At 45.8% G+C, this 144,179-nt stretch overlaps 1 protein-coding gene across 3 annotated transcripts; it reads left to right on the top strand.

Moving 5' to 3' along the window:
* The first annotated feature begins 53,405 nt into the window (after nucleotides 1-53,405).
* Nucleotides 53,406-111,668, top strand: ABCG1 (ATP binding cassette subfamily G member 1). Of its 3 annotated transcripts, XR_014184189.1 has the most exons (16): nucleotides 53,406-53,528; nucleotides 56,598-56,841; nucleotides 88,024-88,141; nucleotides 88,907-89,039; nucleotides 90,448-90,498; nucleotides 94,296-94,441; nucleotides 95,145-95,268; nucleotides 96,345-96,459; nucleotides 97,170-97,318; nucleotides 97,502-97,603; nucleotides 99,316-99,484; nucleotides 100,248-100,348; nucleotides 100,817-100,975; nucleotides 102,368-102,486; nucleotides 103,817-108,116; nucleotides 108,185-111,668. XR_014184189.1 is itself a non-coding variant. In XM_082053988.1 (15 exons), the coding sequence occupies exons 1-15, from the start codon at nucleotides 53,487-53,489 to the stop codon at nucleotides 104,043-104,045; spliced, it is 2,001 nt and encodes a 666-aa protein (XP_081910114.1). In that variant the 5' UTR covers nucleotides 53,406-53,486; the 3' UTR covers nucleotides 104,046-111,668. The 3 variants fall into 3 exon arrangements, 2 of the variants coding, with proteins under 2 accessions (XP_081910114.1, XP_081910115.1); XM_082053988.1 differs by having other exon boundaries at nucleotides 103,817-111,668; XM_082053989.1 differs by lacking the exon at nucleotides 53,406-53,528 and adding an exon at nucleotides 53,959-53,989 and having other exon boundaries at nucleotides 103,817-111,668.
* The last annotated feature ends 32,511 nt before the right edge of the window (nucleotides 111,669-144,179 follow it).

The following is a 144,179-nucleotide window of genomic DNA, read 5'->3' as shown; positions in this document are numbered from 1 at the left end:
GCAGTGCTGCCTCCGTATCTCTCAGCCCCACCTCAGCAGCGACCAGCCACTCACCCTCTTCTACCTTGGGTTTCTCAGTAGGGACGCCCAGCCCGCAGGCGAGCAGCACCAGCCCCACCACGGAGGCGGGCTTGGCCACCCCATCCCCCTCATCCACGACACTTGCGTCCACGGCACTTGAGTCCACTGCTCCTCCTGCCGCTTCTGCCCAGACGGCCTTGGGGTCGGGCAGCATGCCGCCAGAGCCTACGAGCCCCAACACAGCTTCCAGCACGCCCAGCCCCAGGCCATGGCTGTCCACCTCCAGCACGTCCCCAGACTCAGCTACAAGCCAGGTTAGCCACTCGCCCCCGCTGGCTGGCAGTGCGCACACACAGGCAGCGCAGCTCACCTCCAGCCCCCTCAAACAGGGGCAGGCCACGGCGGAGGCGGAGGTCACTTCGTCTTCCACGGAGAGCCCTTTGCCTGCCCTGAGCACGACCGCTGCAGGTAGCCGTGCCACGAGCCCTGCCGCTGAAGCTCAAACGCCCACCATCCCCCATGTGAGCGGCACGACGGCTCAGCCCAACACCGAGACGCTCCTTTCCGTCCCTACCACAGCGCTGGCCAACCCCTCTGCCACGGAGACAGACGGCGGAGCAGGGAGCACGGAGACTGCGCCCACGACGGCCACCCAGCGAGGGAGCTCGAGCGGCCCGTCTGCCGCCACCAGGCTGACCAGCTCCGCCTCCCCATCGATGACGCCCAACAACACGGCCACTGGCGTGGCCACAGCGACTGGCAGTGCTGCCTCCGTATCTCTCAGCCCCACCTCAGCAGCGACCAGCCACTCACCCTCTTCTACCTTGGGTTTCTCAGTAGGGACGCCCAGCCCGCAGGCGAGCAGCACCAGCCCCACCACGGAGGCGGGCTTGGCCACCCCATCCCCCTCATCCACGACACTTGCGTCCACGGCACTTGAGTCCACTGCTCCTCCTGCCGCTTCTGCCCAGACGACCTTGGGGTCGGGCAGCATGCCGCCAGAGCCTACGAGCCCCAACACAGCTTCCAGCACGCCCAGCCCCAGGCCATGGCTGTCCACCTCCAGCACGTCCCCAGACTCAGCTACAAGCCAGGTTAGCCACTCGTCCCCGCTGGCTGGCAGTGCGCACACACAGGCAGCGCAGCTCACCTCCAGCCCCCTCAAACAGGGGCAGGCCACGGCGGAGGCGGAGGTCACTTCGTCTTCCACGGAGAGCCCTTTGCCTGCCCTGAGCACGACCGCTGCAGGTAGCCGTGCCACGAGCCCTGCCGCTGAAGCTCAAACGCCCACCATCCCCCACGTGAGCGGCACGACGGCTCAGCCCAACACCGAGACGCTCCTTTCCGTCCCTACCACAGCGCTGGCCAACCCCTCTGCCACGGAGACAGACGGCGGAGCAGGGAGCACGGAGACTGCGCCCACGACGGCCACCCAGCGAGGGAGCTCGAGCGGCCCGTCTGCCGCCACCAGGCTGACCAGCTCCGCCTCCCCATCGATGACGCCCAACAACACGGCCACTGGCGTGGCCACAGCGACTGGCAGTGCTGCCTCCGTATCTCTCAGCCCCACCTCAGCAGCGACCAGCCACTCACCCTCTTCTACCTTGGGTTTCTCAGTAGGGACGCCCAGCCCGCAGGCGAGCAGCACCAGCCCCACCACGGAGGCGGGCTTGGCCACCCCATCCCCCTCATCCACGACACTTGCGTCCACGGCACTTGAGTCCACTGCTCCTCCTGCCGCTTCTGCCCAGACGACCTTGGGGTCGGGCAGCATGCCGCCAGAGCCTACGAGCCCCAACACAGCTTCCAGCACGCCCAGCCCCAGGCCATGGCTGTCCACCTCCAGCACGTCCCCAGACTCAGCTACAAGCCAGGTTAGCCACTCGCCCCCGCTGGCTGGCAGTGCGCACACACAGGCAGCGCAGCTCACCTCCAGCCCCCTCAAACAGGGGCAGGCCACGGCGGAGGCGGAGGTCACTTCGTCTTCCACGGAGAGCCCTTTGCCTGCCCTGAGCACGACCGCTGCAGGTAGCCGTGCCACGAGCCCTGCCGCTGAAGCTCAAACGCCCACCATCCCCCACGTGAGCGGCACGACGGCTCAGCCCAACACCGAGACGCTCCTTTCCGTCCCTACCACAGCGCTGGCCAACCCCTCTGCCACGGAGACAGACGGCGGAGCAGGGAGCACGGAGACTGCGCCCACGACGGCCACCCAGCGAGGGAGCTCGAGCGGCCCGTCTGCCGCCACCAGGCTGACCAGCTCCGCCTCCCCATCGATGACGCCCAACAACACGGCCACTGGCGTGGCCACAGCGACTGGCAGTGCTGCCTCCGTATCTCTCAGCCCCACCTCAGCAGCGACCAGCCACTCACCCTCTTCTACCTTGGGTTTCTCAGTAGGGACGCCCAGCCCGCAGGCGAGCAGCACCAGCCCCACCACGGAGGCGGGCTTGGCCACCCCATCCCCCTCATCCACGACACTTGCGTCCACGGCACTTGAGTCCACTGCTCCTCCTGCCGCTTCTGCCCAGACGGCCTTGGGGTCGGGCAGCATGCCGCCAGAGCCTACGAGCCCCAACACAGCTTCCAGCACGCCCAGCCCCAGGCCATGGCTGTCCACCTCCAGCACGTCCCCACACTCAGCTACAAGCCAGGTTAGCCACTCGTCCCCGCTGGCTGGCAGTGCGCACACACAGGCAGCGCAGCTCACCTCCAGCCCCCTCAAACAGGGGCAGGCCACGGCGGAGGCGGAGGTCACTTCGTCTTCCACGGAGAGCCCTTTGCCTGCCCTGAGCACGACCGCTGCAGGTAGCCGTGCCACGAGCCCTGCCGCTGAAGCTCAAACGCCCACCATCCCCCACGTGAGCGGCACGACGGCTCAGCCCAACACCGAGACGCTCCTTTCCGTCCCTACCACAGCGCTGGCCAACCCCTCTGCCACGGAGACAGACGGCGGAGCAGGGAGCACGGAGACTGCGCCCACGACGGCCACCCAGCGAGGGAGCTCGAGCGGCCCGTCTGCCGCCACCAGGCTGACCAGCTCCGCCTCCCCATCGATGACGCCCAACAACACGGCCACTGGCGTGGCCACAGCGACTGGCAGTGCTGCCTCCGTATCTCTCAGCCCCACCTCAGCAGCGACCAGCCACTCACCCTCTTCTACCTTGGGTTTCTCAGTAGGGACGCCCAGCCCGCAGGCGAGCAGCACCAGCCCCACCACGGAGGCGGGCTTGGCCACCCCATCCCCCTCATCCACGACACTTGCGTCCACGGCACTTGAGTCCACTGCTCCTCCTGCCGCTTCTGCCCAGACGACCTTGGGGTCGGGCAGCATGCCGCCAGAGCCTACGAGCCCCAACACAGCTTCCAGCACGCCCAGCCCCAGGCCATGGCTGTCCACCTCCAGCACGTCCCCAGACTCAGCTACAAGCCAGGTTAGCCACTCGTCCCCGCTGGCTGGCAGTGCGCACACACAGGCAGCGCAGCTCACCTCCAGCCCCCTCAAACAGGGGCAGGCCACGGCGGAGGCGGAGGTCACTTCGTCTTCCACGGAGAGCCCTTTGCCTGCCCTGAGCACGACCGCTGCAGGTAGCCGTGCCACGAGCCCTGCCGCTGAAGCTCAAACGCCCACCATCCCCCACGTGAGCGGCACGACGGCTCAGCCCAACACCGAGACGCTCCTTTCCGTCCCTACCACAGCGCTGGCCAACCCCTCTGCCACGGAGACAGACGGCGGAGCAGGGAGCACGGAGACTGCGCCCACGACGGCCACCCAGCGAGGGAGCTCGAGCGGCCCGTCTGCCGCCACCAGGCTGACCAGCTCCGCCTCCCCATCGATGACGCCCAACAACACGGCCACTGGCGTGGCCACAGCGACTGGCAGTGCTGCCTCCGTATCTCTCAGCCCCACCTCAGCAGCGACCAGCCACTCACCCTCTTCTACCTTGGGTTTCTCAGTAGGGACGCCCAGCCCGCAGGCGAGCAGCACCAGCCCCACCACGGAGGCGGGCTTGGCCACCCCATCCCCCTCATCCACGACACTTGCGTCCACGGCACTTGAGTCCACTGCTCCTCCTGCCGCTTCTGCCCAGACGACCTTGGGCTCGGGCAGCATGCCGCCAGAGCCTACGAGCCCCAACACAGCTTCCAGCACGCCCAGCCCCAGGCCATGGCTGTCCACCTCCAGCACGTCCCCAGACTCAGCTACAAGCCAGGTTAGCCACTCGTCCCCGCTGGCTGGCAGTGCGCACACACAGGCAGCGCAGCTCACCTCCAGCCCCCTCAAACAGGGGCAGGCCACGGCGGAGGCGGAGGTCACTTCGTCTTCCACGGAGAGCCCTTTGCCTGCCCTGAGCACGACCGCTGCAGGTAGCCGTGCCACGAGCCCTGCCGCTGAAGCTCAAACGCCCACCATCCCCCACGTGAGCGGCACGACGGCTCAGCCCAACACCGAGACGCTCCTTTCCGTCCCTACCACAGCGCTGGCCAACCCCTCTGCCACGGAGACAGACGGCGGAGCAGGGAGCACGGAGACTGCGCCCACGACGGCCACCCAGCGAGGGAGCTCGAGCGGCCCGTCTGCCGCCACCAGGCTGACCAGCTCCGCCTCCCCATCGATGACGCCCAACAACACGGCCACTGGCGTGGCCACAGCGACTGGCAGTGCTGCCTCCGTATCTCTCAGCCCCACCTCAGCAGCGACCAGCCACTCACCCTCTTCTACCTTGGGTTTCTCAGTAGGGACGCCCAGCCCGCAGGCGAGCAGCACCAGCCCCACCACGGAGGCGGGCTTGGCCACCCCATCCCCCTCATCCACGACACTTGCGTCCACGGCACTTGAGTCCACTGCTCCTCCTGCCGCTTCTGCCCAGACGACCTTGGGGTCGGGCAGCATGCCGCCAGAGCCTACGAGCCCCAACACAGCTTCCAGCACGCCCAGCCCCAGGCCATGGCTGTCCACCTCCAGCACGTCCCCAGACTCAGCTACAAGCCAGGTTAGCCACTCGCCCCCGCTGGCTGGCAGTGCGCACACACAGGCAGCGCAGCTCACCTCCAGCCCCCTCAAACAGGGGCAGGCCACGGCGGAGGCGGAGGTCACTTCGTCTTCCACGGAGAGCCCTTTGCCTGCCCTGAGCACGACCGCTGCAGGTAGCCGTGCCACGAGCCCTGCCGCTGAAGCTCAAACGCCCACCATCCCCCACGTGAGCGGCACGACGGCTCAGCCCAACACCGAGACGCTCCTTTCCGTCCCTACCACAGCGCTGGCCAACCCCTCTGCCACGGAGACAGACGGCGGAGCAGGGAGCACGGAGACTGCGCCCACGACGGCCACCCAGCGAGGGAGCTCGAGCGGCCCGTCTGCCGCCACCAGGCTGACCAGCTCCGCCTCCCCATCGATGACGCCCAACAACACGGCCACTGGCGTGGCCACAGCGACTGGCAGTGCTGCCTCCGTATCTCTCAGCCCCACCTCAGCAGCGACCAGCCACTCACCCTCTTCTACCTTGGGTTTCTCAGTAGGGACGCCCAGCCCGCAGGCGAGCAGCACCAGCCCCACCACGGAGGCGGGCTTGGCCACCCCATCCCCCTCATCCACGACACTTGCGTCCACGGCACTTGAGTCCACTGCTCCTCCTGCCGCTTCTGCCCAGACGGCCTTGGGGTCGGGCAGCATGCCGCCAGAGCCTACGAGCCCCAACACAGCTTCCAGCACGCCCAGCCCCAGGCCATGGCTGTCCACCTCCAGCACGTCCCCACACTCAGCTACAAGCCAGGTTAGCCACTCGTCCCCGCTGGCTGGCAGTGCGCACACACAGGCAGCGCAGCTCACCTCCAGCCCCCTCAAACAGGGGCAGGCCACGGCGGAGGCGGAGGTCACTTCGTCTTCCACGGAGAGCCCTTTGCCTGCCCTGAGCACGACCGCTGCAGGTAGCCGTGCCACGAGCCCTGCCGCTGAAGCTCAAACGCCCACCATCCCCCACGTGAGCGGCACGACGGCTCAGCCCAACACCGAGACGCTCCTTTCCGTCCCTACCACAGCGCTGGCCAACCCCTCTGCCACGGAGACAGACGGCGGAGCAGGGAGCACGGAGACTGCGCCCACGACGGCCACCCAGCGAGGGAGCTCGAGCGGCCCGTCTGCCGCCACCAGGCTGACCAGCTCCGCCTCCCCATCGATGACGCCCAACAACACGGCCACTGGCGTGGCCACAGCGACTGGCAGTGCTGCCTCCGTATCTCTCAGCCCCACCTCAGCAGCGACCAGCCACTCACCCTCTTCTACCTTGGGTTTCTCAGTAGGGACGCCCAGCCCGCAGGCGAGCAGCACCAGCCCCACCACGGAGGCGGGCTTGGCCACCCCATCCCCCTCATCCACGACACTTGCGTCCACGGCACTTGAGTCCACTGCTCCTCCTGCCGCTTCTGCCCAGACGGCCTTGGGGTCGGGCAGCATGCCGCCAGAGCCTACGAGCCCCAACACAGCTTCCAGCACGCCCAGCCCCAGGCCATGGCTGTCCACCTCCAGCACGTCCCCAGACTCAGCTACAAGCCAGGTTAGCCACTCGTCCCCGCTGGCTGGCAGTGCGCACACACAGGCAGCGCAGCTCACCTCCAGCCCCCTCAAACAGGGGCAGGCCACGGCGGAGGCGGAGGTCACTTCGTCTTCCACGGAGAGCCCTTTGCCTGCCCTGAGCACGACCGCTGCAGGTAGCCGTGCCACGAGCCCTGCCGCTGAAGCTCAAACGCCCACCATCCCCCACGTGAGCGGCACGACGGCTCAGCCCAACACCGAGACGCTCCTTTCCGTCCCTACCACAGCGCTGGCCAACCCCTCTGCCACGGAGACAGACGGCGGAGCAGGGAGCACGGAGACTGCGCCCACGACGGCCACCCAGCGAGGGAGCTCGAGCGGCCCGTCTGCCGCCACCAGGCTGACCAGCTCCGCCTCCCCATCGATGACGCCCAACAACACGGCCACTGGCGTGGCCACAGCGACTGGCAGTGCTGCCTCCGTATCTCTCAGCCCCACCTCAGCAGCGACCAGCCACTCACCCTCTTCTACCTTGGGTTTCTCAGTAGGGACGCCCAGCCCGCAGGCGAGCAGCACCAGCCCCACCACGGAGGCGGGCTTGGCCACCCCATCCCCCTCATCCACGACACTTGCGTCCACGGCACTTGAGTCCACTGCTCCTCCTGCCGCTTCTGCCCAGACGACCTTGGGGTCGGGCAGCATGCCGCCAGAGCCTACGAGCCCCAACACAGCTTCCAGCACGCCCAGCCCCAGGCCATGGCTGTCCACCTCCAGCACGTCCCCAGACTCAGCTACAAGCCAGGTTAGCCACTCGTCCCCGCTGGCTGGCAGTGCGCACACACAGGCAGCGCAGCTCACCTCCAGCCCCCTCAAACAGGGGCAGGCCACGGCGGAGGCGGAGGTCACTTCGTCTTCCACGGAGAGCCCTTTGCCTGCCCTGAGCACGACCGCTGCAGGTAGCCGTGCCACGAGCCCTGCCGCTGAAGCTCAAACGCCCACCATCCCCCACGTGAGCGGCACGACGGCTCAGCCCAACACCGAGACGCTCCTTTCCGTCCCTACCACAGCGCTGGCCAACCCCTCTGCCACGGAGACAGACGGCGGAGCAGGGAGCACGGAGACTGCGCCCACGACGGCCACCCAGCGAGGGAGCTCGAGCGGCCCGTCTGCCGCCACCAGGCTGACCAGCTCCGCCTCCCCATCGATGACGCCCAACAACACGGCCACTGGCGTGGCCACAGCGACTGGCAGTGCTGCCTCCGTATCTCTCAGCCCCACCTCAGCAGCGACCAGCCACTCACCCTCTTCTACCTTGGGTTTCTCAGTAGGGACGCCCAGCCCGCAGGCGAGCAGCACCAGCCCCACCACGGAGGCGGGCTTGGCCACCCCATCCCCCTCATCCACGACACTTGCGTCCACGGCACTTGAGTCCACTGCTCCTCCTGCCGCTTCTGCCCAGACGACCTTGGGGTCGGGCAGCATGCCGCCAGAGCCTACGAGCCCCAACACAGCTTCCAGCACGCCCAGCCCCAGGCCATGGCTGTCCACCTCCAGCACGTCCCCAGACTCAGCTACAAGCCAGGTTAGCCACTCGCCCCCGCTGGCTGGCAGTGCGCACACACAGGCAGCGCAGCTCACCTCCAGCCCCCTCAAACAGGGGCAGGCCACGGCGGAGGCGGAGGTCACTTCGTCTTCCACGGAGAGCCCTTTGCCTGCCCTGAGCACGACCGCTGCAGGTAGCCGTGCCACGAGCCCTGCCGCTGAAGCTCAAACGCCCACCATCCCCCACGTGAGCGGCACGACGGCTCAGCCCAACACCGAGACGCTCCTTTCCGTCCCTACCACAGCGCTGGCCAACCCCTCTGCCACGGAGACAGACGGCGGAGCAGGGAGCACGGAGACTGCGCCCACGACGGCCACCCAGCGAGGGAGCTCGAGCGGCCCGTCTGCCGCCACCAGGCTGACCAGCTCCGCCTCCCCATCGATGACGCCCAACAACACGGCCACTGGCGTGGCCACAGCGACTGGCAGTGCTGCCTCCGTATCTCTCAGCCCCACCTCAGCAGCGACCAGCCACTCACCCTCTTCTACCTTGGGTTTCTCAGTAGGGACGCCCAGCCCGCAGGCGAGCAGCACCAGCCCCACCACGGAGGCGGGCTTGGCCACCCCATCCCCCTCATCCACGACACTTGCGTCCACGGCACTTGAGTCCACTGCTCCTCCTGCCGCTTCTGCCCAGACGGCCTTGGGGTCGGGCAGCATGCCGCCAGAGCCTACGAGCCCCAACACAGCTTCCAGCACGCCCAGCCCCAGGCCATGGCTGTCCACCTCCAGCACGTCCCCACACTCAGCTACAAGCCAGGTTAGCCACTCGCCCCCGCTGGCTGGCAGTGCGCACACACAGGCAGCGCAGCTCACCTCCAGCCCCCTCAAACAGGGGCAGGCCACGGCGGAGGCGGAGGTCACTTCGTCTTCCACGGAGAGCCCTTTGCCTGCCCTGAGCACGACCGCTGCAGGTAGCCGTGCCACGAGCCCTGCCGTTGAAGCTCAAACGCCCACCATCCCCCACGTGAGCGGCACGACGGCTCAGCCCAACACCGAGACGCTCCTTTCCGTCCCTACCACAGCGCTGGCCAACCCCTCTGCCACGGAGACAGACGGCGGAGCAGGGAGCACGGAGACTGCGCCCACGACGGCCACCCAGCGAGGGAGCTCGAGCGGCCCGTCTGCCGCCACCAGGCTGACCAGCTCCGCCTCCCCATCGATGACGCCCAACAACACGGCCACTGGCGTGGCCACAGCGACTGGCAGTGCTGCCTCCGTATCTCTCAGCCCCACCTCAGCAGCGACCAGCCACTCACCCTCTTCTACCTTGGGTTTCTCAGTAGGGACGCCCAGCCCGCAGGCGAGCAGCACCAGCCCCACCACGGAGGCGGGCTTGGCCACCCCATCCCCCTCATCCACGACACTTGCGTCCACGGCACTTGAGTCCACTGCTCCTCCTGCCGCTTCTGCCCAGACGACCTTGGGGTCGGGCAGCATGCCGCCAGAGCCTACGAGCCCCAACACAGCTTCCAGCACGCCCAGCCCCAGGCCATGGCTGTCCACCTCCAGCACGTCCCCAGACTCAGCTACAAGCCAGGTTAGCCACTCGTCCCCGCTGGCTGGCAGTGCGCACACACAGGCAGCGCAGCTCACCTCCAGCCCCCTCAAACAGGGGCAGGCCACGGCGGAGGCGGAGGTCACTTCGTCTTCCACGGAGAGCCCTTTGCCTGCCCTGAGCACGACCGCTGCAGGTAGCCGTGCCACGAGCCCTGCCGCTGAAGCTCAAACGCCCACCATCCCCCACGTGAGCGGCACGACGGCTCAGCCCAACACCGAGACGCTCCTTTCCGTCCCTACCACAGCGCTGGCCAACCCCTCTGCCACGGAGACAGACGGCGGAGCAGGGAGCACGGAGACTGCGCCCACGACGGCCACCCAGCGAGGGAGCTCGAGCGGCCCGTCTGCCGCCACCAGGCTGACCAGCTCCGCCTCCCCATCGATGACGCCCAACAACACGGCCACTGGCGTGGCCACAGCGACTGGCAGTGCTGCCTCCGTATCTCTCAGCCCCACCTCAGCAGCGACCAGCCACTCACCCTCTTCTACCTTGGGTTTCTCAGTAGGGACGCCCAGCCCGCAGGCGAGCAGCACCAGCCCCACCACGGAGGCGGGCTTGGCCACCCCATCCCCCTCATCCACGACACTTGCGTCCACGGCACTTGAGTCCACTGCTCCTCCTGCCGCTTCTGCCCAGACGACCTTGGGCTCGGGCAGCATGCCGCCAGAGCCTACGAGCCCCAACACAGCTTCCAGCACGCCCAGCCCCAGGCCATGGCTGTCCACCTCCAGCACGTCCCCACACTCAGCTACAAGCCAGGTTAGCCACTCGCCCCCGCTGGCTGGCAGTGCGCACACACAGGCAGCGCAGCTCACCTCCAGCCCCCTCAAACAGGGGCAGGCCACGGCGGAGGCGGAGGTCACTTCGTCTTCCACGGAGAGCCCTTTGCCTGCCCTGAGCACGACCGCTGCAGGTAGCCGTGCCACGAGCCCTGCCGCTGAAGCTCAAACGCCCACCATCCCCCACGTGAGCGGCACGACGGCTCAGCCCAACACCGAGACGCTCCTTTCCGTCCCTACCACAGCGCTGGCCAACCCCTCTGCCACGGAGACAGACGGCGGAGCAGGGAGCACGGAGACTGCGCCCACGACGGCCACCCAGCGAGGGAGCTCGAGCGGCCCGTCTGCCGCCACCAGGCTGACCAGCTCCGCCTCCCCATCGATGACGCCCAACAACACGGCCACTGGCGTGGCCACAGCGACTGGCAGTGCTGCCTCCGTATCTCTCAGCCCCACCTCAGCAGCGACCAGCCACTCACCCTCTTCTACCTTGGGTTTCTCAGTAGGGACGCCCAGCCCGCAGGCGAGCAGCACCAGCCCCACCACGGAGGCGGGCTTGGCCACCCCATCCCCCTCATCCACGACACTTGCGTCCACGGCACTTGAGTCCACTGCTCCTCCTGCCGCTTCTGCCCAGACGACCTTGGGGTCGGGCAGCATGCCGCCAGAGCCTACGAGCCCCAACACAGCTTCCAGCACGCCCAGCCCCAGGCCATGGCTGTCCACCTCCAGCACGTCCCCAGACTCAGCTACAAGCCAGGTTAGCCACTCGTCCCCGCTGGCTGGCAGTGCGCACACACAGGCAGCGCAGCTCACCTCCAGCCCCCTCAAACAGGGGCAGGCCACGGCGGAGGCGGAGGTCACTTCGTCTTCCACGGAGAGCCCTTTGCCTGCCCTGAGCACGACCGCTGCAGGTAGCCGTGCCACGAGCCCTGCCGCTGAAGCTCAAACGCCCACCATCCCCCACGTGAGCGGCACGACGGCTCAGCCCAACACCGAGACGCTCCTTTCCGTCCCTACCACAGCGCTGGCCAACCCCTCTGCCACGGAGACAGACGGCGGAGCAGGGAGCACGGAGACTGCGCCCACGACGGCCACCCAGCGAGGGAGCTCGAGCGGCCCGTCTGCCGCCACCAGGCTGACCAGCTCCGCCTCCCCATCGATGACGCCCAACAACACGGCCACTGGCGTGGCCACAGCGACTGGCAGTGCTGCCTCCGTATCTCTCAGCCCCACCTCAGCAGCGACCAGCCACTCACCCTCTTCTACCTTGGGTTTCTCAGTAGGGACGCCCAGCCCGCAGGCGAGCAGCACCAGCCCCACCACGGAGGCGGGCTTGGCCACCCCATCCCCCTCATCCACGACACTTGCGTCCACGGCACTTGAGTCCACTGCTCCTCCTGCCGCTTCTGCCCAGACGACCTTGGGGTCGGGCAGCATGCCGCCAGAGCCTACGAGCCCCAACACAGCTTCCAGCACGCCCAGCCCCAGGCCATGGCTGTCCACCTCCAGCACGTCCCCAGACTCAGCTACAAGCCAGGTTAGCCACTCGCCCCCGCTGGCTGGCAGTGCGCACACACAGGCAGCGCAGCTCACCTCCAGCCCCCTCAAACAGGGGCAGGCCACGGCGGAGGCGGAGGTCACTTCGTCTTCCACGGAGAGCCCTTTGCCTGCCCTGAGCACGACCGCTGCAGGTAGCCGTGCCACGAGCCCTGCCGCTGAAGCTCAAACGCCCACCATCCCCCACGTGAGCGGCACGACGGCTCAGCCCAACACCGAGACGCTCCTTTCCGTCCCTACCACAGCGCTGGCCAACCCCTCTGCCACGGAGACAGACGGCGGAGCAGGGAGCACGGAGACTGCGCCCACGACGGCCACCCAGCGAGGGAGCTCGAGCGGCCCGTCTGCCGCCACCAGGCTGACCAGCTCCGCCTCCCCATCGATGACGCCCAACAACACGGCCACTGGCGTGGCCACAGCGACTGGCAGTGCTGCCTCCGTATCTCTCAGCCCCACCTCAGCAGCGACCAGCCACTCACCCTCTTCTACCTTGGGTTTCTCAGTAGGGACGCCCAGCCCGCAGGCGAGCAGCACCAGCCCCACCACGGAGGCGGGCTTGGCCACCCCATCCCCCTCATCCACGACACTTGCGTCCACGGCACTTGAGTCCACTGCTCCTCCTGCCGCTTCTGCCCAGACGACCTTGGGGTCGGGCAGCATGCCGCCAGAGCCTACGAGCCCCAACACAGCTTCCAGCACGCCCAGCCCCAGGCCATGGCTGTCCACCTCCAGCACGTCCCCAGACTCAGCTACAAGCCAGGTTAGCCACTCGTCCCCGCTGGCTGGCAGTGCGCACACACAGGCAGCGCAGCTCACCTCCAGCCCCCTCAAACAGGGGCAGGCCACGGCGGAGGCGGAGGTCACTTCGTCTTCCACGGAGAGCCCTTTGCCTGCCCTGAGCACGACCGCTGCAGGTAGCCGTGCCACGAGCCCTGCCGCTGAAGCTCAAACGCCCACCATCCCCCACGTGAGCGGCACGACGGCTCAGCCCAACACCGAGACGCTCCTTTCCGTCCCTACCACAGCGCTGGCCAACCCCTCTGCCACGGAGACAGACGGCGGAGCAGGGAGCACGGAGACTGCGCCCACGACGGCCACCCAGCGAGGGAGCTCGAGCGGCCCGTCTGCCGCCACCAGGCTGACCAGCTCCGCCTCCCCATCGATGACGCCCAACAACACGGCCACTGGCGTGGCCACAGCGACTGGCAGTGCTGCCTCCGTATCTCTCAGCCCCACCTCAGCAGCGACCAGCCACTCACCCTCTTCTACCTTGGGTTTCTCAGTAGGGACGCCCAGCCCGCAGGCGAGCAGCACCAGCCCCACCACGGAGGCGGGCTTGGCCACCCCATCCCCCTCATCCACGACACTTGCGTCCACGGCACTTGAGTCCACTGCTCCTCCTGCCGCTTCTGCCCAGACGACCTTGGGGTCGGGCAGCATGCCGCCAGAGCCTACGAGCCCCAACACAGCTTCCAGCACGCCCAGCCCCAGGCCATGGCTGTCCACCTCCAGCACGTCCCCAGACTCAGCTACAAGCCAGGTTAGCCACTCGCCCCCGCTGGCTGGCAGTGCGCACACACAGGCAGCGCAGCTCACCTCCAGCCCCCTCAAACAGGGGCAGGCCACGGCGGAGGCGGAGGTCACTTCGTCTTCCACGGAGAGCCCTTTGCCTGCCCTGAGCACGACCGCTGCAGGTAGCCGTGCCACGAGCCCTGCCGCTGAAGCTCAAACGCCCACCATCCCCCACGTGAGCGGCACGACGGCTCAGCCCAACACCGAGACGCTCCTTTCCGTCCCTACCACAGCGCTGGCCAACCCCTCTGCCACGGAGACAGACGGCGGAGCAGGGAGCACGGAGACTGCGCCCACGACGGCCACCCAGCGAGGGAGCTCGAGCGGCCCGTCTGCCGCCACCAGGCTGACCAGCTCCGCCTCCCCATCGATGACGCCCAACAACACGGCCACTGGCGTGGCCACAGCGACTGGCAGTGCTGCCTCCGTATCTCTCAGCCCCACCTCAGCAGCGACCAGCCACTCACCCTCTTCTACCTTGGGTTTCTCAGTAGGGACGCCCAGCCCGCAGGCGAGCAGCACCAGCCCCACCACGGAGGCGGGCTTGGCCACCCCATCCCCCTCATCCACGACACTTGCGTCCACGGCACTTGAGTCCACTGCTCCTCCTGCCGCTTCTGCCCAGACGGCCTTGGGGTCGGGCAGCATGCCGCCAGAGCCTACGAGCCCCAACACAGCTTCCAGCACGCCCAGCCCCAGGCCATGGCTGTCCACCTCCAGCACGTCCCCACACTCAGCTACAAGCCAGGTTAGCCACTCGCCCCCGCTGGCTGGCAGTGCGCACACACAGGCAGCGCAGCTCACCTCCAGCCCCCTCAAACAGGGGCAGGCCACGGCGGAGGCGGAGGTCACTTCGTCTTCCACGGAGAGCCCTTTGCCTGCCCTGAGCACGACCGCTGCAGGTAGCCGTGCCACGAGCCCTGCCGCTGAAGCTCAAACGCCCACCATCCCCCACGTGAGCGGCACGACGGCTCAGCCCAACACCGAGACGCTCCTTTCCGTCCCTACCACAGCGCTGGCCAACCCCTCTGCCACGGAGACAGACGGCGGAGCAGGGAGCACGGAGACTGCGCCCACGACGGCCACCCAGCGAGGGAGCTCGAGCGGCCCGTCTGCCGCCACCAGGCTGACCAGCTCCGCCTCCCCATCGATGACGCCCAACAACACGGCCACTGGCGTGGCCACAGCGACTGGCAGTGCTGCCTCCGTATCTCTCAGCCCCACCTCAGCAGCGACCAGCCACTCACCCTCTTCTACCTTGGGTTTCTCAGTAGGGACGCCCAGCCCGCAGGCGAGCAGCACCAGCCCCACCACGGAGGCGGGCTTGGCCACCCCATCCCCCTCATCCACGACACTTGCGTCCACGGCACTTGAGTCCACTGCTCCTCCTGCCGCTTCTGCCCAGACGACCTTGGGGTCGGGCAGCATGCCGCCAGAGCCTACGAGCCCCAACACAGCTTCCAGCACGCCCAGCCCCAGGCCATGGCTGTCCACCTCCAGCACGTCCCCAGACTCAGCTACAAGCCAGGTTAGCCACTCGTCCCCGCTGGCTGGCAGTGCGCACACACAGGCAGCGCAGCTCACCTCCAGCCCCCTCAAACAGGGGCAGGCCACGGCGGAGGCGGAGGTCACTTCGTCTTCCACGGAGAGCCCTTTGCCTGCCCTGAGCACGACCGCTGCAGGTAGCCGTGCCACGAGCCCTGCCGCTGAAGCTCAAACGCCCACCATCCCCCACGTGAGCGGCACGACGGCTCAGCCCAACACCGAGACGCTCCTTTCCGTCCCTACCACAGCGCTGGCCAACCCCTCTGCCACGGAGACAGACGGCGGAGCAGGGAGCACGGAGACTGCGCCCACGACGGCCACCCAGCGAGGGAGCTCGAGCGGCCCGTCTGCCGCCACCAGGCTGACCAGCTCCGCCTCCCCATCGATGACGCCCAACAACACGGCCACTGGCGTGGCCACAGCGACTGGCAGTGCTGCCTCCGTATCTCTCAGCCCCACCTCAGCAGCGACCAGCCACTCACCCTCTTCTACCTTGGGTTTCTCAGTAGGGACGCCCAGCCCGCAGGCGAGCAGCACCAGCCCCACCATGGAGGCGGGCTTGGCCACCCCATCCCCCTCATCCACGACACTTGCGTCCACGGCACTTGAGTCCACTGCTCCTCCTGCCGCTTCTGCCCAGACGACCTTGGGCTCGGGCAGCATGCCGCCAGAGCCTACGAGCCCCAACACAGCTTCCAGCACGCCCAGCCCCAGGCCATGGCTGTCCACCTCCAGCACGTCCCCACACTCAGCTACAAGCCAGGTTAGCCACTCGCCCCCGCTGGCTGGCAGTGCGCACACACAGGCAGCGCAGCTCACCTCCAGCCCCCTCAAACAGGGGCAGGCCACGGCGGAGGCGGAGGTCACTTCGTCTTCCACGGAGAGCCCTTTGCCTGCCCTGAGCACGACCGCTGCAGGTAGCCGTGCCACGAGCCCTGCCGCTGAAGCTCAAACGCCCACCATCCCCCACGTGAGCGGCACGACGGCTCAGCCCAACACCGAGACGCTCCTTTCCGTCCCTACCACAGCGCTGGCCAACCCCTCTGCCACGGAGACAGACGGCGGAGCAGGGAGCACGGAGACTGCGCCCACGACGGCCACCCAGCGAGGGAGCTCGAGCGGCCCGTCTGCCGCCACCAGGCTGACCAGCTCCGCCTCCCCATCGATGACGCCCAACAACACGGCCACTGGCGTGGCCACAGCGACTGGCAGTGCTGCCTCCGTATCTCTCAGCCCCACCTCAGCAGCGACCAGCCACTCACCCTCTTCTACCTTGGGTTTCTCAGTAGGGACGCCCAGCCCGCAGGCGAGCAGCACCAGCCCCACCACGGAGGCGGGCTTGGCCACCCCATCCCCCTCATCCACGACACTTGCGTCCACGGCACTTGAGTCCACTGCTCCTCCTGCCGCTTCTGCCCAGACGACCTTGGGGTCGGGCAGCATGCCGCCAGAGCCTACGAGCCCCAACACAGCTTCCAGCACGCCCAGCCCCAGGCCATGGCTGTCCACCTCCAGCACGTCCCCACACTCAGCTACAAGCCAGGTTAGCCACTCGTCCCCGCTGGCTGGCAGTGCGCACACACAGGCAGCGCAGCTCACCTCCAGCCCCCTCAAACAGGGGCAGGCCACGGCGGAGGCGGAGGTCACTTCGTCTTCCACGGAGAGCCCTTTGCCTGCCCTGAGCACGACCGCTGCAGGTAGCCGTGCCACGAGCCCTGCCGCTGAAGCTCAAACGCCCACCATCCCCCACGTGAGCGGCACGACGGCTCAGCCCAACACCGAGACGCTCCTTTCCGTCCCTACCACAGCGCTGGCCAACCCCTCTGCCACGGAGACAGACGGCGGAGCAGGGAGCACGGAGACTGCGCCCACGACGGCCACCCAGCGAGGGAGCTCGAGCGGCCCGTCTGCCGCCACCAGGCTGACCAGCTCCGCCTCCCCATCGATGACGCCCAACAACACGGCCACTGGCGTGGCCACAGCGACTGGCAGTGCTGCCTCCGTATCTCTCAGCCCCACCTCAGCAGCGACCAGCCACTCACCCTCTTCTACCTTGGGTTTCTCAGTAGGGACGCCCAGCCCGCAGGCGAGCAGCACCAGCCCCACCACGGAGGCGGGCTTGGCCACCCCATCCCCCTCATCCACGACACTTGCGTCCACGGCACTTGAGTCCACTGCTCCTCCTGCCGCTTCTGCCCAGACGGCCTTGGGGTCGGGCAGCATGCCGCCAGAGCCTACGAGCCCCAACACAGCTTCCAGCACGCCCAGCCCCAGGCCATGGCTGTCCACCTCCAGCACGTCCCCACACTCAGCTACAAGCCAGGTTAGCCACTCGCCCCCGCTGGCTGGCAGTGCGCACACACAGGCAGCGCAGCTCACCTCCAGCCCCCTCAAACAGGGGCAGGCCACGGCGGAGGCGGAGGTCACTTCGTCTTCCACGGAGAGCCCTTTGCCTGCCCTGAGCACGACCGCTGCAGGTAGCCGTGCCACGAGCCCTGCCGCTGAAGCTCAAACGCCCACCATCCCCCACGTGAGCGGCACGACGGCTCAGCCCAACACCGAGACGCTCCTTTCCGTCCCTACCACAGCGCTGGCCAACCCCTCTGCCACGGAGACAGACGGCGGAGCAGGGAGCACGGAGACTGCGCCCACGACGGCCACCCAGCGAGGGAGCTCGAGCGGCCCGTCTGCCGCCACCAGGCTGACCAGCTCCGCCTCCCCATCGATGACGCCCAACAACACGGCCACTGGCGTGGCCACAGCGACTGGCAGTGCTGCCTCCGTATCTCTCAGCCCCACCTCAGCAGCGACCAGCCACTCACCCTCTTCTACCTTGGGTTTCTCAGTAGGGACGCCCAGCCCGCAGGCGAGCAGCACCAGCCCCACCACGGAGGCGGGCTTGGCCACCCCATCCCCCTCATCCACGACACTTGCGTCCACGGCACTTGAGTCCACTGCTCCTCCTGCCGCTTCTGCCCAGACGACCTTGGGCTCGGGCAGCATGCCGCCAGAGCCTACGAGCCCCAACACAGCTTCCAGCACGCCCAGCCCCAGGCCATGGCTGTCCACCTCCAGCACGTCCCCACACTCAGCTACAAGCCAGGTTAGCCACTCGCCCCCGCTGGCTGGCAGTGCGCACACACAGGCAGCGCAGCTCACCTCCAGCCCCCTCAAACAGGGGCAGGCCACGGCGGAGGCGGAGGTCACTTCGTCTTCCACGGAGAGCCCTTTGCCTGCCCTGAGCACGACCGCTGCAGGTAGCCGTGCCACGAGCCCTGCCGCTGAAGCTCAAACGCCCACCATCCCCCACGTGAGCGGCACGACGGCTCAGCCCAACACCGAGACGCTCCTTTCCGTCCCTACCACAGCGCTGGCCAACCCCTCTGCCACGGAGACAGACGGCGGAGCAGGGAGCACGGAGACTGCGCCCACGACGGCCACCCAGCGAGGGAGCTCGAGCGGCCCGTCTGCCGCCACCAGGCTGACCAGCTCCGCCTCCCCATCGATGACGCCCAACAACACGGCCACTGGCGTGGCCACAGCGACTGGCAGTGCTGCCTCCGTATCTCTCAGCCCCACCTCAGCAGCGACCAGCCACTCACCCTCTTCTACCTTGGGTTTCTCAGTAGGGACGCCCAGCCCGCAGGCGAGCAGCACCAGCCCCACCACGGAGGCGGGCTTGGCCACCCCATCCCCCTCATCCACGACACTTGCGTCCACGGCACTTGAGTCCACTGCTCCTCCTGCCGCTTCTGCCCAGACGACCTTGGGGTCGGGCAGCATGCCGCCAGAGCCTACGAGCCCCAACACAGCTTCCAGCACGCCCAGCCCCAGGCCATGGCTGTCCACCTCCAGCACGTCCCCAGACTCAGCTACAAGCCAGGTTAGCCACTTGTCCCCGCTGGCTGGCAGTGCGCACACACAGGCAGCGCAGCTCACCTCCAGCCCCCTCAAACAGGGGCAGGCCATGGCGGAGGCGGAGGTCACTTCGTCTTCCACGGAGAGCCCTTTGCCTGCCCTGAGCACGACCGCTGCAGGTAGCCGTGCCACGAGCCCTGCCGCTGAAGCTCAAACGCCCACCATCCCCCACGTGAGCGGCACGACGGCTCAGCCCAACACCGAGACGCTCCTTTCCGTCCCTACCACAGCGCTGGCCAACCCCTCTGCCACGGAGACAGACGGCGGAGCAGGGAGCACGGAGACTGCGCCCACGACGGCCACCCAGCGAGGGAGCTCGAGCGGCCCGTCTGCCGCCACCAGGCTGACCAGCTCCGCCTCCCCATCGATGACGCCCAACAACACGGCCACTGGCGTGGCCACAGCGACTGGCAGTGCTGCCTCCGTATCTCTCAGCCCCACCTCAGCAGCGACCAGCCACTCACCCTCTTCTACCTTGGGTTTCTCAGTAGGGACGCCCAGCCCGCAGGCGAGCAGCACCAGCCCCACCACGGAGGCGGGCTTGGCCACCCCATCCCCCTCATCCACGACACTTGCGTCCACGGCACTTGAGTCCACTGCTCCTCCTGCCGCTTCTGCCCAGACGGCCTTGGGGTCGGGCAGCATGCCGCCAGAGCCTACGAGCCCCAACACAGCTTCCAGCACGCCCAGCCCCAGGCCATGGCTGTCCACCTCCAGCACGTCCCCAGACTCAGCTACAAGCCAGGTTAGCCACTCGTCCCCGCTGGCTGGCAGTGCGCACACACAGGCAGCGCAGCTCACCTCCAGCCCCCTCAAACAGGGGCAGGCCACGGCGGAGGCGGAGGTCACTTCGTCTTCCACGGAGAGCCCTTTGCCTGCCCTGAGCACGACCGCTGCAGGTAGCCGTGCCACGAGCCCTGCCGCTGAAGCTCAAACGCCCACCATCCCCCACGTGAGCGGCACGACGGCTCAGCCCAACACCGAGACGCTCCTTTCCGTCCCTACCACAGCGCTGGCCAACCCCTCTGCCACGGAGACAGACGGCGGAGCAGGGAGCACGGAGACTGCGCCCACGACGGCCACCCAGCGAGGGAGCTCGAGCGGCCCGTCTGCCGCCACCAGGCTGACCAGCTCCGCCTCCCCATCGATGACGCCCAACAACACGGCCACTGGCGTGGCCACAGCGACTGGCAGTGCTGCCTCCGTATCTCTCAGCCCCACCTCAGCAGCGACCAGCCACTCACCCTCTTCTACCTTGGGTTTCTCAGTAGGGACGCCCAGCCCGCAGGCGAGCAGCACCAGCCCCACCACGGAGGCGGGCTTGGCCACCCCATCCCCCTCATCCACGACACTTGCGTCCACGGCACTTGAGTCCACTGCTCCTCCTGCCGCTTCTGCCCAGACGACCTTGGGGTCGGGCAGCGTGCCGCCAGAGCCTACGAGCCCCAACACAGCTTCCAGCACGCCCAGCCCCAGGCCATGGCTGTCCACCTCCAGCACGTCCCCAGACTCAGCTACAAGCCAGGTTAGCCACTCGTCCCCGCTGGCTGGCAGTGCGCACACACAGGCAGCGCAGCTCACCTCCAGCCCCCTCAAACAGGGGCAGGCCACGGCGGAGGCGGAGGTCACTTCGTCTTCCACGGAGAGCCCTTTGCCTGCCCTGAGCACGACCGCTGCAGGTAGCCGTGCCACGAGCCCTGCCGCTGAAGCTCAAACGCCCACCATCCCCCACGTGAGCGGCACGACGGCTCAGCCCAACACCGAGACGCTCCTTTCCGTCCCTACCACAGCGCTGGCCAACCCCTCTGCCACGGAGACAGACGGCGGAGCAGGGAGCACGGAGACTGCGCCCACGACGGCCACCCAGCGAGGGAGCTCGAGCGGCCCGTCTGCCGCCACCAGGCTGACCAGCTCCGCCTCCCCATCGATGACGCCCAACAACACGGCCACTGGCGTGGCCACAGCGACTGGCAGTGCTGCCTCCGTATCTCTCAGCCCCACCTCAGCAGCGACCAGCCACTCACCCTCTTCTACCTTGGGTTTCTCAGTAGGGACGCCCAGCCCGCAGGCGAGCAGCACCAGCCCCACCACGGAGGCGGGCTTGGCCACCCCATCCCCCTCATCCACGACACTTGCGTCCACGGCACTTGAGTCCACTGCTCCTCCTGCCGCTTCTGCCCAGACGACCTTGGGGTCGGGCAGCATGCCGCCAGAGCCTACGAGCCCCAACACAGCTTCCAGCACGCCCAGCCCCAGGCCATGGCTGTCCACCTCCAGCACGTCCCCAGACTCAGCTACAAGCCAGGTTAGCCACTCGTCCCCGCTGGCTGGCAGTGCGCACACACAGGCAGCGCAGCTCACCTCCAGCCCCCTCAAACAGGGGCAGGCCACGGCGTTGGCGGAGGTCACTTCGTCTTCCACGGAGAGCCCCTTCTCTGCTCTATCCTTGTCAAAAACTTCTTTCCTTGGTACTACTTCTATTGGTGTAGTTGAAAGAGCCACCGGAAACCAGGGGAGCAGTCCTACGTCTGAGAGCATTTCCAAGTCACCTTTTTTCCTTCCTGCAACGTCGTTGGGAAGCCACTCCACCACGAGTTTTAGCAAATTATCATCTCTTAATCCTTCTTTCGCTATAACTTGCTGTGAGTATTTTGGTGCATTATGGTAAACCTATTTTCAGGTTTTTATCAATAATTGAGTATAGTTTAGTTCTATACTTGCTATTTTGAGTCAGAATTTTAACTTTTTACAATATATATTTTAATTTTCCTATTTAATAGAGGAATAACATCATCAACATACGTTTCTCATATTTTTAGGTCTAGCCTGCAGTTGTATTCATAGTGGCTTGTGTTGCTCTTTTGTAATGTGGTGTGTAATAGATAGAAAATGCTGTGAGTTATGTTACTTAGGTAAACTAATATCAATAGGTTGCTTATTTGTTTTTGTCTGTTCAAGTTCCGAAATTGCATTTTATGGAATTCTTGAGGCAGTTCCTTCCTTATGAGAATTCTTCCATATGTCTTGGTACGAAGTTGGTTTTCATTTGTTTCAATAGTAATTCTGTTCTAGTGAGTGTCATGAAAGCACCACAAAAGTCAATTCAGGCAGTCTACAAGTTCCAAAACTGACTGTATTCTAGATGCCAAAGTATAGCAAATAAACTGACTAGAAACAGGGTTTATATAAACTATTTAGAATTATGACAACATAAAGCCCAGTTTCAGATACCAGTTGAGGGGATTATTGAGGTATAACCACATAAGAGGATCCACAGCATGCACACATTCACTCACAAGAAACAAAAGTGAGAGACCTCTTTCTCTCAAGGGTACCCAGAAGAGTATAGTCACTTGCCTGGGTTGCACAAGAGATCACTCAAAGATACATCCAGCAGAGAAAAACCACCACTCACAAAATGAGGAGATGAAGCGCACTCAGTCCCAGGAAGTCTCCTTAGGTGACATCCTGATCTAAGGGGAGGGCTCCGGCTCACAGTCCTCCTGCTCCAAGAAGACTGTTCAAAGGTGGTCTTTGGCAAGGACCCTGTTTTATAGCCTGGTCAGATCTGGCTGTGGTCATTATGGTGTGGTCGAGAAGCTTCTCTGACCATCTTCTTTGCTGAGGATCCTGTCTATTGACTGAGGGTCCCACTCCTCCTGCCGCCACCAGCCAGGTGGATGTAGGTGAGGTCACCCTGCCCTGGGGTGGGGGAGGATGTGACCGTCAGCACCGTGGCACGACCCTAGGTGTATAGATGGGGACAGGCACAGTGGAGCACAAAAGGTCTTGAAGAGTCATCAACTGTCATATTGAAGGCTTCAGTTCTCAGGGGATGTGCAACTGCTACAGTGAGTCTTTGGTTTTTGCAAAGTGGCTATTTGCCTACTTCAAAGAAAATGCACAAATGAATTTTGCTTCATTCTTTAATTGATAAAAAACTAAAGCAATGATAGAATAGAGGAGAATGCATTCTTTTTATATTCTGCTACAAACAAACAAACATCAAGATGGGATGTGATTTTCATTTTTAGATCATCATAGTATTCTACTAGTTTGAATATAAATCTAAGGGGTTAAACCTTCTCTGATTTGGAGTCTTAGTGCTCTTACAGAATTCAGTAGGAGATAAGCACATGCATGATAAGGTATAACTTAGTCTTTCACACCTTGGTAAAAACATTGCAGAGACTTTTTTTATTCCTTAGGGAACCAGCTTTGCATTAATACTTTATTCCTTAAACACACAGAGACTATAACTGCAAGTCTTACAGGAATTTCCTTTTTGCTTTTTAGCTCCAATCACTTTCTCCATACAGCTGGAGAAGGTGACCAGTACAATGATACAGTTCAGCTGGAAACCTCAAGGTGGCACAAGAGACAGCCCTTACAGAGTGCATCTGTGGGGAGGCCCTCCCCAGATGAAGATAACCCTTAATGAAAGTACTGCATTTAATAATCTGCTTTCTGATCATGAATACCAAATATCTGTGGATGTTTCAACTTGCTCTAAGAACGTCAGTACCTCCTTGAAAGTTCGGACAGGTATTTTCTCTGGAACCTTTATTTTTCTTTTTTTACATTAGCAGACTAACACAGACATGGCCTGGTGATGAAGCCCTTTTTCACTGAGCAGCTACCAAGACATGAATAAGCTATATACTGAAATGAATAGTTAAAGGGAGTTCGAACTTTCGGACACCAAAAGCCTTCAAATTTTTCACAGGGCTAAGATACAAAGCCTCCCTTGCCGTCCTGCCAAATCCAAAACTTCACTGAACCAGAACCACAGTGGTTCAACATGCCAGTCTCTCACAGCTTTGTACTTTTTACTTCCTAAGCCTGTCCTTCTCCTGCATCTTCACACGCAAGTTGTCTCTACCTTTGGGTTCTCAGTCACATTTCAGCCAGCAGGTTTAAATCCACAGTCCTCCTTAGGAGGACTTAGCCTAGGAAAGCCCAGAGTCCTGTACCTCCTACTGCTTGCACACTTTGTAAATCCCAGCTTCTCCTTCGGTAGAAGCAGCACCTGCAGCATAGCAAATGCTTGCAGTAGGATATATCAGTGTAGTGAAGTTCACAAGTTCAATTCCTTTTCTATTACCTATTACCTGGAGTCTTGTTCTGTCTTCCTGGTACAGCATCTGTGATTCTGGGAGCAACTGTGCTTCCTACATTAAGCAGCATGTTGGAAGGAGCAGAGTCAATGTGCGGCAGGTCAAGGTCATGCCTCTTGCAGGGGCTGGTGTTCAAAGCTGCCTTGCTGTGAGGCACATAATCCAAAGGTACGGTGCTCCTTTCCCTTGACACCGTCTAGCAGCTTGTCCTCTGCTTCCAGAGACACATTAAGTAAAAGGTGTGGAATACAGCAGTCATTGTGTGGTAGAGAGTATTTATGGGTTATATTACGGCCATCTGTGGTGCAGGGAGTTAACCTGTCTACATTCACCTCTGGTCTGCTCTTATCCTTAGTGCAGGGGTGTCAAACTCATTTTCACTGGGAGCCACATCAGCCTTGAGGTTGCCTTTGAAGGGCCAGATGTAATTTTAGGACTGTATAAATAAAGGAGTAGTTACATTTATCAGTAGTAACATATTATAGTTACTTTAGGATTGTATAAATGTAGAAGTAGTTACATTTATTAGTAGTAATATATTATAGTTACTTTAGGACTGCATAAATGTAGGGGTAGTTACATTTATCCAGTCCTAAAGTTACATTCAGCCCTTTGAAGGCAAGGGCGAGGCTGATGTGCACCCCCCGCCATGAATATGAGTTGACACCCCTGCCTTAGCTGAGGAACCATTTTTAAACAATACCTATACTTTGACTGGTTATTCTGTCTTTAATATCTCCACAGCTTCTGAAGTCTTCAATGGAACCACTAGGATTATCAATGAAATATTCGTACCTGAATATCAGAACAAATCAAGTATAGCATTTAAGGACTTTGAAACTAAGTTCATTAATGAGGTATTTTTCTTAGGAGTTCTAAACCAACATTTATTTTCTGTTGAGCTCTTCCTAATGTAAATAATCACGAGGATCTGGATATGTATAATCTTAAGTGTGGATGGCTAGAAACAAAGCATTACTTAAGGCCATACTTCTCATTTACATTGTGGTCCTTGGAGGCCCTGGTTTAAATGAAATTCTGTCTGGGACTTAAACAAACTCTCCTACTATGAGAAATGCTTCTAAATGAATAATTGCCAGCATTGTGCTCTAACAATTCTTTATGTTAAAGGAGAAAAATAGATAATAACTTAAACTTTTTACCTTGCAGACAGAAAAACATCTGCCACAGAAGATAAGAGAATTAATAAAGGGAAAAAACCTGCGTATCATAATTAATAGCATCGAGAATGGCAGTGTGATTGTGAACTTTGACATTGTGTTGGACGTAGGAGAAAATATAACAGAAAAGGAGGTTTCAGATGCTTTTATAGAGGCCCTTAACATAAGTACTGTATTGAAGGCTGATCTTAAAAAGACAATTATACAAGGTACGAATTCATTCATCACTGTAAATTCAAGTGGTAGTGTATATTTCACTGAGGGTTACATCCACTGAAATGGAATTTAGGTGGGGAAACGCAACCACAAATAGTATTCTGTTTTTCTATTTTTCCATTGCTGACTTAAAATCTTTTTTTGCTCTCTGTTTTGTTTAACTTCACTGCAGCAAGGAATAGCTGTCAGCCAGGATTAAATGGCTGTTCCCAACATGCTACCTGCACTGCTGAAGGAGCAAGTTATTCCTGTCAATGCAACGAAGGATTCACAGATAACAGTCCCCAGGTTCCAGGAAGAGTTTGTCAGCAAAAGCAGAATTCGCGTAACTGTTTTATCTTTTTTTTTTTTTTTTAAGAAAACACTTTACAAAATTGCATATAAGTCTTTTCCCTCCCCTGACTCTCCTTTAGATTAGTTACACTGGCCTTTGGTGGATTGCATTTGATGTGAGAATGGGTACCACAATTAACTATTCAGGCAAACAATGGAAGCATATAATCTAGGTTTGATTATTGAAAGTTGTTTATGAAAATAAATAGCATAAACTTGGTGAAACTTTAGAAGAAAATGTACTCACTGCCTCCAAATTGCTATTTTACAGTACAGATTACTACAGTCTCTCCAAAAAGTGTTACAGCTAATTCCATTGTCACTACCACATTTGCATCAGGACTTTGCAGTAAGTAAATATTTGTTATTGAATACTAGAACTAAAATTATCCAATATTATTTATTAAAATCAGATACAATACTCTTGTTCACCAGTCATATCAGCTGTGAAGTAAATCTCAGGTTATAACTTCAGAAAGGGAAGCCTGAGAAAACCACTGAAAAGACATAATTATACAAATATAAATCAAGACAGTTTCTACACCTTGGTAGAGCCCTCCCAAATCCAGTAACATTCCACTGGGTGCCTACCTCCAGTGATATGTGATTTTTCCTAATGCTATTATGAAGCACATTTATTGAATGCCTATCTACCGCTCTAAACCTGGAGTTGCCTGGTGGCTTTTTAGTAAACCATCCTCCTGATGATATCAGTATGAGTCAAACTGCAATCCACCTCAGAACATTCATCAGAGCAGCTGCCTTGCTGTGGTGAGAAAGACTAGAAGCAAGTAAAGTGCCACCCATTTATGTTTTGGAGCCATTAATGTGTGGTTTTTATCTATAGAGAAAATAGTTTATTTCTGATGTTGTGGGAGAATGGGGTGAAAGGCTGGAATCAGCCCTAAGCAAGCTCACAAAGATTTATATTGATTTAATTTGTATATTTTTTGCTTTAATGTTAAATGTGTAGAATTGCAGAAGTGAAATGAACTGCCCTCAGCTGCATGACGCTTTTTCACTTTGCAGTGCCAGTGTCCATCCAAGTTCAGAATGTGACTGCAGAAGCAATACAATTCAGCTGGACTGGTGGCAGGAACAGCAGCCTCTATGCCATCTCCCTCATGGATGGAAACCGGAAGATAAATGAAACTACTACAAAAGAGACAAAAGCTGTCTTTAAACATTTACTTCCTGGTTATGTATACACAATATCTGTGGCAGTATTACCTTGTGCTGAGAACAGCTGGACTTCAGTCAGTGTCCGAACAGGTATTTCCTTGATCATCTTGTAATTTCTTGTTAAGGAATGTACTCTCAGAATATCTTTTAACAATATGGTTGGGTTTGATTTCATAAAGTATTATTCCTGTAAGTCATCTTTATTTATCTGACTCATTCCCTCAGACTTTGTTTGCTAGACTAGACAAGCCATTGTTTCCTAGTTTCCTTTCATAAGAAGAATTCTTCATTGCCTTGGAGGCCTCTTAGACTCTGCTCTTTGTTTTTTGAAATAGAAATCACGTTTCTTGAGTGTGGGTGAGTGGGATTACACACAGCCATCCAGGAAAGCTTGGACCATTTCTCTTACCATATCATTAGCATTCCCATCTCTACTGGAAATGTATTGAACAACACATCATAAGACTACTCATGCTTTTTTCATAGCTGCATCACAGCTGTGATCAGCTCAGGCACTGAAATATTTTTTTTTCTTCAATGCTGATGCTGCCAGGTTAGAGAATAAATTTTTATTGTTATCCCTAAATGCACAACTTTCAGGGAAACTCATCCCAGCGTTGCTGCTCCAGCCTTAGCTTCATCTAATTCTTTCTGGAAGATATTTCAGTTCTGCCTTGTGTTAATGACACTACTAACTTTGTGCCATCAGCAAATTTTATGAGCAAACTGCTGCATTTTCTGGCAAGATCTAGCATGGAAATGTTGAACAAGTTCTACACCTGAACTCAAGGAACACCACATGTAATATCCCTCTAAAGCAAGGTTTTTTCTTTTAAAGCTACCCATTGCCATCTCCCCATTAGCCAATTCCTTTAGACAAATCTTTTTCCACTAAAAAATTACCACTTGGCACTGTATAATTTTGCTTTCCTATCATTGGAAGAGATCTGAAATTAAGGTTCTCAAAGGAAGCTACGCGGTTATTCTGGCATTATACACTTTTGCTAAAACTGTATTTCAGTTTATCATACTTTCTCTGTAGCTGAGAAATTTTTCATTATGTTTTTAACATCCTCTGAAAGATCTAACAGAACTTTTGACAACTGTTACTTTCTTTCAGCATTTCTTGACCTCTAAAACATAACTCTCTTTGTTGCAACCTCTTTTCAGTTCTCTAAAGGATTGTCTGATTAGTCTCAAAACTCTCTAGGGTAATTCTAGCAGGTAAATGTAGGGTTCCTTCTTATGGATCCTCTGTTTTAGGCTTTAGGACCACAGAGTCAAGGAATTCTCGTCATAATTTCCATTCAATTATTTCAATACCTCATTCCCATGGCTTTCATTTATTAGCTTCCCTATTAAAAAAAAAAAAAAGTGATTCCTTTTGTAATCTGAAGACATCTGCCCTACCAAAAAGTGTGAGCTAATTTAAAAAAAGCCATAAAGAACAAGTCATCTGGATTTTATGTGGAGTTAAAGATTATGTTCAATTCTGCAAGGAGAATTATAGCTATACCCAATGAACTAACCATACAAAACCTTCATTACCATCATTTACTACTATTTTGACCCATTATCAATAATTCAGATTAGCCAGTCCAGACAAGGATACTGAGGTCCTGAGACTCCATAATGCATATTGTTTTCAAACGAATTTGCAGGTGACTTTTACTTCTGAAAACTCTTATCTAGTTTACCTGAGTGGTACAAGCACATAACTGTACAACCTATATCTTTAAGTTCCATAAGAAATTAGAATTCTCAACATTATCTCAGTAAAGTTCTCAAATACCACCTACCCACCAACCACCTGCCTCCCTTCTGATACGTTCTGTTTTCATAGTCTGCAGTTGTAAGTTCTCACTGGGCAAAAGGAACTGCTGCTTAGGTTGTTCTTTGGCTATGATTAAATGCTTTTACCTATTCCAGTTTGGAACTATGATGCACTAGATGGAGCACAAAGAGCATTTTTTCACCCTATCTTTTTCTTACTACCAACAATCACACATACTCAGAAGCAATTATCTTGTTTTTTTAAAATTATTTTACAGATCCTGTTTCCTGTTTCAATAGAACTGAGTTTTGCTTACCAAAAAATACTGGCTGTCCTGACTTAAAAGATATTGTATGCTCACGTAAGTTGTATAGAATTTTAAAATTTATTTATTCATAACTATGGTGTATCATTTCACAATATAGTATCTTTCATGAGTATTTTGCCATCTGTTTTATTATATCTCTTCATATAGCAGCTGAAGTTCACACATCTTCGGTAAGGAAGCTGCCTTCATCAAACTTCAGTGTCAGCTTCCAATTCTATTTTTAATTTGGACTTTTCTATGAAAAGCACACTTCTTCTGGCTTAGGGGTTATCCACCTACTTGGGAGGATTGAAATGTACACAGTGTCTTGAAGAATCTAATAGACTCATCTTGCTTCCGCTGAAATCAATGGGAGAGTGGCTGTTGAATTAGGGAGTAGGATGCACTTTGAATAATATAGGAATGAGTGACAAGTTGTGAGAATTGTGACTGACAAATTAGAAGAGTTTCAATTCTTGAAGGTTCAGAAGCCAGTACATTTGGTATACTGACATGATACACTTTCTTATTATGTGATTAGTTTCTGTTTATATCAATTAGTATTATTAATACACGTGATCATAAAGTTCAAAAAGCAAGTATGGAGTAACGTCCTGGGATTCACTTAATTGCTTCACTTTTTTTTTTTTTTTCCAGAATACCAAGCATTTGCCTGCACTGTTTTGTTAAAAAGACAGACATTTAAGCATATGCTATACAACTCTGATAGTGAAAGCTACAAAACAATGTCTGAAAGTATCAAAACAGAAGTAAGTTGCTGTAATCTCCTTTGTCATTATGAAAGATCTAAGGAAAGTTTTGCAATTAGCAACATCTGTTTCCTAGATTAAGTCTTAAATCAAGATTATGATGGGAGAAAACAGTGTAGGAAGCACAAGAACTGTCTTGACTGAAGGAGAGAAAGCATGTTGTCTGATGAGGAGGGGTATGTTCCCTAACTCATCCTCAAATACAAGATATTTATTGAAAGGCATTTTAAAATTATATTTTTATAAGCACAAGGAACATCCCATTATTTTTATTTTCTCCCACCTTGATAAGCAGATGCCTGTAGAGATAGAAAAAATAATAGTACTCAAAAATAACATTTCAACACATACTTGTGTTGGAAATATGGGACCTTTACAAATGTGTACTGTTAGTCCAGACCATTGTGAGTTTGCTTCATGGTGGTGGTTACTGGGCTGGAGAAGGTATCAAGGAGACCATAACAGAGAAGAACTGAAGAAAGAACAAGGAAGCTTAGAGACAGTAGATGAGCCTAGTAAAGCTGACAAGCAGAAGCAGCAGTCTGCTGCACAGCATCTTTAGCAGAATCCTAAAGAAAAATAGTAGTAATTCACACACCTCACAAGAATCCTGATATACATGAGCCTGTTGGAAAGGTAAAGATACTGTAAGATTGGGGTAGACCACATTTAAATAACTAACACAGAAAATTATTTTTAGTGCAATCATCATACATTTTAGTGAAGAGTCTTCACGCACTTCATAACCAGTAATTGATTTGTTCTCACAAGGCCAACTCTTTGTAACCTTGTCTTATGACTGCTAATATCTCCATTTCATGGATAGAAAATTTAATTTAGTGAATTTAAAAGGCTTCCTCCAACCTGACTGAATGAAAAAGGAGTCCCTTTACTGTGTTTTAATAAACATTCAGGCCCTGTGCAACGTCACTATGACAGTTATCACAATTTTGTCTAAAAAAATGGCAAAACCGATGAGAAGCTGTTCTAACATAACTGAAAATGTAGCAAACTTGTCTGCTGGATTTTTTTTTTTTTTTTAATTTGACTATTGAACTATCTATTTAAAATTCCACAGTACTATCCCTTTGTAGTTGTAGTTTTTGAAATTTTACACTTCCAACTGCGTAGGCCAGGTTTCCTATCTAAACTGCTCATTGTGGTAAGGAAAATAAAAGCATTTTTGGAGTCTCTGGCCAGAAAACTTGACGTGACCTGTAGTTTGGGGTGAGGTTTATCCCACAGAGAAAGACGGAGGTAGACAACTGGGCAGTGAATCAGAACAGAGTCTGTTATCATCTATGAAAAATAGTAATCCTTCAGACTTTTCAGGCAAAATATCATATTTTTCCACAGCAAGAAAATTTCTTTTTCCTAGTGGGTTGGACAAAATAATCTATTTTTCTGTAAATATCCGTCCTCACAGAAACATTTAAGTTGACCTTACTTAAAAAGTAGAACTACCCATTCTTACTCTATATCCACATGAAAGCACTGTGCTTTTGGAGACATCAGTGTAAACCTGAAATCATTCCAATTGGTGTGATGGGATTAAACTTATTTTATGCCACAATTATTGAGAAACAAATCAGACCCTTGTCTCTCTTTGTATAGTTATTCTGTGGTATCATGATTTTGATAATCAGGTGATAAAAACATTTTAGCCGTTCTAAACCTCTAATGTCAAGTTGTGCGCTGATAGTGTGTGAGTGACCACGCTTGAAGTTTAGCTATACAAGTTTAAAAAGCTAGAGGATGCTGAAGGTAACTGTAGAAATGTTAGCTGCACTATGCAGATTCCAAATTTTGTACAGTCTGGGTCTCATATGGATTTGCAGCCTGTGGAGGAGGAGAACATTGACAGCTATCTAAGCAGATTACTGCTTTCGATGTCAAACTTTGATTCCATATTTTCTATCACAGACTTCATGTTGTTTTGGAATCCTCCTTCAGTAAGATTTTTAGTGGTATAGACAAAAATTACTGTCAATATTCATTTATTTGTTATTCCAAAGAGATTACCCTGGAAGAATGATAAGTGCAGAAAATTAATACCTTGATGTGTGTGTGATGTATGTATTCCTGCTTCGCCTCAGTTGACTAACACATGGAAAAATATCCATTTCAATTTACACAGGTTGTTAGAGAAATGCGCATTAAACTGAAGGATGACCACTTTGATATCGTTATGGTTGGATTCAGACCTGGAAGTGTGATTGCCTATTTTATTTCTCTGCTGCAAAAACAAGAGACCATTGATGTGAATCTTCTGCAGGCATACTTAAGTCAAATATTAAAGAGCAAGTTTGGTGACCAAACTGAAGTAACTGTACAACGTAAGTGATATTGAAACAGCTTCTCTGTGATAGTGTAGGAATTAAAGGGTGAGATCTCCTGCTCTTCACAAAAGCTGATAAATTAACTTATTTCTTTTAAGAGGTTCAAGTATTTCAGATAACTTATTTAAACATTCACAGAACACATAGTCCAGATAAAATATAGATGATGAATGCATTTTAAAGAGCCACTGCACATAGCTGGTTCCAGACTCAAAGGATAGATTCTCCTCACATAGAAGGAGGCCTAGGTGAGCTTCTTGTTGCTGTGTGTATTAACCTTCATATCCTCCATCCTGATCCTAAAAGATTGGCTTTCAGTGGAGAAGGGGATGAGCAGACTTCTTCTGCAGTGACACCTGCGATACTTCTCTGTGGATAGAGATGTGAAGGAAGGATTCACCTCTTCTGCTGGACAGCCCCCAAAAACCTTTGGCCCCTGCTTCCATGGCTGAAGGCAGTGTGGATTTAGCAACACAAAGTACTGCAGAGATGCAGCGAATCTGAGAGGGAAAGCAGAAATTGTGCAGGAGGATATTAATCCAAAATATGCTATCTGTCATGCTCATGGTAGTGGTAATGTGCTTGTTGCCTTGCACTGCTATGAGTGTGGGGCTTTTCATGCAACACAGATGTTCCCTCTGCCCCAGTTAATACCCTTTCTTTGTAAAAATGCTAGCTAGCACTATAATTTAGCCTTTTCACCATTTCTACACACATCTTTACCACAGGGATGAGCTATGCTTACACACACTACAGGTGTGTGTAAGCATTGCCTTTACCTGGCAATTAGGAAGCTGTCTGGTTTTGGCCTATCAGTTTGGAGACTTTGATTTAAGTAGACTGTCCCATGGAACAAGACATGGGTAGGTATGAGTACAGCTGGCAAACCAGGTCCCAATTAATTTCACAAAGTTGCTTGTGAAAGTATAAGGAGGACTGCATAGGTTAAACTATGTACAGCTCCATTTCATGGCTCCTTTTGACACCTTGGAGTGACTCCTTGTTGAGGTACGAACTGGAGTCCTCTCCTCCCAGAACCTTAGAGATACTTTTCACCAAATAAACCCTGAGAGCTGCTGATTATGGATGTTATTAATAGATCACAAGGACCTTCAAAGAGAGAGATGTCCATAAAATTTTCAAGTTAACAAATCTTTATTACATTAAAAAACATTTTTAATATTATTCAAATGTTTGAAAGTTTCCAAACACTAAAATGCAGCTGTCACTTAGGGTTCCAAGCTTTCTTATATCTACTTTTTGCTGTTTGTAGTTAACATTTCTAAAATGTGTTTTAAATTTCCAGCTCTGTCTGCTCAGCCATCAACTGAAAACAGTTCCCCCTGGAAAGCGGCAGTGATTGTCCTTGGAGTTTTACTTGGAGTTGCATTAGTGCTGATTCTTCTGGTAATATTGGCTTACATATATACGAAGGAAAGAACGGGTAAATATTTGTTTGAACCCAAAGGACTCCTGGGAAATTTTGTCTACAAGCACCCATAATATAAGCCATCAGTTTCATTTACATATTGGGTAAGGGGAAAAACGAATATATTTGTCTTAAAATTTAATGCTAATTGTTTAAAACTTAAGATAACACTACCCTTTCTTTCCCAATGCCCATCACCAAATTCTTGAGCTCCTAGGACCTCCAAAGAATCATCCTTTTAATGTTGCTCTCAGGTATGGAACAGGGAATTTTCCTAATTTTCCTTATTGTACATGTGGTAGAGTGAGGCACAGAGAAACTTCTGTTCTGACTGACCACTGCAGGTATTGCAATGATTCCTAACCATTGACTACAGAGAGAGACAGGATGTGAACTGCTCATTACTCTAATAATTAGATGACACAGCAAATAAAGTGACTAATGTTAGTACCCATGGCAGGCCACCTGACTAAACAGCTGAGCCCAGAGTCCATCCTGTTGGGCTTTATGCACTCAGCCGAGGGTGATTCACCTCACTTGAGATTTTTATCATCATATGAAGATGCCTCTTACTCTTCAGTGACTGCAGAACAAGACCAGGGCATTTAATGTTCCAGCATGTGGGGGTTGGTTCGGAGTCTGAAGGGAAGTGGAAGGGATTTGAGTTATATGGACTTGCTATAGGAGTCTCTGGTGGAACAAGAATTTGATCTGGAGGCTTCTGAATTCAAGAATACTTTCTTTAATTGTTGGGCTATGAAGAAACAAATTACTTTATGTGACAAATATATAGCGTGCTAAATACAGGTGTGGTTTAATAGGAAATCAGTAATTGAAAGGCCTCTTACTAGATGAGGTAAGGGAGACAAAATTTTATTTGGGCTGAAGCATTTTACTCATCTATTTTTGGCTGCCAAAAACAGTTGGGCGAGGATGTATCATACAGTGCCATTTTGCCTTGCTTTTGATAATTGCAAAGTAGAATCTGCTAAAAGCAACCTGAAGAATCTTGTGGCATTGGACCAGACCTTGTGCTTCAGAGCAATGAAAAGAAATGACCTTTATCTGCTTTCACGACCCTTAGCCGCAGCCTCAGTGAGGTTACAGTCTGTTTCTCCTGCGGTGTATATTTTCTGCTTGGAACACGTTGTTGAACAAATGCTAAAGGGCAGTATATTGCTGTACATATTATCAGTAGGATTTATGTATTTAATCTCAAATCAGTTCTCCCTGTGTCTGCTGTGTATTTTGTCTGTATGCCAATGCTCTGTATTTGTGTTGAAGCACTGAATATCCTGTGATGTTGAGGCCCTGGCTTATGCCCCCTGCACAGTTCAAGCCCTTTGTCTTTCTGGGTTATGTTATGGTTAGTTGGCATGAGTTAGAGTAAGGAGGTATCCAAAACTGTAGCATGTTGTGGGACATCAGCGGTCAAAGGACCTCAGCAGAGTGGTGGTGCACAAGCAACTCTGCTGTCTTCTGGGTGTAGCAGGGTTAATTTTTTTTATCCCTCCTTTCCTGTGGTACAGTATGGCTCCTTGGAGGAACCTTGCCGAGGACCCTGTTTAAGCAGAAGGGTGAAGCCATCTCATGCGCTGGCCCTACTGCAGAAAGGCTGGTTTAGTTCAGGCTGTATCATTACCCTGATGAGGGAAGTCATCAGGGTAATGCTCCTCTGTCCTTGGCAGTGTCACTGTGCGAGGCCAACAGGTTGTGCTGATTGAGAAAGGAAGGCTGTTTGAGTACCCAAGGCATCTTTACACACAAAGTTGTGTTGGTGGTTTATCTTCGTGTCTGGAATATTTATATATATTTTTTCCAGAGTGACCTATGAGAGAGAGGTCTTGAATGACTTGCTCTGCCTTTCCTTCCATGTAATATCAGCTTGGCTGCCTTTCTGCTCCAGTCTGGGGTATGGAGTCAAAGCCTACCTCACTGATGGGAAGTCAGTATGATTAATATTTGTTAAACTTATTTTGTGTGGGTTTTAAACATAGCTAGTTCTGGTGCTATCTTCAGTGAGCAGTCACTAGCCAATGTATTCTGCCAGTAAATACAAGTTCTCCAGTGAGGTGTGTATTGAAAATACAAATGAGTGCTCTTGCTTATGTTAATACTATTTTATTTCTGTTTTGAGGGGTCTGCCTTGAATAGCAAACTCTCATTGTTAGTAAACCTTTCTGATGTCCTTGCAAATAATGTTGAAATAAAGACCATGTACAGCAGGTTTGTACTATGGAATCCTGGGACTTGTTAATGCAAAATATATTTAAGTTCTCTGAAGAAAAGTGGTATTTTAAATGATTTTCTCAAAAGTGCTCTACAAATAAAATCTCTATTTTTACAAATTTGCATTCTGATGGCATCTGCTGTTCTTATTTTGTCATGTAATTTAGAGCCTCTTCTAGCTGAAGGAGGGAAGGGTGGCCAATACTATCAATAAGAGAGCTAACTTTGATCCAGTATGCAGTTACACAGAAGCGTGATCTCTTTGAGCTAGATTAAACAAGAGAAGCTAGGTCTAAGTATTTTTACTCCAATAAAAATCTCCCTACCACCACACTGTGGTGTCTAGACCCTGAGAACTCCCTGAAAAGGAGAGCAAGAATAGTCAGAGCTCCCCTTTCCATGGGGAATTGCTTCCCTACGTACAAGCAGCATTTGGACAGGCTCATGCATATGCCCTACTCAGAGAGATTCAGACCCAGCAAGTGGGACAGGGGAATCAATGGCTGATGGCAAGATGCTCAAAGATGTCTAGGTAGCTGGCTCCTGTTGATATCAGTGGGATTTAAGCAGCCCCTACATCTTTGTGGGTCAGGGTCTATATGACTGAGGAAAGGAATTTTGCTTGTTTCAGACTCACTTTTTTTTTTTCCCACTTGGACTGACATTATTACCCAGAAAAACATGAGCTGCTCTGGCTTCAAGAGACAGGGATGAGCTGGTGTCTGAGCAGCAAAACCACACAAGTCTGGTTTCCTAGGGGCTGGCACCCTGTGTGCTCTATACCCCATCACTGCAGTAACACACCTTCCCACCTCCATGACCTCCCCTGCCCCCAGTTCCATGGTCACTTCACTGTGCCAGCTCCAGTCTTGCCTCTTCCCTCTCATCCTCTAGGCCTGTTTGTCTGTGCAAGAGATGGCATAGTCTGGGTAGTGGTTGAGCTTTCCACTAGTGCAAGCACTATTAAAAGCCCCTGATTTTCACCATACTTCAGTGACCTCAGTACACTTGAGACCTCTGAGCCTCTCTTTGGAGGTATCTCCCATGCTGGGGATCTTTGATGTGATTGGCAGCAGGGCTGCTGTGGTGCCTGCTGGGCAGCCTGTCTGTGAGAGGAACTGAGCCAACAAGGGTTACTAGCGCCATCGCCTTTTGGGAGGTAGCACCATACTTGGCCCTTGGCTGCAATTGTTGTTTTCCATTTGAGAAGCAACCTGGAGCTCTCCTGCCTCATGGTTCACAGAAGCCTGAGGTAAGAACCTCAGCCCGCTGTATATGTTTTACCACTTCACTTTGATATAGGTGGTCAGAGTCTCTGACCAGTTATATTGTTGACCACACAAGAGGAGAGAAAAGTGTTTTCAGATAGAAGAAATTCTGCAGATACTGGTGCAGAGGGGCGGAAGGTTCCAGGACAAGTCACCTGTCGGACTGATGAGATTTCCAGCCCAGGGGGACTCTCTAAAAAATGCTAAAAATTAGAGGTAAATTGCTTAAGTTCATAAATGTGGAAGATAATAAACTAAGCAGTAAGTGGAGATGTGAAAATGTTAGAAGGCATATATTGTAGGACAGCATGAAATACGTGTTAGTCTGAAAGTAGAATGCTGACCAGCACATACCAACCATAGTTTAGTCTATCACCCATTTTTTTGTAGAGACAGGAGGAATGCAGCCAGATAACGATATTATGTTTTGCTCATGTGAACCTCTGCAAGATATGCCCTCTGGTATTTAAGCTGTCATTCAAATGAGAGCATCAGATAAGGTTCCCCACATCTGTTGAACTCCTACCCTGTTCTGCAACAATTCCAAGATTTGGATATTCCCTTTCTTGGCAGCATTAGCCTTCTAGCCTCAGAAGAGGCCCATGACATGCTATTTTTCCCATGAGCACCAGTAGTATAAGTACTAGAGAAATATTTCAGCTTGCTATATAGAGAAGTGTTATGTTGGCTCAGAAGACCCACCTAACCCAGCACTCCAGCTCCAACAGCTTTCAGATGACATGCAACCCCTCTCTTTTGTGGATAGTATCAGCCTCTGCTGCTCAAGGTTCTGGCCAGCTTCCAAGTGCTAGCCACTTAGGCTAGCATTGCCTTCATGCATGCTGTGATCAAGACCAAGGTCTTAGGAAATATTGTGTTCTGTGCTTGTTGAAACCAATAGCAATCTGCCTCTGGCCTCTGTCATGTCATGTGATGGCCCTGGAACTCAGGAGATGACACTCAAGTCTTCTGCTGATTTTTAAATACTTTCACTTTTCTACAATTTATTATTCTGCTTGCTGTAAATAACCAAAAGCTTTGCCCCATCTTTGTGAGTAAGTTATTAGACCTTGTGACGAAAACGATGGTACTATGAAACCAGGACCATACTCAGCTGTTACTGTGGAAGAGCGGGTTCTGCCATCACCATCTTCTATCCAATTGAGATTACATGGGCTACCCTAGGAATTTCCATTAGTGCCCTTGTTGTACACCCATGATGGAGAGTGGGAGCTATACCTTCTTTAAAAGGGAGGAGCGAAACAACAGGACAGGCTCTCAGGCTGAACAAGAGAGGCCTGGGAAACACCAGCAATGTCATCTCTCTCCTGTTCTCCTCCAGCCTGTGAGCCACTGCCAGAGGAAGATAAGAAACTGGCTGATGAACACAAGGAAGCCACCAGGCTAGAAGTTCCCTTTGCAGAGAGCTGGCTCTACCGTGTGCTGAAATAGACAACGAAATGAGACACTAAAAGATCTAAAAACACTCAAGTTAGACAAAATAGCAAGAAGAGGGGTCAAAGCTGCAGATGATCCAAGACAATAGCATAGCAATGTGCCTTACCCAAGCTTACCTGCTTTCTTATCTCTTCCCAAACAGCAAGAAAATGCCTTAGAACTTCAGGACATATATAGAACTATAGACTGAGGAGTGCATGCATGCACTCAGTGCGGCCTGGAAAAATGAACTGGGTAGGACCTTGGCAGCTGGTGCTAGGTAGCACACACAAGCTGCAGAGGCATCAGACTGCCAGTCCCTCAGGCCCACAGTACCTGCACACAGTATTGCCTGGCTTGACTAGAGACTGCAGCTAGTCCTTACAACTGACTTTGTAATAAAAAACTTGCTGACATCTGCTTTAAAGTGTAATTGTGTGAAAATAATCCAGCAATGGAAACATTACCATTGGTAATCCAAGCAGACCTGTGTCATTTTTACTCTTCTTTATGGGAGCTGGATCGTCCCAGGACATTGCATTCAGGGGACCCAAGTCAATAAAACACCTGTTTAGCTACTCTTGACCAGATCAAGCTGGTGCAACTGCCTGCTGGAAACCCAGTTTCCACTTTATGAGCACAGCCTGGCAGCACTGCCGCTGAAAAGGGGTTGGGTTTAAACATATTTGCTGTAAAAACCAGCCCATCTGCCGTTTTTTTCCAGTGTTTACTGGTTCTTTTAAGGACTCGGCTTCCAAACATTCAAAAAATCTACGGCTGTGTTCAACTTGTGGTTAGAAAGCTTGTAGAAAGCTTGGTGGTTAGAAAGCTTGGAACTAGGCAGCTCACATCTACTTGGCCGTCTCATGGCCCCAGTTAAAAGTTTGTCCTGAGCAACCAAAGCTCCTTTGTGTTGTAGGGCCTGGGTTACATCTCTCTTCAGTCACTCATGCTGTCTAGTGGACATCTGATCTCATGGTCAGATAATACGTGGAATTGCACTAGAAAATGTAGCAATAATAGATGTTTCCATTCAGATAAATGTAAACTTCTGTTACTGGTGTTGTAAACACCCTGTTCTAAGCCCACTGTGATCCTGTGCTGCCATGGACATTAATGCAGGTCAGGCAGGATTATAGGCAACTCAAGATGCTTTTAGGAAGATTAGGTTCTGCCATGGGTTCAAGGTGCTGCCTACAAGACCAATCAAGTCACTGAAGACAAGTTCAGGTTACTTTTCTGCAGTTCTGTGCCCTTCCAGTTTGGCTCAAGCTGTTGCAGTGAGTCAGTGCAGCTGTGTGATCCCACAGCAGATATGCACAATCAAGCAAAAAAATCTGTGGGGTTAGTTAGAAAAGGGTGTGGGAGGCGACAGATTTCAAAGACTACTTTAGTGGTAACACTTCCAACTTCATAAAGAAAGGTTTTTTGGTGGTGGTGGTGGTGGTGGTTGGCTTGTTTGTTTTTATTATGAGACTGGATGTATATAACACTACATATAGTCTTTTAAAAATCTTGTTAGTAAATGATAAGATATGAATGGAAAACTACCCATTCATGAAGGTGTAAGATCAAGAAAGTGCTGCAGTGTGCAGCAGTAGCCACAAGATGGTGCTCCCTGTATCTCCATCAGCGGCTCCAAGACCTGTTTGCACTGAAATCGTCAATAATTCCTGAATTTTTGGCTCAGTCTGCAGGACAGGGCAGGCTTGAAACTTAGTCCCCTTTCTGCGGCCTTTGCAATGCAATGCTTAAGTGCACTTGAGTCCTGACTCAAAGCCATCCAAGTGTCTTCTTTTCCAGCATGGAAAGGTTGGGGAATAAATAAATTTCATCACACTGCAGAGGTGACATGGAACAGAGAGATGCTGGACAGGCAATGGGCGCTTCTGCTGCCTGCAGGTCACCTTGGCTGTGCCCTGGCAGCAGACTCGGTGGCCATGTTGCCACAGTCATGAAGAGCCTTGCAGCTCTCTAGTTACACATCCAGTTAAGCTCAAGGGGGAGTTACAGTCAAAAAAAAGAAAGGGATAAAGGTGTCTGTGGAAATCTCAGTGTGATCCTACCTGTCTCTTTCAATACCCAAATACCAGTTTAAAGCATAGCCCTGAACTCCATGAATACACTCAAATAAAAAGGTTTTGATTTTTTTGTTCTGCACTCTCTTCATTTGCTTGCTTTCTCTGTTCTGGGTTGGTGCAAGGTGAAGTGAGAAGGGAGGACAGCATGTCATCAGAAGCCAGCACAGCCGTCAGGGAGCAAGGAGCAGTCACTTGCAGCCTGAGGCAGGGGACTGATGTGTTTGTTTGTTGGACTTCACCACAGCTGTTGTGGCAATGCAAATCACTAACTGGTCATCACTGTGGTCCGCTATTGGTAGCAGCTCCTAAACTTTAATTCATCTCATTGCATAAATAAACATTCTTTATTTTTTTCTGATTAAAAGGTTAATTGTACATCAAGCACATTAAAAATCTTAATCGGATTTCTCTTCGCACACTCAGAAGGCTTGTGCAGCATATGGACTCTTCATCTTTTCAGCTGTTACTCATGGAGATTTTTACATTGGATTCACTGAATCAGCAACTTAAGTAAATTAATATTTAAAAAGATAACATTTTACAAGCATGGACAAATTATCTGTGTAAAAAACACCCTATGAATCAAAAATGTAATTAAATATTAGCTCTCAGCTAATTAAAAAAATGTGATATTTCAACTGTCATTTTCCTTAACTATCACTAAGGTCATTTCATACGTCTAATCATTCCTCTTGTCTAAGGAAACAGATAGCTCCAGGGTGTCAGCTATCAGTGAGCTTGCTTGCTCTTTCGTATCACGTGGAAGAATCTGAATATTGCACCATTAGTTTTTAAATCCTAATTAGTATTTGAAGAGAAGATGACTTCTACTCATTGAAGTCACCCCTGGAACAAGGAAATAAGAATGTGTGATTGATAACACATGGCAACAGGAGGCTATATGCTTGTCACTGCTGTGTCACTCAGTGTATAGGGTAAGTAATATGCTATAACCCTACAGCCATGCGTTTGTGGGCTGTCCTACAGGGCCAAAGGGATGGGTGGTATAATCCCAGATCTCCTTTCTGTCTTGCCAGAAGCGGACTAGGGAAGAGCAGCTCACCCTTGGCCAGGGGTGGGGACCAGGGGCTGTCACCCAGCAGGAATGTCCAGGAGGAAGGAGCCCTGTGTGCAGGAACCACAGCTTTTTCCTGCCCAGAGATGCAATTGTATTAGCTATGTGATGTTGTGACAGGGATGAGGCCATTTGTCTTGCCTTGGGCTGGCCTCTGTTGTCAAGGGAGAGAAATGAGCACCTTCAGGATGTGATTCATCTGCCCTGTTTTAGCTATCTACTTCAGATGAGATGAAATCACCCAGAAATGTTTGTTTCTCTCCATTGACTCTGAAGGGAACCTAGACTAACACTAGCTCATAAACACCTACATTATAAGACAGCTGCAGGTGCCCTGTTCCCAACTTTCATGCCCTGGGAGAAGGTACCAGCTTTGCCCATCACACCAGCACCTGGTGGAGTGGCTCAGCAGGTCTGCAACATCATAGGCCTGGGCAGGGCACTATATCAGGTCACAGAGAAAGAGCAGCAATTTTTGCAAGCATGGAGAATTCAGCAGCAGCAGCACTGAACTGGGAGCCTATGGCTCTACAGGGGCACAGATGGCCTAAGAATTTTTATCTCTTCTCCATGATTTTGCCAATAATCACAGAATCACAGAATGGTTGGGATTGGAAGGGATATCTGGAGATCATCTAGTCCAACCCACCTGCTAGGGCAGGTTCACCTAGAGCAGATTGCACGGGAATGTGTCCAGGTGGGTTTTGAATGTCTCCAGAGCAGGAGACTCCACAGCCTCTCTGGGCAGCCTGTTCCAGTGCTCTGGACCATAGGGTCTACTTACCACAGTGCTTTTCATGACTAGTGTCTTTCCTCATCTTTCTGCTTCAGATTTAACCAGGATGGAGGTCTTACTAACAGAACATTGGCCCTGGAGGAAGTCGTGTGGGATAGGACATGCATCTCTCATGTCTTTCCCTCCCATACCCCTCTTATTGTGCCTGTCAGGATGTATCTTGAACCCAACACACGTTAGAGAAGAGGTACAGCATCACCAGCGCACTATTGCACATGCCCTTGTCCCCATCGCAGTACTGCAGCCTCCCATCCTCTGTTGCCTGTACACAGAGCTGCAACCAAATCATCTGTATCAGCAAAGACTAGGCAAGCCAGGACCCAGCAAACTATGTGTGTGTGCAGATTATGTAGAAGTGAGAGAGACAGAAAAAAAAAGTCTTAAAGCACAGGCAAACTGAAAATTCCTTTAATGCTACCTTGTCAGTGCATACTGCTAGAGCTAAGGAAACAAGGAGAGTTGTGACTGCTTTAGTCCTTCACAACAGATATCTGCCCAGCCTTGCAAACTCATGCCCACTGCACGGTGCCCTCAGAGCAGCCAGGAAGCAGGGACGTGCCATCACTGTGCACGCCTGACAGGAGATGCCTGTTCTGCATCTCGCTGCCAGCAACCTGCCTGCCTCAGATAAGCAAGCAGATGTCTCATCTGATAGCATGAGGGAACCCACATAAACCCCTCCTCCCCTTCTTTTATATTTCCTACGGGCACAAAGCCTTGTGGTTGGACTGTTATTAATACAGGGTATAGCCACACTGCTCTGTGAACGATTTCCTCAATTCTAGCAAAAAATGCTGAAATACTTAGGAAAATTTGCAGTTTAAGCCATGCTTGAAAACTCCATTCTCCTTGAGTTGTTTAGTCTCCTGCTAGTAACTGGTTCCTGCTTCGCTGTGACAACTTGGTATTTGCTGGGTTGTCCTTAATGCCTTTGGCAAAACGACAGTGCAAATGTGTGCAAGGTGTATATACAGATCACTTGCAGGAAAATATGGTCTAGGTTGTCACTGCCAAAACCAAAAACTAGCAAAAGAAGCTCTCAGGTCACTATAAAGGGTAATCCGATTTTATTTTGCTTGTGCAATGTCAGAAGTGACTGGTATCTTAAATATGAGGAAATTAAGTTTCCTGCTTTGTCCTACAGCTTGTATTACAATTGTCTCTGTCGCATTCTCTTTTATTAAATGATCTCTCTCCATGGGTAGCTGGGAATAGTTTCTCTTTTCATTCTCTACATTGTACAATGCAGTTTGTAATTATTTCATGATGACTTTAATTAGTCATTCTTTCATTAAGGTTACAAGAACCACATTTTGTGATTTACTTATTTTCTAGTTGACTACTCAGCTCTTAAAAGAGCTGGGGGAGTTGAGGGGCTTAAAAGAGAGTGAAATGGCTATTTAGTTTCAGAATTACCTCTGACAGACTCAGAGCATACAACTGGTTGTCATTTTTTTCAGCCTAAAGGCATTACACTGGAAAACTGCCAAAGTCAAATGGCTCTGCAGGATCCTTCTTGTTTTCCTGTCAGCTTGCTTAGACCCTGGCTGGGGAGGCTGCAGGTGCTGCCCTTCAATCCATCGTGCCAGCTAAGCTGGCGGGGAGCCGGGCAGTGAAAACTACCATCCATGATTTGTCTAAAGGCTCCGTCTTCCCCTGACCCTCTTCTCCTCGTCACCTTCTATTCCCAACAAAAAGCTAGTAGGCTGCTACAAAGTGGAGGTGTATCTTGAATAAAATGATGCCGAGACATTTCCATTTGCTGTAGGGTTACGTTGTCATGTCCATCAGGGCTGTCCTCTTCTACTCAGAAAAGTTATCTGAGCTGAGTTTGAAGAATGGCTATGTTAGTTTGAGATGGCCAGGTGTGTGGTTTTGCCCTTAATGACACAGCCTGCTGCCACTGAGCACACATTACACCATGAGCATATGCACGCGTGGTTGCCAGGAGTTTCTCACCAAGGGCGCGCTACATCTGGAAACTCCAGGTGTCCACAGTGCATGCACAGATGACATGGAGAATAGATCTGAATGGTTCAAAATAGCAAGAGGAAACAGAGGGATGCTTGCTGTCTATGCACTACACAGAGTGTACCTCGGTGGAAATAAAAGTAGAAAGATTATAACATGGGAGGCATGCTGTATTCTGCCGCTGTCAGCAGTGAACCAATGCTGGAATTATCTAAAAGTACCGTTCTGGTAACAATTAAAAGCGTTTTACCCAACATAGAGGAGCTAGGTACTTTCTGTTTCACTGGACTGGAAGCCAGTGGTTTCTGAGGGGCCACTGATGCCAGCCTGCCCATTTACAAGCAAGGCAGCAGAAGAGTCCCAGTAGCACTCTATACGTGGGACAGACCCACTGTGAACCTCACATGACTCACAGCACTGCAGAAAATAGCACTCATTTAATAAGATCTGGAAAGGAGCTGCATGGTGTGAGTAAATCAAGACAAAGAAGTACTTTTCAGGCTCTTAGGATGGAAGATGATGCTACATAGCACTTGCTGGCACTAAACTTGTAAATCATTGCCCTGGATAGTTTGCAGTCATGATTCGTAAAAATACCTCTACAGAGAACCTTTATCATGCTGAATAAAATTTGGAGTCTTGGGGAAACATCATTATTCCTAAAAATGTTGCACTGGAACTCAGAAAAGGCCAGAGCAATGGCTGGATTAGGTTGGGTTCTGTGACACCAGCTCGAGGCAAAATAATGGAATGGCTTTAATAATGAACTATAATATCAAACAACATGCAAAATGCCATGTGCTGAGAAGACTGTCCTTTTCTGAGTCTGCCCTAGCCAGATCAGCCCTTTTTGATGAGCAGGTAATGGCCTGATTTATTGAAAATACAAGTGTGTTCACACATAATATAGCCACGTTCTTGTGAGGTCTGACTTGGTATCCTACAACAATCTGTCCAATACTTTATAATACAATAAAGTAAGATAAATAGTTTAGTAACTGATAAACTAAAATACCTCAAGGCAGTCACCACTGAGGAAGCTTCTAATGGGCATGTTTGTATTAAGATTCCGCTGGAGATAGTGTTAGGCCCGAAGTGATTAAATATTTGCATAGATGATTTGGAAGTAAATATAAGTCCTCCGCTGATTAAGGTGTGTGACTTATGCAGAGTGGTAAACAGAGAGGTTAGAACTGTTGCATGTAATGATCTTGACTTCTTGATAAGCTTGACCCACTTAAGTGAAATGTATTTAAGTAGTTGACTGCACAGATAGACTTTTAGGAATAAGGAATGAAGGTCATGTCTACAGAATATGATGCTGTATCCCAGCAGGAATGGCCTCAGAAAATTATTTGGCAACCAAAGGATAAGCAAATCAGCATGAGCTCCCACAATTATGCTGTGGCCAAAAAAGGTTAATGGGGTGTTTGGATCAAAAGTGCATAAGCAGGGCAGAAGAAGGGTAACGTTAACTCTAAACATGGCATTAGTGGGATCAATGCTGGAATGCTACATCAAGTTTTGTAATCAACTGCTATAAAGAGAGGCTGATGAGGTATAAGAAAGAGACCCAAATTAATAGACATCAGGAGAAACTCGAGTTCAGTGTGTTTAGCTTATCAAAAAGAAGACTGGATACAACTTGATTATTATTTGCAAGTATCTACTTCCTTGAGACTGGTGGAGGGAAAAATACCAAACTGTAACGAGCATTTTAAACTGTTTAATTACACATGTAAACAAATAGTTGAAAACTGGGGTAGACATATAAATATTCTACAGAATTATTTGACAGCAAATGATGAACTGGTGGAATAAACTATCAAAGCCCTTCTTTGATTTGGTACCTTCAAATAAAGCCAGAACACTTGCTCAGAAAAGAGCTGAACATTACCAACTCCCATACAAGGTAACTGAGCATGACTGAGGGACCGGTGACATTCAAGGGACTGGACTAGCAGACGTGGCTCTTACGGTGACATACATCAGTCTTTCAATGGGCAAATACAGGTAAATTAAGAAAGGCTTATTGGGAAAGGCTTTCACATCAGGCATGTGGGCCGACCAAGGAAGTCAGGTGCTACTGAATACTATGGCTGTGAGGTTTGTGGCGGTGCTGGACTATTTGCAGGGTTGTAAGTGCACCACTCTCAAGCTTCTATTAGCTGTGCCAGGGACTCCAAGGAGCATATCCCTCCAAACTGACAGACTGTCACTCTGATAACCATGACAAATTTGAGTGTAGTTCAGGGCGTGCAGTTTGGCTCCCTCATGGGTAAGGACAGCTCTGCTTCCTTGGGAGGCTTCCAGGCAGCTTTTGCGGCATGTATCACACTAATTTCTTGTTTCTAGATGTAATTTTGGACAAAAGCATTACCAAGTACATGCAAGACGCAAACAAGCATGTACTAAGCTTACCAGCTCCTGATATGCTCCTTTTTGTGTGGAGTCCTAGTAGGTGTCTGATATAAGTGTGTTGGTGATCTGTTCCCCTGTCAGTCTCATGTGGGCTACTGGAAGGAGCAAGTGGGACAACTTTTCCAATGCCTCGTTGGTAACTATACAGTTTTGAGGGGATTTGTAGTTTTCCTACCCTGAGCAGAACATGCAACTTTATGAGACTGAGACTCCACCAGACTGGTTTTGCTGCCTGGGAATCATGGTCAATATCTGCCAGGGATTTCAGTGCTGCAGGAAATAAATATATACACCTTCAGGGGTTCACACCACTTATAAAATTATCTTTGAGATGTGCCAGACGGCATGGATGTGCAGAATAATCAAAGTTTCTCTCCTGAGCCTCGCATCTCTCAGAAAGCGCCTTAAAATCCCAAATCTTCTGCTTCTGATGCCAGTCATGTACAAAACCACCTGAGTGGACAGAGTTGGGAAAAGGACAGTTTTTCCTTACAATGTGATAGTTAGAGTGCTTTTCTGGCAGGCACAGGAAATGCTCTACTAACCTGGAGCAGGGGGTTTTATCTGGAGTCTCCTGTTCTTTGTAGAAGAGCTATATATCCTGGGATGAAACTCCGGACTTTATGGTGAAGTTGTTCCACTTCACACAGAAACAAGGGGAGGGTGGCATTCACATCCCTTCTCCAGTCGGTGTTTAGCTGCATTTTCAAAGCAGAACTGGGAGGGGAGAGACACCCAGTACTTTCCCTACAGAAAACTTCAGTGGCTCAGACCTTGTCCTGCCCCAACAGCCATGTTCAAAACCCTTCTTGAAACCAAGCAGAGGCTGCATTTGAAATTCACTTTTCAGGACCAGGATGAGTGCTCTGTGGCAGGACTATTGGCTGTGATGGGATAGGTGCTGTTTGTAACTTCCTGCAAGAAACACATGAATTGGTGTCATGGCTGAGAATTCCCTTCGGAAACAGCTTTCAGGGACCACGTCCAGGTCCTCCAGGTGTGAGTCTTTCCTTGGCATGTCCTTCTGCCTAACTTTTCCTGCTGATGTCTGCATATTCCTTTACTGGGTACTTGACTCTCTCCTTTGGCATTGTACAGGGAACCTACGGTGGCAAAGGATTTCAGAAGGTTGGCGTCACGTCTAATTTTCAAATAGACTCTTGAAAGTCTTTTCATCAGACTGTGAGAATATTTTCTTCACCTAATCTGCTCACAGACAGGGTTGCTGAAGTTTTGCCCCTTGGCTATCGCTGTGTGAGTGCTGTCATTTTTTCCCTTGTGTCCAGACCCTGAGGCTACAGACTGGGAAGGTGCAGTCAAGAGAGACATGACGCCTAAAATCTAGCTGCTCTTAGTGGTGATTTCCAGCCATTAGTCTGAAGGCCATGTCTGCATGTCTGGTTATAATGAGGGCAGTATGATTTGAAGAAGAATGCACTGCAGGAATGCAGAGATATGTCTGTAATAGCCTCTGTGCTGGGGATCTTTTCCCAAGAGCCCTTCTCTGCTTCCAGCATGATGTACGGGTGACAGAAAAATTTGCTATTTCTCCTCTCATGATAACGGAGGCAAAGTAAATTTGCTGTGAGTATCCTATGTTGACATAAAATGAAAGCAGTGAGTTCATATATATTATGCTCAGTCTTTGACAAAATAACTCTATTTGTTCAAGCAGGAAAAATGATGTTGTATTTTCTTGCTCTCCCCTCACATGTCTTTGGATCATCTGGCAATGGCAACTGAGGGCTACTTAGATACATACTAATGGACAACCATCTCCTGCAGAGCTGAGCTAATCTATTGCAGCCACTATTACTTCCTTCCAGTGCTATTCCCCCCCAGTTTGCTTGAGCCAAAACACTCAAATAACCCCCTTGCATCAAAGTGAGCACTGTACACCCTACTGATTCCCATAAGTACAACAGAAATAGCCATAGAAGCGATTTGCAGCTAAAACTGGTCAAAAATAGGTTGATGTTTTGCTCTTGAATTTCTTGCCTGTGGATCTCAGAAGAGAAACATTTGAGTACCGAGACATAAACATACTGATAACATCTCATGGAAAGTAAACATGTGAAACCTCTTGTCTTATTCCTGAAAATGTTACTTGAAGACAAAAGTGGTGTAAAAACACAACTTAGGTGGTGTCCGTCTCTAGTTCGGTTTCTGGAGCCTTCTCCAGTTGATAGGGAAGCCAAGATGGATCCAGAATCCAGCTCAAATCAAGGTGCATATTTAAGAAAGAAAGACTGAATTTTCTTTTCAGGATGCCCATTTCTCCCCACTGACTGAAAGAGCATCTGCATGACTAGCTTAGATACCAATTTTCTAAGCAGCTAAAATTAGAGATGAATCCCACCCATTATACAGAGTATACCTAACCTGAAAGGAATGACTGATTATGGTCTTCAATATTAAATAGATCTGAAGGCAGATCTGTTCTCATATAGCACTATGTGAATATTTCTAGTACAGTTAGGGAAGTATTAATGTCACATATATAAAGACAGGACAAAATTGAGAGGAGTTATGATGGTTGTTCCAATAAACAGGGAAGGGGAGCAACAGGAAGGGAGAAGAAAAATGTGGTCTAAGCCAGGGTTTTATTGTATTTTAGTAAGATGCTTATTCAAATTACCAGCTCACTGCCAAAAAAGTACTACAATAGTCTTTTTAGTTGGAGATTGGGTGCAAAGCTGCTAGTAACTTCCTTGTAGTAAAGGAAAGTTTGATATGTCAATGTTGGTTTGCTTGATGTATCACCTGAAAGTAATACACATGTTGATGTCTTTCAAGGCCTAATACATGGGAACATAAACAGAGAACAATATTGCTTCATTTAAAATAATTTTATTCCAGTTAAGACTTAGATATTTTTTCCCCACTATGCTTTTCTTTCCTCTCTCTCTCTCTATACATATATATATGTATACATATATATTTTTTTTTAGAATGAAGACTCATGGCTACTAGCTGTCAGAAACCCAGTCTCTTGGCCTTTCTCAGGATTGGACCATAAGATTTTTCTCAACTTCATCTTTAGGCTGTTCAAACCTACCAAACCTACCAATATTCCAGTCTTATTTCACTAAACCTACAGAAATAATTGGAGTAGGGCATAAGACGAGAGAAAACTTACTTCAGAAACCATCCAAAACAGTGTATATTTTCAAATGGCAAAGTGACACTACATCGAGGATAAGCTGTTATTGTTGGGTTTTTATTTAGGTCAACAATTCCATGAGTGTTTCACAGTGAGATATATCTCTTTGTGCTCTCAGCTCTTTTGACTTTTTAGGTGGACTTAGAAACATAATTCTGAAACAAAAATCCCAAGTGGTTTGGGTTTTTTTTTAGAAACCTTTTTTTTTTTTTTCTTTAAAAAGGGGCGTTTTTCTCAAAAACTCCCTAAAACTTTTGCACAGAATTCCTGCTCAGACCAGTTTAAATTAACAGCAAGTCGCAAATAGTTAAATTCAAGTTACTTTAAAAATTAAAACTCCATCTAAAACATTTTGCCTTTTAGAGTTAGACTTTCTTTTTCACATCTGACTCTTTCACACATCTCAGTTTAACTTCTCCTACATGTTGTATCTCAGCAGTTAAGTCCATGCTGGCCTCTGTATTTCCCTAGGCTATAGTGCTTCTATACATGAACTAGTTCTTCTACAGAGACACCAGAGCTATCAGTAACACACTAAAGTTCCTCCCGTGGCTGTGCTGTAAATCTGCCCTCTCCTGCTGTTGGTATGTTTCCCCTTTGTCCTTCCCTTCCCAGTGCATTTGTGCTTGCAATGTCCTTTTTCTTTCCTGTGGCTTGCATCAGTCTGTAATGCTTACCCTGCTGCAAAGCCTGGAAGCGACTACTATTTCCTCATCTATTTTAGGAGTCAGAGTTCTGTCCCTGCCTGCTTGTCCTCACCTTCATTTGTAGGGATTTTGTCCTGGATTTTTTTTTAACACAGTTTTGTATCTCTCTTTTTAAAAATAATTCTTTTTTTTTTTTTTTTTTTTTTTTCCCCACAGCATTGTATTATTGATCTTTTGTCTGCAGGGACCAGGGAATCACCTGTAAAGTTAATGGAAGAGTTAATGAGGGAATGTAGGAATGCAGGAGATTGCTATTTTTAGCATGCTTCATCTTATGTAATAATTTTTTTCCCTGTGTGGTATCAAAATAGATACCAAATAGAACTTGGTTTCTGAGAAACCTGTTTTATCTCTCAGTCTTCTACAAGAAGCTCCCTTAGATACTGATACTGCAGCCACCGTGAAAAAAAAAAGTTCTTTGGCATCTAATAATGTACTCTCACTCGGGAAAAACTCCTGGGGAAACTGACAGGAGCGGTGCTTGGCTTTCCTGCCAAGAACTGGTTCCTGAAAGGTGCGGTCCAGCCCTTAGTGCTGTAAGCTGCTTATAGACAGAACTAAAACTTCTGTTTGTGCAGCAGATTTCAGCACTGTAAATTTAAGTTTTGTTACAGCCTTTATGTTGTTTTCTTTGCTTCTTCCAGAGCCTTTAAGAAGATAAAACAGAGGAGAATAAGCACCCTGCTGGGTCAGTATCACACGCTCACTAAGATCAGGGTATCTCTGTGTTTTGCTCCTCCTCACACTTAAATACATGATGTCTCTATGCAGCTTCTTTTACCCTGATAGACACATGCTCCAAATCAAGTTAATTAAACCCCTGGACTCTCACTGGAAGAATGCTTCATAATTTCTCCTTGTTTCTAATAATTGTATTTCAAATTTCTTCTCAAATGCAGTTGAAGCCTTCGGAGAGGACTACCTGATGGGCCTATCCATATTTGGCCTGGTATTCCACAGCAAGTAGGCATTTCTTTCTCAATGCAGGAGTTATAAGCAAATTTGCTGCAACATCTACAGACTGAATCCAAGGCCAAGCTCAGTGAGTCTCTCTGTCCCTTGGCAATAGGATGCAGTAGATGGTAAAAGTTCATATTTCCAAGGGGCAGTCTTCTTTCATGGAAGACATATCTACCAAGGGTTATCAGCACATTCAGAGGTGACAACTACGTCAGGAAGTCCTTGAGCCAAAAACAGCTGTAGGCTGGGAAAGTATCAGGAAGAGATTTGATACAAGCTAGCCTTGTGCTTAAGCTCTTGGAGCATCCATCTCCCGGCTGCTAGCGGGAGGGAAGGTACTGCAGGAGACAAGCCCCCATCTCACCCAGCACAGATGTTTTGTGCAGCAGTTCCCTCCCTGCAGGGCTGTGCTGCCTGCGGTAAACACCCCTTCACAGCTCAGCAAGGATAAAATACTTACTTACCTTCCAGGGGCTTTGTGAAGATTACCTCTATGTCTGTACAATGCTACGTGAGCACCAAGTGTTACAGCAAGCTCCCTGGTTAGAAGATCCCTCACAGATTATAAACTCATACATATAACATTAGTAGATGCTTTGAATTTAATTCTCAGATCCCTGATGTAATTTAACCTCCCTTTTGTTCCTGCTTCCAGAGGAACAGAGATGGAGCCCCATCACGCGCATTAAACTGGAGCCCCACATAAGTGCAGGGGCACTTCAGATGGTTAGTGGGTGTTCCAGTATCTGGCTTCTTGGTGAATTGGTTGGGTAGAGCTTTCTGCCACCAGGCAGCATGGCTAATTAATTGGTGGGTCTTCCAGTATTCGGTTTCTTTGTGAGCTGATCTGGAAGAACCTTCTGCCACCAGGTAGCACGGCTAATGAATCTAACTCAGAAGCTAGTCGTGGATCTAGATTCAAGTCAGCAGCACCAACACAACCCTAATGGCACATGATCACCACGCATTGCACTTCATGGGCAAGTGTGTAGTTCAGGCCCCATCTTTGCAGGATCTCACTGAATGCAGGTCTTCAATTAGAGGAAAAAATAACAAAGATGGAAACTTGGTGACAACCTTCGTTTCTCTCCATTTCTGAACCACAAGAGCTTGCCCAGCTTGTAAGTCAGTAGCATGCGAGTCCCAGGGCCATCTCCACCTGTGGGTAGAATGGCACTTTGGTGCTAAAATAGATGGTGCTTCGATTCCCTGTTTCCTCAAGGAATGCCATCTTGCATCCCCTCCAGGAGCTCATTAGGAGGCAATGCCCCACAACCCTCCCCAGCTATGTCCCAGCCAGCGACCCTCGGTCCCCCATCCCCTGGAGAAGCGTCTGCCTCAGGTTTCAGCAAAGCCACGGCCGCCCGCGGGACGACCGGCTGCCCACAGCGGGGACACGCTGCCCACGCCTCCCCACGGCGCAGGGATGCCCCTGCGGGCCGGCTCCCCCCAGCCCCACGGCGGGGGCAGTGCTTCCCGCAGCGGGCCGGGGCGGAGGCGGCCGCAGCGCGGCGGGAGGCCGCTCCCTCCACGCCCGCCCGCAGCCAGTCTGTGCGGAGAGGCGGCACTCGAGGGCTCGGCGCGGTGCCGGCGGAGCGGGGCGGCAGGCGTTGCCAGCAGCCGGGCAGGCAGCGGGGCACATGGCATGTCTGATGGCGGCTTTCTCCCTGGGCACCGCTTTGGTAAGGGGCGCTCTGCCCTCCCTGCCGCCCTCCGAGGGGCCGCGGCGAGGGGCGGGCGGGGGGCGCTGCGCGACCGGTGCGGGCGAAGTGCGGGGCTGAGGGGGAGCACACACGGAACGAGGGCTCCACGGGGCTCCTTCCCGCTCTCCCCGGGGGAAAACCGGAGCCGGGCGACCGGCCCAGGGCTGCGTCCCGCCAAGGGGTGCCGGGTATCGGGTACGAGGCAGCCCCCCATGGCCGGCGGCGCACGGCAGAGTTTGACCGCTGGTTACCCCTGGGCTGTAGCTAAGGCCGGGGGATTAGCAGCGGCTCCGAGCATGCTCCCTGCGCTGCTGCGCCCCGTCCTTTTCAAAACAGATTTACGGAAAGACCGTCACCTTTGCGTAACAGCCGGGCGAGCGGCAGAGGGGCGGGAGGCGGCTGGGCAAGGAGCGGGCAGAGCCGGTGCGACCGTCCTGCAGGTGGGGACGGCCGGGCGTTTGCTGCCGTGTCCGGGGAGCGCCGGGAAGCGGTCCTGCTCCTCACGGGAGGGATAAAACTATGTGAGAAATTGTAGGGAAACAAGTAAGACGCGAGCGCGGTCCTTGAGAACATACGCTCTTCGTGTCTGGTGGGCACGGGTTGGGAGTGCAGGGCGGTACCTGCACATTGGTGTGTCAGTGGAGAAATGAGCAGTGGGTTGGTGTTGGTGGATGTGCAGACAGAGTTCAGGTGTATTCAAGGAGCGGTTACCCAGGCTAAAGCTGTGCCAGTCGTAACCACAAGACTTGCCCACCACACAGCTGGGAGATGTTTCCACCACCCCAAGTGCTCAGGGGAGGGGATCCCTGCCCAAGCAGGTGGTACCTGGAGGAGGCAGGTGTGTGATGGAGGGCTCGCGAGACTCTGTCACCCTCTGCTGAGAACAGGCATTTCAGTCTGCTGTGTGGTTGAAGTGGCATGCTTAATGACCCAGGAACAAAAGCGTCTGGCTTCATACTCAGAGATGATTAAGTAGGCAGAGACAAGGATCTGGTCCAAAGGATGTTTCTTTTCGAATTGTTCTAAACTAGAGAAGCTCCAGCTGTCTCTTGAACACTCAAGGTGACCTGCTCATTGAGTCTTAGTTTTTGGACATTCCCTCTGATGTGCGAAGGTTCTCAGTGGTTCTTCCGAACCAGACAGCTTATGAGTACCAAAGCAAGCCTTAAAAACATTCAGGAAAGGGTATTGTTCACTCACCTTCTCTTATTTTTTAGGGAAGAGGGAGGTTTCCCTACTTGAATTGTTCAGTTCTAAGACGTTTCACATTACTCTTGTTATGTTCAAATTACATGCCATTACAGTCAACTATTTAAGAAGTTGGGAGTAAGTGTTACTGGATACCTGACCTTTGAGTAAGTTGAGTGCACAATTAAAATATCTTACTTGAGTAAATGTGGTAAGCAGAGCTGATTTTTACATCAAGAACTTGAGACTTGTGCATAAACAATGTGAAGACGCTAGCTATAAAGTGGTTATGTAGGACTGTATTTTTACTATTTTTCATCAGTGGTTATGTAAGACTGTTTTTTGTTAAATGTTTTTTTTCATCAGCATTCGTGACAAGTGGCTGTTCTGAGCAGCACTGCTTTTACAACATAAATGGGAAGACCACTGACCATGACAGAGAAGGCAAAAATAGCACAGTGAAAAGGAGGCAATGTAGCTTCTTGGTCTCATTGGACGACAAGTAGGGGAAGGCAGTGGCATAACCTATAGCTCTTCATTTGGGGGGTGTTCACTACCGATGCCTTGAAAAGTAGTACAGCATGTATGCTGCCCAAGCGATACCTTTGGGAACATGTGGATTGTTGGGCAGATGTGACAGCATGGAAGGCCTAGCTCATAAGCCAGCTATAAAAGTATTTTCCAATACTGATCTGCATTAAAAAATACTAAAATTTCTAATGGACAACTGTGCAGATGATGGGCCTTGCTTATGACATGCTCCAAACAACAGATGACAACAAACAGCTTCTGAACTGTTCAAAATTCTGTTTAGCTGAAGAGAGTTCACAATTGTTTTACTTCTGGCCTTATACACATCCTTTTGATATTGGTGTAAGGTGCCCATGCAGGTAAAAGGAAGGGAAAACGTTCAGATTCTGTGTGCATAATAAAAAAGAAGAAAAAGCGAAGTGGCAGGCCATTGTCATGGCCAGGAGAAGAGGGGGAAGAGATTCAATCAAAAAAATGCCAAGTGCAATTGCACTGAGTGCTACGATAGGCAAAGGGTAGTGAGAAGTATGAGTAAGCATAGAGCAGTGACCTTACAGTGTCAACAGTGCAAGTACTGGACCAGGGTTTAGTATGTTTATGTAGCTGATAAGATTTCCATTAGGGATCACCATCAAGCAAGTAAAGTGTGCAAGGATTTTTGATTGGAAAGTGCTGTGCTTTCCTAAAAGACCTCTAGGGAAGAAGTTGTACTGTTCCAGGGTGCAGAGTCTCAAGAACTATTAGTGCAGGAGCAAATAAGACACAAAGCAGTACATTTCAAAATTTACAGAAGTATAACTTGTGCAGTTTCACATTTACAGGAGTATATTCTAATCCAAAGGAATAAGAGCTCTTAGACATTTTGAGTGGTTGTCTTTTGAAAAGTCTGCACAAATGATAGTTCAGCTAGCTCCCTTCCCCCTTCAGCCCTGTCCCAATACAAGCTCTGGAATCAGAGTGACTAGAAACAAATTCTTTGAGTGTGTGAGAAATCAAATACAATGGGAATTGAACTTATAAATGTTTTATTAGTCTGCTGCAAGAACTAACTCTGTTCTGAAGATACTGAGGTGTACATACCCTTTGAGGGGATACTGGTGCTAAAGGAACTGCCCTTTGTGTGCTGCAAGTGCAAGAGCTTTTTTTACCTCTTCTGTCAAGATGCTGGCAGAACAAACAAAAGATTGTTTTATTTGTTTCCCCTTTCAGTGCATTACTGTGCAGGATTCTTGTGTTATTTAAATAATAATTCTAATGCAGAAGGTTTTAAAACATGTTTGTAAACTAGAGTCTGTGAACTTTATCTATTCTCCAACTTTTTTCCTCTAGAACGGCAGCAATTCTGCTTGTACCATGGCTGAGCCAAAGTCAGTGTGTGTTTCGGTGGATGAAGTGGTGTCGAACAGCACAGATACCCAAGACATTCGACTGATGAATGGACATTTAAAGAAGGTGGACAATACTCTGACAGAAGCTCATCGTTTCTCCTACCTACCCCGCAGACCAGCTGTGAATATTGAGTTTAAAGAACTGTCATACTCTGTCCAAGAAGGACCATGGTGGAGGAAGAAAGGTGAGGAAGACTCAATGTTTTGGCTAACGTAGAAAGGTTATTGCCCATGTGGGTGGTCATGATAGGTAAAGTGAGTCTGTTGTGGATGGCAAAGCAAAATGAGTAAACAGAGCGTGTTTTCACCGTTACTTTTTGCTTGGCTTCTTGGCGTACCCACTGCCCCCAGCTGGCACTATGGAACTCTCACGGAGCCTGATGCCCAAGAGTGTACGGCCCCTTTGCACTCCAAGAAACTGTAGCTGCAGTAGTTCATACAACTGCTTATTTTTGCCTCCCAATTCTGAAGCACCTGAAGTAAATATAGTATTTATGTGCTGCCAAATATCTGTCCTGTGATCTTGCACGTCTACAGTTCATTGTGGAGGGTGGGTAGAGCATGCAGTAGTTTAAAGATGGAGATGGGGAAACAGCCAGCATCTCAGAATTTCAGAAGGTGTTTGAAACCAGGATAAAAAAATATTCTCTTAAAATTCTGTGTTTGGAAATAAATGCTGTGAGCCATAGGAATGTCAGTCCATCCATGTCTCCTGGTGTTCCATGGTGGGTCTCTGGAACTTTGCTGTTTCTTTTAGCTGGTGAAACCACTGGCTATTGCTAGGACTGAATCCTGAGGTTTAGTCAACGACCAGGGTGCTCTTGCTAGCTACTTTGCTAGTAATACACATTAAAGAGTTCACAACCTACAATACAGGGCACACCAAAATGATACAGGCACTGGATGAATCTCAAGTGAAGAGTTACCGCTTTCCTCTCACAATCCAGTTACACTTACAGCTGGTTCTGAGACAATTCTGATGCTGATTTACTGTTGGGAGTAAGGAGGGCACATTTAGCTCTCTTCTTATGTTCTTGATCTATTCCAGTTCTGAAAGGTGGGTGTAAGGTGGCTCTATCCTTTTTCATCTGTTTTGCATTTGTTCTTTTTATACCTTCATCTGCTTTGTGTAGCCATGTGTTTCCTAGAGAGTTTTTGTTTTGTGTGTGTGTAACTAGTTATCTCTGCAAGAAAAACTAGGTCGTGCAGTAAATTCCAGCTAGTGAAAAGAAGTAAGCCCAAGAGAAAATACTGAAATCTTCAGGAGAATTTTGTGTACTGAATGATATAACTGCTCTTCCTCAAGGAATTCTCTCTTAGTAATGTAAATTGGTATGGTTGTGTGCTTTAGTTCTTTTTAATAGATAAGCCCCTGCCAATGCGCCACTCACCTGAGCCGTACTTGGTACTTGCACTTGCTCTGAGTCTATAAATCCACTGGTTTAAAGGTTCCACTTGAAATTGTTTCACAAAGTACATTGCCGCTGTCTGGAAATTGTGTCATTATCACAACACCAAGCCTTTAGTAGTCTAAAAACGTGTGGTATGAAAAACACTGGAGCTATGGCCATGGAAGCACTACTGTATGTGGGCAGCCTGTGCATACAGTTATTAATTTGTTGAAGAATGTGGAAACTTAAGGCTTTAATGGATTTTTTTAACATCAAAACTATATGGGCACATACCTCCCTTCTTTTAATTCTTTATTAAAATTGCATGTATTTGTACTGTACATAGAAGAACAACTTGGTTTGGCAGCAACTTTCTTACATTAAAAATGTTTTTTTATCTTATCAGAACAAACTGAAAAGTTGAAGATGTGTTTGGTTTTTTGTTTGTTTGGTTCTTTTTCCCAAGAAATGGAACTATGCCATAGTGTCTTATGTAAGATTTAAAAACTTGAAGTTCTTAACTGGATTTCTTTCTTACTGGCCAAAAGCGATCAAGGGGTTCTAGACCAAAAACCTCTGTCTACATTTGCTGACATGTCTGAGTGACTCGGCTTGAACAAAATGACACATCCTGACAAGCTGTCCCGCTGCTGAAAAGGACGGGTTGTGGTATTTAGCTCTAGGGCATGGCTGACTATGACTGTGTCACTACACTTAGATTTGGAAGTGGAGGTGAAACTTTTCTGGCTATCTGTGAGCAGGAGTTCATATTCTTCCCTGCTCACCTGGTCTTGCACCATCTGTCTTTCCTGGGACCACTGAGGACAGCCCGTGAGTGGCTGTGGGGCATGCTGGCTACCAGCAGGTCTTGGCACTCTTCTGCCAGCCAAGGATCTAAAGAAGACTTGGGAGGGTTTACAGTCAGTGCCAAGCTGAGTATGAGCCAAAGTGTGTTCTCACTGCAAGTACAGTAAACCACATAATGAGCTACCTTTGGAGGACATGGCTAGATGGAGGCAAGTAGTTATCCTTGACGCTGGTGAGAGCACAACTGGAATATTGAATCCAGGTTTGGGCCTTCCAGATTAGCAGAGATATTGGGAAGCTGGGAAGGGTCTGTCAGGAGTAGAAAATTGGTCAGGGAAGCTACAAAGAGAGGCTGAGGAAGCCGGCTTGTTTGGTCCAGTGACGGGGAAGCTGGGAGATGATCTTATTCTGGTGTGTAACTACCTAGAGGGTAGGTATAAAGGCAGCAGAGCCAAGCTTCTGTCAGTAGTGCCAGCTGATAGACAAGAGCCAATGGCTACATATTGCAGTTTAGGTGGCTTATGGTGAACATTAGGAAATATCTGTTCACCAGGAGGTTGGTGCAGTGCTGGGACCAGGTTACACAGAGACAGTGTGCTTGCTCCCTGCCAGCAGGTGTAGATTTGGCTGGGTGGAGCCACAGCTGACCTCATGTTGTGTTGGTGATCGTCTTGCTTTGAGCAGAAGGGTGGGCAAGGCAACCTCCAGAGGTCTCTTCCCAGCAACACTTCTATGATTCAGTGAATCGCTTGCCAGGTATAGAAACCTTCTGTAAACAAACTTTCCTTGCAGCCATATTCCCTACTCCAGGGACTGACCCGATGTATTGGCTTTAATAAAAAAGGTTTTCCATTAGAGAAATAGAAAAGTGAATTGTCTAAACTGTCTCAAATAAAGGTAAGGACTGAACTGCCAGATTCCTTGAATTGTTTTAGTGGTTCTGCAATATAATTGTTTGTTGGCAATTTGGGATATCTCTATTTGAAACTGATGGGCTTGTAGATGAATACCTGACACGTAAGACTATTCTGAATGCCTCTTACTGTTTTCTTCTCTAATGGCAAATGAGGACTTTGCAATAGGTTTTAATCTGTTTCTGATCAACCAAAGGGCAATATTGTGTCTTGAAACACTGGTGGATATTTTAGCTCTATGCTCCTTGTGGGTTCCCTGTGCTCAAAGAATCTGTCATTTCTGTGATATGAAATTTTTAAATTTATGTTTTTATGAGAAGATAGCAGAAAATATATTCCTGAAGGTACAAAGTCCAGTGTAGGAAATGCAACTGATTTAAAACCAATAAACTTGCATGCACAAGCTGAAAAAAATAATGAAGTGGGAGATGTCTCTTGATTCACATTTTTCTTGGGTGCTGGTCATGGCAATAAGCAATAAGGGATGCTGGTATGAAAATGTGCCTTTTAAGTTAATGGTGTTTCTATTCTAGAATGGACCTTGGAAAAAAACCCCACTATTTCTACATCTTTCTCTGTGGCTGTAATGAATTAGTTAAAACTTTTCATGAGTGTTAGATCACAAAGGGAGAAGTATATTTTCCTTGCAAAGACAATTTGTGCCAGCATGTTGGAGAGAAATTCAACTAAAGAGCAACAACAAAAAATGTACTACCTTCAGTAAAGATGGTATTGCAAAGTGATGTTAAGGTTAGGCTCTAAATTAACAAAAGGAGGAATAATTAGTAATGCTGCCATTGTGTTCTGTACTTAGCTGTATTGTTCAGACAGTGAAACTCATGGTATGTAACATCATTTACTTGTTATTAAAGGCACAAAGAAATGTGAATTTGCATTGCTTGTCAACAACAAAGACGCTAAATAAACCATTCTAGACTTTAAATAAGAATTTTTCATTGATTTGTGTCAGCCTTAAAATGCCTAATTTATCTATTAAATCTCATTTTCTCTTTAAAAATAAGGAAGGGCATTTATTTTCATTCTCAGATTTATATGATAAATGCTGTACTACTCATTTCAATGAGGTTTTATCAGATTCATAGCAAAGATTGGCATGAGTCTGGACCCGATTGATTCATGGTATAATTCTTCTTGAAGTCAGTGGTATTAACAAGGAAGGAATCTGGCAGTTGTATCCTTGATCAAGGCAGCTGCCTCTGACCCACTCTGTTCCATAGGAGTTCTTACCAGTGTGGGAATTTGGTAAAAGGTTAGAGAGGTAAAAGTTTCAGAAGATCTCAGATGACTTTGGCATTGTCCTCAGAAAGCTTTTAGGGCATTTGTCAACTGGTAGAATCAACTGTTTCTTCAGTTTTGAAGGAAAGAGATTGATAAGTGACTTAATTTGGAACTTATGAGGGTAAGGATCTTCAAGAACCAAAAATGTGTCTTGACCTGTGAGCCCAGCCCTTGTCCAAGCAAGTGCCCAGGGTCTGCAAGGTTCCAGGTTTGCGTGAGAGAGCTGCAGGACTGCTGGGGGAAAGACCGTGTTGTAAGATTAAGATGGACTGGCAAAGCTATTGTAGAAAAAGGAAACTTGAGCACACAAAGAAATAATGGGGCCGTTTAGCCTGAGAATACCTTCTCCATTTTTATAGGAAGAGGGAGCTGGGTGGCTTCGAGGGGAAGAAGAGGAGAGTCCTCCATTAGATCCAGTGTGGGCTTCTTAAATGAGGAAAAGTGAGATCCACAGAGCTCAGAACAAACCGTGGCCAATATTCAGTGTCTCGTCACAAAGCCATTTATCTAAGTGTTGAGAAAGAGATCTGGAAGTGGTTCTTATCTTGGCTTCTGGACTGTTTAAACTGCAGTTGGAATTACAAACGATGGAAACACATATTGGTTTTACCAGTTTATACAAGAGCTATAGATGTGTAGGTTTTTATGCTAGGGCTGCCTGAAAACTGTTTGCAAGAGGATTCTGGAGAAAAGTCAGTGCCTTAGGTTTCTGCCATTTTTGTTAAAAGCACCATAAAGTAATATGAATAGAAGAGTGGTTTGGGGATAAAAATGTAGATAGTCCCAAATACGAAGAGGGCACAAAAAGTACTTTGGAGCCTTCTGTCTGGGTCAAATTCATTGAGCTTTACTTTGAAAAGATTCTGTATAGCCACCAAAGGACATTTGTCCTGTTGTTTCTAGGTGTTTGTGTTATAATGTAGGAGGGAAACGGAAATATTGTTCTCACATAACTTGAGTGCATCCAGGAAGAAGTATTAATAAATTGGATCAAAGCTCCACAATAACTCGGGGATTACTTTTTTTCCTTTTGTCAGTATTCATGGTTAATTAGGCAACTTTTTAGTTGGAAATTTCTCCATTGTTATTTTTAGGACTCTAATGACTCATTTGTGCTGTGTTTAAGTTCTGATAGGATTTGGTCTTTAGTAACCTCTGAGGAACAGTCTCCACCCAGCCAAAATGTGTCCAGGTATTTTTATGGAGCAGTTTAGTAGTAATACAGAAATCTGTGCTCCACAGAAAATGTGATTTTTCTGTTATTTTGAGTTTGTTCTAGTGGCTCAGACTCTGTGGAAACAACCAGCCAGAGAGGTGCTGTCTTTTCTCACAAGGTTGTTGCTTCATGGCTTGGAGATTCAGCACATTAATAAATAAATAAATAAATTCAGCACATTAAAGGGCAGGAGTGGAAGGAGGGGAATGAAGGACTGTGCTTATTCTGGATGGCTCCGTCATGTCCGATGGGGAAACACGGAGTCTTTGGCAGGTTGCCTGATATTCATGAAATGAGAAAATTGTCCATCACAGTCCGAGACATTGTCATCGGAACAGCTAGATACCTATTAATACACTTCAGCTAGAAGGTCTGTATATTATATTAATACTGATCTTTGCATAAGATGGAAACTTAACCCACTGTTAAATCGTCAGCAGAAATTTTAACAGGCTGGGTTCTGTTGATTTGCTTTGGTGCTCTATTACGAATTAGTTCTGGTACGTGCACTTGGACAGACCTGTTTCTTTTAATTTAGTTAGCCATTTTTTGCTGCATCCTTTCTGCGACTTCATTTAAGAGATTTCACCCCCCCCTCCGCCCCCCACCGGGAGGTATCCAAAGACCCAAATGAAAAAGAGGAGGGGGGAGCCGGGGAGGGGAGGATTTGCCCTAAATTGTTTGCTAATCCTTGCTGGAAGAGTCAGAAAAAAAAAAGCCTGTCCTGGTCCCCAGCAGGTGCACTGCGGTAGCGGTGCGGCTGCTCGGCTGGGGCTGGCCCGGCGCGGTTACTAGCGGGCGATGCACGGAGGTAACCCGGGGAGGATGCTCTCGCCTCGCCGCCCCGGCGCTGGTTGGCTGCTCCAGGCGCTGTTGCTAAGACGGGAGGAAAAGATGCAGAACAGTAAAGAGCAAAAACCTCCTTTGCGAAAGAGTTCGGGGGTTTTGTGGTATAGGGTTTTTTTTTTGTTCCTTTTCTTTTTTTTTTGTCTTTCTCTGACAGATGGCTTGTATTGTTTTTGTCCGTTTTTGCCTGCTTTGTCTGAGAGAGTGTTTTCATCTTGGAGAGGAGGATGTATGCAAATTGAGATCCATATGTTAGAAAGAATAAACAAGTTAAGCTGGTTGAAACGAACTGTGACACTAGGAAAAAGCTCTTTAAGCAAATATTTTGTGGATTCTTTTTAAGTGACTTAAAATATTAGTGAAATGCATGAAAAAGAAACGTAATTTTTAACGGAGGATTTCTAAATGCATACTTCAATCTTGATTAAATCCATGCAGTTTTACCACTTATTCTGCCTCCAGATGGTAGAAATATACCGAGTAGTCACTGTTACTGGAATAGTTCACAGCATTTTATTAAGTGATAGATAACTTTCCTTAGCATCCTGTTGCATGAATTGTATAAAATGGAGGTTATTTGGGACAAGTCTTGATCAGCCCCTTTGTCTGACTCTTCTCTTGTTTCCCAGCTGAGTATGACCTTACTTCAGCATTACTTGTTTTCCTCCATGCAGAACCCGTTGTTCTTGTTGTGGGTTTGATTTATTTTTGCACCTGGAGCTTTTTTTGGTAATATATCTGAGTTTGACTCAATGAGTTTTGGCCACTGAGACTTTGTGTGAATAGAACATATTTTTCTGTTATGAAAACTCATGGCTGAGAAAGGATGTTTGAGAGCGGTAACCAATTAAAACATTCCAGAATGTATATTCCAGAGAAGTGGTGATGGCAGTGGTGATGATGACTTGTCGGGAGCTTGAGCTCTGGTCTGTTTCCATCTCGCAGTAGGCCTGTGTTGAGGGCTGGCTGTAACTCACCCTGACAGCCCTCCACTGCAACTTTCTGTACACTGAGTGGGATTTGATGAAATGCTTTGCTGTCCTCTGCCCATACACAGTCATCTCTTGCTTGAGGTGTTGAGGAGGTAGAGACAGCATGCACCGTCATATGGGTGTACTTTTTTCACATTTCAAAGTAGAATTAGTTCCATAGTCTGAGGATACATCTGAAGTCTGAAAGAAGATGAAGCAAGAGTCATTTTGCAATTTGAGGCTTCAGCCGTCAGATGGTTGATCAGGGTTCTGCATACCCTCAGTAAAAGGAAAGAGGAATCAACAAAAGCAACTGAGAAGAGAAGCTAGCTCAAGAGTAAAAATGCTGTGGGGGCCCATTTTTTGCTTGTGTCATGTCATTTTGGAAGGTGCCTTCTGGAGGCTCATAGGGTCTAAACTTACCTGCTTACTAAGTCAGGTGTTTTGTTCCCAGGGGATTTAGTGTCTCAGAGTTCAGCTCTGTATCCTCTAAGAAATTCATTGCTTCACACTTCTCTATAGCATTGTTCTTGTAGGTAAACTGGCTGGTTTTGGGAAGAGAGAGTTCAGGGAACATGATACTACTCAAAATGTGGCAGATCCTCACAAGGAATACTCAACTGTATTGTAATTCACAACCTGGCTACCTTTATCCTCTATTAGAAAACAGTATTTGGTCTTACTATTAAAATTAAGATCTCAAGACTTACTCCAAACAAAATTCAAGGAGAATCCCAGCAAAATTAACATAATAGTTTAGCACACAGGATTTAACTGATTTAGATTTAATATTGAAGCACTGCAAACTGAGGGGTCAGTGCTGGGTCTCAGGATGAATGTGCTTGAGGCAGAACATGAATACATTATCCAAAAAGGCCAGGCCTTAGAGCCAGGACCTCTGGGACTTGCACACTCTTGAGGTGCATAAGGATACATGTCTAACATAAAACTGACTTTTCGAAAAAAGTAAGCTGTGAGTTTAGGTCCGCTTGCCAATCATATGAAGTCAGGGAAGGTCCACCTGGCCCCGTGTCCCTTCTCTGACAGCAGCTAGAGCTGAATGCTTGGGGAAGGGTTCAAGGGCAGGCAGGTTTGTAGTAGCAGTGTTTCCCTGGGATCTCACAGCTTGCAGCTCAGAGGTTTCCTGAACGAGGAATTATCAGGACACCTGTTGAAGTATTGAGTACTTGATACAGAATGTAATGTTAGTATAAAATACAGAAGGACTGGTACTGTGTAAGTGTCTCTGGAATGAGGACAAAATAATTCTGTTTAGGAGTTGGTGTGTTTGGGGACGCATGCTGCAATATGCGTTGAGTCACGCTGTGGGAACCTTCGTAACTGCGTTTCCTGATGGGACTTTTTTGTTGTTGTTAGGCTTGTATTCTCATTCACAGTTCATTTAGACTTTGCTGATTTCAGTGAGAGACACAGATGCACTCTGAAGACTTAATTCTCTTCAGAGAGGATAGGGATGAAACCTTCCACGTTCTTTTCAGAAAGAACTATGAGGAATTACATAATAGTTGAACTGAGTTAACCACTTGTTTGTTTGATCATTTTTCATCAATGTATCTGTTCCAAAGAAAAATAAATGGCAGGGATCTTGGCTTTACAAGATATGTTACCATCTGCTTCTCATCTAGTATCTACAGCCTACATCTTTTGTATACAAGAATAATAACAAATATTGTTAATAATTGCAGTACATCTGCAGGAGAGAGGAGAAGACAGAACATGCAGTGGTCAGGTTCCTGGGTAAATGAGAAGGAGACCTCTTGGTGATCTTCAGAGGGTAGGCTTTTATGCCAGACAAAAGAAGGGAATTTCAAGTGAAGTGATGCACCTAGTTAATAGGAAGTTTGAAGAAGAAAAAAAAAATCTGAAGGTTTTAATACTCTTGTTAAGCAATGGAGTTGAATTGTGCCCTATTGCATCTATTCTGTGCTTGTGGAAGCAGTCAACGGGATGAGGCTGCACACACAGAACATGGCTAGTAAAAGTTTTTCAGTCATGATCCATTTATTACCTAAAGGGCTTTGGAAATTAAGCACTCTAATAGCACCAGCATGGCAGGACTAGAACTGGTAAATGGGTACAAAATTAAAAGGAAGGGGATTAAAGGTAAATATTTGCTATTAGAGTTATTTTTTTTCTGGGTCAAAAAGCCACACACTTCAGCCAGCTTATTGAATATGAATATTGAGGCCGGACTATCTAAAATAACTCTCTGAGTCTCATGAAGGTGAAGCCTGTTGGTGGCTGTCCGGGGCTGAGCTTCCTTCTGCACTCAGAAAGGCGAAGGTCATATGCTGCCACCATTGAAATGTGAGAGTTAGAAATACAAGGACGAATGCAGAGGGGTGCATCTGTGCACAGCTGACCATGAAAAGTTACTCACTTGGGTTTTGGTTTTGACCCTGAATCTTGGAGAATTATTTGAAGGAGAAATTGCCCCGGAGGAGCCAATTGACAGCAAATAAATATTAAGCATGCAGATGCTTCATCAGAGGCCTTTCTGAAAACTGGTTGGATCAGGTCTGTTTTGTCATCAGAACTGCAGGTTCTTCACAAGAAGCTTGCAAGAGTTTCTAATTGTGGTGATTGTAAAACAAGACTGTTGTCAGTAGCCAAATCTGGTGGGGCTTCAGGACCCATACAAATTTCTCTTGCTCCAGCCCTGTTGGTACTTGGCAGCTTTGGTTCTGAATTTAGAAGTCCAGTAAGTAATAAGGCAGGGCACATATTCCCAATAGGCATATGCATGTCCATACGTGCCATACACTCAGCCAGCCATAGGGACGAGCACGAGCACAGAAATGCCTTTACAGCACCTACCTAAACACAGGTGGCACTTGTGCAAACCTGGCCACCACCGATGGCTCACAGCCCTTCCTTCCTGCAGCTGCTTGAGGGTCACACAGGCACACAAGGCAGGTCTCTCCACCAGTGAGTTTTGGTCACTCTGTCAATCCCATCACTGGCCCAGACTCTGATCTTCTCCAGTTTTTGGCACCTGGACCTACAAGCCCTCAGGTCTGCAGCCTCTTACTCCAGCGATGAGTCATTGTGATACTTGGTGGCGTTCACGCACTGGGCGCGCAGTTGGGGGTGCATTCACATGGTGGGTAGTTGGGAATAGTGTTTGGCAGAAGTACAGGTTGGACTGTGGTGATCAGAGGCAGGGATTGGTCAGATAGACAGTACTGACCAGCTGCCTGTTCACATGCTTCTGGTCCCTTTAATCTGTTTTTTCTATCTGTTATCTCAGGCTTGTTCCTCCTCAGTCCTTGATCCATCCCTTTCTCTGCCTTTGGCAATTCCCCTAAACGTCTGGAGATAAGTATTTATGTCTCACTCTCTGTAGTTGCCATACTCACTCACAGCTGGTTTTACACCATCCCAAACCTCTGTTCTCCCTGAATGATGCGGTAAGTCCTATTCCCTTTCAGACCACCACCCCCTCTTGCTTGCATGGCATTCCAGGGAGAGAGTTTCCCTGTTGACACATCTTGGTGGGTTTTCCTCCAGGAACAGTGGTCCTGTCCTTTTCCTTTGAGTGTCTTCAGAGTGGCCAAATCAGGGGGCTGCGTTTGCACTGGGTGGGTTTGTAGAGTTGTTCCTCTGAGCCTCGCCTTGGTCTCTGTGCTCAGTTTGACTGGCCTTTGATCACGTAACTGAGCAAAGACCATTTTTTTTACTTTCTTGGCTGATTTGGTTGTTCTAAGCTTTCTGTTTAAAAATAAATGAAATAATGTGTCTGGCCAGTCTGTTGTTTAAGCCCATGGAAAGTTTCCCCATGATGTAAATCATCATTGAAGTGGAACTCACACTGGCACATTTTTACCCTCACATGTGAAAGTTTCAGGCAAGTTGTGAGTAACTGCAAACAAGGAATCGAGCTGCTGTCAATTATGATTATAATAAATCAGGTGCTGCTGTCTTCAAGTCTGAATTATGACTGTGTGTGTGAGCAGATATATTAGAAACATTCAGAGGAGCTTCACAGACGTTACTGAAGAAGGTTGACTAGTTGATTTCTTGTCCGGGAAAATGGTGATGTAAACCTCAAGGAGAAATACGTTACCTGAAGTAGCCACAATTCCATGAAGTTCGGGATTACTGTAAGACTAGGTGTTCACAGAGAATTATTTTGTCTTGTCCAGTAGTAGTATGACACCTAGGGACACTAAAAGAAAGATGAAACTCCAGAATATTCATAACACTTAACATATTTACTCTTTATCCTCCAAACAGAAGCACTAGCATCATCCTCCTGAATACCATATACTCTAAATATGCCATTTATGCATTATAAAAACAAAACAAGTAGATAAAAATAAAGCAGGCCTTCCCATACAGGGGATGGCTGTGGCATTTTGACACTCAGCGCGAAGTTCTTATTGACAGGCAGTAAAAATAAACTCCCCAAGCAAAGGGAGTTGGGGCAAAAAGTGACACAGATTCTGCAATAAATAAAATTAACTTTGAAGCCAACCTGAGATCCATCTCAGATGTTTGTACTATACCACTTTAAAAGTACAGGGCCAAGTGAACCTTGAAATAACCACTATGGCATAATGGATAGAGCTTCTCCAAGGATTAGGTATTGACAGTCTGCCAGGAGTGTTGCCTGTGATAGAACATTTTGGGCCAAATTCCTCCCTGAGATACATTAACTGAAATGAGTAAAGCTTGCTGAAGGAAGAGTGTGGCCTACTACCTAAATGACAGTTTTTCAGTCATCAGTATGGTTTAATGCTAAAACTGTGTTCTAAAAATCAGAGAAGCTAACGCAGTTCATATGAAATGTCAGTGTTGAATGTGAACCAATATGCTTTTCAGGCCAAATTAGGGCTTTTGACTACCAGCATGGTAAAGCAAAGCCCTTCTTCCTACTCCCTCACATCACCCACAGTTTTAACCTAAGAAAACTTGTCCTGACTTGGATTCCCACTCCTTGTGGCCAAGAAGGACAATGGCATGAGGGGGTGTATTAGAAGAGGGGTAGTTAGTAGATTGAGAGAGGTTCTTCTTCCCCTCTACTCTGCCCTGGTGACACCACATCTGGAGTATTGTGTCCAGTTCTGGCCCCTCAGTTCAAGGAAGACAGGGAACTGCTGGAGAGAGTCCAGCGCAGGACAAAAAAGATGATTAAGGGAGTGGAGCATCTCCTTTATGAGGAAAGGCTGAGGGAGCAGGGTCTCTTTAGCTTGGAGAAGAGGAGAATGAGGGGTGACCTCATTAATGTTTATAAATATGTAAAGGGTGAATGTCACGAGGATGGACCCAGGCTCTTCTCGGTGACAGCTAACGGTAGGACAAGGGGTAATGGGTTCAAACTGGAACATAAGAGGTTCCACTTAAATTTGAGAAGAAACTTCTTCTCAGTGAGGGTGCCAGAACACTGGAACAGGCTGCCCAGAGAGGCTGTGGAGTCTCCTACTCTGGAGACATTCAAAACCCGCCTGGACACCTTCCTGTGTAACCTCATCTAGGTGTTCCTGCTCTGGCAGGAGGATTGGACTAGATGATCTTTCGAGGTCTCTTCCAATCCCTGACATTCTGTGATTCTGTGACTCCTGTCCATGTAGATATTCAGTGTTACGAATGAGAGAGTGCAAGAAATATCATCATCCAATATAGGCATGTCCCAGAGCATCAGAGGCCCCACTTTCAGAGTACAAGAAGTAATGTATTGCTTCCTACCAAGATTTCTAAATTTTCTTTTTAGTAATCTATGAGTCTATTTTATGTGCATTGCCTTTATTTTCGTATTTGTAGATGTGTTCAATGTAATGTATATGTGGAGATACAACTAATATATATGTATAGATATGTGTAGATATAAGGATATGAGTATATGTAGATGTATATATTATCTCTGTTTTCATATATATGTATCTATGCACATACACCTATACACTCAGGTGTATTTATCTATGTACCAAAACTGGTTTGTATCACTATAACAAATATTTTGAAGATAACATTTTTATACAGGTATATATTCCTCCTCCTTTGTAGTGACAAGATGATATAATTATAGAAGAGCAGCAACAACCTGATTTTTTTTTTTTAATGAAAAGCAAAAGAATATTGGTTGCTTAGAAGTGGTTCAAGTCTGTTGCTACTGGATTAACAGCATAACAAGCTAAAATAGCAGGAAGAATGACTGTAAAATGGAAGCTGTTTTATCCACCTGAATGCCAGTGGTGTAAAGAATGGTATAAAAAAAAAGATAGCATTCTGCTGATGCTTTTCAAAAGGGGCTTATTACATTACATAAGTTGAGTAATTTTCTGCTCTCAGTCAGTTCTCTTGTAATCAGGTTGCTTGTGCTTTGTTCTTGTTTTCCTTAGAAGCTGTAAGAAAGAATGGCTTGGAATTCTCATGTAAATCAATGGTGGGTCCAATTCATACATGTTTGGTAAATTTTGCATGTTTATAACTGCTGCCATTGTTGCCTGAATTTCCTTTTTATTAATCTGAGCGTTATTGCAACTCACTTTCCTGCTGGGTGTAGAGGAGAGTATGCTCACGTGCCAGATAAATGTGTGCTACTTCTGTTCGTTTGAATAGTGGTTTGCTGGTGACAGAAAACTGGAAGGAGTGCGTATCTTGGGGAGCAGAAGGAAAATGCCAAGGTTTTATGTAAACTAGTGGGAACATGTGCTTTGATTTAAAAGAGCCACCGAGAGAGTGGTGCAAAGAACAGGAATCTGGTGATGTTCTTCTGGCTGGTTTTCTTGGGGGCTAGAGAAGTCACTTGGCTGCACCGGGAAGGGCAAATAACAGCACCCAAGATCTGCAAATCAAGGGCATTTCCCAGAAACAGCTCTGCGCACACAGTGGGTGTGTCTGGCTGTGGCCAGGCTTGAGAGGATCCACGCAGCATACCCTTGGCACTGGACAAATCTCAGAGGTAGGAGCAGGAGTGCTCTGTGGTCTTTTCTTGACAGGGATGAGGGGAACGGGATAGGAGTGGTAAAAGCTGCGTTGTCGTCATTTTTTTTGCTGGCCACACTGGCACTGATACATCTCAGGATTTGTATGAATTGCCCAGTATGTTTTAAAAGATTGTTTCTCCTGTCTGCTTTTTTCTTAGCTCCCCTAATTAACCGCATTTGTAGCCTTTCTGTGCAAGTACTGATACTACAACATATAGGAAGAAGTGACTCCAAATGCTTCCAGGGTGTTTACAACTGCACACAAGGAAAGGAGATTGAAGATATAGTCAAGATTAACCTCTCCTTTTGTATCGCAGTATCATCATCTAATTAGATCAGAAGCAAAGCCCTGAGGCTTAGTCAGTATTAGAGCGTAGGCACCCATTTCAGGAGGAGGCCTTTGAGAAGAGCAGTCTTCAGCCGTCCACCTACACCATTTTCTTTGTGGCTTTGCAAAATGGAAAAAGCAACAGATGTAAACCTCCCCAAAAGCAGTTGCATCTTCTTCTTCCATGTATTGCCTTTAAAGAGACTTTTGCCCCTGTGAACCACAGACTCTTGGCCGATCCCTGCGGGTAAGCCTTACCTTTGCTGTCCCTGAGCTGTCAGCGCAGAGACAGAACATCTCCTCAGGAATTCAGTGGGTCACATCCTGAGGAGAGTGTCTGCTGGTTTGGAATCATCCATGCTATTTTATTACAGGCACAAGTAGCCTGTATCAGTGAACTGAAGCTGCAATGCTGATAAGATGGATGGAGAGGAAATAAGAAGGAGCAGGGATTTCTTCCCAGTGCCAGAAGAGGTCCTTTACCTGAACAAGGACTCTTTTCACCTAGTAGTTGCTTTGCCTTATGGCCAAGATAGTTCAGATATATGGAGGTCCTGCAGCTGAGGCTGTTGCCACACAATTCGTAGGTCCCACACTTGGGGTTTATATACAGTGGGACTCATGCCTGATGCTGTGATTTTTTTGTTCTGCGTCAGTTCCAAAGTGACTTTCTGGTTTAGGTTCAGCAAACAACCCTCTAGAAGAGCGTGTCTTATGCAGTTTCCCTAAGTGTTCTTCTAACATAACAGATGGTGGGATTTTTGTGGGTAAAGCCAAACTGTGGATTTGATTAAGTTTTGAATTTACTACTCTATGTGAAACTAATCCTTATGTGACCTTTGGTTTATTGATGTGTAAGGATCTTACAGTGTTGCTTTGGATCCTAGTAGGAAAGCATACTGTGGCAAACCCTTTCATTGTATTGGAACAATTTTTCATCAGCAAATAAGTGGAGAGTGTGGGAGAGAAGAATAGAATAGATCAGATTCTGTCCTTCCTCTGAGATCTTAGTATTTGATGTCAGATGACTTAAGAACATGGGACCATGAATCTGACCAGGGCATGTAGAGGCTACTGTGGTAACAGTAACAACAACTCTAAAATACAGAAGAACTCTTACAAATACTACAAATACAGAAGTGGAAACTCATCTGCTAGGGTCAGATAGTACAGCTTAAAAGCAATTGGTTGGATTTCACTCAGGTCTTCTTCAGAAGTGGAGGGAGTGGTGACTCATGTACATACAGAAATTTTTAAAAGTAGTAATATTTTCAAAATGTTGTGATCTGATGACAGCACGATACTCTGGTTTGTTGCAGCCTCTGTCAGCATAATGTCATCTCACCTGTTGTCACAAAGACACCAGTGGTGCCTTCACCACTTGCACATAATGATCAAAAGCATTTAGCTGGTGCTGGAGTGAAGACTAGCAATATTAAAGGTGTGCTTATTTTTCCATTTGCACACAGCCTACAACTGTCATTATATCCGGAAAATTTTGCCTAAAACTTTGACTTTGTGCATCTCCCCTATGGCACTGAACACACTGCCCTCAGAAGGCCTGACTGTGGCCTGGCGTACTGCAGCTGCTGTATCGCTGCATGTAATGAAGCTGCTCATCTCACAATCAGATATTAAGTTGTACTTAGCTATATCAGAGATTTTCAAAAACGTGGATTACGTGATCAGTTAGTGTCTAATAGGCAGTAGACCACATTTTCCCTTTGGCTCTCAGAGCGTTGAGACAGGCTTGACAGTCAGATTCCTGAGTCCATGTAGGCTTCCGCTGTTTAAGAGGCTGTGTTCAAGCTAGACCACAACATAGGCTCTCTTTGTAGACAGAAGAGATTTCACTGATGGTCAGTGGAGCGTAACTTACTCTTAAATTAATCCCAAACGAGGCAAACAAGTGACTCTCCACATTTACTAGGAGGAAGGCACAGCTGCTCCCTCACTCCCCGCCACTGGAACAGGGGAGAGGATCAGAAAAGCAAAAGCTCAAAACTTGTGGAATGAGATAAGGGCAGTTTAATAAGAGAAGCAAAGCTGCACACACAAGCAAAGCAAAATGAATTTATTCGCAGCTTCCCATCGGCCGGCAGGTGTTCAGCTACTGTCTGAGAAGCAGGGCCTCAGCATGTGGAAGGGTCACTTGAGAAGACAGATGCTGTAACCCCGAATGCCCTTTCTTCCTCCCCGTTTCACCCAGATTTTATCGCCAAGCACGACATGGTATGGGATGAGATATCCCTTTGGTCCGCTGTCCTGGCTGTGTCCCCTCCCAGCTTCTTGTGCACCCCAGCCTACTCTAAAAAAATAAAACCTTGACTTAATGCAAGCACTGCTCAGCCAAAACACTGGTGTGTTATCAACACTGTTTGGTCACAGATCCAAAACACAGCACCGTATCAGCTGCTCTGCAGAAAGTTAACTCCATCACAGCCAGACCTGGTAGAATAGCTCTCAGGGAAATGTTTACATTGTAGATGTTTGCAGCTAGTTAAAATAAATCCCACCTTGAGATTCTGAGTTCCTGGTGTATTGGTATTCCTACATGGAAGGTTTCCACTTTCCAGTTTTTGAATCCTGCAATATTGCCAAGTGTTGAGGTTGTCATTAATCCTTGCTTTTCATCCTTCAGCCCATGTCAGCTACTGAACTAGTGTAAACCTGTGCTGCTGTACTGATTTTAGTGGTGGTATTTTGTTTTATGGGAAGGTGAGTCCAGAGAGTGCACGTGGTTTTTAGGATCAAAACAGGTGGTTTGAGGTGGCATGGATATTGTTCTCTGTCTCTTCAGTATTTCATTTAAAGTGACAGTATTTGCAAGGAAAACCATGTAAGCAGCCTGGACTCTTATATCCTTTTTCTTTCCTGTGTGTAATGGTTTGTTAATAGGTAGCATAGATAAATGACCTAGAAGTAGGATAAGCATAGGTAGACCAGTCATATAGAAGTCATACAATTAAAGATTAAAGAAACCTCAAGAGAGGAGTCCAGCTTAATTTTCTGGTAATGTATCCAACCAGCACTTTTTGAAATGTCATTGTCAGTTTAGTTGATGGTCAAGAAAAGGTAGAAACATGTTGTTTTGACTTTGGGAAACAGACATGTTTTGGAATATAGTTTACAGGGACATCTAATTGGAAGGCTGTGCAAAGACCAACACTCTTTATGTGGGCCTCTCTTACTACTGATATACGTAAGTGTTCAAGCCATTAACATAGCTAATTTCTTTTGATGGACTTCTGGTTTGTGGAGGAAGCAACTGCTTTGACTCCCAAATTTTTCCTGTCTCAATAGACCAGTTGGATCAGCCAAAATCCAGCTTAAGTCTTTCCATAGCTTACCCCTTGCCCTTTCATTGAAAAGTTGAATGACCTAATTGTAAAGAAGAAGGAAGAGTGTCAAAAGAAGTTACAGGTGTTACTGTGAAATTAACCAATGCAGACATAAAGTATAAGTGAAAGGACTGTTAACACAGAGGATGTCCTGATGAGCTTATAATGAAAATCCCTCTGGAAATTTTCAATATCCTCTTTTTGTTGGAAAACGGCAGTGTATGGAAACAAAAACATGATGTTTCTTCACTACATTTTTCTGACTACAGTTTCATGGCGATTTTTCAGGTTGAGGACTTTCTAGGAAGAGAGAAAACTCAGTCAAGCTGATAACCAGGACACTTGAAAATGTAAGAGACCCAAGTTGGAGTTCTTGATCTGACTCAAGGACTTAATCTTGGTTCACCCTCACCTCAGTGTGTTCCAGTGGCCTCTGGAGTAATTTGTTACTGGTTTGTAAAAAACACAACCAACAAAAATCTGGCAGCAAAGTTGAGTTTTCTCTCTGCCTGAGAATAAGAACAAAATGGAAACTTCAGGTGGAAATCATGCTTTGTGAAATGAGTTATTGCTTCCCAACTTTCTTTACTAATCATTTTGTAGATAATTTAGAACAGACAGGATTTCCAAAATGCTGAGTGATTCTGATGCCTTATTTTAGCATGTCCTGAAATTGTGAATTAAAGTTCATTAGCCTTTTTTAGAACTTCAGATAATTTTAATGTGTACATTTGAATTTTCTTGGTATGTGAAATAAAAGTTAATCAACTCAGTGTTACTTATACAGCAACCTGAGTGTGTCTGTCAAATTATTATTACTCATTTGTGTGTGATTTGTGTCTTTACATGGGACATATTATTGATAAAACATTTAATTGCTTAGAATATACGGTTAGCAGCAAGAGCTTTGTTTGTGCTACTCTATAAACTTCAGCTAATCCATAACATAGAATGTAGATCAGCTGGAGCTTTTTAAAACAGATGGAAATTTGGTAGTTTAGGGTAGTTCGATGGATGTAGATCCCTACATGGCTGCCAACTTCTCCGGTTTCAGATTATGAAAAAAGCAGAAACCAGACTGCTGAAAGCCACTTATTCTAAATAATTTTCATTCCAGAAGCAGCAATGCCCTGTGCAGTTGGGTTTTGTTTGTAACATATTCAGCACTGACATACTACAGAAGATTATAATTAGTTCAGTGGTGTTTAGAGGATTTTGTATTGAGTTTGCAGACAATGAAAAGTATTTTAATTTAGGCAACTTCATTAGTGTAAATATTCAAGAAGAGAGGTAAATCACAGTTGTTCTAACTAAAATGGGGGGATTGGTGGTAATCCAGCACTTATTTCCTCACACACTTCTAGTTTTCCTTTATTTTTTCGTTTAGGATCATAGGTTATATCTGTTACTAGATTAGTGCTAGAATAAAGTAAACATATTATCCTGTGTTTCTGTTTCATGAAAGTTGAGGGTGTTGAGGAGGAATGGGCAAAATCAGTATGGCCATTTCTGAAAACAGAAGTCTCCCAGCTGTTCATATGGCTGGCCATAGAGGATGTCCCGCTGCTGGAGGAGCTTCTTCAGTCTCAGAGGTTCTTCTGAACGTGACTCCTGTTCTCATTCACTGAGTTCTTCCACATTTGGAGACCAATCTCTGAAGTTTCTGCCCAGGTAGCTCCTGACTGTATGTAGTGTCTCACCTCTGAGATTTGCCTCTGAGTGTGCTTCAAAGGGCACTCCTGGTTCTGAGTGTTCCTCAGCCTGCTTGTGGGAGAGGATGGGATGGTAGGAAATGGAAGCACTTCTTGCAGTTTGCAGTGCAGAATTGGTTTGGGAGCATGGGAAGAGGCAGGAGAAGGATGTGCAGGAGTTGTTCAGAAGGTTGGAGGGCCGGGGTGCTCAGCAGTTGCCTGTTCTTCAGCAGAAGTTCCTGCAGCAAACTGTCATATCTATTGCAGTTGAATAAGACTGCTTTGAAAAACTACTTTTTGTTTGGAGTCAAACATAATTATTTGAGTTATAAGCTGACTTCTGAACTGTTTTTTTTTTTTTAAAGGTCAAAAACTGTGGCAGCTTTTAAATTGCAGTGACCAGGACTGAAAGCATTTTTCAAAGTCCAAGAAATGTGGCTCCCCATGTTTGTAAGGGCTAGGGAGAGAATGTTGTCTTATGAGTATGTAAATCATCTCAGAAGTCTGTGTTTTAAATGATGACTCTTTTGCTAATAGTTCAGGAAAATATATGGGTTTTTTTCCTATGCAGTTTGCAGGAGATATTTCATCACATTCCAATTTAACCTAGAGTTTGTGATAAGGATGTATGCAGGTGTATTAGAGGAAGCTTTCCTTTACACACCAAGCTCTTCAGACTGGATAATGCCATCAGGCCCAGCTTGGAGGAAAGAGGTGCTATGCAACTTCTGCTGCTTCTGCTGTAACTCTAGAAAGCCCCAGGGCTTTCCTCTCTAGCCCTTGCACGGGAAGGTAGGGGGAGAGAGCCAAAGTTTTATTTTTGCCTTTTTTCCCTTCCTACTTTCTTGCTGTGTGTGTGCATGTGGGTGGGAGAGGCTGGGAGAAGGAAGGGAGAGAGCAACAGTAAAAAATGTGGTGACCCTGAACATCAGCACGGAAGACCCAAAGTGTTCTTCTCTGAGGAAGGAAGGGTTTCTGTTTCCCTTGTGGCAGAGTGACCCAGCTGGAGCTGCACTTTGAAATGAAGGCAGATGGGCAGTTCAGTTCATAACAGCTGCCGGGCTATTTTGGAATATCTCCTACTTGAAGATTTTTTTTCAAAAGAGAAAGGATGTTGGGAAGGGTTCTGGTTTTATCCGTTTGTAAGACTCTGAATAACACTATTTGTACTTTGAGGTATAAAGGTACTGCAATTATGAGAAATTACTTTCTGCCTGACTGGCATACATAAACAGATTTCATCTCTAAATGTACGTATCGGGCTCGTGACTTTAGTTTGTCATTTGAGAGAATGTGTCATCCTTTCATTTCAAATTGTGTTGGCTCTTCTTTTGTCAGGAAAGACCTTTCTTGTGCTTTAAGTAACAGAAACAAAGGCAATTAAAAATAAGTCAGCAAAAAGCAATTATCAAACAAGAATTAGGCTATGGATATTGCTTTGAAAAGACATTTTCACCACATTCAGAAAAAAAGATGAAGCTGTGCGTCATTCATACATGTTTGTTTTTTTGGTTTTTTTTCCCTTTCATGTTTCCTAAGTGTTGAAGATAAATTAGGGTAGCTATTTTCTGTGCAGGCAAAGTACAAGCTATGTCCCAGATCTCCAAATGCTTCAATATGTAAATACTGCTTCTGAAGGCATCAGGTCTTGCTGCAAGTACAGATTTATTTGCAGTCATGTTTGAAGGTTACTATCGTTCATTGACCCATTTAAGTGTCACTCTCTATCCTCTGTTGCAGGCATACGGCTTCATGTGCATGCGTATGGAAGATGAACAGTGTTAACTCTCTCAGGCAGAAACACTCAACAGAGAAACAGACAAGAACCAAATCTTGCTGTGGACATATCTGATTAAAGTTAATAGGCAGGACCCATATATAATCGTAATCATCCCGTGAACCTCAGTAGAAGGCTGTAACCTTGCTGTAGGACTGGCTAAAGAGAGCTATACAGAAAAGGTGAATACAAGGAAAGGCTCAAAGCAGCTGTTCCAGTGGGACTAGTATCAACCAATATGAGATGATTTTTTACCAAGAATGGTGTGTAGTAGTTACCTGGGCCTATTATTGGCTCTGGTTGCACTGATGGGTTACTTATGTATTTCAGCTCTGCCTGGTCATAATCATTAAGAAGAAAGGCTTCAAGATGGCCGGCACAAAACCCATTAGTCTCACAGCACGGTGGGGAGGCGTAATCAATAGTTGCAGGAGTGAGGATGTGTATCCACAGTGCGACTGACTCCTCTTCTGCTCCCCCGTACCCTTGGAGGGATGCAAGTCTCAAGAAAGTCTGCAAATCCTGTGTCCACCTCCCAGCACTTCAGTCAGCTGGTATTTGGTGGTACAGGTTCTGTGTACGTAAACTTAATCTTGTTTATAGAGAAATGTTACTTGGCCAGGAGATGTGATACAGGCAGACAAAGTGAGTGAGGTTGGATAGTCTGTTAAACCTTCAAACTCAAAATTACAGGGTTGCAGAGGCTGCAGCCCAGTAGACTGTCATATCTAATTAGTTATGCTGAAGAAAAGCTAAATACTAAAATAATGCAATGAGTAGCCAGTATAATAGAGAAAGAGCATGGTGTACAGAATCCTTATTTTGAAGTTTCAAAAGAGTGAAATCTTTACGTAGGGCTTTTTTCTTTCTGGGCTGCACAATGTGGACTGTCATATCCAATGTCTTGTGTAAGTTTAATATCTAGTCCAGGGATCTCAGAGAACAATGACATTATAGAGTCTTTTCAGGTTCTCTATAATCTACAGTTTTGTTTAAGATTCTCCCTCTGCTAAAACTATTTTCTCAACTAGATTGCCATCTTCTCATCATCGTACTCTCGTTATACAACATGCCCTACAGTAACAAGGAATTTCATGTTATAAATCTTGGTTTGGGCTCTTATAATCTCTCTTGAGGCTCTAATTTACTGTGCATTTTACTGGATTGCCACAGCAGGAAGTTAGCTGATACTTTTAGCACAAAGGAAGAGTGCTGATGGAAGTCAAGTCATGGGCACCCACACAAACAAAATTCAAAAACTGCTCTGAAGTTTGTTCTCATAGCTTTTAATTAACATCTAATCTTCCAAAGCACATTTGGATTTTTCAGGCTTTGAGATTTTCTGGTTAAGTCTGAACCAAGTGATACCAATACAGTGAGGTGTTCTTGAGCTAGTAGATAGCTTGAAGCAAAAATTTGTAAAGTTTTGAACTGTCCCCAGTGTGAAGTAACTGCTAAATACTAACAATAAAATAAAAACACAATGTCTAATACATTTGTACATCCTGAACATGGACAGGATGCTTTTCTTGGTAAGTTCATAGGAGGCATCTTGAATGTGGAATGCCAATCCAGCTTGAAGATTTTGAGTGTGTAGTTTGTGTGCTTAGTTACTGCATTTGTGCAAGCAAATGAGGGACGGTGATCGAAATGTCTTTGTCCATTTTATTTGTGACTGATACTGAAATCAGCGATGATTTTGTTGGCAAAGGATGAGATTTATCACAGCATCAAGAGGTTTGATGTATAGTCTAAGATAATTGTCTTGAGTTCCCAGTATAGTTAAAAGATGCACTTCTAGAGGGTTATTTATCCCTTCCCAGAATAGAAATGAAAAATAGGCAGAATTAATTACTTGTTAGGTGTGCCTGTTTATTTCTATTGGTAATAAATAGGTTCTACACAGTAAATTTAGGTTAAATGTCGAATTTTTAGATGTATAAGATTAGGTAGATTGAATGCTACAAGGCTCACGGTGAGCATGGGCTAAGCTCTCTATCCAAGTTATGAATAATCCGTCGCATGATCACTAAGTGGGAAATCGGCTGTGGATCAAGAGCAATATGTTTAAGAAGGCCTGGCTGTGGGCTATCTTAAGTAATGCAGTTTAGTCCACAAAGAAAGAGCTTTGCTGCTCAGGGGGATTTCTTTTTTTCTTTCTTTTTCTTTTACCCCCCCTGCCCTTTTTTTTTTTTTTTTTTTTTTTTTCCTGTAAAGCATGAAAGACTTATATTTTTAGGTTGAGAGGAATTGATTCCTCATTTCTTATTTAAAAAGGACTTTGAGGCAAAGGAATTTGATTTACTTCCTTCAAATACTGGCTTAGCTTTTCTGCCCTCTTTGTCCTGATGTCTGGTGCCTGGCATACAGTTTTATAGACATTTATATAACGAAGGTCGTTTATCTGAGGCAAGGTACAAGAATGCATTACAATTGTAAATTCCCTTAATTGTCCTAAAGCAGGGCTCAGAGCTTAGACAATGGAAAATCCTATTGTTCTACATCCCTGAGAGACGTGTGAATAGAACAGAAATATATGGATGTGTGGATTCTAAAGCTTCAGTGTAAAAATGATTCATAAATAGGTTTATTCACTTGTGATACACAAATCATCTATGAATTTACATATAGGTTTTATTTGGTAGACAGTTACCTTAAACATACTTGTTATTTCTAGTGTGACTTTGCCCCTTGGACTTTACAGAAGTACAGTTCAGGCCATATTATTAAAGCAATGTATTTTTTCACTCTGTCAGGAAAGCTCTTTCTATCCCACACTCTTTTGGGAAGCTAAAAGATACCTCTTTTTCTTCCCAAGTATCAGTACCTGTAATTCACTTTAACTTAAGCCTGTGTAAACTCAATGGGGAACTTGTGAAAGAAATAATCCCCATCACTAGTTTTTTGTTGGTTTTTTTTTTTTTAAATTCAAATTATTTGAATAACTATCCACTGATACAGATAATCCCTCTCACCTGAGAATCTACATACTCTTACTTACAACATTAACAAACCCTGTATATACCACCGAGAGGAAAATGTTCTGTACTCATGTAGCGGGAGGGCAACATGGTACCCTGGGTGGTCAATAGCAGAAGCAGGCATACATGGAAAACATCTCCCTGTTTCAGAAATACCCTGGTTTTGAACTAACTTTAATTTAGATGAAAAGCCCAAAGTATCTTCATCTTATTGGGAAGTGATTTGATTTAATTTTTATTTTATACTAAAATAAAGCAAACAAACAATCCAGTTTGGCATGGAATTATTTGAATGGGCCAGCATGAATTGTGCATAAAGGGTAATTTTATTTAAGTCCTCTTTTTGTTTTAGAATGGAGAAGAAAAGGAATCTCAAGAGAGGGATTCCTGGGTGGCACAAACTGCTGGAAGGTCCCCGCCTGCTGACGGGTCTGTCCCACCTCCCCACCTTGCTTGTAACTGGTGAGGTCTTGTCCCGGCAGTGACAGCCCTGCAGCCTGTGCAGCTGAAAAAAAACCCTTTTTGTTCTTAATTTCCAAGGAACTGTTTCCAGCTGGATGGGCTTGATGTCCTCACTGGTTGTGCAGGTGCACTTGAAAACCAGCTCATGGAAAGTGATGGGAAGGTGTCCAGGGAAGAGAGGGCAGAAGGGCACTGCCCTCTTCAGTAACAACTTCATCTTCTCTAGCTGTAAGCTGCTTCTGAAACTGTGTGATCCAAATAGCCCCAAACCCATAAACTGAGCCACCACCTCGCAGTACCTACTAGTCACTCCACACATTTCCTGGTATGTGTACAGCTGTCATGTTTACAGGCAGAAATCGATGGTTGTGTGGCTGCCAAGTTGTAAAATGGAACTGTTAATCATCAGGAGCTAATTTACTTCCACAGTTATGTTATTTATGTGCAAAGAAGAGGAACCTGCACCTGATTTCATGTGCAAATAGACTATGTGCTTGTGACTTTGAGCTCCAAAAAGTAGCACAATAAATGCAAGGTATTTTCTGTCACTGCCCTCAGTGCTTTGCAGAACCAACCTGCTGGTCTTCTGTAGGTGTATGCTTGCTTCTGGGGTTTGGGAAGGTGGTCACTCAGCGCAGCAGGGGGACAAAGCGAGTAAAGCATGAGGAGACTGAGAGGGACTCCATGGGACGGCAATATGGGGTAACTTTCTCCAGGAACTTCATGTAAATCTCTGTGCTGCCACTCCCTGCCCCACAGGGATAAAACTCTGCTGGATGAAGTGGGCCGGCATAGTCTCTACCCAGTAATCATGCAGGTGGTTTGCTTTGACAGTGGCTTTTTCTAAGACCTGAGGACAAGGGCTGAGATGGACAAAGTGAGTAATAGAGAACGACTGGACAAGAGGACTTCTTGTTGGTATATTTACATCAAAGTATAAGGAAAAAGCTTTTTACTGGTGTAAAAATTATTAAGAAATATGTTTCCTAACTAATGTTTATTACATTTACAAATGTTTCTAGTGTAAATCTGGCCTTGGGATGTTATCTGTCTGTGTGTGTTTCATCATCTTGTGCTTGTCTGTGGAGTTCTGCCAGCATTCCCCAGCTGTTCAGTTTTCTGATATAAATCTAAAGAGCCTACTAATGAAATGCCTGCCAGATATCATAAAGATGTTTTCCACGTCTGGTTGGACTTCTGCAAGCTCTTTCTCTCATCCATAAGTCACTAACTTTCTGTTTGATGTGATGAGTGACCTGTTTTTCCATTACTTGTGGAAAAAAAAGTCTGTTTTTCCATTACTTGTGGTGTTGCGCAGTAGGCAAACCAGGGAGTGCTCTTTACCCCTGGGAGTGCGAATATGGTAGAGCTTAGGAGCAGCAGCAAAGTCCTGTGTTTCCTGGAAGCATTTTTCCATAATAGGAGGACTTCCTACTCTTGTCTCAGGAGTAAAGATGTGGATGTGGCATCTTGCTTCCATGTCTGTTATTTGGGTTTTGTGTTGGAGAATTCCCTGGACTTGGACATATTTTTTAAATTGAAATGAGGAAGTGAGATGACGACTAAGCCTATAAATTTTAGAACAGGAAAATGCAATGAAGTTTCATTAATGGGATAGGGTCAGCAGACAGTGCCAAGAAATCGCTGTGGTTTCTTCTGATGATTTAATGAACAGTTTGATTGATGGCACTGTAAATGAACAAATTTATGTGTTTATAACTTAAATTGCTGATTAAAAAGTGTGTTTCTCATATAAGGTATTAAAGTAAGGCAGGTTAGTAATATAGCACTTGCCAGAGATGTCTTCTGTATTTCCAGCTGGATGTTTATCAGCAGGAATATATCACATCCCATCTAAATAAGCATCACAAAAAGACACAGAAACATAGTACTTTTTAATAAACAAATGGTGCACTTCTACCTGGCTGCAGGGAGGGTTGTTTCATAGGTTTCCTATGTTCCCTATTTGGTGTAGTGAATTTTCTGAGGAACCTTTGAACAATTTCAGGCCAGTGTTACTTGCAGAGTACCAACAGCTATTTCTTACCTTCAGAAGAGCTTATGATGAAAGAGAAATGGCTCAGATATACTGGGAAGGGCAAATCCTACTCTAATTGCAGAGAGCAGGGAAAGCCTGCTGCTGTGCTCACCTGGGACCTGAGATGGGCTCTTGGTGCCTATTGATGGATGCAGAATTAGGCTACAATGCTTAGAAACTTCTAGGAGTCTGTGTGACGTTTCTCTGAGTAGCAAATGAGTATACTACTGGCAATGAAATGCAAATGAATGAAGCATTTTAGTCAGAAACCTAGAGATGGTATTTACCTGAGGAAGTTCACTATAAGGGTAGGAGTTTTAGTTATGGGGTTTTTTTTGCTGCTGATTCACTTTCTAAAGCATGCACTCCTAGCCTCAGTATGGGGAAAGGGTGGCCTGCTTCTCTCCAAATGGATTGCAAATTTTGGTAAGAATGATAAAACTGAATCTCCTCAGAAATCTTTGTAGAATCCATGAGGAAGCAGATACAACCATCAACATATTTATCTTTGCTAAATTCATTAGCAAAGATTTTGGTGACTTGAGCAATGAGAGCTCCCTTGGTATCTTCATCAATACCAAAGGTCACCCTCGATCAGCTCATGAAACAAGGGGCTGCTGTGGGCTTTGTGAGGGAAATCTGCCTCTTGAATGGGGGGTCTGTTCGGGCCAGTCATGTGTTTCTGACTGCAAATTTGATCTAATATCACAGTGTCTGGAGTTTGGTTTCAGTGGGAACTCCTTACATGGGAAAATTAAATACAACTGGCTTCTCAGGAGAAGTAATTGGACTCTAGAATGTAATGTGAGGTAAAACCAAGACCAAAAATTTTTACATCACCTGAATTTTCTGTTTCAGTTTTCATTTCATACTTTTTGTATTCTATTTTTAGTGGGTTGGACTGAGAAGGTTGCTGAATGCTTGCTCTGGTTGGTGGTGGTACATTAATGTCCTGTTGACAAATTTATATTTTATTATTAAGTAGTTCTTGAAAACTGGTATTTGCATTCTCATAGGCATCAACCCCTAGATATATATTTTAAGGGTGAGATCACAGTAACTCCAGGAGGGGACACTGGAAAATCGAAAGGATCCAAGCTATTTTCCATTGAAAATCAAAATGGTTTAAAGAGAAATAACTGAAAGTCATGATGCCAGACTTGGTCTTGGTGTAAGTCCGGTCCTAAAGGAGACAGCCGCCATGGTGCTCAAACTGAATTGCCTGTAATATGCACCCATCTTGGGGTGAGTTCACTTTGAGGTTCAGCCTTTCATTAAACTCTGGGGTGTCGAAACTCCCTATTGCACAGATCATGAGCTGGTCAACTGAGGAGAATGAGGGAGGCCAGGTAAACCTGGATTGAGGGTGGTCAAAAATTCCTAATATACAGCAGATGGATATGAAACAATCCGTGTACTGTAAGAATACAATCCCCTCCAAATGCATAATCTGTTTCTCGTGAAAGACATGTGGCCCAGTATAGAAGTTTTAGGTCAACTGATTCAGTTAAAGATTAGCCTCGATATTCTGAAAAAGAAGACTGGAGTTACTTATGGACTCTAATTCCTTATAAAGGATTATACTGGGCACCGCACTGCTGCTACAGTGTCAAATCTTTTTGTGGGTATGCTAAATTAACCTTTGTAATAGAAAGGCTTCTTTTGTGCTTCCAGTCAAAAGAAGAGATGGTTTTGAGTCTTTAACAACTTAAAATGCCAATGATTGGGATCCTGATCTAAAATTCATTTTTTTTTCCTATTTCTTCTTAAATCATGATCCTCTACTGTTTCACAAATGAGTGTCCCGCTGTGATTTAATATTGTGTGCAGGATACTTAAAATGGAAATCTCCATCAGAGGGGCAGGAACAAGTGCAGATAATGAGGGGGAAGGTACTGCAATTAAAGGTAAAGTGATTATCATTTGTGAAATTATGTTTGGAAAAGTGACTTTAACAGATGTAATGTTAAATCTCACAGTCACGTGTAGTGAGAGGAAAGGCTTCAGTTTTGGGTAGTGGTATATGTGTTGATACCTGTTCTCAGATGATGAGTGTGTGTTTTGGGTTGTACCTCCCTCAGTATTCATGGCAGTGTACACTCTTCATGCCCCTCTATAAGTTTGTGTAATATTCAGTGTCTCGATCTTGAAACTCATGATGAGCTGACTATTATGAAACTCTGACGAGAGCCCTTTGCCCTGGAAATCAGGTCATAACGAGCCCCCACAATAGAATTTTTTGGGATGGAGTTGCCATGTGATGTTCTGTCATGTCAAACTGCTTTGCAGGGTGGACAGGGAATAGAGACAGACACCAATGAGTACTTTACTCTGTGTGCTACGTGTGGGACCTGGTGAAGGAAATCCTGTCCCAGTGGAAGTTAATGACAGGGCAACTTGGCCAGCGTGAGAAAGAGTTTCCTAGCTCCACATGCCTTCTGTGTGTTGTGAGTGTGTGCATAACGCAAATCATTGGTGGTAAAGTCCAATGTTTGAGTCCCTATTAGATTATAGGCTTGGGAGGCAGCTTGTTCTCGTGACACTTAAGGCACAGTATGAAGGACTTCCACTCTATAGATCCCATTTAGTGAATATTGTCATATTTGAAAGCTCTTATCTCTTCCTTGTACTTTTCTTTCGAATACTGATTTCTGAAATGCAGTGACATTGGTGTGAGGGACAAACTTGTTAGACCTTGTTGGGGTGCCATGGATTTCTCTCTTCCAAAATAACTGTTCCTTTTGATAGGTTATCTTTCCTTTTGTTCTTAGGACTCGCTCCACAAACAGACAATGTAAGTACACTAGTGGTTTAATACCCATGATATTTTGTAGCTTCCAAACAAGTTGTTTGGACGAGAAGATGAGTGTTTAGAAGAACAAGAGTTTAGAGTGAAAAATTACTGGCCTATTTAAAAAAGGCACTTGAGCAAACTGTTATGTTGATACATTTGGTCTGTTATCATTTTCTAGGACATTTGCCATGAAAACAGTAGGATGAAATATATCAAGAGAGACTTTTCACAGCTACTGCTTTTCTCCTGGGCTAGGGAATGGTCAGAGAGGAGTATTGATTGCGGAACTGGGAGATCCAATGGCAGAATTATGTTAGTGTTTTTGTGCAAAAGTTTGCTCTCTGTGGCATTGAAAGGGTGTTAACAGAGACTAGAGAAAAAAAGAAAACTAGAATTCTAAGCGGGGATAAAAGGAAACCAAAAAATGGTGGCATTAGGAAGAAAGAGAACATTATCCACCATTCATTTTCTAGGAGCTTGCAGATAAGGTGATTTTTTTACAGCATTTCAATGTTCCAGCTACAACTTATGCTAATGATAATCACAGCACTGGGATAGTTTACATGTGGCATATAAATACTGCCGGCATATACACCAGTGTGGCAAAATGAATTGCCCAATCCCAGCACTGCATGTAAACAGATCTTCCACCCTTCTGTTTTGGTTTTAGTTTAATTACAGAAACATTTTCAACATATGAGGTTGTTTTTTGACACCTTTCTTACTATTAAAAGTTTTAATGAAAAGCACTGGTAATTGCATTGAAGTAAGGAAGCAAAAAAAATGAAAGAGATCCTGGAAAGTTTAAATGCCTGTCAGGGTACAGTCATTATGCCTTCAAATGGGAGTCATGCAAATGGATACAGCTAAGCCCAAATCTGGAATTCTCAGTGGAGTCCAGTTTGCTTACACTTAGAGTGACATGGGGTTTGGGGCTTTAAATTAAGGTTTATTGGCAAAGGTAACTTATTCAAGAACAAGGTGAGATATTTGAAGTTGGTGGTGTGGTTATTCTCGAACAGCTTTGCCTGAGGACATATTTACTGTGGCATGATCTTGTGAAATGGATTAATCTAAATGAGGGGAAAAAAAAAAAAAAAGTATGTTCTTAATCTGGAATAAGCATTTCACTAGGAATTATTTTTACAGAGTAATTGTGGTCGGTCTCCCTGGCTAGACAAGCCTTTATAGCTCTTGTGTTATGTTAGCGGTGGAGTATTAGATATGGTAACGGAGACACAGACATCCTGGTACCATACTCTGAGAAGACACTTAGCAAATGACAGCAAGGCTTTTTTGCCCTGTTTGAAAATTTACCTAGAGTGAATCAAGAGCATGTGATCCTGTAATCCTGCCATACTACTTGTGTAGTGGGAGGAGGTTGCTGTTCCCATTCAGAATTTGGCTTTTGATAGTTATTGCAGCGTGCTGATCTTAGCATCAGCCTCTCAATAGGTTCCTGCTTATGCCTGTTTGTCAAAATTGTTTAGAGAAAATAAACTTTCATGGCCCACCAGATGTGATCACGAAGGGTTCAGTGAGCTTTTCTTTCTTCTTTCAGGTTATAAGACCCTTTTGAAAGGAATTTCAGGGAAGTTCAGCAGTGGAGAACTTGTTGCAATTATGGGTCCTTCAGGAGCTGGGAAGTCAACGCTCATGAACATTCTGGCAGGATACAGGTCAGTAACAATGAAAATCCTAAGTAAGGTAAGGTCACCTAGCCTCATGGCTTCTTGGAGACAACAGCAACAGAAGTCTTACCCCAGTGTTTCTAGAAAACAGATTTTTCACAGACTTTGAATTAGATTCTTATTGCTCATATTTTTTCTCTTTGTCCTGTTCTGGTTTTAGTTTTATCTGTTAGCAAGGGGATTTATCTGTTAGCAAGTCAGATCCAAAAATAGGAAGCAATTTAAAGTCCAAGACACCACAATTTTTTTTCCTTTCTAGCTGTGTAACAAATCTGACTCAGTGTCTTCTGTTCGTAATGCTTTTAAAATCACATTTTATAAGCACTTGAAAAAAATTACCTTTTTAGTTGCCACTTAATAATGTTGATGTCCTCTTGGCTGAACTGCAATGTGTGAAGTGACGGTGGTTCGTCTTCCTGAGTCCCCCATTATATAGCCAAATACTGTGTTATTGTTATTAGGACATAAGGAACAGAATAGAGAAACCTAAAAAAGTCACTTAATTGGCTTGATTTATTGTCAGACATTCATATAAGACAGCACACACTTTCTACTAACTTTGAGTAAAATTTTCTGTGACACTGCATGATACCTCTTATGATAGTATAATCATGAAGTAAATTAGTTTCTATGCACTATATCTGTTTTACTCCATCGTGGGCAGTAATTACCTAAGACTTCCACATACTGAGGCCTGTGGCAGCACAACTGAAGGCAAGAGTCAGCCCTGGTTATTTTCTTGGCTCGTTTCAGAGAGACGGGAATGAAAGGAGAAATTCTCATCAATGGACAACCTCGTGACCTGCGCTCTTTTCGCAAAGTCTCCTGCTACATCATGCAGGATGACATGCTCCTTCCTCATCTGACTGTTCAGGAAGCTATGATGGTGAGCTTTAGTTCTTGCTCTAATTTATTGGAATGGGAGAAGATGGTACTGTGCACATGTTCTTACTCCTTGTAGAGCCACAAGCCATTTTCTCTATCTGATCCCACTCAGTGAAAGTGCTCTTACTTAAGTGATGCCTTGAATTCCATTTCAGGCTCATCCTTCTAGTTATCTGAGCTTCTTTAGCTTCATCATTTTCAATTTGTTACTAGCATTATGATTTGGAAGAAGATCTAAGGCTGTGCTCCTTAGACCTCCCAGAGAATGGAACCTGCAATTCTGCACAGAGTGGGTCTTTGTAGGCACCATTTTTTTTCTTGGTTAAGTAACCTTGTCTCCCTTTCTCCCCATCTTCCATGTTCTGACTGCAAAGTGCTATTTTGACTTGAGCACGGTCTCTCTGCTACTTCTGCTCTCTGATCCTTCTACTCTTTTTTTGCCTTTTCTTTAATAAAGGCATTGTATAAAATCTCTTCCAGTTCTTCACAGGAAAACAACAGGAACAGAATAATGACAAGACTACAGGCAGCATAAATTATTCTTACTGTCTTTAATAGCATCAAGAAGTTTTCTGCTTGCCAGCTTGACCAAGTCTAGAAGTGCCTGTTGCTCAGTTTGAGAAAAAGAGCCACTTTTTCCTCAGAGTTTGTTATGAAAATAAGGCTAGCATACTGGATGCTAGCATCAATTCACAAATTTTAAGGGCAGAAGAAATCACTGTAGTTCTTATGTGGCTAGTTTTCTGGAAATGTTCTTCTCTGTGAGAAAGTTTTTCTTTTCTTTTGTTTATTTGAACATTGTAGTCAGAATCCTGTAGGGCCGCTTTTGTAGAAGTGGGCCCAGATGATACTTGTTGTCTAAATTAATCAATCAAGGCTCTGACAAAAATAATTACTTAACAGTTTAATTGCTTCTAATAAAGGTTAACCATAATGTTTTGTGGAGCTGCCTCTTAGAAGAGCATATGACATCTGTAACAAAATTGTTTATTTCTGTACTCATTTGTTCACATCCTGGAGAATAGCAGTGTTTTGGTCATCCTCATGATATGGATGAAGCACAAATAAACTGTGATTCTAGCATTGCCTGTGAAGTTAGTGGCTACGCAAAAAATGTTATTCCTGTCTTCCCCTAAAGCTCTTTGGCTTGCAGGATGGCCTTTCTTTTTAATATGCTTTTTGTCAGATGCTGGATTGATTGCTTAGGTCAGATTATACTCAATTACCTACTGCACAGGCATCTGTGATGCTCGTGATTTGAACATTATAGTTTAACTTAAACTTTCCTGACTGGGTTGAAAGAAGTGGTTTAAGTGGTACATTGGGATGTTGTGCCTGAGGCATCCACTCTAACTGGTTGTTGTGCTTCAGACCAGTTCAAAATCAAATTCCTTTGTGTCACATTCCAGGTATCTGCTCATCTGAAACTTCAAGAGAAAGATGAAGGCAGGAGAGAAATGGTATGTATCATCCATCAAACTGAGAATTTCAGGAATGCCAAAGAGGTCCGTGAAGTGAGCTCTGTAAAGCAGACATTTTTATCTAACATTGAATTGTGTTGGTCTTGTAAAGATAGAAAAAATCCTGAGCTCAAAGTTGACAGGTATCCTTATGAGGGAGTGTTTACTATAGTCTATATAAAAATTGCTTTCAGTATGAGACTGAATAGATAATTGTAAAAGACCTACTGAGATGAATCCACAAGTTTTGTAGGATTCCTTTCAGTGTACCTTAGCACCTTAGATTCTCTTACATGCGTGTGTGAGGGGTCAGGCGTCTCATGTGTGGTGAGAAAAATCAGTCATGTCTGGCAATGGTGAGCATAGCCCTTAATTTTTCCAAGGACTAGTGAAACACTCAGCAGTTCTTGTAACTGGTGCAGAAATTTCTTTGCTTGTGTTTGAAAGTGTTGATCTTTATGGCTATGCTGGTGGCCATATTGTTGCACTAGACAAGTCAATGCAGTCACAGTTAAGATACAGACTAATGTATTTTGAAGCTGTGTTGAATGACTCAGGTTTGGACAAGTGGGAGGTCAGGCTGAAATACTCACATGTATTTTCTAAAACACTGGGAATGAGTTTCACAGCTTACTCGTGCACATTTACTGGACTGTCCTGCTTCTGCCTCTGGCTGACATGGCTTTCCTGAGCGGGAGAGAAGTCTTGGTGTGTTATTGCCTATGGAGAACTATATAACCCAACTGGACCTTCACTAGGAAGTGTCCTCCTCTCACCCATCCGGTTACCACAGTTCCTTCCCATTGTTTGATCTGACACAGGGCTGTGCTTTTGAAGAAAATACCTTGAAGGTGTGTGACCAGGCTTCTGACATGTTAACTTGTGCATGAAGCAGCATTCTCAGCTGAATTTTGGTTACCTCAATTATACTTCGAAGGGCTGGAAATGTGCACTTTCTACACATTTATTCTGCACTTGAAGTGTGTATGCCTGCATATTCCTAAGGACATTCAGAGCTTGCTTGTCTCTGCTGGGGTGGAGTTACCAGGGCATGCTGAAACCTGGGAGAGGAACAGTTTGGTGCTGCACAGAGTGTTTCAAAACCACATACAGCCTCAGAGGATAATGCCTGGAGCTAAACATAAACAAAAAGTCACAGCACTGGTGAAAGCAGATATGGTTCAGGTTGTTTAGAGAGTTGTGAAAAGTAAAATATAGCTCAGAAAGTGTTCAGAGGTGTTTTGACTGGCCTCAGGCTGTGTTTCAGTCTAGCTTAAGACAGCACCGACAAGGAGACAGTGTGGTCTCTCACATGCTGCCTCCTGAAGAGGAAGCCTCTGGCATGTGGGGAGTGTGCTGAGGGCCAGTGGGGCTCATGTGAGAACATAGCTCCATGGCTAATGTTGGGATTTACCTTCCAAGAAAGCTGTCTGGTCATTCAGCCTTTGCTAGGAGCATGTATGTTACTCTAGACGGGTCTTCTAATGGCTTAGTACCTCAGTTGTCCTGCCGATGAAAAGGGAGTTACTATTGGTATGGAAAGCTTCCAATGTTTTTGCTATACTTCTGTAAAATTCAAGTTTTATGCTTTCCATAATTTTTCAGTGTTCTTTTTTATAAATAGAAAGAAGGTTGATATTTTCGTTTTGGTGCATTTTGTGTCCCCAAAACCATGCACTGAGGAGACCCTTTGCAGGCACATTAGGAGATCTTGCAGGTACTGGGAAGAAGCCACCTCGCAGGACTCAACTGAAACCAAGTTGTGCAGGAGGAAGGAAGAGATGAGGAGACACAGGAGTGGTAGTGGAACGTGGACATGAGAAAGTTGTGGCCTGCAGTCTCAGGAATGTGAGAGGCTTCCTGCTTTTCCCCAGGTGCCAGTTCATTTTATTTAATCCGATGGAGGCCTGAACTTGATTTGTTGGGCTTAACCATTTCAGAGGAGTCTCTTTTCTAGTGAAAGGCATCTCTGGCAGTAGTGGCATGTGATTCTGAAATAGAGGTTTATAAAGGAAAAGGCGAAACTGCTTCTGACCCGCCTGATGAAAAGTATGCCTGAAATCTGAAAGCTATGGCAACCTCAAAGGTAGAGCAGCCACTGTTTTGGCTGTCTTCTGTCTGTATTTCCAAACTGGAAAATTCGGCATTTCTTCAGTCTCTAAGAATCCTTGAAAATCAGAAAGAGCTCCAGAGAGGGAAACTTATGGGAATCAACATATGTTTGGTAGCTTAAGATTGCTTTGATTCTCTCACATACTTTTTTTTTTTTTCTTTTTAATGAGCTAAACACAGATTTTGGGGTTTTTTATCAGAAAATGCATTTATTTAGAAACAGCTGTTAATTTTATTTATACTTTGAAAGTCTTAATTCATTTACACTTTAGTAAGTGAGGCTGAGCAAGTTAATTTACTGGTTCACACTGTCAGTGTAATTACAAACAGCTCTTTGGGGAATAAGCTGTGCTATACGCATTTATTTAACACATATTAGAAAGGCAATCATTTTCAGGCTAGTGTTACTGGCCTGTGCTGGACTAGATCATGCATTTTATTGTAAATTATAAGAGAAATGTTTAGCATAGATAAATTTTGTGAATCTATGCACTTGTGTTGGGAAGATTACAGATGCTTGTTTAAAACAGGAACAAGTGAAAAATCATCCAGTGAACCACAGTTTATGTTTCTAGTTGACCTACAGTGTGCTGCCCATGTTCTGTAGCATCCTTCCTAGAGATAAAGGGACAGAGGTAGTTGGGCTCTTCTCTCTGAGAACAAAGGTTAGTGGGTTTTGTTCTTTTCTCTCCCGCTGTCACTGAGGGAGGTAGCTCCTGGAAAACAAAGTCAGGACAAGTGAAGGGTCAGGCCCTGGTTGATCTAACCAATTTTTACCATATTAGCCACCCTTTACCCTCCACCCAGGTAACTATTACTTTAAAAAATGACGGGCTCCTTTTCGTATACTTCAGTGAAGTATTCAATGTGGGGGCTTTCTTTCTACCTTTTAAGTGGTAGATTTTTTAATTGCTTCAGCAATGTAGCTTGTATTCACTCATTTTTATGTCCAGGTTTTCACTGATGCCAAAGAACTATTTTCCTCATATAGGGCTACCTAGCCAGATCTACAGTCACTGAAACAGAAAAAATCATAGCAGCTGGGATTGTCTGCCTTGTGCTGCAGACCCTGAGACAAGCTGTGCCCTTCCTGAGGCTGTGCCTTGAGGAAATCCCAAATATCTGCAAGTACATGTGACAACTGAACTGGGTCTGAGAATGAAAACACTTAAAATCGATGGCTGCATTTTATAAAGAGTAAGCTGTGAGGAACAAGTGAGAGAAGAGCAGGTCATGGCTCTATAGAAACCTCTGATTTTTTCTTACACAGTTCTTCAGTCCCTTGTAAATAAAGTCTAGAAGTTCAACTGAAATCAGCTTCTTGGTTGCACTGTGTAATAACTCCTCACGTGCTGCAAAGCTCTTTTGGTATCAATGCCGTTTCCAAGGGGTTCTATAGAAGAACTGATTGCCACTCCATTTTGACAGGCAAGGCTTCCATACGGAGACAGGTCATGTCAGACAAACAAGTAGAATTTGGGTCAAAATAGGAAATGGTAGGCTGTTAAGCCCCACTGAATCTAATAAATGTTTAAGACCCACTTTGGGGACATTAGATGGAAAAAGCCTTTGATGTAGGAATTGTGAAGCAAAGTCATGAGGTAGTTTACGTTCTTCAGGAAAGTCAGTAAAGAGGCTTTTCTTTTGTGCTAACAGATTTAAATGGTGCATCGTGTTTTCTCTAGGTAAAGGAAATATTGACAGCCCTCGGTTTGCTGACATGTGCCAATACGAGGACTGGGAGTCTTTCTGGAGGCCAGAGAAAGCGTCTTGCCATTGCTTTGGAGCTGGTGAACAATCCTCCTGTCATGTTCTTTGATGAACCAACCAGGTACTTCAAGGCCAAAAATTAAAGATACGCAAATATTGCTTTATATAGTAGAAGAGTGCTGCAGAAAGGTTTGTTACTTCTAAGTCCTTGGAAAAGGCTCATTTTGTGTTGCCTGTAAGTACTGAATAAGACCAGAAGAAATAATTTGATTTAGGTACTTAGTGCCTTGGGTCACTGCTGTAACTGATGGACCATGGGACTATAAATAGTTTTTGAGGAAGATACAAACTGGAACAGGAAGGCAGAGAGAGAGAGGAAATCATTTTCAGATGGTGACATGAGTTTTCTTTTTCAAGAAAAGATAACTCAAATATAAGCATTTTAAAGTGTGACTTTTAATACTGAGTGTAGCATATTTAGAGTCAAATTCTGTGATCTGTCTAGAAGGAGACTGGGAGAGCTATGAATATGTATCTGTTCATTAAAGTTGGGAGCATTTAAATCTACAGTCCTAAAATGTAGAAGGCCCCTAAGGCAGCTTTGAGAATACTCTTTAGTTTTCAGTCTGAGGCAGTCTTCCAACTTAATTAAAAGGCTGATGGAGAAATACAAGCATAAGGTTGGCAGAAGATAAAATTAAACTGCTACAGACAAAATTCATAACAGGATAATAGTGAGAGACCCAAGTATCAAATACGTGTGCTAGTTTTGAGTGATTCCTATGGACCCGCGGATAACAAACCATTTCTTTCTTTTTATTCAGTGGCTTGGATAGTGCATCATGTTTTCAGGTTGTGTCTCTCATGAAGGCTTTGGCGCAGGGTGGCAGGTCCGTCATCTGCACAATTCACCAGCCCAGTGCTAAACTGTTTGAGTTGTTTGACCAGGTAATATTCTCAAACTCTTTATGTGTTTAGGTAGGTAATGCTTTCAAGGCTACACTATTTTAAGTAAAGCCAGGAATAATTGTAGTTAATTATAGAAATTAAATAATTAAGAGCAAAATACCCTTTTTTATTATGTTTTTTTCTTTGTTTCTGCCTGTTTCCATTATTTACATGTAACATTTTTAAATAATCTGGCTGGTATGTTTGTGTGAAATTAGGATTATTGCACTTGTGATTTTCATGCCTTTACCTACCCCTGTTCCAGGGCACAGGGCTATCAGTAAAATAAATTAATTGAAGTAGTTTAAAAGCAAGAGAGCTTTAGTGCCAATGTCTGCAGTGTTACTAGTACACATTCTCATCCTAGCTACATGGTTGTAAATTTAGAAGAGTTTATTCATGTGAAATAATCATAATTGAAATAAAGTCAGTTGGAGATCTCTTCTCTGACCCAACAACAGATGTAGACCATGTGTGTTTAGGTTAGATTTAAATTTACTTTAATCTTGTTAGGAGTTTTAAATTAGACCTGTGAGAGCTGAGAGAAAACCTACTACACCCTATGTGAACAAGTTCTTGCAGATTGCCAGTCTGGCAAGGAGGTTTATTTAAAGTTAATAGTGTGGCTAAAAGTAAGAATAATCAAGCTGTTACCTATGGCTGGGCTGTTCCACCTCTCATTCTGTTCCTACATTCACCAGCCTCGTCTCCCAGCCCAAAATATCTGTAATATATGGAAATTAGATGTCTCAACTGTACAGTTTATTTCCTATTTTCGGCATGTGTCTGAGGCTGGAATGAGTCTCTTTCTATGTTAATGTGCTTTAAGTCCTGGTGAGAATGTTTGCAGAATTCAAATCCTTAGGTATTTCATTTCCCATTAGTTATAATTCCTTGCAAAGCTAGTTCCAAGTGGTGACAAATCTTCCCAAGCTGTTCTTCCTACAAAGACAACAAGAGGTCATTAGGTTCATGGATTGTTGTCATACAGTTAGCAGGTTCAAATACTTTGCTACTATTTCATGGTTTTCTTTTTCCTTTTTTTTTTCTTTCTTTTTCTTTGCCTTTTTTTTCAGCTCTACGTTTTAAGTCAAGGTCAATGCATTTACCGTGGGAAGGTATTAAACCTGGTCCCTTACTTGAGAGATTTGGGGTTGAATTGCCCAACCTACCACAATCCAGCAGATTTTGGTAAGATCCATTTGAGTAGTTGATTTAATTTATGTTGTATTTGATTAGCACCTTCAGGTTAATGGGGGCCACGGTGTGTTTTATACTTTTGTACATATATATGTGTATGCTTGTGTACATATACGTACCAAAATTCAAAATAAAAATATTCGATTTTTTTCTAAGTAATTTGAATGCCATCTAGTGGTAAAATGTAGTGAATATTTCTCTGTGGTGGAAGTCCAGGTCCAGGAAATGAAAGATGAAACATATTGTTTAGTGTTTTACAGTAATTAATCTTAGTGGCTTTTCAAATTGGCTCCAGTATTCTGTTGTTTGTTTGTTTTTTTTTTCACCTTGAATAATACCAGTGTGTTATTGTACTGCTAATAGCATTGAGAGTTTTTTTGTTGTTGTGTCTTAGTTCCAAAGAAGCAGTAAGGACCACAAAATAAGACTTCTGTAATTTTTGGTTTCTAAGACAATCCCACATTCACTCCCTTTCCTCTAAAATGGTTCATTTAACTTCCAGGATGAAGAGAACTCTCTGAAGATATATAGAAAGATACATTTAAATTATTTGTGTATACATAGGATTTTGCATGTGGCATTTTAGAGCCTGTTTTAGGCAGAACTGTTTCTGTTGGTGCAACAGAATCAAGGGGATCTAATAATAAGGCCTGTAACGAATCAGTAGAGTAAACCAGTAACTTACCTTCTGGTTTGTGTAGTTATGGAAGTAGCATCTGGTGAATACGGAGACCAAAACAGCCGGCTGGTGAGGGCGGTACGAGAGAGGATCTGTGACACAGACTACAAGAGAGATGTTGGTGGGGAGAATGAGTTGAACCCCTTCCTCTGGCACCGGCCCTCTGAAGAGGTATTTTGTACATCACAGCTACTGGGTATGGCTTGGGCTGGGAGGGGGAGGGAGAGAATTTAAATCCTCAGTCAATGGAGGAGGTTTCTGGGCACGTTCAGCTGATGAGAGCAGGGTTTTGTGAATGAAAACTAAGCAAGATACTGCAAAGAAAGAAGTTTATTCTTTTATGTGTTTCCGCAGGATTCCTCTTCCACAGAGGGCTGCCACAGCTTCTCCGCCAGCTGCCTAACCCAGTTCTGTATCCTCTTCAAAAGAACTTTTCTCACCATCATGAGGGATTCGGTAAGGCTGCCTTTATAATAACTTTAGTAGCGAAAAGGTCAGTTCAGTTGATTGTGAGGAAGTGTAAGATGCCTTAAAGGTCCTGTCCAACAGCCCCTGCATAAAGATAGTCACAGAATTTCAAAGGAAAGAGACTGATCTATCAGTCTTGCTTTTAAATATACCATCTTCATTGTGAACAACAGTTTTCTTCAGAGGAACTCAGAAGCATCCAGCCTAAAAACCTAATGCCTAAATCCCCTCTGTGCTGGCAGGTCCCTTATACAGTTATTTATCCTACTTAAAAATGAGCGGGAGGTTTTACTGGTATGTCAAAAAATTTGTTTTTCCAGAGAATTCAGGGTGGCAGAGATAATCATTTCAGTGTGATGTAAGGTTAATACTTTATTTTTCCTTGTGAAATAGAAAATGGGTAAATAAAAATTTTGCTCCTCTGATGAAAACAGAACACTTTTAGTTTTATAAATTTAATATCAAGATGAAGTAACTGTCATAATGAAACTCTTCATTCCCATGCTAAAAAACATATCTTTCACCTTTTTTCTTAAAAATAAGCAACCCCCTTAAAAATCCGAAACCCTGCAGTTTTCATGTAAGTCAATTAAATGTTTTGGGTGACGGCTGTGTCCAGGCCTCTCCTGTCAGGTAACCACAGTATTTCTTCCCTTTCAAAAAGGGAAACGCTGTTTTGAGTGCCATAGTAAAAGCAGTCAGCTGTCGTCCCTAGCGCTGTGGTTGGGAAGATATGTCAGAACTATGTTATTCTGATGGTTAGGAAGCATCTTCTCATTTCCCGACCACCTATATTATGCCCATTTGTCATAACTTGTTCTTGTCCCTTGCTGTTTTAGATTATAGTGCATTTGTCATTCAGGGATTAATTAATTGCTGAATTTTGCCTTCCTGCAATCTGGAATGATTTGCACATCTGGTCTAGTACCAAATATTTGGTCAAAAATGAACTGACATGCTCATGTGGGAGGGCTGTTATAATCCAAAGCGTACATACAGCCTCACATTCTCCGTGTTGCTCAGCTAGCCAATCAGAATGTCTCTGGTACACATGGAGGGCACATCTCAGATCATACGGTCCTGAACATGTCTCCACCAATGGGAAACTGTAACTTTTTTTCTGATGTGTGCATGGAAAAACAGTGGTGTTTTTAAGATTTTTTTTTTTTTTTTTTCCGGCTCAAGTCTAAAGGCTTGCAGTTGTTCCACATTTTATTATTTCTTTATTCTTCCATACCTCTTGTAGGAATATCATGTTGTAGAGAAGGCACAAAAGGCTAATTTATGCCTGATAGAGTTAGTTTGGTCTATACAAGCCTGAAATACCTCACTTCTGCTCTGGGAATTTTATCTTTTAGTGAGAGAGACTGCTTATCCTGGTGAAAGTTGGCCAATGGCTCCATGACCATGTCAGACAGTAAGATTTTAGGTTGCAGCATTTGCAGTTCCTGTCCTAGTTTACAGAAAGAAATTTTCTGTACTGTAATAGGCGTGTGTCTCATTCACACTGGGAAGCTCATCACTGTAGGTTTTCCTTAGCTGAAGACCAGTTTGCCAATAGGAAATGAACTTTTCTATATACGTTCTTCTGGACATAAATACTCCTTTTCTGCAGTCTGTATATCTGATTTCAATCATATTGCTGTCGTTTTTGAGCTCAGACTTTCTGATCAGAAATACTACTTGTTCTTTGTTTCTAGGTCCTGACACATTTGCGTATCACCTCGCATATTGGTATCGGGCTGCTCATCGGCTTGCTCTACTTAGGCATTGGCAATGAAGCTAAGAAAGTCCTCAGCAACTCCGGCTTCCTCTTCTTTTCCATGTTGTTTCTTATGTTTGCTGCGCTCATGCCAACTGTCCTTACATGTAAGTGCCAGTCACACTGCTAAATCAATGGAGATTGCAGTAAGCTGGGAGGGTGTTGTATCTGTTTCGTGTAAGATAACATTTGACTGGTGCTTCTACTTATAAGACAGGTGTAGGCGTTAATCTTGCACTCACTGAACTGCTGTGTACAGGCAAACAGAGACAGGCTTGTCCAGTGGCACCTCTCTCTCCCCAGTTTTGGAAGTGTTTCTCAAGCCTGACAGTTCACTGTTGCAGTCCTGGACTGGAATTTCCCCTTTTCCTAAGGCGCCAGTGCACCTCAAGTGCGTCATGAGCTTGTATTTGGTCTTAGGGAAGCTATAATAATTTCTCTAGGACTTCTAAATCATGAATTCTGCATAAGATCAGTGTATTCATGTGGTGACAGAAGCAAACTCTTGCAATATGGATGGTTCTATGCTTCCTCTGGGAGCGCTGTTTCTTTGGCTTCCCTGTTGGACCAAAAGGAAGGACCAGAGTCTTTAAGTTCTAACACCATTTTTATTTCAAAAAGCCACTTTGAAGGAGGTTCACATCACCTGAGTAGACTGGTACATATTCTAGAGAGTGACTGTCTCTCAGGCTTGACCTCCACCATGTCATTGCAAATCGTCCAAACTGTTGTTGGTCTATCAAAGGCTTCAGAGTTCCAGTCCCACTATGGGACTGCAGCAATTCAGGATTAGATATGCATAAACTATGTTTTTATGTGCAAGAATATTGCACACTGACAACCTGACTTACTGCTTTGTGTTCTCTGCAGTTCCTCTTGAGATGGGAGTATTTCTTAGAGAACATCTGAACTACTGGTACAGCCTGAAAGCCTACTATCTCGCCAAAACCATGGCTGATGTTCCTTTTCAGGTATATGCTCTACTCTTCAATAAAACAAGAAACATTTAAGTTAATGGCAAGGCCACTTGCCAAGAAGATCAGTACTGGTGGTTTATCCATCTGAATAGTGGAAAGACTGCACATATGTGTGTGCTGAAGCTTCAGGTCCAAAGCAGACCACCCTAACAGTAAACAGCAGGACTTTACGAAAGCTGAGACCTGACACAATATTTTTTGAATAAACGGTTCACCATCTTTGGGTTTGTACAGAAGGGGAATTGAAAAGGGCTGCAAGTGAGCAGGATCTGTTTTCTAAAGCTCAAATAGACAGATATCACAGTCTGCAGCGGATGTATTTATTATCCTCAGCCTTGCCTGTCATGTCATGGAAAGGCTGAGAGCTGTGGATTAACTAGGACTCCCTGTGTTTTTGTCTTATTCAGAGTAACAGTGAATGTTTGGCTTTACTGGCCTAACTCCAAATGTATCTCCTTGCAGATCATGTTTCCTGTGGCTTACTGCAGCATTGTGTACTGGATGACTTCACAGCCCTCTGATGCACTCAGATTTGTCCTCTTCGCAGCCTTGGGAACCATGACATCTCTGGTGGCTCAGTCACTGGGTCTTCTCATAGGTGCAGCCTCTACATCCCTTCAGGTACTGATGGTGTTTTGTGGTCTCACAGGAGCCCTGCTGTCCCATAACACTGACAACTTTACTGTGACTGCTGCTGCGTCCCCAAGACATTTGTTGAGAGATGATGGGAAGAAAGTTGTCTTGGTCAGATATAGCTACTTTATGCTTCCCGCTAGCATCGACTTAAACAGCATGTACATGCAGCAGATCTGAGGCTCTGAAGTTCCTTCCCCATCTGAATGGGGCTGTGCCTGCCCTGCTTGGTTGGGTTGTCACTATTCATCCCAGGCTGCACAGGTCTTAGAAACAGCAGGACTGAGCAACTTCTATGCATGTGCAAAGTGGAGGTAGGTCATGAGGATCAGTAGCTCAGGATAGGGCTCTTCCTTACACATACAAAATGTTGCAGGAGGCAAGGTAGGAAAAGGCTTACCCAGAGACTAAACCTCTGCAGAGGAAAGGATTGAAGCAGCTGTTGGCATGACTGTCAGACTGGGAGCTGGCTGTGTAACTCCATTCTGCTTCCAGGCAGGTCTGCCGAGGTGACCAGTCCACAGCAGAACTGTTTTGTGGTGCACATGATAAAGGATGATGTTGACATTAATATGCATTGATGCTACCAAGATTTCTACAGTAGAAGACTTAATTTCCTCTCTGTGCCACCTTGTGGATACCAGCATAGCCATGTTCTGTGATCCCTGTGCTCTCCACAGAGATACCTGTATGGCCCTTTGCCCTGGAAGGGATGTAGAAAGGACAGGCTGGAGCTGGGCCAAGATCTGTCTTCTCCACCAAAGCCACCCAGCTAGAGATGTTCTTTATCCTCTTCACCACTTCTCAGGAACAGTTCAAGCTACTGTTCATGTAGGGTTAATGAGGAGGGAGGTCTGTGTGTCCTCAGTGGGGAGTGAGTGAGAAAGGATAATATTTAGGAAGAGTGGTCTCATACCCACAGAAGCAAGGGAATCACAATGCCCATCTTGCTCTGTGAACTTCTTGGTGGGTTCAGGTCCTTTAAAGAACAAATCTCAGCACAGCAGCATTGTCAACTAGTAGAAGGGTTTAGGAAGAGGAGAGAAGAGGAACTCCTTTTCCTTCACTAAGAGCATCTAACGCCTCATTCCCCAAGAAACCTTGTCCAATAAATTCAGTAATTTCCTGGTATTTGGGACTGTGATAATTTTGGGGAGTAGCATTATAAGAAGGCCTTGAATGACATTGCTCCCCACTGCCAAAAGCGTAAGTTTTCATTGCCTATTAGGATTTGGCACAGAATAGATGATTTGCCATAAGTCTGCTATTTATAGGCTAATTTCCTCACTGGATGTCAGGACACCAGATGAAAGAGCAAGCTAATTTTAATTTTTTTACTTGGCTGTCTGACAAAAGACTGTCTATTCCTTCTCTTCACAGGTGGCCACTTTTGTAGGTCCAGTTACTGCCATTCCAGTGCTTCTGTTCTCTGGGTTTTTTGTCAGCTTTGACACCATCCCAACATACCTCCAGTGGATGTCATACATTTCCTACGTCAGGTACTGCTAGGGAGGCTATTAACCTCCCATCTTGGAAATGCTGTTTGCCTTCACTTGTTTGGTTATTTTGGGTGCCAAAGAGAATGTTCACAGCACACTCTTTTATACATGTGGGTATGATGTATACCACGTTACCTCACTGCATTTTATGTTGTATGTGATGTGAAATAAATAGGAACATTCAGTACAGATTATCAGCTGCAAGTCCATGTTGGTCCCCTTGAATTCAGTGGGATTGTACAGTGTGCAAATATCCCTGCATTTTGCAATACAGAATTTTTGAAATAAGAGGGGCAGTATGCCCAACTGAGAAATTGTTGCCAGCACCTCATTTTGGAAGAAAATGATTTATAAATCACTGTTCTGTCCTAGGTAGACTTGTTGGATAAAGACCTGTTTTTAAGTTTTGCCATAGCACTGCCACAAGAGGCATGGGATTTGTGTCATTTGTAATCTAAACTAGTATTTTAAGAACCATAAGGCACCTTATATCCTATATCTGTTGCTCTCACTATCTGAGACAGCTATCTTAAGATAGGTTGATTGCCATCAGGAAACCTCTGGAGCCTAGCATGGAGGGATAGTTTAGACTAGACTCTTAAATGTTTATAGCTGAAATTATGGAAGGTGAATTTTTCCATCTCCCTTTTCCCTGCCCAAGCTGCACTATTACTGAGAAAACCCAATCTAAAATATCCTCTCATTTAACAAATGAGGTCTTACCCTGAGATCTATCAAAGATTAAGAGACCGCGCCCCCTGAATTAGTTGCTAGAACTCAAGATGAGGCCTTAAACTGTTGTCTAGCCCAGGTGGGTTCTCCTGGAGCCAGCGGGATCTATCAGATTCATGGGATCTATGATGGTCAAATCCTAAGTGCACCCAGTGCCAGGGGACGTGGAAGGAAAGAGATGTTCTAGACTGATGCCAGTCTTAATATATTTCCGACTTCAAACCATAATTGTTTCCCCATTGCTTGGTTTCAAAACGTAGAATTAATGATGTCACTTTTAAAAGGGGAATTTCTGAATGTGAGCTGAAAGTACTCTGCTTTGTATTTTAAAATTTTTCTTTGGGGAAATTGCACAATGCACTAACTGGGAGCAGTTAAAGGGAAAACTTCTGTGCTTGTTCAAACTTATGTAAAATGCCAGTGACATGTCATTTTCCTTGTTTGCAACAAGGATAGAATTTGCCCTGAGACATGTGTCAGAATGATTTTGAACCCCTCAGTGTTTCCAGCTGAGGTCTCATAGGGATCGTATTGCTGGTGAAGTACTTCTAAACAGATCATCAGGACTTTTCCTTGTAACCATCCTTCTTCTTTCCAGATACGGGTTCGAAGGAGTTATTCTTTCCATCTATGGACTGGATCGAGAAGATCTGCATTGTGACAAAGATGAGACCTGCCACTTTCAAAAATCAGAGGCCATTCTGAGAGAACTGGATGTAGAAAACGCCAAACTTTACCTGGACTTCATTGTTCTTGGAATTTTCTTCATCTCTCTGCGCCTAATCGCCTATTTTGTTCTCAGATACAAAATCCGAGCAGAGAGGTAAAGGAAAAATATCTAAAATGATGCCGTAGGAAGATCTTTAGTCATGCAGTAGAGGGCACTTGACATTGTCTCACTGTGGCAGGCCAGTCTCCAGTGCCCAGCTAGATGCTGGTATGACCTAGCCCATAGAGAACCACAATGGGATAGTGGACATATAGTGTTAAGCCAATCAGTCCAGTTGGGTTGGGTCATGTTTTCATTACACTTTCTAGCTTTAACTAGGAAGAAGAAATAGAAGGGAATTTTACACTGCAAAATATCAATACCGAGGAAGTGTAACTGTAATAAAAAAAAAAACTGGCTGCAGGAACTTTCCTTATGAAAACCAATTTTGTGATAAGGTAATACTAGTTTTGGTAGCCAGAATAGTATAATGTCATCTACGGTTGACAAGGTAGTGAGATGCAAAATGGGAAATGCAAAGAAAATAGTATTCTCTCATATTTTTAAATTCAGAGTTTCATCTTTGCAATTTTCTATGTATTATTTTGCAATTCTTTCCAACAGAATTACCCCTTCTGGCCAAAAGTCTGTAATGTATTAATTAATAAGGTGAAGATATCTTTTTAATATGGATACTTTTTTAAAACATACCTAAAGTGATTCAAGTCATTATTTTTGTTTCTGTCTAAATTTAGAATTCTGGTGCTTTACTTGTTGAGCTGGTCTCATATCTGGAAACAGTAATGATAAGAGGACAAGGCAGATTCTGAGTCTGCACTAAACCTGTGGTCCGTATTTGGAAGCAACAATAGATAGCACAGGCAGTCAGACGTGTTCAAGCTGTCGCTGAATGATTGAATAAACATTCATTTGCAGTATCTTTTAAATCCTCAATATTTGTGATATTTAAAATACTAACTTTGCTCATTATCTGTTTGATCTACCTCCTGCGAATGAAAAAATGAAAGCACTCCAAGGCTCATTATTTTTCTTAAATTGCGAAAGCAGAATCTATCCATAAAGCCTGAGCGAATGTTAAAGCCCGGTGGAATGCACAGCTCAAAGCTTGGGGTATTGTGTTAAAACACTTGTGACTGCCTCATGTGGCAATGTTCATTATATCTGCAACATGCTACATGTAGGACTCTGCTCAAAATATACAAATGACCTTGTAACACTGCAGGTCTAATTATGCCAAGCAGCTTTGTTCTCATCCCAAATTCTACATGCACAATATGGGAATTAATTGCTGATTGACCTAAACACCAATGAAACAGTTAAAAGAAGCATACATTTGTTTTCCATATCTCACCTTTGTAAACTTGTCGGGGGGCATTCTCTTTCCAAGCTGATGGGAATTTTGTCACTGAGTTTCATGTGTTTGGATTTTCAACCCAAAATGAAATTTTGGGGCACATAGTCATGATGGACACCATGGTGAACTTCTGTGCAAATTCCACTACCTTCTGCCATGACTGTACATTTACCTCTGAGTCAGACTGACAGATTCTATAAATGCATTATTCCTGTCAGGATGCTAAAGTCTTGTAGACTGGAAGCAGCTCAATGTCAGCAAAAACCCTTCAGGAGCTCAGCAGCTCATGACAGTAGATGAAGAGTGACCTTGCACATCTACTGGTCACCAGCAGTCGCAGTTCACAGACTGCTCTCAAGGACTCCATGGCTACATCTATATTAGTAAATTAAATAGTACCAGGCCTGGTTCTCTTCGTCCTCAGACAACTGGGGCAGATAGGAGTGGTCCCTGTGCTGTCCTAACTCCCAAACAGAGCCCAGATGTTGTCTGGAAGAACTCTGTCTTTGCTGGGCTGCAGCTCTGCCATTTAGCACTGAAGACATTTCTTTCCCAGTTTTCTTGGCCCATGCCGAGGCTCTGTTTAATTTACCAATACAGACATAGACCAGGTGTGTCTGTTAAGCTCAGGGTGCTTTAATTAAGCCCAAGTTCTGGAAGAATTTAAGTCAAGTCACATGTTTTAGGAAGTTTAGCTGAACTTTCCCTGAAAATAAGATTGACCTGTGAAAGCAAGGCCAGTCTTTACTGCATAAGAAAAAAAAAAAAAAAAAAACAACAAAACTCCTCACACAACCTCATTGCGTAGTTTTGTTGCTGTTTTTTCACAAAAAGCTTTTATACAGCTCTGCAGTTCTTCCAGGCATAAACACAAGCAGGTATGCACCTATGTGTCAGATATGAAAAATTAAGGATGCTGGTTATTCTAAATAATAGTCATAACTGTGAGCAGTTTTTAAATAAGTCACAAGCTGAAATCTCTTGGCACAATATGCCTTGATTATTTCAAAACTCTCAAAATATTTGTGAAGATTACAGGTGGTTCAAATGCTGTCTGCAAGCAGACAAAAGGCAACGTTTGCCGAATTGCTTCTTTGTGGCACACTGCTGGTTCCGCTGTAGGCTACCCAAGTATGGAAGACTCTGACATCCACGGCATTAAATACCTTCAGGTTGTTGTGTTTACCAACAAAATTTACCAAATACCACATTGAAAATCCATTGCAGGGCACCAAATGAAGTGACTTTGCTGACATTTCAACACTGTTAGCTTATGTGCTGTCTTCTCCCATCTAGACCAATTTAGCAGTATGAGTTCCTTGGATTCTGTCTTGTTATCTGTGCCTATTCCTCTGCTGTAGACTTTATTATTTTACCTTTTTAGTCTGCAACATGTCCTCCTGTACTGTAACTTTGTGGTGTTATGGTAGCCGAAAGTCTGGTTCTCCACTGATGCTCCTGAGAAAATGCATGCTCTGAAATATTTTTTGTCTCTCCTTTTTTTGTTAGATATGCTTTTTCCCAGCCATCTGCTGGTAGCATTTATCTGAAAGTTACTATTCTAAGGAACACTTTCAGATGGTAATATCCCAGTAAAAAAAAGAAATTAATTCTCTTGAAACTCAGTGCTACACATAAAGGACTTAGATCTAAAATTAACTAATGATAGCTCTTTTGTCACTACTGTGGGACAGAAGTATTTAAAGTCCATCCCAATTATGTTATAATGTACTGCAAAGATTTTTAACGTAGTCTCAGCTTGCTTTTTCATGTTTATGTGGAAATAAATTCTAACAGGCTGGTATAAAATGCATTCCCAGCTTAATGGACTGAGCATGCATGTGCTGCGTTGTTAAGCAAGCACATTATGAAGCTCTGAAGGCTTAATGCAGAAGAATAACGAGGCCAGCAAGGTTCTAAAGACTTCAGATCCTCAATTCATATAGCCATATATAAATAGCCATGAACTGGTTGAAATCCATGCCATTATTACCATTTAAACTGGTCACAATCTGTCTAAAAGTTGTGTAAGAGGCTAAATGTAGCTAAAGGTTTCTTGAAGACTGAATGTATGATTTCTCTTGGGATTTCAGAAAGACTTTAGTGTTGTGGGCCTCTTTGTTTGATTTTGTCTTCTTTTGACATATTGCTTTGATTACTGTGTGCATCAGTTAAGACTTGAGGTGCTTCAATTTTTTGTTGTTTTTCTTTGTGGAAACTTGCATATAATCTGAAAAATCCTGAAAGTTTTTTTTTTTAAATAACTTAAAACATTATTATTATTATTACAATTAAATAAAATATTTAGAAAACAGATTCTACTTGCATAAGAAATTGAGCTAATTTCATCTTAATAGATCAAAGGGAGTAACAGAAGAATATCTGGTGCTGAAATCGTGTTCACTTCTTAATATTTGGAACCCCAGGTATGTTTTTTAGTTAAAGGAAAGGAATATATATACACATAATAGGGAGAGCTGGTTATGTAAGTGAGAGATAATGAACACTTGAGTCCAAGTGCTGGATATATCAGGTGACTGGCATTTCAGTCTGCTCTTGTGTCAAGGTCTATGTTGTCAACAGAAGTGAATGTTTCACTAAATATTTTCTTTCTGGAAAGGTGTGGTACATACTGACGTGTACCACTCCCGTGATCCTCACAGAGGAGGTCCTCTCTGTCCTGTTTACTCAACACTAGATGGATGGGTTTGACTCTAATGGGATCCTCTGAAGCCCCATTCCAACAAAGTGCTAAAGTATCTTAATAACTTCTTACATCTGCATTGTCTCATGTGAATAAAAGGAAATACTAATGTCTTTAAGATGAAGTCCAGGCTTAAATGCTTTGCGGGGTGAGGGCTGTATTGCACAGGAAGACTGAGATGTTGGCTGTCTAAATGGACTCAGAGACTATACTGAAAAATCTGTGTGCTTTGGTTTAGTCTCTAGGAGATTACAGCTTTACAGTGACCCTGAATTAATCTTTCTGAATCACGAAATACTTCTTTCGAGGGGACGAGGAGAATGAAAATCAAGCATGGAGATGAGTGTATATTTTTATGTATATTTGGTTTTGCTTTACGTAATTGCTTTTGTTATCTGCATAGTTTAGTAGGGAAAAATGAAATTTCTATTTTTTTTTCTCTCTGTACCAGAAATGCCAATCCAGGACTGCTTTACATTTGAACAATGTCAGCATTTATTTTTACATTCCAAACTAAGCAGGAAGGGCTCCTAATTAATTATCTTTCACTGGTAACTTTTATTGTCATGTGAATTTATGCTTATGTCTCCTGCTCTGTGGTGATCATATTCAGGAACAATAAAAAAGGGCAGAGGGAGAGACTTAGGGTGCAATTACAATGTTTCCAAACAGAGCTCCTCAGAAAACGTGAGTGAGGAGGGTGCAGACAGCACCTCTTTCTGCACCCTGATGCACCTTCTTCCATGTTGCCTTTGCTTCCTGAGCTTCAGGTCCTGTCTCATTTGGTGGCCGTGGGAGACTTGTTCTGTGTCACGCAGGAGAGCCCCAGCACCGCAAGGTTGGTCACCAGCTCTTTCCCTGCGGTCAGGTCAGTTCTGCGGGGGATTTTTGATATCTGTGGGATCTGCTGTGGCGCTCCATGGTCTTAATGCAGCAGAAGCTGCCTTGGAGTCTTCTTCATGGGGGTTGAGCACAGTATTTTCTTTACTGGTCTGTCACTGGGTCTACTTTGGTGTATACTCATTCAGGGAGGATTTTGAAGTGCATCAGCTGTCTTGGGTTGAGTGAGGTGTAAGCACAAGTTCAAATGCTTTTCCAAACAGAACAGTTCTTTTGACCTGTGTTTGTTTCGGGCCAGGGTTTGTGAGTTATAAGAGTGTGGACACAGCTGAAAAGGACATCAGCTGCAGGAGCAGCGGCCTGGCAAAGCTTCCTTCTGAGTGCATGGGAAGAGCTCGGGGTGCAGGTGGGCAGCCGCAGCACTGGCCAGCCAGTTAGGATCCAGGTGTGGAAATTACCTGCATGCTGCTCTTAACTATGGATAACATGGTCTGGCCAATGAAATTCAGTTCAATTTCATCAGCTGGATAGTGTTTTTGGAGATGGTTTATCTCACAGAACTGTAGCTGTGTAAAAATGAGAGACCCGGTCTAAGTTAATAGTCTACTTTTCCCTGTAATAAAAGGATTGATGTTCCCTTTAACATTCAGACAGAGCAACAAAGATCCCTGACAAAAGCAGGAATATTAGAAAATGTCGAGGTTGCTTTTGGCAGTAGCTGGCCTTAGGCTTTTCCAGAGCAGGGTGACTGTGATAGATAAGCAGTCTGTATTTCTGCAGAGGGGATCTCAGTGGTAGCTGCACAGATACTGTCCCACGTATTGTTATTTTTTCCTTTAGAAAATGATCTTCTTATGTGTATCCCATTTTCCTACCAGAACAGCAGTTGCTCAGAATTTCTTTCCTTTAGTTCTGTATGAAAAGCCGTTTATAAAGTATGATAATTTGAAAAGCTGTCGGGAACTAGAAGCAAGCAGAAAATGACACCATGTCATGTCCTCTGTAAGAGCTGGTGACAGGCTGATCATTGCTGTGCCCGTGACACTGCCACACAGCACTAATGAGTGCATAAATTAAGTGCTGAGTGTCACCGAAGTTAATCACAAGCTCTGCTATCCATGGATAGGGGCAGTGGTGTTTTCAGGGATCACCTCCTACTGTCTTGCTCTCAGATACCTGTTTTCATGATGTATAAAGAGATTGTTGAAATGTATCCCACTGAATGGTTTTTATAAACCCAGATGTCATTCTGCATATTACATGTCCAAAAGTTGCAGGTTGAGCCTGCAAGCATAGCAAGTTTCCTTTTAATTCTGTCTGTATGTTACTGTACTTCTGCTTCTGTACACATTTCATGTAGTTTGTGAAGGAGTATTGGTACTGCAAAGCACAAAATCTAGTTTCGGTGATTTTATTATTTTGAAATCTTATCATGAACCATGACTTTATGCAGTTGTCAACTGTGGAACCTTCCTTTAAGAGAATTAGATTTCTGTTGAGACCCATTGCCAGCACAGTAAATCAACGGGTGACCAGTCAAAATATGTGTCCTTTGGCACAAGAAATCCCCAGGGCTCCGCCTGCATTCTCTGCATTGTTTATGCCTTCAAGATCCATCTTTTGTCAACCCATTTTCTTTCTGGGGGCCTCCATGCAGCTCACTCTATTCTTACCAGTTGCTTGTGTCCTTATTGCTAGATATTTGTGGTTGCTGTCCATGTGGGGTGTAAAAATGAGCTGCTTGGGAACAGTGCAAGGTAGGTAGGGGTAGAGGGATGACTTCCAGACTTTTTTAGCTACGGAATACCTAATGTGCTGGATCTATGGGTGTGCTTTACTCTTTCAAGGAGAAAAAAATTGAAAATGTCTATTTAAGCAGATTGCAAGGCAACATGGAAGTCTCTGTTTTTCAGGTTGATGGGGATTTTTTACTTCAGTGGCGTCTGTGATGTCTTTTTTTCGAACCCCATTGTAGCTTATTTTAGTGGCCTGTTTAGGGTAATCATTATTGCAAACTCTTTCCTATTACTTCCAAAAAACAGCTTTTCTGGCCTCAATAATGATTGTAGCAACCTTTACAAATGTGAATTAGTTGTTGAGCAATTTTAAAAATATGGAAAAAAAAGGTTCTTAAATTACAGTAAAAGTAAATTAAGCTTCAGGAAAAGATTACATAGATATATCTAAAAAGAAGACAAGTCCTGCAGAGTAGCCAAGCCTCTACATGGGTCAGTAAAGATTTGTGAAATACCTTATCTGATTCACCTTATTGTGAGGTACTGCCCTTGAATCTGCTATTGAATTATTTAACATTTGTTCTTTTGTTTTTAAAGCAAGAGTCAATGCAAGGTATGATTTTAAATCAGCGTGCTAAAGTGTGCATATTCTGTATATCTAATACGTCATTGCTGTCTCTTGTTTCTGTAATGCATTTGCATTACTATGAATCAATTTTATTATACTTCTCTAGAAACTATTGCTGCCTGCACGCTGTGATATATTTGCACTGTTGTAGATATATATATACATATATATATATAATTAAATAAACCATGTCTTTTTCAGGATGCTTGTTACCTTTGTAGTTAACGCTTACCAGTACAGTGAACCTGAGTAAAAAATGTGGGATGTGGGGCATTCTGATGATATATTACAATAATAGAGAAATCTTTGTATATTTCTGTATACTTAATACCTGTAAGAAGAGATTTGTATGTGCATTATTTTCCAAACTAGGGCTTTGTTTTCTGAGACTTGAGAACATTTATGATAATGTAACCAAAAAAAAAAAAAATCAAATAAAGCATTATTATTTTCAGACAGATGCCTTTGTCCCTGTTCTCTCTCAAAGGGAAGTGGCAGGTGCCTTGGTAGTGGTATGTTTTCACTGCCTGCTCCTGGGTTCTGGAAGGACATCGAATTGCCTGTTTCATTTGTATATTGTGGTGGTTTCGGGTAACTCACAATACAAGTAGGTTACAGACGTATGTAGTAAAAATTCTTAAAAACATTAAGCACAGTCACATTGGCTCAGAGCAAAGGTCTGTTTGCTCAGTACCAGACAGCGAACAACAGCACTGTACAGGCAAGAGGGCAAAGAACAGGGGGTGCTTCCCTGACAAACCCTACACAGGTTGAGGACTTAGTGGGATTGTCTTTGTGTTTTCTTGCCTTTGATGGATTTTCCTTCCACAGATTTACCTGCTCTTCATCTGGACCATGATGCCTGCAAGTGTCAGCAGATGTTCCCCATGCTCTTTCATTACAGGAGTCAGTAAAGGATCGTTCCCTCTTTACCTTCTGCTCAGCACTTTGCAATGTACAGATTTCCTCCTCTGTTGTTCCCAGCTGAGGAGAAACCATGTTTTATTCTGCCAGTCACATCTGTCTGGTCCCCATTTTACAGGACACCGTTCTCCCTTGTTCAGCGACAACACTCATGCTATGTTCTTCTGCAGCCTTCTGTGCATTTCTGTCTTCATGAAAGGTCTCTTCAGCTAGTTCAAAAGGCCAATATTTTTCTTCTCTTGTTTCTCCTGTAGATCCGCATTGTCCAAGAAATGGCATGCTTACTGTTTCTGCCAGTGTCCCAAAATGCGGTGCATGAGGTGTTGGGGCTGCTGCTTCCCGTTTTACTGGCAGGGAATCTCTTGGGCAGAAAACTCAACCTGTGTAAGGCCTCATGAAGAGCAGTGTCAGAAGGAGGATTTCAGTGTAGGTGTCCCTTACTTTGCCCTATACTTTGGCTTCGTGGCTTTCCGTGCTATTAAGCTGCCTGATTGTGTATTGGACTTCAAGTCAAGCGTAGACAATGTGGCTGTCCTTGTGCCACCCCACCTGACCACCACAGCAACAAAATTACTGCATTGGTCACCACAGTTCGAGGGTAAGAGCCATGACTTTTACCAGTTAGTTAAGCATCCAGTCCTAGATAACTTGAGCAGTGATGCTTAAAGGATTAATTACCCTAAGGACGCAATAGGATTGCATTTTCCAAACTGGCAGCAAGAGAATTTTCTGATTATAACAGAGATCATACTTGGTGTTATGTTTTATAGACCTGCAAATAATACTAGGTTGAAGGAATTATGGTCCCAGAAACTAGATGCCTCCCCATGCCAACTGGCAAGGAAAGAGGAGGAACAGGACTCCTTTGTACCCCAAGTGGCAACATAACTTATGTTAAGTGTTTCACATTACAGGTTATGCTATGAAATAACCCAACCAGAAACTTCTCATTAGTAACACTGCAAAAATTAATATACCTCACATGCAGTTAACATCCACTGTGTTCTCCAAATGGATTCATAAAATAAAGAGCTCTTTATTTGAAAACAAAGGACCGTTTATGTTGTATTTTCTAATAGCTATCAATTTAAAATCTGCTTCCTAATGCAGGTTGGAAGGCATTGGAAGCCAGGGAAGCTGCTGTGGTCAGAATGATGGCCTCTTTCAGCATGGGAGGATACCAGGATCTGTGCAGTGTCCAGGTGAGCAATGAGCAGCTGTCATGCTGTCAGTCACCAGCACTGACATCTTAACTTGGAAGAGCCTTGACAAAGGGCTTGGCAGGGAAGTGTACATTGCAAGCTCTATTTAGGGTGGAAAAGTTGTCAAGGGCTGGATTAGTCAACTTGGCACTAATTGCACCTTTTTTTTTTTTTTAATTTATTTTATATTTCATAGCCTCTTTTTTTTTTTTTTCTGTGCCTTGAAGATTTTTTCAGGATTTGTGAGTTTTATATGCAATGTTAACTTGGTGCAATGGCACTGCTGGATACCTGGCATCTCAGTTTTGTGGCTGTGCCCACGCACACATAGGAGTCATCTCCTCTGGAGACATGCAAGAGCCACCTGGACACATTCCTGTACAATCTGCTCTGGGTGAACCTGCTTTAGCAGGTGGCTTGGACTAGATGATCTCCAGAGGTCCCTTCCAACCCCAACCAGTCTGTGGTTCTGTGAAGGCTGAGAATGAAGTCAACACTTTACCTCTTCCACAGATATAAAATATTATCAAAACATGAAGCTGATCCATTGTCAGCCTCTGATTGCAAAAACACCCCTCAGAGTTTCACTATTTCCCCCCATTTCTTTCTAGCACATAGACATCCTCTTGTTTCACTGCCAGGTCATCTTGTCTTCTGGGCGGGCTGAATAAAGCTCCACCTCTTCCTAGGATCTCCCTGCTAATCCACACTGGCATCTGTAGAGTCAAATATTAAGTAGATTTCATGACTTTATCAAGAGTCTCACAGGTGCTTTTTTGTCTTTCTGCTGTGTAATGATCAGGAAGTAGCCCCAAAGTAGTTACGAAAGAAACAAAAGCTACAGTAAAGCTTTCGATTTTGCTCCTTCTGTTTATTGAAAACCATCTAAGGCTTGGTGAAGCATGCTTTGGATGGGGTATATTGCCAAGTATTAAAAAGGGTAACAAGCAGGGGAAATCCTCCTTTGTGGCAGGAAGGAGCATGTGTCCTGTCTGGTTTTCACTTGCTAAATTTACCTTTCACAAAGCTTCCTGGAAACACCACAGACCAAAATAATAAAAATTATTATAACTGATTTGGAACAACTGTCAGTCCACTCCTGTGTTTAGTCAGACTCAACTAACTTCCATGGGCTTTGAACCTGGGAATTTCCTGGAGTTTCTGCAACAAGTTCAGCAATAGAGGTGTTTGGCTCAGGTGCAGTGAAATATTCTGATTCCAGAATTCCAGGATTTAATTTCAATTGTGGTATTGCGGTGTTAAATCCCTCAAAAATATTATTTTTTTTTTCCAAAACAACCTTTTGCTATGCCCAGAGGTGGAAGCACATGTAGAAGGAAGCCTGGGAGACCTAACTCAGAGGCAGATGGGAACAAGACACTGAGAGAGTCTGTCTTTGTCTAGTGTCTTCTCTGAGGGGAATTTCTAGGTACCACCACTGGGTGTATGAAGGCTGCTCACAAAGCACAGGAAGTTATTACAGCTGGATGAATAGATACATTAGCCTCCAGCAGAAAATTACTTTTTCTTACGCTGCTCACCTCTGACAGGCACACAGAAATTTTACCATTCCCAAGCTGGATGGAGCAGCACCAAATGACTGCGAACACTTGAAAAAACAAGCATCCTCTTCGACAGCATCTGTGAGTGTCAGTTCTAGCACTTGAATGTGTTGCACCTTGCAGCACACATATTTTAAAGCAAAGTCTACCTGTTTGGCCATTGTCTTCCAGTATCAAGGCCACATTTGTAGTCTTATCCTCCCATTGTGTACTTGGTGGGGTGTACTGGAACAGGCACCATGCATGCGGTCTTAGGTAGGTGGGCAGCTCGCTGTTTTGTATACTGACAGTGGCAGCTTTCAAATGCTTTAGAGAAAGGTTCAGATGGGGAAAAAGAATTCTACAGGGTAATAATGGACTGTTCTGCCCAAAGAGGACTTTTGTTTCTGGCAGAGAGCTGCTTGGGAAACTCTCACTTGAACTTTGCTCATGAGGAAGGTTTTGCAACCCACACCTCAGAGCAGTAAATCTCCCTTTTTGGACTCAGCCTGGCAGTGAGGGCAACCTCCTGGAAACTGAACCTGGGTCTTGAGATCATAGTTCTGCTTGGTTTTAACACATGGAATCAGATTTGGTTCTTCTGTCTTACCTTCTGCTATCCAAGCTGTTTAATGGCATCACGGTCAAGTTTTCAAGCTTTAGTAAAACCAGCAGCTCATTCGAGACTTTTGGCAGAACTGTGCAATTTAGCTGCTCTCAAAAGAAGAAGATTTCAGTTTCCGTATTCTTTTTCACTTTGGTTTAGCACCTTGTTTGAAACCTTCCTTTTGAATGGAAGCTTTGCTGGAGGAGTGTCTGATACTAGCTGTAGCAGGAGGCAAACCCTTCCCAGAGACATTTGGGGATGGGATCCAAAGTAAGTGGATACACTAAAATACACATTTTTGGAGGTGTTTTCAGTTATACCCCTTTTTCACATTGCTACAGGTTTGTTGTATGTTGCTAGTGTCCATCTGCTCTGAGGTCCTTGTCTGTCCTAGTTTTCTTCCCTGTTAATTTTCCATGTCAGCCAAATACAGCTTTCTTGCATCGCTTCAAGATGAGAATGATTTCTGAGACCTTTTCCTTGTCTCCAACTGCTTTAAAAGAAACGTAGAATATCCTCAATCACTGGAGAAGCACACAGGCAGTCAGTCTGCAATGTCAAAGATTTTCTCTTCAGCCTTTATTAGAAGCTGAAGCATTGGCTGCACACAGCTGTCACTATTACAGAGGCAGTTTGGGACTACCAGGCATTTGTGATTTTAAACGTCATCCACGATCTGCGTAATGGCCTCGTTAGCACAAATGCTTTGTGTTACAGAGAATTGATTCCTGTTATGGTAGCATCTTTGCTGACGAAAATCATGTAGCTAACCTACTTTTTTTTTTTCCCTTGGAAAAATATTCAGTACTTTGTTTACCTATTCAGCAGTGGCTGTACAGCGATGTGGGTACGCAAGCAGAGTTGCAGAGACACAAGGGGTGAGTCTTCATTTGAGTTTCTCATATTCGATTCTCAGAACCGATTTGCACTTGTGAGAGGCCTGCATTTTGTTAGAAGAGAAGCCTCATTGTACGCTCATCCTGTCCCTCTCCCTTTTGATCACTGACGGACAGAGGCTGGATGAACACGTGAAATGATCCAGTGTGGCCACCCATAATTCTCAAAGTGTTGTGGGTGCACTGGGATTTCTTTCCATTATACAGTTTAATCAGGTAAAGTAACCAGCCTGAAAAACTAAAAACAGTTTTGACATTTCTAAGTTCTCTTCCTAGTGCTGGATAGAGCTACATGCAGCAAAAAGAACAAGAAAGATGAAAGAGAGACAGAAAAAGGCAGACTTAACACAGTCCAATAATGTGAAGCTATTTCAATCTTGTTATCTAGCGTAGCTTGTTGATTGATTGACACAAAATAACTAAACGAACTGCGCATATCTACTTGTGTCTATCTGCTGGCCAGACTGTGAGCTCCAAAAGGCAATCAGCTGCCAGCAGCCAGGATGCCTGTGTTCCCATGCAGTGACTTGTCTTTCTTGGGCCTCTGCCACCAGATCAGCTAGGGAAGCTGACATCGAGTCAGAAACCTGTGCGAGGGCAATGTTGTTCCCCAATTCTCTCTCCCTCCTGTCCCTTCAGTGGGTCTCTCTAGCGTCAAGAGACACTGATGGGAAAACCCAGGGATGGAGAGCAAATACACAGAGCTGCTTGTCTGGACACCTTGTGAAGCCAGGCAGGGAGGAAAGCTGTGCTGGGCAGTTCAGTTCACCCTAAGGGGGACATGTAAACCAGGCAGGTGATTTCAGCCCAAAGGTTTTTTCTCTCTTAGGGCTGTGAACAGGGCCCATGAGGACTGATTTAGGTGTGGGGAGCCTGCAGCATCACCCTGAAAGTGAGGAGTGGAAGGTCCCTCCTTCTATAGCCACATCTCTGCAGGGACTGCACACTCTCCGTTCCAGGATTTCACTTCACTCTACCTGGGCTCTGCCTGCCGTCTTCAAATCCTCAGCAGCTGTGGCTTTTATTCTGTTTTTGCAGCTTATTTTCTCACAAAAAAAAAAAAAAAAAGTGTTAATTTTAAGAATTCTAAGCAGTTTTTTTCAAGTGCTTTTGAGTGAATGTAGATAACAGTATACACAGGGAGACCTCGAGCATTTACTTACTGTAAATTCCCAGAATAGCCATTGTCCCTTAGAGCTTACTGATGATGACAGATACTTAGGTCATAATTCTTTGTGCTATGAGCAACTAACTGATTTTCAGCCTCAAATGCCCAGACCAACTGCATGACCCATTGCCTTGGCTTAGCATGCTGTTGTGACTGGTTTGCTGATCAGCACACAGCTTTTAATGGTTTCTGCAGGGGACACCATTCCGAGGGACAGCAGGTGAACAAGTTCAGCCCTTCATGCTTTGTCTCTTTGGGGTTAAACTGCTGTCAGCATGACTTTCTTGCACCGTCACAGCTGGTTTTTCCATGCCAACATAGAGACCATGTCAACAGAGAGGCTCAAGCAGTTCCCAGGACTTTCATCTGCTGTGCCTTGCCAGGCTGTTTCCCAACCAGGTTTTGCAGCAGAGGATGCCACAGTACCCACCACCCCCCTTACTAAGGCATTTCTGTTCATAGTTTTTTCTTACAAAGGCAAACACCGGCCCAGTGTGCTGTGGCGGCAGAAGCTCAGCAGAACCACTGACTTGTGCCTGCCTGGCTGGCATAGCCTTGACAGACAGATCTGGGAGGCTGTGACAAGTCGTGAGCAGTGGTCCATCTGAGCCTGTCTCTCTGAAACACTCATGTGCCCCCTTACACTCTATGTTGGGCACGTCGGCACGTGTCTCTGCAGAAGGAAAAGACTTTTGATGAGTATGTGTGGCTCAGTGAGAGCTCTGCCCTGGCAGTGCCCTGACTCTGGCAGCCTCATTTCAGTCCCTGCAGATAATTTCCCACAGCACTAATTAGGGTTACACTTTTCAGTGTGGCTGTGTTTTCATTCTTTCTCCCGACAAGATTCCTTTGAAGGCCCCATTACCTGGTAAATGCAGCTAGATGTTGCACCAGATTTTGCAGTGCAGTATTATCATGATTGCACTGTGCTTGCAACTTCCAGATTCACCTGGGCCACAGCACCAAACTTTCCTCAGCAAAGACCTTCAGACACCTTCAGTAGACTTGTCAGTTCATTGCTCATATTGCAACCAATATCCCACCATATTCAAATCATATTATTGAGCCTATCATAAAGTGCAAGATAATGAAGTTTTATGAATTACTAATTTTTACCCGCTTGGATAAACTTAGTCATCACATAAGGGTACTTGGAAAAATCTCTAAGGAGACATGTGTCTCCAACATTTTCTCTCTCCCTGCACGACTGTTCTTTTCTGCTAAGCCTGACCACAGCTTGCTGTCACAGCAAACTTACATCACCCATTTTGTTCCCAATGGTGCTCTTAGAGGCTCTTTACTGTGCTCTCAGTCAGCTGAAGCAGGGCAGCATCCGAGCTGAGGTGCCAAGCCTTAAAGACACCCAGGAGAAAGCAATCATGCTCACCTGGAGACCAGGAGCTTCTCCTGTGGCTGGCAAGACCAGGAGTATAGGTCAGGGCCAGTGGGTCCTGTTTCTTCTTGTTAGTGTTGCAGAGACTTATCGTGAGCATGACCCAGGGGACCCACCTGCAGGGACTCTGGTTAACAGGGAGGGTGCATGGTGATTCAGCTCCACGTTACATTGGCAGCTGGGGCCCATGATGGTTTAGGTACCAGGTGGGTACCTGCATTCCCGAGCTGCTCCGTGCCCCACTGGTAGCGGCACCAAAAGATCAGCAGTACCAGAGACACAGTGATGCAGAGAGCAGGAGGTGTCTGAGTCAGACGAGCTTGGCGGTCAGCTGACAAAGGTACCCTTCTCTATGTCTTGAGGGGAAAAAAAAGTCCAGACCCACAGATGTAACTACATAAAGGGAAACACTGAATATTTTCAGTATTCAGAAGGGTGAGTGGCCCCTGTGAAGCTGGGTATCAGCTAACAAATGCCAGCAGTCTCTTGCAAGTATGAAGTGTAACTAACACGAAGTGCCATGTTCCTTTTGGAAGTGTTAGTGACTACTCTCTCATCAGCAGGTTGCTAAGATGCCAGATTTCCTGGGAAACAGAGAAATACAGAACTTTAAAATAAATACAGCAGAGAATTCACAAATTGTGTCTTAGTTCTTTTATTACAGTGAAAACCTGCTTGGTACTAGCCTACTGAAAGAATAAAAGCTGCAAGTAACTTTTCATCAGAAAGGAGTCAATCCAAGGTAAAAATGACCTGGAAATCATAGCTATTGCAAACTGTAAAGTCTGAGTTGGGACTCTCAGCTGTTGTTTCCCATTGGAGTATGTCCAAAGATCAGAAGGTTATTGATGGAAGTTTCTCCTTTAACAAGCTGGGGAGGCAAAGAGGAGAAGCAGATTAAGGGACACGTTTTCTTCATAAATTACACAAGAAGTGTTTTTCCTAGATGCAAGACATCAAAAAGGCAATTCTTTAGCAATTGCTTCCCCACCACCACCATCCATACATGTGTTTTCCTAACTATGATTCAGATAAGTAAAACCAAACTATGGTGAATTGTTTCCAGGAAAAAATACACTGTGAGGCAGGTTGGAATTGGCTGAGGCTATTGGCTATTTATGTTATATATGCTGAAAGGTCAATCCTAATTAAAAAAATGGAAGTAGGGGATCAGAAATTTCGGCAAGATTCTTTCCACATTTTGAAAGCAAAGCCTTTTATCTCTTGTGGCAAAGTAGATGTGAGTTTGGTAGCTGCACCTCTACCATCACGTCAGCTGAGGGCTAGAGCTCACATTTGAGCCCAGGCTGCCTGTGCAGCCACATTGCCCACAAGCCCCTGGCTCAGATGCACCGGCAACAGCCACCCCTCTGCAAGAAGCCAGCCTCTTTAGGGTTTAACCACCTCTTTCCTGCTTACATCCTGGGTGAGGAAGCTCTGCACCTACACCGGGAAGGAGATGGAACCCCATCTTGCTCATTACCTGGAGCATGGCCTCCTGTCACTCTGGGCTTGCAGAGGACACGAGGCCTGGGCACAGCATGGACCCTGCCAGGAGCTGTGGTGTGTCCATGGGGACAATGTCTCATGCAAGATATTACCTTCCTCCATCATGCGGTGATAGAAGCACCAGGGGACACCAGCGGGATATGCCCTGAAGCAGCAGCCTTTCCTTTCACACTCCTGAGCCGTGATGCCAGGGAAGCCGCAGTTTATCCTGATGGGAGCATCATTGGGACATACTTTCCTAACTGCATAAAGTAAAACAGAAGGAAGGAAGGAAGGAAGGAGGCCGTGTTACTTTATGCTCCGTTTACCTGGTGGCATAAATCACAAATAAAGGGCAGGCCATTAAGGTGAGGTCAGTGAGCAGACATGACAGCCATGATGACCACACCAATTTCAGGCAGCAGGTTCACCCAAGCTCTTACCAACTCTTAGGCAAAACTGAATAACAAGGAGTGAGGAATTGCTGCTGTGCCCCAGAGGCCAGAGAGGACAAAATTCACCCCTAGAAAAGCCTGGCAGGCGGCAACCCAGCTTTACCTTTCCTAGATCCAACAGTGGACTCAGGAGCCGAATGTCTCCTGTAATGGTACCACAAACATTAGACTCAGACCAGGGTATATTTGTGACCTGACCCAATGCTAACTCCAAAGCAGCCTGGCTAATGTGGGGAGAGGAAGATCCAGTCTCCTCTGCATACCAACTTGAGTTATGGAAAGGAAGCAGGTCATTTATGAGGAAATTGCTACTCATGCAGGCAATTAAAAGTAAAATCACAGGTAAAGAGGTTATATTACCCAGCCTGAATAATTCGGTTTTCCTGTCCTGAAACAGTTCTGCTCAGAAAATCAATTATATGAAAATGACACTGTAAGCTGCTGGCATTTGTTTTTCAAGAGGTTAATGAAATGCAAGCAGCGTTCAAAAGCAAAATTACTTTCTTCCTCTGACAGTTCTGAGACCCTTTGACCAATCTGTATTCATATCTTTTATCCAGTAACATTTCCTTGGCACCTTTGCTTCCTTTCATTTCAGCTGTGCAACTGCTGAGATTGCCCTGAACTTCTCCTAAGCAGGAGTCGCACAGTCAGCCCAGCAAGTGTAGCAGGTATGTAAAACATACACCAAATCCTTGAAGGACTGGAACAGCAGCTCTTACATTTTCTGAGAAAACAAATGCAAAAAAAAAATGGAAGTAGGGGTTTTGAAGCTTTAGAGGGAAGGATCTAATGGAGAAAAGGATTTCCCTGGGATATTTTAGAAATTCTGTTGAAGACTGGGAGAAAAAATGGGAGAAAAAAGAACAACTAAGAGGAATTATACTGGGAAACAGAAGGAAGTAGCAATTATCAAAACAGACTGGAGAAAAGGACAAAAAACCTAGAAGTTACAGCATGTCAGTGGTTTTTTGTACAGGTGCCAAACAACTACAGATGGACTCATCTACTCAGGACTTTCTGATTTCTTTGACATTCAGCACTAAAGTCCTCCTCTGCCATGTAGAAAACCCATGTAAATAAGTGCCAAGGATCCCTTTCTCCACCAATTAACAAGACCACAACTGGAAGTGAAACATTTTTAAACAATCAGCATGGGTTATTTGATAACTAGAAGGCTGAAGGAAGAGGAAATATCTTGTGTGAAGAGGTTGAGATAGAAGACTGATGGGTAGGCAAGGTTCGACTTCTCATTTTACTACCAGTGATCTTCTAATAGAGGTTTGTGCCCCCTTCATTTGGCTAAGAAGAAAAGCCAAGCTGCTCCCCGATTGTACACATTCCTGCATAACTGAACACTAGGTAAATCAGTGTTTCTGGCAGAGATATTACCTTTCTTTACTTTAGGAGCAAAGCACCAGGGAACACCGGGGACTGAAGCGTTGAAGCAGCACCCAGCTTTCCTGCACTCCACTGCTGAGATTCCTGGGTAGCCACAGTTCTTCCGCTCCCTGGGGGCCTGTTTGCACTGGCATCTTGCTGTTCAGGACAAAAAACGCAAGTTACTGCCTGTCAGTTTGCACATCTGTTGGCAGAAATTCATTTGTCGGTTGTACACGGTGAACAATTATTTTTCCCTAGACTCTGTCTGTCTTTGTAAGTGTACATTACCTGTTGCTTGCTTAGACCAGAACTTGTGCAATTTAAAAGCTGCTTTTAAACTCCCACCTATTTCAGTAAGGGCTGTACTCCAGCTTTTTGGAATCTGTGGCCTCTCTTAGAGCCAAGCCAGTCCAGCATGGTGAAGTCTCTGGACTTCAGATAGACCACATCAAATGGTAAGAACCCGTAACTTCAATTGTCGTGCTAGTGAACGTTTGCTGCTTTGCCCATCTCATGTGAAGAAATAAAGAGTTAAGAGTCCAGTGGATATTCAAACAGGTGTAAACCCACAATATTTTAGCATTACTTTCAGGCGACCATAGAAACACAGGATTACATGCTAATAGTTGCAGCTATACTTTCAACATTTCAAGTCTATTGCATAGTCATACACAACCAAGAATTTCTAGAGATGTTCCTAGGTGTCTGCCATTGAGTTACTTGCTTTCCACTTCTTGTCTAAATTACTTTTATTGATGAGGCAGATAGATTTCTTTGAATTTGTATTCATGTTGCAAAGTAGCATAAAATAAAGGTCAGAAGACTATTCAGGCAGAGCTATCTCCTGTTCCAGTCCTAGTCCTGTTCTATCAAGCTCCTGGGCATGCTTGTTCCTTTGCCCTTGCAGCAGGTTCCTGGATATTCCACCAACACAAGAGCTCACATACAGTCTTTTTTATTTTGCCATAGATTTCCCTGAAAAAAAATTAAAAAGTAGACTCCAACTTTGGTAATAGCACCAGAGCAAGACATTTGCTGTCTTGATATGTAAACTGGAGACATACTTTCGCTGCAGTTACAATCGGGAGGATCAGGCCCACATACAAGCCTGTGAACACAACAACAGATGAAGGTACTTACTTGGTGGTGCCTTTCCCTCTGCCAGGGTGCTGAGGGCTATGACGAGGATGGCGGAGAGCACGCAGACCACTTTGAGATCCATTGCTCGTGGAAGGCAGGTGGAGGAGAGGTGCCACTCTCCCTTGGAGCAGCTCTTTTTATACATTCCTTGTGTTTGCCCAGCAAGGTCTGATAACATTGTTTCATCTGATGCTTCACCCAGCGGTTGGGTTTTCTTTTGTTTAATTAGGAAATGTTGCCATGCACATTTTGATATCTCTGAGATAAATTTCTAGGCTCCCGTGAGCTACTGATCACGTATCTATTACGTACCTATAGATACATATCTATTACGTGACTCCATAATATATTTATTGGACATTACTGCATGTCTCTGGCAGCCCCAGCTGATTTCATTGCCACTAGTGTATTTCAGACCTCTGTGTTTGTCTTCAGACCTTCAGTGTTTTCCACTACTAAAAAATACATCCATACATTTCCTATATAAGTGTATCCTTTCTGCCTGAACTTTTCCCCGGCCTTAAGGTTTTGGGTTATGCTTGCTCTGAAATGGGTAAGGCAGGAGAGCTGGAGGTGTGACACCTCCGAGCTTCAGGAGACCACAGGGGGAACCATGCTGGGGATCCGAGAACTGATCCAACAGACCTGAAGAAATATAGTATGTAAACAGAGAAAGTGGAAGGTGTGACTGTGAAATACTGAGCCTGGCTGAAGCCACTGTTTGTTTCCAAACATGAGGCAATTTACATCAGTGTGGAACAGGAAAAGAAGTTAAGATCAGGAGAAAAAAAAAAATCACTGAAGAGAGACAACAGCATAAAGACTTGAGAAAGGAGTATCCCCTCTGCCTGTTCCCCAGAGCAGACTATCACTTTGCAACCTGTCCAATACCACAGGCACATGATTTCCCAAAACCAAACTTCTGAAGCACCACGTTCAACCTATTAATTTCCTAATTTCTTTCCTCCTGGTTTCAAAGTTGGCCTCTAACACAGCCTTTGGGCTGGGTCAGGACAATGGGCCTTGTGTCTTGGACTGCTTTAGTCAGGCTTTAATCTCCTTTTTGGACCTTTTCCTGACATTTACTGTAACATTTCTTAACTTCTAGCTACTTCCCAATGCTTGAACACAAGCAGAGCAGTGCCAGGGAGGGGGAAACAAGCAGTGGGATAGTGGGACCAGCTCCACACCCTCTCCAAAGGAGACACCTGCAGAGCAGGCAGGGCTGGCCACAGCCCTGTGGTGTTCTGCCTTATCCCTTTTCCATGGGAAAACACCAGGGAATTATTCCTGCTCATTTCCAGAGAGAGGATTCAATGCATCTTTTTGATCTTTGACAGAATTGTGTCTTCATGCCTTTGATTATGATACATGAGTTTGTTTTGTACCTCTTTCCTTGAAAAAGTTCAAAGTGAGAATTTTTTACTTCTACAGTTGTGTTTTGAAGGTAATTTATTTGTTGAGAAGTATTTTGAACCTGTGGCAGGGATTTTGGTCTAAAAGGGAAAAAAATAACTGAGCTAATTTTCCTGCTGGTTATCTTATTTATTGCTTTATGAACTTTATTTATGTTCATTCCTATTTAATATATTTATGGTGCTTCTCATTGACAGTTACAATTCATAAACCAGACATTTTTGTATCCTTCTATTCCCAAGATACCAAGTTGCAAGCAGAAAAGGACAGTGCTCCAGCACTTAGCAGTTCATGTGACAGCTTTTACCTCCATCACTGGGAGAAAACGTCACTTAAAAAATCCAGTTTTCTCCTTATATGCAACATCAACAGTGCTCCCAAAGGCCCACAGTGATGCCTGGTCCAGCAAAGTCATTAGCAATTTTTCCATCAGCTTTCTTCTCACAGTGCAGGGGGTGAGTTTGGTTGAAATGTTGCTTGTTGTTGAGAGGAAAACGGTCATCCTGAGCAGGGGACGGTGCTGCTTTCAGACCTCCATGGGGTTCTCTGTAGATTATCGGCCCATCGCGTGAGTCAGGTGAAACTGTTGATAACATTTGTCCCTCCCGCCTCTTACTGGACATTAATTAAGTCCTTATCTGTGGGCTGTCACCTCTTGGGCCTGATCCCAACTGCGTGCACAAAGGCAAATCTACCACTGAGCTTTTGCTGCGGAAATAGCGTATGATTGGCATCTTAAAACAAACAGGCCAAAAGAAATAAGCTTCTTGTTTTCTGCCAGCGGATTACTTTAAGATCTTCAATATATTTATATAGTAAAGCCTTGAAAATTATCTGGGGTTTCCCTGTAAATGTGTTTCCTTTCCTGAGGCTGATACCTATCTAGACTTTTTGGTAACTCAGCATAGGGTGCCCAGGCTTTGCCCATGGCCAGAAAGGGCTTGGAAGGCTCCTTCTTCCTCTCCAGCCTCTGGCTCCTCCCTCACCATCCTCCTTCCATCCCAGGGGGCTTCTAGCTGAACTGTGGTGCACTTGCTTCCTTCCCAGCAAGCAAATGGAGAAATCACCATGGCTAGTACAGACCTTCTGTCAGTAACAGGCTACAGCTGTGTATTCTGATACTGCAGAGCTTTCAAAGGATGTGGGTAATGTTGGGGTATTTTTTCCTTTTCCCTTAAAAACAAAGAACTGGCAAGTAACGGTACAACTTAGTTTTTCATCTTAAAGGAAGCCTTTTGTCCTAAAGGGAATTTCCTTCTGAGGTAACTGTCAGTATGAATGCTGACCTGAGAAGTCTGTCATTGCACTAACACCACTGCATGTGAGCCCACAAAATAAGCCCCAAGTTTTGAGTGCTCCCTAAAATAAATAATCATGAAAGAGAAAAAAAAAATTGAGACAAAGAAGGGGGGAGTCTTCAGCAATTTTGGTCCTCCCAGCTGTGCAAGGGGCACTTGGCAGGAGGAGACACTCAGGTGCAGGGATAGTCTGACAACACCACTTAGATGGACCTCACTACATGCCATCCATTCGCTGCAATACTGTTTTTTATGAGAGTGTTTAATACTGTTTTTAATGAATGTGTTTCTAAAAACCACAGCAATGAGCAACACTTTCCTCCCTTACTGTTAGGCTTACTCTTTGTCTTGCTCCGACAGCCCCTGGTGCCCCGCTATATCTCCCTCCACCCCATTTAGAGGTACACGGGGGATGGTGTGGGGAACAGGCAGCACACGTGCCCGATCTCCCCCACAGTGTGGCCTGTAGGACCACAACATATAAAGAGTGTATTTTTCGGGGTGTACTTCTCACGGGGCCCATAGGACAACATTGTGGGCCTGCTCTACCATGAGGAGTTATATGGGCGGTTTGTGTATGGCACCCACACAAACCACCTCTGTGTGTGTACACGCCAGGTACCCACACAGTGGGCAACTGCTGCATCTGTGGGCAGTGTCTGGGCTCCCACGGGGGGATGTTCATCTCAGAGTGCATCTCTAGATGAGATGCTGTGGCTGGAATTAGGTCCTCAGCAGACCTTTGTGTTTTCAATAGGCAAATTCCCACATGCCACTTGTCCTCACAAGGTGTGGTACAGTGATGAGCTTCCCTGCTGCTCCTGATAAAACCTAAAGAAAATTAAGTAAAGATAAATAAACTAGGGGCCTGGATTTGGAGCTGCAGGTTTCTGCGTACAGCACGGATCGTGGTCTAATGGCAGATGTCATTCCAGTCCTCCCCAGTCCCTGGCACAAACTAGAGTTACCTGGAGGTTGAAAAACTTGTAATAGAATCTTTAAATGATGTTGCGGTCAATTCCTAATGTTCCTTCCTGTTCTGAACCTGTAGTCATTTATCTCTGTGTCAAACACATATGGGAACAGGAATTTCAAGAGGCCAGCAAAGTTGTTGGCATTGTGCAGGAGTGTGCATTTGAACTCAAGCAAAATTACCAGGGAGAGGTTCCCAGTAAGATTCACAGCTCAATGCCAGTAATAAGCATCATGGTCTCAGATTTCTATTGGGCTTCCCTAACAGAGGTTAATCTCTAGCCCACATAGGAAATCCCTGTGTTTTTGAAGCTTGAAGGTCAATATTTTGAGTGTGTGTGGGAGGCATCTAACCATGTTATTTTTAGATATAGGTCTGTTGTAAAACATGCAGAAAAATTTTGTCTCCCACAAAGCAGGCAGGAGCTGTGCTGCAGCTTAGAGGTGTCCACGCAGAGCGGTGCAGCCTGTGGTGCTTGCTTGGGTCACCCTTGTTGGGCACAGACTGGAGCTGGTTTTCACTTTTTCTGTCAGGGTAGCCCTCAATTCAGAACCAACCAGCCAAGTGATGCTTCACAGGAAAGCTTAAAAACACCACATCTAGGAAAACACAGCCAGACCTAATTATAGCACATGAGACCCTAAAGCTTGCAACTGCGCATGTTGTTAAATACAGACTGAAATATCAGACAGGTGAGATTTTTGGTAAAAGTTAAAGACTCATTTATATATGTAAGGCCGTGGAGTCCAGCCAGAGGTTTTGCAATGCTCCAGCCACATGGTTGCTGCTCGGCTTACTTTTGCAAGCCATGCTACAGAAAAAGATGTTGCATAAAAACATCAGCCATCAGAAGAAGGGCAGATATGTGTCACTAGGGAGAACATGGGAAGAAATGAGATAGGAGAAATAGGATATAGAAAGGAATTCTGTGACCCTCACACACCCCTAAGCCCAGATGTAGGTTACTGCAGCAACCAGTGTCCTACCACACTTCTTGTCTCCACAAGCTGCTAAACTCACCCTCAGTGGAACCAAAATTTTAACAGGTCTGGAGAAGGAACCACAGAAAGAGAAAGAAGCACTGACCTGTAAATGAAAAGGAAAAAAAAAAAAAAAGGAAGAAAGAAAATAGTAGGGATATGACGTACTATATGGTCTCTGATGACGTGTTGTGTAAGGTGTTGATCCGTGCTTGGGAGCAGTGAGCCAACCCTGGCATTTCTCATGTAAATGAGAGAATTAGCCTCCCACATATTTTAACCAGATTAGTTAGCACAGAAAAGCCCTCAAATCAGGATGCCATCTGTCTATCTACCAAATACCACTGTGAGTTCAAAAACTGAACAGCGAAAACTCTGCATCTTAATTCTGGGAATGGACAGTTCAAAGTAACCATTGAGATCCACAACTTTGATAAACATACCTACCTGAAATATACTAAAGCAGGTGTCAAAACTGACTTTAACCTGGTGTGTACAGTCTCCTTCATGGGATTTTTGTAAAAGAACATGTCATTTCTACAAAACAGAGGCAATGCTGGAGAAGAGCTTTTGTCACATTTCTGTGGCCAACATTCTTGCACAAGGTAAAATGAAAAAAATAATTATCTGAAGTTAATCAAACATATAACTCAGAGCTGAGTCAATTCTAAAAGCCTGAATTTCAACATCCAATACATTGCAAAAGGTTTTGGTTGCAACTGCAAATCTCAGTGCCAATTTAGAAACACAGATCCAAGCCTATTTTCTTAATACTTCTGGGTTCTCCAAGCAGCCCATGATATCTGCATTGCCAGAATTAGCTCTTTTTTTTTTTTTTTTTTTTTTTGCGAGCACCAAAGCAACACCAGAAAATGCTTATTGTTCCTGATGTGAGGTGGCAACCAGCCTGTGGAGAAAAGAACACAATGGTTGTAAGTAGCAAGGCAGGAAAAGATGTGTTTTGTTTATTTTCTAGACCACATCAGTTTTACAGTGACCTAGAGTGGGGAAGAAACCCTTGAACTGGGCCTGAGAAATGCAGAAAATCTTGTTCAAGATGTGGCCATTGAAAGGCCTCTTTGTGATAGCAGTTGTGATACATTCCAGCTTACCATGCCCCAAGCAATCAAAACGCTCAAATCCTGATCTAAATCCTGACTTTCTAAAAAGGGAAACATATAAACCAAGGAGACTTATTAAATGGAACTTACAGGAAGAGTAAAATGGGTGATATGTTTGCAAACAGCAGGGTGCTATTTAAAGACACAATATGAAAGACTCAGAGTAAATATTTACCATCAAACAAAAAATATGAAAAGGGTGTCCTCCGGCATGCATAGAGACCCAGAATAACTAAATGGCAAAGTAAGGGAAGCTACTAGAAGAAAAAACACTTATTTCAAAGCCAAATACATAAAACAAAACCAAAACCAAACCAAACAAAATCCTGACCACAGTAAAAGTAAAATCATAATGACGTAAACAAATAACTTCTTTTGAAATAGGAGATGAAGGTCAGCAATCACAAGGAAAGGAGAGGATTTTTGTTGTTCATCATCCTCATAAATGCTCAGGAAATCTTGGTGAATAATGAGGTGATGAATACGCTGATGATTCAGAGTTATTTTTCATATTTTTCAAAAGTGCAGGTAACTGAACAGTTGCAGAATTATCTTACAAAACTAACTATGTGATAAATGGCAAATGAAAGGCAGAGTGGGTTACATGCAAAGCATATGGAGAAAGATTAACCCAATTATATATAAAAAAAGATGGGCTACAAATTAGCTATTGTCACTTTGCATCACTGTGGATATGCCATTTGAATATTCAAAGTGTCAAAAAGGCAAATTGAGTTTCCATAGTTATTAAGAAAGGGACTGAGTACAAAGCAGCAAACATAATTTTGATACTGCTGCAATCCCTGCTGCTCTCATGGTTGTATCACTTTGTGATGTTCTGGTTGCCCCAAGTTAAAAAGGAGAAAGTAACATTAAAAGAGATGCTTTGAAAAGCCCTGTGGTCCATGGGAGCAATGAGCTATGAAAAAGGTTTTTTGAAGAGTGCAAGAATCTTAGAAACTAAGTTGTCACAGGACGGACAAAGAAGTTTTCTCCTGTATAAATAACAGGGTAACAAGCAGAGGGTGGGAGCCAGTGGGTGGTTTTCCCTAAAGGGAGGGGTCACAAGGAGGCTCCTGCAGAGAGTTATGCTGGGACCTTTGCAGCTCAACAAACTCACAAACCATCTGGAGGAGGAGGCAAGAGGGTAACATTTGTTGACAACACAATATTTCTGTGGTAGTTAAGATACGGGCCAATTTCTCAGATGGATTGTGCAAAATTGAATTACTTCAGAATAAGATGACAGGTGATGCTTAACATCTGTAAATACGAAGCAATGCATTCCTGGGAAAGGAGCAATTCTACCTTTTCAAATAAAATGATAGGCCCTGAGCTGATCATGATTACTCAGGTGCATGTGAGTGCGTTGTAAGTATGACACGAGCGTATGGAGGATAACAGACAGTTTTATGAAAACACCAGCTCAGTGCTTAGCAACCGTGAGAAAAGCAAATTGCAGGTTAACAATTATTAGGCAAGGGATAGAGAATCACACAAACTCACACTGTTGTGCCATCTTACAAGCACACAGTACCTCCACTCTTTCATGCCATGTTCTCAACCTCCAGCCTGTAAAATGTCCTGTGACAAGGACAGTGGTGTGGGACACCATGCACACCAGAAATGACCACATACACTAAGTTTCTACAGGCTCCGAGCTCCACGCAGGTCACAGGAGGCATTGTCTCATCTGATATAAAAGTCTGAGTGGTGGGTCAGAAGCAAGTGAAGGAAGAAGGTTCTTCATTGAGTAAGTGGGAATCACGCAGTTCAGCCGTGGAGCTCCCTTCTGCAGGATGTTGAGGATGCTAAAACTTCACACAGGTCTGACAAATGATTGGATGAAATAATCAAAGAAAAATTATTTGGGGCTATTAAATGCCTAAACTATTCATCTGTCTCATGAAATATCAAATCTGTGAATCACTGGAGGTTGGAAGAGTATTCTGTGAAAGTATAACTGCCTGTGGCTGGCTGGACGTTAACTAATGTTATTCATAATTTCTCTGAATACAACAATCAGAAGGAATTTAATAAAATGATGATGCAGGAGTTGTAAATGAGAAGAATACAGTGTATGGCTGTATTCTCTCTACTCCTTCTTGAAGTTTTCCTGTAAGCACCTGTAACCGGCCATGCAAATCATGGGGAACTGGACTAGGGATGGATTTAGATTAGTCTGGCTCATCCTATAATTTTATCATTGCATGTTTTGATTTTCATCATTTTTAGGAGCATCTTTTCAAACTCTCCTGAAATGATGAGTTTAATCATCTGGCGAAAGTTTCAAGCTCAAAACCAAGATAATTTAATTTAGTTTTAATACTGAATCTGGCAAAAAATGTCCCAGTTTGGAGAATGGAAAATTCTGTGATGAAGGGGAGGGATTTCACAGATGCTTCTGAAACTCACCAAAACCCAAAGCAAATCCACCCCAATGGGTTGCTTGTAATTACCAGAGAACAGGTTATTTCAGATAAGTTTTGCCCTCATAATTTCAAAAGCAAGTAGCAAAAAGATGCTGCCTAAACTGCTGTCTCCAAATAATGGCAAGGACTGAAGAAGGCTCAGAGGGAGGTACACTGTGGCTGGGTCTGTAAAAATATTAAAGGGCAGAAAGTGACCTAGACTGGCTTAGCTCAGCTGCCGGCAAAAATTACCTACAGTGGTGCCAGAGTGGAGTCAAGACTCCACTCAACTGCTTTTAGCAAGTTTCAATTATTGCTCTTTTCATTGATGACAGTGGGTGGAGAAAATACTGGCCAGGAAGTGTTTCTTCAGTACCAATTAATTGTGGTTAAAAATAGAGGGAGAAATATTAAGTTCTAATATTAGCAAGAGTCTATGAGGATTAATGGGAGAGCTACCTCAGGGGAAAACCGTCTATATAGTTAAATTCTTCAAATGAGTTAATTAAATAATTGAAGAAAAATGTAGAAAGAAGTAGGAATTTCAAAAGAAAAAAAGAGGTTAGCTATAAAATTCCTTCAAAACATTCTTTTAAAGGATTTAAATAGAGTGACTATATGAAGTGAACTGTAAAGTTCTAGTAAGAATCAGAAAAGGAAAAAATATTTTCCTCCTCTCAAAACTATAAAATCTTAACAAGAACTTTTTTTTTCTGTGTTTTTCATAATATGTTAGTGCAGGTGAGAGCATTGCAGAAGCCACAAAGGTATTTAGCTCAGGCCTAGACAAGTGTGTTGCTGTCTCCAGCTGGGGTGAAGGATGCCATGCAGGTGAAATAGCACCTGAGGCTGCCCTTGCTGCATCTTTCCTCCTTTAACCTGACAAAGATGATGCACCAGACTGGGCTATAGATGAGATACAAGAACTAGAGCAAATGTACCCAGCAGGATGAAAACATTGCTCATTAGAGTTGTCTGGGTTATTTTTTCAACATAAAATTTCTTCAGGATGAGTAGGTTGAAATAGATGCCTGTGAGGATTGCATTGGCAAAACACTGCTGTGACAGTTTTTCCCAATCTGAAGGTGTCTGGGGATGGCACAGACAGCAAGCGAGAAAGCTCTCTGCCAGCTCAACATAAAGTCATTTGCCACGGTTCCTGGAAGGAAAAATCCATCAGGCTTTAAAAACAAACAAACAAACAGAAAAACAAAAATCACAGTTGGTTCATGAATTCACTAACTCTGGAATAATCAGCAGCTGGGAGTATACTAGAAGTGAATGGTTGCCATGTTGTTGTGACCATGGAGACCGGTGTCCAGGACCGAAGGAAGCACAGCTTTGCTCTTTCGCACTTGTTGAGGAGGTGGCACCAGCTCAGTCTTTTCCCCTTCCATATAACACCCTCCCTCAGATCTGTGAGGCAAAGTGAGAGCTAAAGCCAGAAAAACCCTTAATAGTGGGAACATATGGCCTTTTGTGTGCAAATAGGAAAGCAATCAAATTTTTATGATAAAATATGTTGCTCACATTTTCTGTATATGTCACACAGACAATGCAGTAGCCCAAGAGGGCTCTCATGTTGGATCACTGGATTAAATCTCTCATTTGTAGCACAATAAAGTAAATTGTCAAACATATTTCTGTCCACAGTAGCAAAACAGAAATGGCTTCATGCCCATAAATATAGGGAGGAAATGTTAATATTGCACTAAATCAAGCAGCTTCCCTCTCTATCATATTTTGCTTTTCAGAAGTGAGATCTGAGTTCTCAGTGTCTCTCTGCTAATGGAAAAACTCTGAAACCTAATTAAAAAGTCTTTATTCAATGGGCTGTGGAGAATTTATAGTGGTGAAACTGTCTGTGTCGGACAAACATGTTATTGATAGTCCAGTGGGAGCGAATGCTGAAGAGACTACAAATAAGAATAGAGAGAGAAAAAGGAATGGGGCAGTATGCTGGGGGCCGTTTCAGACAGCTGGGTGCTGGTATGCGGGGAGGCTGAGGAAGGGAGAGGGCTGGGGGTGCTGGTGTCAGCACTAACAAATGCTGCTCCAGGAGAGGTTTTGATGAGAGAATCGGAGATGTCCTGTGGGCTTTTATCTTTTCTCAAGGAAGGGGCTGCATCTGTGGTTTTGGTTGACCAAAAGGGCAGCAAACCGTTCCACAAGGCATGAGTGTCTGGTAACGTTAAAGAAATCTTCTTGACCCTAGGTTTCCCGTAGCATAGTCTCAGACATCTGTGCTTACAGAATTGATTTAATAAAAACTAAAAAATTAATTGAAAGTTACAGCAAATAAATAGTCCAGGCCAGGTCTCAAGGGGAGTGACTGCGAGAAAAAAGAGGCTTGGGCTTTTAAATTGCCTCAATCTATGCACCTCCTCTTCACATGTCTTTCATGCACTGTCCACATGCCTTTTGGTCCAATGGTAATTCTGGCTCTCGGGCTTCTTTGTTTCTTATTGGATTCGCTTTTCTCCATCTTCCAGGCAGCCTTTTACTGTTCTTATCTTGATGGTTTGCAGCCTCTGATGACAGTGTTGTCTCTTTGTCTCCTGGTACCAGTCTTCATGGTTCCCCCACCACCATCACCAAGCAACCAGGTTAAGATAAGTTCACAGCTTGTGGCCTGGAATCCCAGGGGGCTTGGCCACTCACGCTAAGTTCGGCTACTCTTGCTAGAATAGGTTATTCAAACAAAAGAATACAGCTAAAACAATAGAATACAATTTCAAAGTTAGTTTGATTAACTTATTCTGAAACAGGTAACATCACAGATCTCTCCTGAAGGGTGAAGGCAAATACCGAACCACAGCACCAGACCATCCTGGACACTCTGTTACCTGCAGTGACACTTGGCCACCCTGGCAGTCACCAGCAGGTAGCGGTTTCCTGAGAGTATACACCACAGCCTGGCTCAGCTCCAGCTCTGTCGGAGGCTTTTGGGGAGTTCAGGGGCTGCTGCTTCCCTGAGGCTACCCCACATGGTAGGGGATTCTGGGGGTGACCTTCACCCTGGGCTGAAGGAGGACAAGGCTGCTGGGATGGGCTGTGTGTACAGCCGTGGCCGTCCCCCAAATTTTTTCCTTTTGGTCCCCAGGAGCTGTGGTGTCTGCATTATAGCCCTTAGCTGCACTTTGTTCATAGATAAAGGCATATTAACCACATCTAGGATAGACCAGGAGTGCTGGTGAGATTCAGTGACCTGTTGTAACAGCCATCAAGGCTTCTGGATGGCCTTCTTCAGCAACATCCTCTGTACAAACACATGTGTGCAAAGGGCAGGCTCTGCCATTGATGAACTTCATGCAAACCTGGCGGACTTCAGGCTGGGTCCAAGGCATTTCTCATTTCATCAGCCAGAGACTGAAGACAGCTTTTTTCCCAAAGTGAAACCAGTTTTCCCAAAGCAGGAACAGGCTCTTGCCCAGCCATTACAGGCATGGTCATGACAGGCAGGCAATGGAAAGCAGGCCAGCCCTCTCACCTGTCCTGCCCCACTGAAAACACTTCCTTGGTGGCAAATGTCCCCCTCACACCCTTAGAGACCTGCTCTGTCACATCCTGAGCTGGTTACTGGTGCACAGCATGGGCACACAGCACTTTGCAATGGCAGAACCTATTGCTGACAGCAAGGTTTAGTTACATGTAAACTGAGTGATGAGTTTCTGGTTGCTGGAACCCACTGTTACTGTGTTCTACAAAAGTTGTTCCTAAGTTTTAGTCTTGGGCTGGCTGGACTTTGTTTGGAAAGGTTCTAAACCTCTTACTTCATCTCCTTGATAACAAAGGAGAGCTTTAGAAATGTGGAGAACATGAGGCCCCTATAAGAAAGGGCCTGATTTCTGAACAACAAGCCAGGTGGCCTTACCTTCCTGCCAAATGTCCTTCTTATTAGGCAATAGGATCAACCACTTTCACCTAATGCACATTTAATTGTTTGAGGTAAGGAGGCCCACCTGTAAGGGGAGAAACTGAGAGGGGAACTATGTGAGTCAGAATGAACAGTCAGAATGAAGCCTCAAAAGTTGGGAACACCGTCCAGGTGCCCTCACCTGAAGGGGTTTGCATTTTTCCCCTCATTCTCTACTCTAGCCTGGACTGGAGGTAAATTCCTGGCTCAGTCCCTTTGCCCCTCTAAAATACTTTTACTTAGTAGTAAACTTGCATTAACTTACATTAAACAGTAACAGTAAACTTACATTACTTTACTTACATTAGTAGTAAAAAACAGTTCAGCTAATAATTTAATTCAAATTATTTGTTGCCACCTATACAGTCCCTGATGTTTGTGTTGGGATCTATTCAGAACAACTATTATGTAGTAAGTGCTTTGTTTGCCATTCCTAAGTGTAGCTTTATACAAACTTTGATTAGATCATTCCCTCCCCAGTTATGGGAGCCAACACGCTGGTCATAAATTTTCAGTGAGAGGTTTTCTTCCCGCGCTGTAACTGAACTTGACTGCTGTAATTGTGTGATGTAACAAAATGATTGCTACTTTAAGGGCTAATTTGGTGGGGGTTTTGTTGTTACATTAATCTCAGAGATTTTCTGTGTTCAAACCAAATGATCCCTATTGTTGGTCCTTGGGAAATGCAGACCTGCAGATGGTGTGAAGCAGTGATCCTGGTGAGATACCTTTGGCTAAAATGTTCCTGAAAATAGTAGATTCCCAGCAGACTTCAAGTGGGAGATGCCATCAGGACAGCTGGGAGGTCCTGCAGAGGGAAAGCTTGACAATGACGCTTTCTCCTTTTCTGAAAGAGCCTTCCTGGCCACAAAGGGAGCAGGGAAGGTAAGCTTCACTGACTTTAGATGGCTCCAGGATCAGTGCTTCAGCTCAGCACAAACATTTGGTTCCCATTCACATCAAATGGATCATCCTGATGCCAACATGACTTTCTGCTACTGGTTTGTCATCACTCATTTCATCATTTAACAGAAAAAAAGAAAACAAGTTTACATGTGTTCTTGAAGAGATAATTTATCTGCTATGGTCACAGCAAAATGGATGGATGAGGACAGGATGAGGACAAATGACTTTATGTGCTCCATCTGTCATCTTTTTCTTCCTCTATGATACAGAAATGTGAGTCATCTATCTCTAGGACTGATGGGGAGAAAATAAACCCTTAAGTACTCTACTTCTTTCTCTTTATTTTCTCTCTTTTTCTTCTTGGTTAACTCAAAGTGGCTCTGGGCATATAGACCTCAATAAAGCAGACATGCTTTAAATCCTGTGCTTTGTTACACCAATATTTGGTCATTCCTGCCTTGAACTCATTGCTCTCCCATGGCACAACGGGAAAGAGGAGGAGGGAAATAGTTTTCTCTTAGCATTCTTTTACCTTTTTAGACTTTTTTTTTTTTTTAATGTATACATGCTTTAGTGGATACTCGCTTTAACAGCTTCATTTTCTCAGTTGCACTACAGGTCACCTTTCAGAGTACATGTCACCTGAAGCTCAGTGTGGGCCAGTGATGGTTTTATAGGGCTTGATGTGACTGCACCTTACAACTGGGGAAAAAAAACATCGCAGCAGAAGGCTTATGTTAGCATTGCTGCCTTTTTCCTTCTTGGGCTGGTGACTTTTAATCTGATGCATCCTATACTAGTATCCAGAGAAACGCAACAGCAGACTCAGAGGGTCAGTCACCTTTTCACCTGACTTCACAAACCAGAAGGTGACAGGGGTATGCCAAGCCTCTCCATTCACACTGGGTCAATGCTCATTCCTGAAGAGACAAGGTTGCACCTACTGGATCAGCCCTCTGTCCTGAGATTTATATATCACCCTCTTCCCCTAGGTCTTCCCTAGTCCAGTTTGTTGAGAGGACACAGGCAGCAAGTTCCCTCGGCAAGAAAGGTGCAGGAGGACAGGGGATTTCAACAGATCCTTTGCCTCACCCACTTTCCACTTAGTTAAACTTAGAAGATGTCTTTCCTTCCTGGTCCTCCATAACAAGCTTCCTGGGTCTAAAGTTAGCAAAAGTGTTTTTGAGGCCTTGTACAAGCTGTAGGGTAGGGTGAATTGTCATGCAATCATCTAGGTTGGAAAAGTCCTTTAAGATCAAGTCCAACCATTTTTCAGAGTTGGAGTCATGGGAGCAGACACCCTCTGAAATGCAAGACCCTTGCAGGAAATGGGGAGAGATGAGATCACAGTGTTTGCATTTGAAAGATTTAACCCTGCACGTAGAACACAGCTCTGCTGGCCCCGCCTTTGTCTGCACCAAGGCCTTGCAAGAGAGCACAGCCAGGGCCGCAGGCTCCTGATGCCTGAGGCTGATCATTTGCTTCTTGTGCTATCTGAGCCTTTTTTCCCCACTTCCCATGAAAACACAAGTATCCACAGGTAAAGCAGCAGAAGTTCAGATTTAATCGAGCCACAGGACATAAAATGCAGCAGCCATGGCTGGACCCTCCCTGCCTGCCCGCAGCCCTGGACCCAGGCCCTTCCCTGCCCAGGAGAGCTGCTGCAGCTCCCCAGAGCTGCTCCTGCCTTGCCAGCCCACAGGGTTGCGTAGGAAGGGCTGATAATTGCAAACCTCCTATTTCCTTCCTGCTTTTTCTTCTTCAGCCATATTTGGATGGGAAACATGAAAGGACTAATTGCCAGAGTCAGAGGTCTGTATTTTTTCTTTCTAAATTGAGCACATTTGAACTTAGGAAGCATGGATCACCCAAAGAGCTGTGTCCTGCTTTGTGAGTGAGCTTTGCACTCCCTCTTCTGGCACACGGACCAGGTGTGCAGGAGGAGGAAGAGGAGGGATAGTGGTGGTTGTCTCTTGCAGAAGGGCTGCTAGCAGCTTGTAGGTGCTGGCAATGGGGACCCTGCCTGCTCACCTCTCCCCAGCTGCCCTCACCCACCTGCAGGGGCTTCAGCTCCTCTCTGCAAAGGAAACCACTTGCCTCTCTTATGACAGGAGCCTCCTGCCCCAGCTGTCCAGGTGCAGATCCCGGTGGGAGGGTCTCCTTAAGCAGAAACCTACTCTGTGGGCTATGCTGGGGAAAATACCTTGATGGTGCTTGCTTGTGCATTTGGGCATGCCAGGCCCCCTGCGAGCTTTGCATCAGGGTTCGATTTGGTTGTCTGTACCTGTAGTGCCAGCTGCACTACCCTGTGGTGTCTGTGACACTCTTGCATGCTGGTCAGTATCATATAGGACATGGGGGGTTTTCTATAGGGTCACCCAACACCCAAATATGAGTGCTATATCACAGAATGATTTGGGTTGGATGGGATGTCTGGAGATCATCTAGTCCAACCCACCTGCTAAACCAAGTTCACCTAGGACAGCTTGCACAGGAATGTGTCCAGGCAGGTTTTGAATGTCTCCAGAGAAGGAGACTCCACAACCTCTCTGGGCAGCCTGTTCCAGTGCTCTGGCACCCTCAAGGTAGAGAAGTTTCTCCTCATGTTTAGACGGAACCTCCTGTGCTTCAGTCTGTGCCCATTGCCCCTCATCTTTTCATTGGGCACCACTGAAAAGAGTCTGGTCCCATCCTCTTGGTGCCCACCCTTAAGATATTTATAAGCATAAGTAAGATCCCCTCTCGGCCTTCTCCAGGCTGAACAGACTCAGCCTCTCTTCCCTGTCATGTTTCCTGCGCACAGGTAACACAACATCGTTTGTTTAAGCAGGTCCTGTAATCCAGGCAGTAGGGGTCCCAAAGAGTCACCCTCCTGTTTCCCCCCTCCCCTCTCTCCAGCACCAGCTGAGCACACCAGTGCCTGAGTGACCCCACAGCTCTCCAGCTTGCTGCAAGAGAAATAAATTGATTGTTTCTAGTTAGTTTGTGTACTCAACGGCCTCAAGATAGAATTGTTTCTCTTTGGCTTGGTCCTGTGTGTGGATAACCCTGAGCTCCTCCCAGCACTTGTTCTTGCTCCCCAGCTGTGCTTGCTCAGAGCAGGAGATCTCTGCTATAGGCACGCAGTGGCATTTGATTCCCTGCTATTCCCAAGTACCTCCTCCCACGCCACAGACCTAGTAGATCAAGCACCAAGGTGGCACCACACCACAGCCTGTCTACTTGGCAGGACATGAAAGGTTGCATGTCACTGGGCTCTGGCGTCAGCAGAGATGAGGTGGAGGAACAGCCTCTCCTTGGCCCCCCATTCACGTCAGGGCCATACCTGCCCTTGCTGCTGTGCACATTGGCAGGCAGCCAGGCACATACCTATATACCATATACTGCTTTCCTTTAACCCCCGGTGTTGTGAAATTGACCAGAGAGCGACAGAGCTGCAGGTGAGCTGATGTTTAGTTGACCATGGGATCCATTGTGCAAGGTCCAGCATGGATTTTAAAGTGCAGATGCACCAGTGCTGAGCCCTCACCATAGCACAGGTCTGGGAGAAAGCCAGGGACAGAAAGGTCTGCCATTAAAAACTGAGGAGAGCTGCTAAAGCTTCTGAAAGATACTCACCACCTGGAGGCATGCCTGAAGCACCAAGGCATGTCTGTGATGGTGGGGTCAAAGCTGCACATCTGTTTGTAAGCACTGTGATGACTCTGTGATGCCTAGAAACCCATAGTCTTCCCTTTCTTTTGGGTGCACATCACATTAGTTATAGCCTATCTAAGGGAAATAATAAGGTAAACAATATATGTGTGTATACATATATGCCACAGAAACATGCATACAAAGTCATACATACATTTATATAAAAATATATAAATCCAGAGAGATATATATGTATTTTTTTCCAAACTAATCAATGCAGCCACTTCAAGGTTGCATTTGATACTTGACTTGCCTTGTCAAATATCAAAAATAGCTGTGAACTCAGGTTGTATTGCCTTCCGCTATAAATAGGCCCAGCACAGGTCAATCCTTTAAGCAAAGGGCTACTTAAAGAAGGAGGTTATGGCCTTGGCTTGCTATCAGAAGCAGAATATGCTAATCTTCACAGTTTCTCTCTCTTCACATTAGTCCCTAGCACCTCTCTGTGTGTATGACCATAGCACTGCTGTGCACACTGATGTGCCTCTAAAGTGACACTGGGCTCCTCTGCTTCCCTGTGGAAACAGCCTTGCTGACAGGGATGGCAAGTAGTAAATATCAGGCATTAAAAACTGGTGAGGTGTAAACATGAAGCACGGTATGACTGAGCTGTAACATGAGAGCGATGCCACCAAAACTGTGGGCGATGTGTCAGGGTGACACAGACAGCAGTCTGTGTGAAAATCGAAGGGGGCTCATGTGCACCCACCAAGACAGGTTTGGTCAGTGGGGTGCCTGCCTTCAACCCTGTCCAAAGCGGCTTTTCCCCATCATCTGTCAGAAATGCTCTGCTGCAGCTGCCTTACTGAGGATGCCCCAGGGACCAGAGGTTGAGCCAGAGTCACCTATGCCATCTGGAGGTCTGGACCCTAGCAGCTGGTTGCACCTCATCTTGGCGCTAACACTCTAGCTCCTTTTTTTCAGATTTTGTAGGGTACTGCCCATACACGTTGTACTGCAACCACCTGAGAGCGCCTCGGACTGACCCTATGTCTCTTACATTCCTCTGCCAGGGGAGATGAAGGCACCTGCATGAAGAGTATTTCTGAGCACTGTACAGGAAAGATTATACAGGATAATGCCATAGAAACATTTAAATAAATCTTACTTATATTATTGAATCTAGATTAACTAAGCATTTAGAAAATCTCCTTTACTTCTGAATGTTGTCTTATTTTGGAGTACATTTAACTTGGAGAATGAACATTGATTAGACCCTTTGTAATGTAAACCTTTAGGGATGTTCCCAATGCCATTTTATTTTTCCTGATGTCACATACATAACAGAGCGAGAAGCACCCATACACAATCTGAAAGCACCTACATAGCTTTACTCCCTGAGTCTCTGCTGGCAGAATGGGAGTGCTCCATTTGAGCCGCTAAATAGTTTAAATCCAAAATTAAATCTGCTTTTCATCAACTCGAGAAAGAAAATAAATCTGCAGTAATTCCTGATCAGCTTCAGAAAAATATTAGTTTTGAGCTCCTCAAAAAGCATCGCTGCAGGGAAAGCAAACTTGACCGTGACTGCACTACCACAGCTAAGAGAAACACAGATCATTGGTGTCCTGATCTCTCCTCACCCTCCTTCTGACAGGAACACACTGAGACTATCTTAATTTGCTGTGTCCACTATATTTTTTATGATCCTAGACCTAATTAGGTTATATCTCTGCACATAGCCTGACAACTATGAGGATAATCACTTAATATTTAGTATTTTTTTATAATGAAGCAAGCCCCCTGTGAAAGGTGTTATTTAGCAGCCCTCCTAAATGGCTCGGGCTAGTCTGGGTGTCTTGATTTTATACCCAGTACAACTGCTGGATGCTGATATGGAAACTCCTGGGCTTACTTCCTGGGGTGCTGCTGAGCCCCCCAGCCAGTGAGGTGGTGAGGAGCCAGAGCAATATCTTCTGCACGGCTGTCCTCCACCTGCAGACTTTAGGTAGGAATTGTGTCCACAGAAAAACAAAACAAAACCAACACTTCTGAGGCTTTTATTTTATACCAATTGTGTTTGTCCAAATAGTCCCATTTACATTTGCTTGAGAAGTAGCTTTTTGGCTGTTTTATACTTTTTGAGTCACTCTTTATTAATGTGTTGTTGGCACATTTAATGTTCCATAAATAGGTAGGTTGCTAATCTTGGGCAAAGGCTGACAAAGATACCCCATTCAGTGTCAGGTCTGTGTGGCAGAGATGTTTGACCATCCAGTTGGTCATTCACACCAGTGCTAGCCCAGCTCTCATTTATCAGTAAGTGTGTGTTCTACCAGTTGCTAAATAGTTATCTTTAACATGATGAATCACCAAGTCAATGCTTTTATGTGTGTATACAGCAATATCTTTTATTTACTCCTTAAATTATGCACGTGATGGGGAGCCTTCAAATAACGTTCCATTCAGGGACAAAGTGAACAGGGGCTGCAAGTGCTGGGGAAAAAAAGCAAGAACGGGGTTTTCTTTTTTAGCGAGGCACATAGGCATAGAGTCAAATGCACATGGGTTTGCAAAGGGGCTTGTTATTACCCTTCCTTTCTTTTAACAGTGTCTGGTAGATATGTTCTTCCAGGTATATGACAGGGGGGCTTGCTGGGAGCCTGTCTTTTATGTCCTTGCTGGATAGCATACACAGGTTATTTGTAGCACCGGGGAAAACTGGGGTAATGGGTCAAGCAGAGCTGCACTTCTGCCCTTTGTGCTGCAAAAATATCATCAGCAAAACAATCTGGAAAAAGTCAGTTTCCCCTATATGTCTGTGGTTTCCGTTGCTTCCCAGGAACTTCTACAGGGCCTAAGGAAAGGTGTTTAAAATATTGGTCTCATACCAGTTGCAGATGCTGCCCATAGGGACTTACAAAGGCTCAGTCAACATTGCAGAGCTGGTGATGTCAGTATGGTAAAAGGGGTGACCCTGCTGCCTGCTGCCCAGTGTAGGTGGAGGGGTAACCCCAGGGAGGCACAAACTGGGTGCAGGCAGCCCTCAGGGGCAGGCAGCCTTTGGGAGCAAGCAGCCATCCCAGGGCTGCTGGAGGCCTTCCCGAGGGAAAGGCAGTGGTGTGGGCACTGGCCTTCTCCTAGGACAGCCCTGCTCTGCTGTAGCCTTCACACTTCAGTGTGTGTGTGCGATTTATGAAATTCTAGTGAGTGACAAATCCCCGGTGACAGGCAGGTCTCCATAAGGATGGGTCTCACAGTGGTGTTTCTGGTGCCCCACAACAGGATGCTGGCAGTGCTCAGAGAGCTGCTGGGAACAGCAGTCACCACTCTTCTCTCCAGCTCAGCCATGTTTCAGGCAGGGGTGAGCAGCTTCAGGTCCCAGAGAAATCAGTGGTCAGCATCTGCTTACTGTCCCATGGCAATGTGAAAGGGAATTCATTCATCATCTGGAGCAGCCTTTCTGAGTCTCCCATCTCAGTCTGTTAGTGACCAGAGGGGGATCTGCACAGCAGCTGCCAAAAAAAAGAAAAGAAAAAAAATCTTTACAAATAGGAACATGTGCCCACAAGTACAGGTGAGTGAATAGAGAAAGGAAACTAGCATAAATAAAGAGTCATCTCTACTTGTAAATTTTAAAAAAATCATTTTGGCTGCACATTGCAGGATGTTCCCCAGCTTTGTTTAAAATGACTCTCTGGCCCTCGGATTCAGAAAGGTGGGAAATGCCAATCCCAGTGTAGCACACACACAGTGTATTACACAGCAGTGAGGGGAAAAAAGACCTTGCGTTTGGCAATGTGTAAACTGAGGTGCTCCCAGTTCGCTCTGCCTGTCCCTGTCAGCAAGCGCAATGGCTCTGAGCCCCTTTGATGGAAGCAGGGGCTCCTCCATGGGTGTCCTCACAGCCACCTGAGGCAATGAGATGTGCTCTGCCTCTGCAGCCACTGACCTGGGCTTGATTTTCTCCGTGGAGTCCAGTCTTCACCAAACACACCCTTTCAGGGTGCTCCTGGGCTGGGGGTGCCTGTAAAATGGGGGGAGCGCCAAGGTCCCAGAGAGATGCTGGAAATGAACCACAACCATAAAGCTCTTTAACTTTTCCAGGTGTTTGG

This window comes from Streptopelia decaocto (assembly GCF_964273445.1).
Source record: "Streptopelia decaocto genome assembly, chromosome: 1".
In the NCBI taxonomy this organism is placed as follows: Eukaryota; Metazoa; Chordata; class Aves; order Columbiformes; family Columbidae; genus Streptopelia; species Streptopelia decaocto.
The sequence above is the reverse complement of the archived record's forward strand: the minus strand, read 5'-3'. Positions and strand labels throughout refer to the sequence as shown.

What these genes read in the sequence shown, in the direction of transcription:
- ABCG1 (XM_082053988.1), top strand. Translation starts at nt 53,487, where the DNA reads ATGGCATGTCTGATGGCGGCTTTCTCCCTGGGCACCGCTTTG. An exon ending in GGCACCGGCCCTCTGAAGAG is followed by an intron (nt 97,319 to 97,501) that starts GTATTTTGTACA and finishes GTGTTTCCGCAG; the next exon opens with GATTCCTCTTCCACAGAGGG. An exon ending in CATGCCAACTGTCCTTACAT is followed by an intron (nt 99,485 to 100,247) that starts GTAAGTGCCAGT and finishes TGTTCTCTGCAG; the next exon opens with TTCCTCTTGAGATGGGAGTA.